A 126730-nucleotide genomic window follows, 5' to 3' on the forward strand; every position below is an offset into this window, starting at 1 on the left:
TTTGGCCAGGTAAAACAAGACCAACTAAGATATGTTGACACTGGAAAGAAATCTGCCTTTGTCATGAAGGTACCAGTCCCAAAAGTATCTTCCATTAGCTTCATATGTGCTGAAAAAATTATGTTGAGAACCAATCCATTGCTCACAATGCCAGTGAAAAAAGATGATGAGAGTATACAGTAGGTAGAAAGATATAGTTGAAAACCTCATTTTTATGCTGGAAAAGGGGCTCTTTGGAAAACCCATATGTTCTGTTGTTACCATGAAGCTCAGTGATGAAGCCTACAGAGGAATCCAGATCATCTCCACTGTTCTAACTCATACTTGCATTAGTACTGGCAAGTGGCAGTAGTAACAACCTCTGCCCAAATACATTATTTTCCAAATCACTTTAAAATCTTCAGCTACAACCATCAAACTCTGAAGTTTAGCATAAAATCTGACTTTTATAAATCAAATGAAGTTGATTTTTTGAAGCAAAATGTCATACTTTACATTTATTCACATTACATTTCATCTTATCGAACAAAAACCAGTGTTCCAGTCTATTGAGATCTTTTTGGATCAATGTATGAGCAATATGTCGGGGACTCTGCTTGGGGTTAATAAATTTGATAAGCATTCCATCAATACCTTCATTCAAGTTATTCATAAAACTTTTGGATAATATGCATTCAAAGAAGATGTTGACACAGGAATGGGTCCAGCCATTCAACCAATTCTGAAATCATCTAACTGTACACTCATCTGGTCTTTATCTCTCCACCATTTTCATAAAAGAATAGCATGAAAGACCTTTCCCTAAGCTTACTGACATCCAGATATACTATGGCCCAAGCCTAATATTCCAATATAATAAGCCTATCCCCAGGGACATTTTACTAGCAAGGGCCAACTGAAACTCTAAGGTGGCTGCCATTTATCAAAATGGGAATGCATCTTTCTCAATATTTGGTTCCTTATAAGCAATAATTCCTGTTATTTTTTTTTAGAGGAATAAAATTGTTCTACAAGAAAAGTCTGAGCATACATGAATAGCATTTAGTGTGGAATTCAAATACATCTTGCAACAATTAATTTGACTCATTAATGATATGCATAATAGCTTTTGCAATGTGTAGCAGTTAGACATAAAAGGAAATTCTGTGTTAATAATTATAGAATCATGGATGGTTAACTCTGACGGAGACCTTAGAGATCAATTCATTCAACCTCTTCATTTTACTGAAGAGGAAAATGAAGACTGATGAAGTTAAGTGACATCTCTGCATTTATACATTTTGTAGTTTGTTGTTGTTCTATTGTTCAGTCTTATCTGATTTTTTTGTGACTCATGCTCTATAGTACAGCAAACCTTTGTATCCTCGATTATCTCTCAAAGTCTGTGCAAGCTCTTGTTGCTTGCTTCCATGAGACTATCTATCCATTTTATCATTTGCCATTCCTTTTTTTTCTTCAATCTTTCTCAAACCAGGTCTTTTCTGATGAGTCCTATCTTCTTATTACGTGGTCAAATTATTTAAGCTTCAGCTTTAGTATTTGACCTTCACTGCTCAAGGGATTCTCAAAAGTCTTCTCTAGTATCACAATTTGAAAACCTAGATTCTTCAGTGCTCAGCTTTTCTTATAGTTCAACTATCACAACCATACAATGCTACTGGAAAAACCATATCTTTGACTAGCCAGTCCTTTATCAGCAAAGTGATATCTCTTTTTAGTCTGTCCAAGTTTTCCATAGCTTTCTTTCCATTACATAGCTATGGCTACCATCTGAAGTGATCTTTGAGCTCTATAGTATAAAGTCTGATACTATTTCCATTTCTTCTCTTTTATTGACCAGGAAATGATGAGACAAGTTGACAAGACCTTACTTTTTTTATGTTAAATTTCAAGCCAGCTTTTAAATTTTCCTTTTTCACCCTCATCAGGAGACTTATTACTTCTTCTTCATTCTCTACCATTAGAGTGGTATTATCTGCATATCTGAGACTGTTTCTATTTCTTGTGGCAACCTTAACCTAAACCTGGCTTTTGATTCATCCAGTCTGGCATTTAACATGATGTACTCTGAATATAAGTTGAATAAATACAGTAACAACATATAGTCTCATTGTAATCCTTTTCCAATTTTAAACCAATCAGTTGTTGCATGTTTGGTTCTAACTATTGCTTTTTGGCCTGCATACAGGTTCCTCAGGAGACAAGTATGATGATCTGGTATTCCCATTTCTTTGAAGACTTGCCATATTTTGTTGTGACCCACATAGTCAAAGGTTTTAATGTAGTCAATGAAGCAGAAATTTTTCTGGAACTCCTTGCTTTCTCCATAATCCAACAAATGTTAGTAATTTGGTCTCTACTTCCTCTGCCTCTATGAAAACCTTGTTCTTCTAGTAATTCTTCATTTATATAATGTTGAAAGCTAGCTTGCAGAATCTTAAGCATAACTTTGCTGGCATGTGAAATGAGCACGATTGTTTGGCAAATTAAACAATTAGTTAATTATAGATTTTGGTCTAGAATCACATCTCTAAATGATCGTTTTCCAAGTCCAACCAGCACCTAAATATGAATCTCACCTATGCTATCTCTTACAAGTAGTTAGCTAGTCTGCTTCAAGACATCTATGAATGGAGAACTCACTACCTCTCAAGATTTTAGTTTTAGATAGCCTCTGTTAGCAAGTTTTTCCATTTGTCAATCTCAAATCTGTATTTTCTTTCACAACTCCTTTCTTCCTTCTGTTTTTAGTTCTTCCCTCTGAGGGCCAAACAGTATAAATCTAGTCTCTCTTCCATTTGATAACTTTTGAAATGCTTGAAGACAGCTATAACTTCCCTACCTTAACACACACACACCCTTTCCTTTTCTAGGTTAAACAATTCTAGTTTTTCTAATATCTTCGTATTCTCTTAATCTTTCTTTTCAAATTTTGAGGACAACATTCAATCTGTTTTATCTTAAATCAGAATGTTTTTCATCATTATTCTGGTATCAACTCAGATCTTTGTTGACTGTTCTTAAAATAGCCCCACCAACAAATATTTATTTATTGTATACCCACTTATATTCTACATTAAATGAGGGATGCATTACCTGGATTTAAGGAGGAAAAAGCTGAATGAAATATTTAAAGTTGTAAATGATACAAAAAAGAACATGTGGAAAGGGAATGAACACTAGAAATGGTCAAATTCAGCCTGTTTCTTTTTTGTAAACTGGGACAAGTTCCTCTAGTGTTTAAGCCTTTTTTCCCCTCTATAAAATGAAAGGGCTAGACCAGATGCTCTCCAGCACCAAATCTTATGATGTTATTATGGTCTCCAGTCCTTTCATTGTTCTTCCAAAAATGTGGTTCACAGAATGTAACAATAACCTAGTTTTGCCCTTTTCCCAGGGAAAATCAGCCCTGAGGATTTATCATAACTACCCAAATTATAGACAGCCTGCTGGGAGATATTGCATCTCAGATAATGTTTGGTTCATTTTGGTTAAAATGAAAGAGGTAACAAGAAGCCACCAGCTAAAGGAATCCTAGAATTTTTAGACTTAGAATTTAGACTTTAGGTTGAGAGATCAGCTAACCCTGGAGTTTATCAGCCGAGGTCTATAGATCCCAAGGAGTTTATGAATAAATTTTATTCTTGTTTTGGTTTCCCTTGAAAGGAAAAAAAAATATGTCTTTATTTTCAAAGATCTCTAATTGAGATTTAGCATTTCTTTCCATAATGAATTGGGGGGGGGGGGAGCAACATTACTCTGAGAAGAAATCTATAGGTTTTACCAGACAGATTGACAAAGGGGTCCATGCTACACAAAAAGCACTGTTTTAATGTAATCAGCCCTTCTTCCCACTATCTCCCCTTCTCCGACACATATATACTTACACAAATAAACTAAGAACAGACTCAGAGAAGTTAAATTATTTGCCCAAGATTACACAAGCAATAAGCAGAAAAAGTGGGCACTTGTGTATATCCAGCTGATTCATCCCCCTAAACATAAAGAAAATGAACTCAAGATAGAGTTAGGAAGAGATGTGTGCCTTTAAGATAAGAAAGCAGAAACTTTAGCCAACTAAAAAAAATCTATTTTTCCATATAAAAAGAGAAAAAAAAAGCCTCAATTAATATGATTAGGTCACCTCGGTAGTACTCCTGAAGTTACCATAATAACAGCATCTTTTATTGAGATGCAGATTAAAGATAGAACTTTTTTAAAAAGGTAATTCTGATTTTCTGATTCATGGTAACAAATTCCCATCTGTGGAGCAGAAAGACCATTTACTGCCCTCTCAATTCCCCAGCTAAATGATGTCAGGTTATTGTCAGCTTCAGTATGGGGGAAATTTAAACAACACTAATCCTGGGATAGCAATGGAATGGTTATTTACATATTGTTTCCCCTTTAACTCTTGCACTTTTTGATGATAGGGGCTGTCTTTTATCTTTCTTGTATATTCTGGACTTAGTGCAATTTCTAGCACATAGTATGTACTTAATAAATGTTTGTTAACTGACTGACTGATTTTAGATCCCCTTGTGTTACCCAATCATGGCAAGATTTGATTCTTAGTTCTTGAAGGCCATTATATTGAGGGTAACATCAGCAGGTCCTGCTGAATTAGAAAGTCTTGGAGGTTAATTGGTAAAGATGACTGGAATTATCATTACAGAATAAATCTAGTTAAATTCAGAGAGGATCATGTAAGTTGGATGAAGAGCAACAAGTTTTTCATAATAATAATAATAGCTAGTATTTAGATAATACTCACATATGCTGGGCACTGTGCTAAAGACTTTACAAATATTATGTTATTTGATCCTCACAACAACCTTGGAAGGTAAGTGCTATTATTATCCCCATTTTGCAGTTGAGGAAAATGAGACTATCAGATTAAGTGACTTGCTGAGATCACCTTATATGGACCAATGTTATATCTACTGTGCCATCTAGCTGCCCTCTATTAAGTCATACACAGAGATATTGTGTGTGAGGGGAAACAGAAAAAATTCAGGGATCCTTGAATTTTGAATATACAAAGAGAACTGCATCCATAAGTTTGCCCTCAATCTAAATAGCCTAAATAATTTATATACAGAATAAATTGGAAATAATCAACAGAAGGCAGGTACTAGAATTTAGAGGGATCAGGAAAGATTCCCTATAGAAAATAGGATTTAGCTGAGATTTGAAGGAAGACATGAGAGTCAGGAGGGGCGGAGTGGTAGAAATAAGGAGAGAAAATATCCTAGCATCGAAGTCAGCCAGAAAAAAATGTAACAAAACGGCATTTCTGCCATACCAACTTTCATTTGAATCCTGGAACATCTTTGTTAAAATCTAGTATCTCACCTGATTTTTAGAAAGACATTTAATTGCTAATATGCAGGAAGAGGAGGAAAGGGAGAAGAAAAGGACAAAGAAAAAGAGGATAGGAGAGGGGAGTTTGGAAATTAAAAGATTACTACAAGCATAATTCTAATTTTGACAACACAGAGGACTTTGTGACCTTGAGCCAGTCATTTAACTCTCATTCAATTAATTAGCATTTAAATTCCCATACAAGGCCAGTAGCACTATTAGAGCTATTTCCCAATTCAGCAGGTTTTCAATGGAGTTTGGAGTTGGTGCTAATGATCTCCTAATGACTCTTTCTCCAAGAGCCCTTCAGTGACCCTCCACTGAAGTGTGAAAGATGCAGCCTTTGGCTTTCATCCTGGAGCCTCTGACTTTGCTAGCTCATCTTCTCTTTGAGGCTTCTGGTTTTCTAGTTAAGGGAAATAGGGTTTAAGAGGAAAATGGGCCAGAATATGCAAGGGGGAAGACAAAGAAATTCATCTTTTAAAAGGGAAATTAAAGAAGGGATGGGGGAAATGGTGAGTGAGGGGGAGAATATTGGGAAAAAACAGAACAAGACTGGAGAGGGGAAACAGAGTGTTTGAGAACAGAAAGGGAGACTGAAATATTAATAGGAAAAATAAGGGAAGTTTCCAGGACAATGGTTAAAGAAAAGGTTAATCAAGAATATGGAAAGAAATAGAAGGCATCCTTTGTATATTTTGGGCCTCAATTTATTTAATTACTATTCAGTTGGTAATGATTTTATCTACCCACCTCCTCTTTTAAAAAGAATACAGAGAAAAACCAAAACTGAATTTATTTTCTCTCAAACTAGTTCTTCCTCTTGACATCAAAGGTGACTGAAAAGGTTGGTGATAATATCAAAAGCAACAGGGAATCTTGACATCCCCATTTCTGTTAATGGCCCCATATGGTCACATGAAATCTCAGCAGAATGGTGTGGTGGAAAGTTAAGAGGACCTGGAGTTAGAGGATCTGGATTCAGTTCTTGGCTTTGCTATTTATTATTTGTGTCATGTTGGGTAAATCACTGAAACTTTCTGATGCCAGTTTCTCCAGGTATAAAATGATGCTATTGGACAAAATTTCTTAAACTGTGTGTTATCACTGCATATGGGGTTGGCTAACTGAATGTGTGGAGTGCAAAATTATGATTTATTATCAGTAAATGTTTGATCTGCATACCTATTTTATATAGTTGAGTAAAATTTCTTGGGCAAAAAGGGGTTGTGAATAGAAAAAGTTTGAAAAGTCTTGGCCTGGATGACCTCAAAGATACCTCCCAGCTCTAAATCTATGGTCCTTTGTCATTTTTGACTCATTTCTTATTGCCACTTTTATTCAATTGGTTGTTTCCATTTACAGAATATTATTTCATGCCCATTCCCTCCTTCCCACTTCCACTGCACCATCCTAGTTCAGTCGGTTATTATCTCTTCTTTTCACTATTTTAATGGTCTCCTAACTGGTCTCTCAGTTCATGGGCTCTCTCTTCTCCAATCCAAGTGTACTGTTGCTTGATTTATCTTTCTAATGCCCTATTCTGATTATGTCTCTTGTTCATAAGCCTTTTGTAACTTTGAACTGCTTATTGAATAAAGTTCACATTTCTTTGCTGGGACTCAAGGCCTTCTATGATCAGACTGATTTTGTCTATCCTTCTCTATATGCCCTTGGGGTTGTTTATAGATTCTCAAATTTAAACTAGTTAGACCTTTAGTTGTGGTAGTAGTAATTACAGAGAGCTTAATTTTACTTCAGCTATAGTAATAGCATGCTATTTATTCATCCCTGCCACTTCCAGACTTTCCCTCTGCCATCATCACTCAACACCCTTTTCTCTGTCACCCCATTCAGATCCTTGTTGCTATGGGAACATTTAGACAAGCCATTCAAACTTCCTGGGCTTCTGATTATCATCTACAAGAGGGAGTTTGGACCAAATGACCTCACAGGTCCATGAAGCTATCACTTCCCCCTAAATCTGCCATCTTCCAAAATTCCCTTTGTTTTTGATCTTATCACCAACCTTTCAATCACCTTAGATCCTTGCCTTTTCCTTTTTCTTCCTTCACCATATCCAATCAGTTGCCAAATCTTATTGATTCTACTACCACAATGCTTTTTCTCATATCTTTTCATTTTTCTGTTCAAACATTTTTCAGCTATGTTTGATTCTAGGATCTCATTTGGAATTTTCTTGGCAGAGATACTGGAGTAATTTGCCATTTTCTTCTCCAGTTCATTTTACAGATGAGGAAACTGAGGCAAAAAGAGTTAAGTCACTTGCTCAGGGTCACACAGCTGCTAAGTATCTGAGGGCACATTTGAACTCAGGGAGATGAGTCTTCCTGATTCCAAGCCCAGGGCTCTACCCACTGTCTCCTGCCTGCCCCTTGAATCATTGTATTATCTTTCTAATTGATCTCCCTGCTTCCAATCTTTCCCCTCTCTAACCCATTTTCCACAGAGCTGCCAAAATTATCTTGAGATTCATTGAACTTAAGACAAATCACATAATTTCCCCATCAAGGATCAGTTTCCTCATCTGGAAAAATGAGAAGGTTGTGCTAGATGGCATCTGAAGTTCCTTTCTAGCCAGTCAGTCAACAAGGATTTATTAAGTGTTTATTATGTGTCAGACATTGTGCTAAGTGCTGAGGAGAGAAAGAAAAGCAAAACCAGATCCTTGTCCTCATGGGGTTCATGAGCTAATGGAGACAACATGGAAATAATTATGTATATTCATGATATATAAGAGAGAGCATTCAGAATAAAGTTCCAAATATTGTAGAGAGGAAGAATGAATATTAAAAAAAACTATTAGATTTGTCAACTAAGGAATTGATACCAATTTGCCAATTGGTAACTTTGGAGAGAGTAGTTTAGCATTGGTCTTCTCCCCTCACCTCTTTTTTCTTTTTTCTTTTTTTTTTTTTTTTTTTTTTTTTTTTTTTTTGGAGGCAATTGGGGTTAGGTCACACAGGTAGGAAGTGTTAATTAATTGTCTGAGACTGGATTTGAACTCAGGTCTTGAAAGAATAGTTTAGAAGAAAGGAAGAAGAGACACCTAATGCAGACAGCTTTTTTCAAGATTAGCCAAAAAGGGAAGGAGAGATTATAGAATGATGATTAGCTGAGATGCTCAAATCATGTGATGCTTTGCCCCTCTCTAGCTAAGATCCTCTAATTCCTAAATTACTGGTATAATCATGACACTTTTTTGCTCAAAAACCTAATGCTTGAAGTAAAATATTAGCTCCTCAGCCTCCCATTTATGTCCCTCAAAAATATGATGCAATTCTTTTTCAAACTCATTATTTGTAATAGATACACACACACACACACACACACACACACACACACACACACCCCTTTATACAAACTACTTATCAACCAAATTATTCTATTCTGCTGAGGGTCAGGCCCTCTCCTGCCTCTAAATTCTCTTCCTTCAGGGGTCAGTACCTCAGCTCTGAAGCCCTTTCTGTGAGCCCCACCCTGCTCTCTGCCAGAGTTACTGATCCTCTCTCCTTGTCCAGCTTTTATTGTTGACGAGTTGTTTTAGTTATATTTGTCCATGATCCTACCTGCGGTTTCTTATCCAAGGTACTGGAGTGGTTTGCCATTTCCTTCTTTTACAGACAAGGAAACTGAGGCAAACAGGGGTCCGTGACTTGCCCGGGTTCACATAGCTATTAAGTATGTGAGATCATATTTGAGCATAGGTCCTCCTGACTCCAGGGTCGACGTTCTACACACTATGCCCCCCAGTTGCCACATTCTCCACCTTAAATAATACTCATTCATTTGAACACATCTTGGTTTATGGGGGGAAAAAAAGTCATGGAATACTGAAGTCTCTGAAAAGGTTAAAATGAAGCTCCCCCAATGGGTAATGGAGGGGCACCAGTGAGAGCAGGCTGTTCAAACAGAAAAATAAGAAGGAGCTGAACAAAGGATGTCCTTAGGACAAAAAATGAGACTGATCATTGATGGAAAATGAAACATAACAGATGCATGAACATTGTGTTCCGTGGGTATCCTCACAATGTCAAGAGAGAATTAGAAAAGTGGGTGGGGTGGTCCTTTGGGGTGAATTTATGGAGGGAAATGGACAAGTCACAGGATAAAAGGCAGGGTGGGTTTTAAGCTGCACTGCTGGAGGGAATACTCATAAGGGTATTATAACAGATTCATTTGAGTACTTTCGCATGCATGAAGTAATCCAGTGGACTGTCACTTCTTCAAGGACAGGGAACATTGCCCCGCACAATGCCTTCCCCATATTTCATAAATGGTTTTCTAATTGAATGGTGGAATTGTTCAGAGTCACATGGCTAATAAATGGCAGAGCTGAGACTGGGAGCCAGATATTCTGACTCTTTCAGTACCCTGCAACTTTTACCCATCTAGATGCATCTAAGTGGAGAAAGCTTTGGGTCTAAAATCAGGAGAATCTATGTTTAAATTCAGTCTTGGGAGTTTACTAGCTATGTGACCCCAGGCAAGCCATTTAATCATTATCTGCCTCAATTTCCTCAAATGTAAAATGAGGAATGTAATAATAGCATTTACCTCAAAGGATTTTTGAATGAGGATCAAATGAGATGATATTTGTAAAGTGCTTAGCACAGTGCTTGGCAAATAGTAAGGGCCATATAAGTGCTTATTCCTTCCTCCATCTCCTAAAATATTTGGGAATATGGGAAAGATCCTGCTATTCAGTCTTTACTTGCTAATGTCACTGCACAAGAGTTAGGAAGATAAATTAATACATCCTTTGCAAAGAGCCAGTGTTCCAACACTACTGGGGGAAGGGAAGGCAGTATCACGGTTTAAGATGCAGCTATGAGACCAACTGGGCCCCTGCTAAACCAGCAGTGGCCATTTGTTATGAATTTTTCACTTGACGATACATTTTGTTGGTTCAGTGGTTTGGGGAATATTCAAGAGTGTAGTAATAAAAAATGTACAAATCTTCTGAAGTGAACATAAGACTTGTTTCTCTCTCTCTCTCTCTTTCTCTCTCTCTCTCTCTCTCTCTCTCTCTCTCTCTCTCTCTCTCTCTCTCTTTTAATCTCTCTTCCTATCTCTCTTTATCTCTCTCTCCCTTCCTGTTTCTCTTTCCCCTTTCTTCTTTCTCTCCATCTCCCCCGGAGGAGGAGTAGAAGGAAGAGGAAAAGGAGAACAAGATGAGGACAGGGATAAGGAAGGAGGAAGGAGGAGAATGAGAGAGGGAGAAAGGAAAGATAGATTTAATATAAATATATACATAATCATAATATACATATACATATATATACACACATATACATGAAATGTGTAAAGGAGAAACCTGCCAGTGGCAAGAACCGTCCTTATATGGCTTAAAAGGAAGTAGAATAGCTATCTCTCCCCATATTTCTCTAAGGAAGTGTTTTATTCCTGCCAGAAGGAAGATTGGGACTGGAGGCCACTCTGCTCTTCTCAGAGAGAGGGGGCATTGGACTAAGTTTATATCTATCTGCTCCCTTATATATTCTCCCGTATATATTCACTCTAACTTCTGGTCACTTTGCCATTTCTGGGGGGAAGGAAGACTCCAAACTCTAAATTCAAAGTTTGATTCCCTTTCCCACCTGACACCAGTTGAAGAAACACATTTATCTAAATTATAGCAAAACAGAAATTAAAGAAGGCACATATAGGAAAGGGTATACCCGACAATACAGATTGAAGAAACTCTTCCATTGAGATAATCAGTTCAGCAGGAGATAGACAGACAGACAGATACAGAGACAGAGAGAGATGGAGGGAGGGAAGGAAAAAGAGGGAAGGAGGGAAAAGGAAGGAGGAAAGGAGAAAGGGAAGGAGAGAGAGGGAGGGAGTGAAGGACAGTCACTTCTCCTAAATCATGAGCCTAAAGAGCAAAGGGAAATAAATGGGTTGCTTACAGTCAAAGAAGCAGATAAATAGCACAGCCAGGATTCTAACTTTGCCTGGAATAAAATGTCCCTGACTCTCCTGTCCCCTGTCCAAAGTACCCACCCCATAGCTTTTTCTGCCTGATCAAATATCTACCTATCCTTCAAAGTTCTTCACACATCCGATAAAGTCTTTTTTGAATCTCTCTTTTAAAAAAGAAAAGTTTTATTAAGTTTGCATCACACCATTTACAGGTTTCTTCTACTTTGTGAGAGATTTCTTATAACAAAGCAAAACAATTAAGAAAAATTATATAATTATCTCAACTTGAGTATATGCAAAATTCGACATCTATAGCATCCCACTAATTTTTTTTAAATTAATGAAGTGAAATCAATTTTTGTTCTCTCCTACTTCCCATCCTATAAGAAAGAGTGAAAAGAAAAACAAATTATTTCGTAACAAGAGGCATAATTAGTCAAAACAAATTATGGCCTAAATCTGTCAACTCTTAGTGAAAGAGTAGAGACTATGCTTCATCATCAATCTTCTGGAATCATGACTAGTCATTGCATTGACCATAGTTCTTACAGCTTTCAAAGTTGTTTTTATAGTGTTGCTGTTATATAAATTCTTTTGCTTCCGTTCATTTAATTCTTCATCAGTTTATGTCTTCAAAAATGTTTGTTTTAATAATATTGATTTTACAATACACAATGAAACCTCAACATTTTCAAGTTTAACTTGTACATCTTTAAGTAGTTGCGATTTTATTTGTAACTTCATTTTCACTTTTCCATTAGTGATCATATTCATTTGCTGCTTTGCACAACAGAGAAAAAAAAGGAGAGGCACAATTCATACAAGTTTGGGGAACCTCTTATATTCTAGTAGGTGCTTCACTGGTCTTGTTTACTTACTATTATAAAGAACTCCCAAACATTCAATGAACATTTTCATTATTTTCCTTTAAAACTCAAATTTTGTGTGGCAATTTTACCCTCAAAGCAAAATGCAAGTCATTTGGGCTCTAAGCCCAAGCCTTCAAAGTCAGTGATGCAGCTTAGTGAGAATTGAATAATTCCATTAAAGATATTGGATAAACTCCTACCAAAATATATGCAGCTGCTATCCTGAGTTTGGTGTTAACAAATCTGTAAAAAAGAGGAAATTATTTATGGTACTATAGATTTCATGTGTTATGAAAAGTGATATTGTTTGAAATAATTTTTATTGAGATATTAGCATAACAGATCACAGAATTCTAAAGAATTACTAGTGAGAAAAATATTTTGCATGTTATCAATTTTATTATTCTTTCCCCAAAAGAACTTTTGTTTATTTGAGCTATATTTATTAATATTTACTGTATTGGGAATTGGGAAAATATCTTAATATCATGTAAGTAGTTTAGAGTTTATAGACCCCAGAGATACTCAGGGATCCCTCTATTTATGAATTATTTTATAGTTATGTAAGAACAAGTGTATATTATCAGAATTAATGCTTTATTATAAAGAATTGTATGCAGAAAGTATATTCTCAGTAATCTCTAGTAAAAGATTATAGGTTTTGTTGGTTGTAGGAACCTCACTCCCTATTTCTCACAGGTACATGTATCAACATTCAGATTTTTTGCTTTCCTGCAATTTCTCGGAATATTACTAATAAAAAATTGAAGATTGATGGTATTTTGTTTTCCTGGTTCTGCTCACTTCATTCTACATCAATTCATGTAAGTCTTGCCATGTTTCTGAAATTCTTTCTCCCCCTCCTTTCTTACAGCATAATAGTATTCCATGACATTCAAATACCACAACTTCTTACTTGACTTTTCAGAATTGTCTCTCTTCTCTGAACCCTTGTAGCACTGAATGTGTGTATCAAACATTTTGACAATTATATGCTGCCTTGTTTCCAGCATATGTGAAATCCATAAGGGAAGTGATCCTACTGTGTGCTTTCTTTGTACATGAAAAAATATTGTCATGTAATGAAAAAAACATAAAACCTGAAGTCAAGAAACAGATTCAAGTCTTGTTCCTGACACTTACTATCTCTATGACTTTGGACAAATTCCTTTATTACTTCTGAGCTTCAGTTTCCTCCATTTTAACATGGACATAATATTTCAATGACTGATTTGCTTAGGGTTCCAGTGAGGAAGATGGTGCTATATTAATATCTTTCTATCTTGACTTTTAATATTTGTGTGATTTTGGGAAAATCACTTTACCTCTCTTCCCTCAGTTTCTTCATCTTTAAAATGAGAAATATTTATTCTAGTACTTCATAAGAAGGTATGGAGGAAAAACATTTGTAAGCCATGAAGCATTAAATATTTTTGAGCCATTATTGGCAGAGAAAGACAAAATGGCAAAATGGATGATGGTAGAATTAGGAAATTCTGGATTCAGGTCTTGCCTCTGGCACTTATTTATTAGCTGGGTGACCACAAACAATACTTTAGGTAATTCTCTTAGACAATGGCAGAAAAGTTTCTGATCTTCTTTGGAAGAGGTAGCAGCAGTTCTCAAACTTTTTGGTCTCAAGACCCTTTCACATTCTTAAAAATCATGGAAGACAACTCTCTCTCCCCCTCAAAAAACTTTCTTGTTTATTTGGGGTATATTTGTTGATATTTACTGTATTTGGAATTATAATATCTCACTATTATGTAAGCAGTTTGGATATTCTGGACCATGAAGATTCCCAGGAGATTCACCATTTGGACCACACTTTGAGAACTATTACTCTACACTAATGAAATCACTGATCTATAGAAAACCAAGATTCTTATTGTTGTCATCCAGACTACCTAATACCATTAAACACCCACTAGGCATATGAATTAGCTAGATAGGTAGCACAGCAGATAGACTGCCAGCTTTGGAGTTTATAGAATCTGAATTCAAATTTGGCCTCAGATAGTAGCTACAGGACCCTCGAAAAAATCACTTCACTCTGTTTGCATCAGTTTCCTCATCTGTAAAATGAGCTGGAGAAGGAAATGGCAAACCATTTCCAGTATCTTGCCAAGAAATTGCCAAATAGTAGGACAAGACTAAAATGACTCAACAATAAAAAAAGCCACTTGAATTATTCTAAATTAACAATAACCATAATCAGCTAGTTATATGATGATTGTCTATTCTTTCATTGCCAGGCATGGAATTCTTGTAAGAGTGCCCATTTCTTCTGCCTTACTTGTCCATTTTTTCTCTTTTTTTCCTTCTTTTCTCCTTTCCTCCTCCCTCTCCCTTTCTTTCTCCCTCTCCCTGTCCCTATCTTTATCCCTGTCCCTGTCCCTCCCTCCTTCTCCTTCCCTCTCTCTCTCCCCCCTCTCTGTCTCTCTCTCTTTTTCTTTCTTGAAAATATTTTCCTAATTACATGTAAAGATAGTTTCTAATATTCATTTTTATAAAATTTTGAGCTCCCAATTTTTTCTCCCTTCTTTCTTTCCATCCCCCTTCCCTCTAAGATAGCAAGCGATCTGCTATAGGTCATACATGTACAATCATGTAAACAAATTTTCATATTAATCATGTGAAAGAAGAAACAGAACAAAAGGGAAAAGTCACCCCCCTCCTAAAAGGAAAGAGTATGCTTTCATCTTCATTCATGCGCCATAGTTATTTCTCTAGTTGTAGATGCATCTTCTTTTTGGAAATTGGAGTCTTTTAGAATTGTCTTGGATCATTATATTGCTGAGAAAAGCTAAAATGATCATAGCTGGTCATCACACAGTTTTGTTCTTAATATATACGATATTCTCCTGATTCTGCTTACTTCATTAGTTTTTAGTTGATTTTCTTAGATGCTCTAATTATGCCATGTCATTGTTAAAGAATGATCGTTTTGCTTCCTCGTTGATTCTAATTCCTTAAATTTCTTTTTCTAGCATTTCTAACATCTTTAGTACAATATTGAATAATATTGATATTAATGGGCATCCTTGTTTCATCCTTGATCTTCTTGGAAAGACTTCTTTTTTTTATTTATTTAATAGCCTTTTATTTACAGGATATATACATGGGTAACTTTACAGCATTAACAATTGCCAAACCTCTTGTTCCAATTTTTCACCTCTTACCCCCCCACCCCCTCCCCTAGATGGCAGGATGACCAGTAGATGTTAAATATATTAAAATATAAATTAGATACACAATAAGTATACATGACCAAAACGTTATTTTGCTGTACAAAAAGAATCAGACTCTGAAATATTGTACAATTAGCTTGTGAAGGAAATCAAAAATGCAGGTGTGCATAAATATAGGGATTGGGAATTCAATGTAATGGTTTTTAGTCATCTCCCAGAGTTCTTTTTGTGGGCATAGCTAGTTCAGTTCATTACTGCTCCATTAGAAATGATTTGGTTGATCTCGTTGCTGAGGATGGCCTGATCCATCAGAACTGGTCATCATCTAGTATTGTTGTTGAAGTATATAATGATCTCCTGGTCCTGCTCATTTCACTCAGCATCAGTTCGTGTAAGTCTCTCCAGGCCTTTCTGAAATCATCCTGTTGGTCATTTCTTACAGAACAGTAATATTCCATAATTTTCATATACCACAATTTATTCAGCCATTCTCCAACTGATGGACATCCATTCAGTTTCCAGTTTCTAGCCACTACAAAAAGGGCTGCCACAAACATTCGTGCACATACAGGTCCCTTTCCCTTCTTTATAATCTCTTTGGGATATAATCCCAGTAGTAACACTGCTGGATCAAAGGGTATGCACAGTTTGATAACTTTTTGAGCATAGTTCCAAACTACTCTCCAAAATGGTTGGATTCGTTCACAACTCCACCAACAATGCATCAATGTCCCAGTTTTCCCGCATCCCCCCAACAATCATCATTATTTTTTCCTGTCATCTTAGCCAATCTGACAGGTGTGTAGTGGTATCTTAGAGTTGTCTTAATTTGCATTTCTCTGATTAATAATGACTTGGAGCATCTTTTCATATGACTAGAAATAGTTTCCATTTCTTCATCTGAGAATTGTCTGTTCATATCCTTTGACCATTTTTCAATTGGAGAATGGCTTGATTTTTTTATAAATTAGAGTTAATTCTCTATATATTTTGGAAAAGACTTCTATCTTATGCACATTAAAGATAATTTTTGCTGATGGTTTTAGATAGATCCTACTTATCCTCTTAAAGAAAGCTCCCATTATTCCTATGCTCTCTCCTATTTTTAATTGGAATGGGTGCTGTTTTGTCAAATTCATTGGCATATAGTCAGGCAAAATAGCTCCTAATTATTTCTTTAATTTCCTTTTCATTGATGGTGAATTCACACTTTTCATGTTGATACTGATCATTTGGTTTTCTTCTTTTTTTTCTAAAGTCAAATTAACCAAAGATTTATTTATTTTATTAGATTCCCCCATAAAACCAATTCTTAGTTTTATTTATTAGTTCAATAGTTTTCTTTAAATTTTATTAATTTCTCCTTTAATTTTCAGAATTTCTAATTTTGTGTTTAATTGGGGATTTAAATTTTTTTTAGCTTTCTAAATTGCATGCTCATTTCATTGATCTGTTGTGCGCTGGATACCAGGGCTGGCAGTTTGCTTGCTGAGCTAAGGCTGGATGGCCATACTGTACCATGCTGAGCTGGGACCGTGGGGTCTCAATTGCTGATCTTTTCTATGACTACAAGCACATCACCTGTGCTGGGCTCGGCTCCCCGGTCCTTCTAAGTTATCTTGGGCAGGAAAATTGTTTGGCTCCATCTTTTTGTGGATTCTGCCACTTCAGAATTCTTTTGGAGGCTTGATTTAACATTGTTTCTGAAGGAAAGTGGGGAGAGCTCAGGCAACCTCCTGGCTTCTCTCCATCATCCTGTCTTCATCTATCCTTCTTTCCCCACTCTTGGGTTTCCATGTGGTTCTGTGTTTGAGATGAGTAGAAGGAATGAGAAAGGCACAGGGAGAATTCCGGTCAGAAAAGATGTTCTCTAGCGCTATTACTCTCTGGACCAGGAGGAAGAAGGAAATGAGGGACTGATGCCAGTCCTGTGCACTGCACGGCAGCTGGACTTATGTTCTTCACGAAAATAATTAACCCACTCAAGAATTGCCCCATTCTGGAGGCAGAACTCTGTATCTAGGAGAGTCCGCTTGCAAAACGCATGGAACAAAGTAATTACATCCTAAATCAAGGGAGCTTAACCTTGGGGCTGAGAACTGGAGTTTGAGAAGAAACAAGTTCCAATAACTGTCTTTCAATCCTTTGTAATCTTGTGTACTTTATTCAATTGAGAACATCCATGATACAGACAGAGCGCTGGGGGACTGTTTCAGGACAGCAAAGTGTGCAGGAAAATCTGGCGGGAAGTACAACCAGTTTCCTTTTCTCTCGTGCCTGCAGGACATCAAACATCTGTCCACTTTCCTTCCTCAGCTCCCCACCCTCTTGCCACTGGAGAGAGTTTTCTGGGAAGTCAACTGGCTGCACTCCCTAGTGAATGAGAGCGGGACCGCATTACCAGTCGGAAGAGGGAGTTATGGGTCCACTAGGTGGCACTGTAACTCAGGAGACTCTGCTGGGGCTCCTAGCCCTGAACGCTATCTCAACCTAAAAAGTCCTAGTGAGGGGCATCTAGTGTTAGGTGACTTTCACTTTGCATTAAAGGTCTTCCTCTCTTTTTTTCCCAATCCTTTCTCTTTTTCTTCTCTTCTATAGTTTTCCTTCTCTCTTTTTTCTGCTTTAGTCTTTTTTTTTTTTTTTTTTGACAAAGACAACAGTCAATTTTTAGTCTTGTTTAGTCAATAGAGGCATTGCTGAATTCTGGATCTTCCCTCCCTTACAGAACATTTCCTGTCTTTCTTTCAGTAACAGCATACACTGTTAGAAAAGCTGAGTCTGAGGATTAGCCAGAACAATTCTTTTATCCCTTATCTCTTTAATCTATCTATTTTCTTTGCTCTCCCAAATTTCCCTACATTTTAATTTAATTAGCTTATAATTTAAGATCATCAAAATTGATTTTTAAAACTAAAAATCAAAGTCATTTTATAATTTTAAAAATTTGTCCTGTTTTCTTTTTTTTTTTTCCTGCCTCAAAGGATGAACTATTCCTAATTCTTTCCAAAGGTTAAGGTATTTGTATTCTTGATCCTATCTTTTCTTGGTCTATCAATCAGTGCCTTTCTTTTTCCTATATGTCTGCAAAGATTCCCATATCACCTAATCCTTAAAAAAAAAAAAGCCTTCCCTTGATCTTCCTCCTGCTATAAATCAATTATCCTATTTCTCTGCTTCTTTTCACAACTAAACTTCTTGAAATGTCACTCTATAGCTGATCCTCCTACTTCCTTGACACTCAAGTCATTCCTCAATTCCTAGAGATTTGGCTTTCATCCCCCCCAGTCTATTAGAACGGCTCTCTGAAAAGGTCATAAGTGACTTCGCTCTTAATAAATCCATTGGTCCTTTTCCAGTTCTGGTTCTGCATGGCCTCCTTGCATCTTTGGGCACTGCAGAATATCTTCTACACTTTTCTCCTTTGGCTTTCAAGGCTCTAAACTCTCCTAATTCTTCTTTGTCTTCTTTATTTCTTTCACTGGTTTCTCTTCTTTTACCTAATCCCTTAGTGTTGGTGTCCTACAAGATTCTCACATATTTCCTGTCCTCTTTTTTTAATCTGTGCTTTCTTCCTGGTTAATCTTGTCTCCAATCTGGAGACAACCAGTCTCCCCTACTGACATGATCTAGGGAAGGGGGTCTAATGTAGAAGGTGCAGTCACAGATTCTTACATTTAGATCTGGAGGGAAATTCTAGGTTATCTACACAAATTCCCTCATTTCACAGAAAAGCAAATTCAAGTTAAATAATTTGCCCAAAGTGGTCTACGTCTTCAACTCATAATAAAAGATACAGAGTTAGAGTTTTTAGGTTTGGATCTTGCTTTGTCATTGATTACCTGCTGGTGGACTAGAAGAACCCTGAGATCCTTCTAATTCTATGTATGCTATGACAGTGATATAAATTTATCCCATCCAGTTTCTTTTGTATTTGGTTCAGTAGTTCAGCCAAGCATACAAGTATGACCAGGAAGGAAATCTATGAAAAACCAAAATCAAATAGTATCTTTTGATTAAGTCCTCCTCATCTAGCCTCTTACCCCTTTAACTCTATAGATCTTTCTTTAAATAGTGCCATAAGTCTAGCCTTAAAATTCAATAGATTATTCTCTCTGAACTCAAAACTTCCTTCGGATTTTAGCTCTTCTGCCTTTCTTGCTGTGCTAATAACTTTGTCTCCATCTGATCCTTCAACTATATATAAGATTGTCTCCTTCTAGTCATCCCAACAGCACTTCAAAAATTGAGCTGTCATATTCCCCCAGTATTTGCTTCTCCTTCTGACTTCATTATTTCTGTCAGTGACATCATTATTCACTGTTGTTTAGAACATTGGTATTTTCCTCTCTCCCTGTACTACTATTAGGTGTTCAATTAGTAGCTATTTATCAAATTTACCTCTAAAATGCTCTTGAGCCCATCTCATTTTATCTGTTCTCATTGTCCCTACTCTAGTATAAAGCCCTCATTAATACCCACCTAGACTATAACAATAACCTCCTAATCAAACCACTCTCTTTTTCTCTATCCCCTACCTATTACTCCCAGGATGGCAGATTGGGATTTTTGAAAGAAGTCAAATGGAAACAGATTTTTTGACCCAGATGTTCTCAGTTCATTCACCAGAGAACTCCTAGTCACTCTTTTTTTGGTCTTTTGCAACTGCATTATCAAAAATTCTTTTCAGATTGCCTTCAATCCCTCAAGCTAGCTTTTCTTTTTGATTCTCAAGCTATGGGATCAAACCTACATATTTCACTAGTTTTTTGAATCCCTTCTCCAAAAGCTTAGTGTACATACCATACCATGTTGAGCAGTTTCCTTTATTATTAACTCCAAGATGGCATGGTCATTTTCTCCCGAGTTTTAAATCATTTTCACTTCATGGATCTGACCTTCTTTTTTTTTTTTTACCATGAAGTGGGTAAATAGCAGTTCCTCAAATTGTTTCTTCTGCCTCAGAAAGTATCAAGCAAGGTAACAATTTTCTCTTCCCCTCCTCACTTCTAAGTGAGATTCATGGACTTCTATACAGATGTATTAATACCTTCTTCCCTGACTTCTTCCCTCAATACTTTATCTACCACCTCTATGACTTTGCATGGGTTGTCCCCCATATCTGGAATGTATTGCCTCCCTGTCTTCTATCTTTTAGAATCTCTAGTTTATTTCAAGGTTTAGCTCATATGACATTTTCTATGGGAAAACTTCTTGATCTCCCACTTAGCTTGTACTCCATCTATCCTTAAATCTCCCCCCCCCCCGTAGTACTTTATTTTTCCAAAAACATGCAAAGATAGTTTTCAACATTCATCTTTGCAAAACTTTATGTTCCAAATTTTTCTCCCTCTCTCCCTTACCTCCTCCCTCTCTAAGGTAAGCAATCTGATACAGGCTAAATATGCACTATTCCCCATTTTTCCATATTTCATATTTCTATATTTGTCATGTTGTGCAAAAAATCAGATCAAAAGGGAAAAACATGAGAAATAAGAAAGAAGTAAATAAACAACAAAAAAGGTGCAAATGCCATGCTTTAATCTACATTCAATCTCCATAGTTCACTTTCTGGATGCAAATGGTATTTTCCATCTCAAGTCTATTGGATTATCTTGAATCATTTCATTGCTAAGAAGAGCCAAGTCTATCAGAAATGATCATCACAATAATCTTGTTGTTACTGAGAACTGAGTTGTTCTGCTCACTTCACTCAGCATCAGTTCATGTGAATCTTTCTCCTTGAATCATAAAATATATGTTTATTTTCCATAACCCTGAAGTAAGCTTCTTGAGGATTGGCATTACTTTTTATTTCATTTTTGTACCCTTAGCAACTAGAGCAGTGCCTTGTACATGAAGATGCTTAATAAATGTTTGTTAATAAATGTTATATTGGATTGACATATAAAGCCACTCCACTCCCTCTTCTGACTAATCTATTTCTGTTGAATGAATCGTTCCTTTTTCATGCCATAAATGAAATCAGAGAGACCACATTAAATGGAGGAAATGGCACAAGCAAAGGTTTAGAGAGAAGAAAAGCAGCTTTAATGAAGGACAAAATATTCCAGTTTGCCTAAAGTAGCCCTTTCACAGTGCTCTCTGGAATGCCTGCTCCATAGAAACAAATTTCCCTTCATCTTAAATATTTTCCTCTCCCACTCTTTCCATCTATAACTCTTACTGAAACTTGGTTCCTCCTGATGACATAGCCTCCCTGGCTCCTTATATTAGCTGAACCTTCACTCACCATCCTTGGTTCACTGGTCAAGGCAGGGGAGTTGGAATGCTCCTTGCTCCCCATTGTCACTTCCAGGTTCCCCCTTTCCTCTGTCACTCAGTAACTTCTCTTCCTTTGAGGTTCATGCTATTAATATCAACTACCCAATCAAAATCCTGGTAGCTGTTGTCTGTAGAATCTCAGGTCATTTCCCTTCTTTCCTCAATGAATTTAATATCTGCTGTACAATTTTTCTTTCCTCCCCAATTCCTGCCCTCATAACTAGGGAATTTTGATATACATACTAGATTTTCCCACACATACCCTAACCCCTTAGTTCTTCAATCTACTTAACTTCTATGATCCATTCCTCCATTCCACCTTAGCCACACACAACCATGATCATATCCTGTATCCTTGTGATCACCCATAAATGTACCATCTCCATGTTCAAGAATTTTGAAACCCCCTTATTTGACCATAATCTATTGACTTTTCACCCTTCCCTCTCTTACTTTGTTTGTACCATCACCCCTAATCACTTGACCTCTCAATTCTCTTCCATATTATCTTCCCTTCACTAGTTACTCTCCCTTTTTCTCCCCATATTTGACTCCTACATGAATCAACTCAAGTCGACACTGTTGTCCTCTCTTGAATTTCTACAAAGGTAGAAATGACAGAATTTGACAAATGATTGAATATGGGGATTAGAGAGTAAGAAGTCAAAGATGATGACTTATGTTTTCAAACTTTGGCAACTAGAAGGATAGTGATGCCCTTGACAGTAATAGGAAAATAGGGAAGAAAAAAGAGTTGAGGGGAAAGATAATGAGTTCAATTTTAGACATACCAAGTTTAAGATGTCTACAGAATATCCAGTTCAAGATGCCTAATAGGCAATCGGAGTTGTGGAACTGGAGGTTTGGAGAGAGGTTTAAGATGGACAAATAAATTTGTCATCTGCATAAAGATGATAAGTGAATCTATTCAAGCGAAATAGTATAGATGGAAAAGAGAATAGAACCCAGAAAAGGCTTGGGGGGAGGGGGAAATGACCATTTTAGTGTGTTTAACTTGAGTCAAGATCCAACAAAGGAGATTTATGGAATGGTCAGATAAGTAGGAGGAGGACCAATAGTAGAGTATCAAGGAGAAGAGTTGCTCAATAGTGGAAAAGTTGTAGAGAGGTTAAGAAGGATAAGGATTGAGAAAAGTCCATTCAATCTTTCAATTAAGAGATCATTAGTAAGCCAGATATTAAAGAAAATTGTAAAATATATAAAATGAAATTCTTCTTACTAATTTGTTTTTTGTTTCGGGTAATAGTTTTAAAAATAAAAATATGCTATTTACATTCAATTCATTTAGTATTTTTAAATGAATTAGTAACTACTTTAAAATTTTACCAGTTTTAGTTTCTATTATGACAAATATTAATTTTTATCATGATAAAAAGTTCTTTGGAGAAAACGTTTAAAAATTAATAATTTTTAAAGATTGCAAATACATAATGAGATCAAAAAGTTTGACTGATGCTCCAGACAATTGTGAGCATTCAGAAGTTTCTGAGCGGGACAATGATATGATTCAAATATGTTTTGGGAATATTAATCTGGCAATGCTGTGTAGAACAAGTACAGTATAATCAACTAAGAACATGTTTTAAATAATTACTCAACAGATCAAAAAACTTTTAAACCAACTAACTAAATAAGATGAAATAGAAAGGAGGGAGCTGGGAGAAAGCCTATTGTAATTATCTGGGAGAGGGATTAAAAGAGTACACTGTACTCTTTTCAAGTATCACCTCTCCTATGAAGTTTTCCTTGATTAAATTCACCTGCTTTCAGTTAGCTAATTAATGCACTACAGCAGCCTTTTGGTTCTTGTCTTTCTGTGCCTACTTAAAATGGAAAACAACTTGCCTAAAATGTAGCAGCTGCTTGAACAAAGCTTTTTGAATTGAAAAGTGATCAAAATATCATATTGCTTGCCTACTCAATGAATCAGGGAAGGCAGAGAGAATTTACAATTCAAATTTTTAAAAAATGAATATTAAAAATAAATAAAATTTGAAATATAAAAAGTGCTCATTGTTCATTATTACTATTAATATGATATAAACAAGTAGTTTTTGTATTTCTTTTTAACTTTTTTTTGTTGAGTCATTTTAGTCATGTACCACTCCATGACCCCATTGGGGGTTTTCTTGACAGAGATACTACAGGAGTTTGCCATTTTCTTCTTCCATTCATTTTACAGATGAAGAAACTGAGACAAATAGTATTTAAGTGACGGGCCCAGGTCACACAGCTTGTAAGAGTCTGAGGACATATTTGAACTCAAGAGGAGAAATCTTTCTGATTCTGAGCCCAGTGCTCTAGCTTCTGAATCACCTAGCCACCCTGTTTCTTTTTAATTAAATTCAGTCACATTAATAAATATATAAGACACAGTCTCTCTGTCTATACAGCCACAATGACTTAGCATTTTTGCAAATTTCTCTTAGTATAATTTTCATATTCCCATTTATATCTCTCCTAATTTCCTCCAATAGATTATAAGCCACCTGAGGGCAAGGCTTTGTTTCCTTCATGTGGGTCTCCCAGTACCCTTGAATAAAGTGTCTGACTTTTTTTTTTCTAAATCTATAATTTCATAGGTATAGAGAATGTGACATTCCTCTACTCAGATGTGAATACAGATTCACAATCTGTCTCTAACTTAGAGAATTTCATGGGATCCCAAGATGCTAAATGCATTGTCCAGGGTCATTCTACCTCTATGACTCAGAACAGAATTTAAATACAAGTCTTCCTAAATTCAGATGAAACTGTCCACCCATAATGCCATGCCGATTTTCAGGTCTTACATATAGTGATTGATAAAGAATGACTTAATGCTTTTATAAAATTAATAAAATTATTATAAAAATAATAAGTCAAATTAACAATTTGACTTCATCCATATACTTGTAGAATTTATATTCTGGTGGCAAAGACAAGACCATCAATGAAACATTAATTTATCTACAGATTCCATAAATAAAGTTAAATATTAGCAATGGAAGTATACTAGAAATATTCATCAGCACGAAGGAAGACTTCTACGAAGAGAGGGTATTTGTCACTACATCCTGAAAAAAAGATAGCTTGCTAAAGGAAGTAGAGGGCATGTCTGGTCCACAGCTTATTGTTCTCTTGTGTTTTCTCTGGCACTTTATCCCACTGAGGTCCCCACATCAATCATTCCAAAGTTCTGGTGAATATCAGCTGGGGATGGATGCCTCTGTGTTCTTGCATATTATATTGTTCAAGCTGATGAGTTCCAGGAAAATATCATCAGCATGGAGAGAAACAACAACAATGAAAACCAGTAAATTTTTCTTAGAAATCTTTTTTGTGTATAGGGCTGGGTGGGAGTTATTTCAGGAATGGAGACTGCAGATTTAGCAATAATAAACAATGATCTGTGTACTTCAGTATCCTGGTTACTAACTGGTTCTTAATCAGGAACATAAGATACCATCTGTGTATAGACCAGTGGTAAGCAGGGAGTATCGATGGACAGACATACTGAGAGGAGAAAGGGAAATTCACTAGAGAGGAGTTGGTACTGACAGTTAGAAACTGGGAGAAGAATGGGGTAGAAAGAGCACTGGGCTTTGGAAAAACTGCTTGGACTGGATTTCAACTATTCCAGGTTCAGCAAAGCTCCATTAGTCTCTGAAACTTCTCCACCCTGCATGATTGCTCCTCCTTGGAGAGGGAAATCTAAACCGTATGTCTCTGATTCATTTACCCGAAATCAACCAGCTGGGGTCTGGTATGTTTTGGAAGCCAAAGGGCTGTTTTTATTTGGTTTGGGTTAATTTTTTTTGAAGCAGCTTTCCTTTGAACTAGGAAGTTACCTTCTGCCAAGAATAAACTGAGCTTAAACCTGGAATGGCTTTGAATTTCATTAATAAAGAATGCAGACACTAAAATAGAACAAATAGAGTTTGTAAAAATACACATACACACACTCTCTCCTCAGAGCAGTGCACACAAATCCATATACATCTATAGATATATACATTATCTATCTATTTATCCCTCTCTATATATATTTCTTTGTCATCTACCATCCATTTATCTATCACCAACTATTTTCCATCTATCTATTTTTGAAGGGTGGAGGTCCAATGATTTCATCTGGTGAAGGGGAATTCTCAGTGCAGAAACTCCCTTCAATGTAACTTAGACTCTTAAGAGTTGCTCTGTAACTTCTAATCTTAAGTCCCTAATTTATGTTGTGTTGTCAGGGAGCACTGTGAAGTTAAGTGATTTTCTTAGGGATCAGAATCGGGATGAAAGGCAGAGACAGGATAAAACAGTAGCAGCAACTAGCTTTTAGTGCTTTAAAAAGGTTTGTAAAGTGCTTAAAATTTTTTTCTTATCCTCATAATATTGAGAGGAAGGTACTATTATTATTCCCATTTTACAGATGAGGAAACAGGCAGAAAGAGGTTAAGTGACTTGATTCAGAATCATATTGATAGTAAGTATTTGAGGTAGGATTTGACCTAGAGTTTCCTGACTGTAGATCCAGCATTTTAATTGTTCCACTTAGCTGTCTTCAAAAAGATTTGTGTCTAAGTCTTTTTGACAAGGATGGCTTTCCATCTATTACTGCCAAACTATTTTTCATGTCAGCATATTACTAGGTTACCCTTGTGCAATTAATGTTAGTTATTATAGAATGTTGTGCTTTGATAATAGCTAGCAATGAATAAAAACATTCTTCAATTTTCAGAAATTTCAATTTCACCCAAAGGGGAAAATTCCCAGAAATCTCTAATGTAACAAACTGAGAAGACGAATATTATCCGAGTTCTACATGCCAGCTTCTTCCTAATCATCTTTCCTTCATGGCCCTGAAAGGAGATCGGGACAGACTGTTCCAAGATAGTACTGGGTTAGGTTTTCAAAGTTTCTATATAAGTCACTTTGTTTGAGAGGTAGTGAATAGGTGAGATTCAAAGTGGAGAAGATTTGGATTCAAATTCTGCTTTCAATATTCAACATTCAAATATAAAGGGTATAAGACTACAGGGAAATTCTTTCATTTCTTTGAACCTCACTTTTCTTGGACTATAAAATGGGGGATAATAAAATCCCTAAAATAACTACCTCAGAGGCTTAAATGAGATAATATATATGAGATAATATATGTAAAAGTCTATTTGGTGGACTTCAACATACTATATAAATGTCAGCTATTTCTATCTGGTATCCAGACCACACATTTCTCCAGAAATATAAATGGAGGTAGACTCAACTCATACATGCCTATTTCGCCCACCCTGCTCATACGGCATAGAACCACATTAGTACTATTATAGAACCTAACCACCATGAGTAATTGTCTACAGGAATATAAATTCAGAGTTCCAATTTGGTAGCCAAGAACATACCTTCTATTCTTTCCCCTCTGCTTTCCAGGAATTAGAAGTAGATCCCCCATGTCCAATCCTGTAAAACAGATCTGATTAGGGGTAAGAATGTAGAGGATCAGCAAAGGAGAGAGCCTCTAGATCAGTGGTTCTCAAACTTTTGTTTTCAGTATCTTTATCCTATTAAAAATTATTGAGGATCTCTCCAAAGCATTTTTGTTTATCTGGATTATATTTATAGACATTTACAATATTGGAAATAAAAACTATTTTTGAATTTGTAGACCCTCTAAAAGGGTTTCGGAGATCCCCAGGATTCTCTAGACCATGCTTTGAGAACCACTGCTCTAGGTGATGGGAGGTAGGGAATGAGAAGTAGGAACAGGGCCATATGATTTAAAGTCCCAAGGGCTACTTGGTTCTCTATTGGCCCACTCTAGGTGATGTGATGGACAGAGTCCTGAGCTTAGAGTCAGGAAAAGCTGAGTTCAAATTTAGCCTCAGACACTGTATAACTCCAGGAAAGTCCCTTAATTTCTGTCTGACTCAGCTTCCTAATGTGTAAAACAGGGACCTGAGTCCTACTTTTGTTGTAAATATAACAGGAGCCTTAAAGCCCATTGTTTTGGGATTCTTCTCACTGGTGGAAATTAGTGCGTGCTTGCATAAAGGACAAAGCTGGCAAGAGTGGAAGAGAAAAGAAATTCAATCTCTTCAGTCTCTTCAATGCCTTCTGGTTCCAAGTGTTGAGAGAGAAGACTCGTGGGATTCCAACCTCCCTTCAGGGCCATGAAGGAAAGATCAATCTAAGAAGAAGCTGGCATGTAGAACTTGGAGCATATCCTTCTCAGCTTGCTACACCAGAGACTGCAGGAATTTTCCCCTTTGGTGAGATCTGGGACTTTCCCTCTTGGATGAACTGAATTATCTTGCTCTCAATAGTTTCCTGTAGTTCCTTTATTCTCTATTTCCTATCATATATTCACATGTGTGTATAGAAAAGAATATATATATATATATGCTATATGTATATTGATTTCTAATTTGCCATTGACTTTATATTAACACTAATATACAACTAAAAACATCCCTCCAAAAAACTAGTGATTATAAAATATGAAAAGAACCATTGCTAATCTCCATCATCTAGTCCAGAACGATACCAAAAGGCATGGTGTATGTAGTCTGATAGGATGTCGAACTAGTGGACACAGGACCAGCTCAGGGATCCTTGGAAACAACAAGAGCAGGAGAGAGATCAGTGTTAAATCCTATAAATCAGCTAGAACAAAGGCAAGGAGAGGAAGGGAATTAAAGCAAACTCCTTTGAAGCAACTGGAAGTGAAACAGTGCTCTGAGGAGAAAGGGTTTGTAAATCAATGCCAGATTCTACCCTCAGCCTGTCAGGATAGAATCAGTCCTGATAGGACTTACACTGTACAGGAAGACATTAGGAGGCAAGATCAACTCACCTCTGGGATTTCACTCCAGGAGGTCTGTGATGAATATGATTTTCAATTTCCCATAAGAGTTTATAGTAAGGGAGATAATAAAAGATGGATCCATCTACTGATTAAAGATTTTGCAAGGAGAAAAAGAGTACCTGAGCTTTGAACCTGCAGCAGACAATGAGAAGGCTAAGATGAAAGCCAAGGACTGAGGAGTAAGAAATTATATCAGCCCCCACATCCACACACACACATTCAGATCAGTAGAACAAGAACAGCATCCCGAATGTAGAGGATATGGCACAAGGTTAAACAAAACCTGCCTAATCCCTCCAAGAATGCTCCAGATGCTCTTCCAGTCACATGAGCAAAAAATTAGAAAACTAGACATTTTCTCTGATTCCCATGACCTTTCTAACCTCTCCAAAACAGAAATCGTGCACCAAAAGCTACTGGAGATACTTTGGCCAAGCATAAAATCTTAAGAATAGAAACTGAAAATGAGTAAACAGAAGAACACACTGAACACAACTAAGAAATACTTTAGGTTAAAAGATTTTTAAGAAGTAAATGCCGGAGAAGAGAATTACCCCATGATATCTACAAGTAGTTTCAAACAGGAAAATGACTGTAGATACTAAAACAATGTATGAAGAAAATTTTCAAGAGATAAAAAGATAAAAATGGGAGTTAGAGAGAAAAATATAATAGGAGAATAAAAAAATTAGAACAGAAGGTAGAAAATCTTACCCCCCAAAAACAAAACAAAACAGGATCCTTGAAAAACAGAATGGAAACAAATAGAATTCAATGACTCTATGAGATATTAAGGAATACTAAATCAAACTCTAATAAAAATAGATGACAGTATAAAGTATTTGCTATTAAAAACAACTGACATGGAAAACAGGTTGAGGAGAAATAATTTAAGGTTAATCAAAGCTCCTGGATATCATATCCAAACAAAAAATCTAGATACTGTATTTTAAGAAATCATAAAAACTGCCTGGATATTTTAGAGCCTAAAGACAAAGGAAAAATAGAAAAAAATCTACTGATCACTTTCTGATAGAAATTTCAAATTAAAAATACCTAAGAATGTCACAGAAAAAACTTGGAGGGAAGAAAAAAGGAAGATTCACTATCATGCTCTGAGCATCTCTTGCCTGTTCTTCACAAATGTCACATCTTATCTCCAGCCTCCAGTGAGGGTGAGAGAGGGAGAGCTAAGGGTCATATCATCAAGCTCCAGGCATCTCCTGCTTGATCTCTAGTCTCTAGGAGAAAGGTGAAGTGATATCCCATCATGATAGTTTCCTGACACTGAAGTGAGGGGAGATGGAATCATTTTATCAAGTTTACAAAATTATCTTTTACTTTGGGGGAAGACTTTCTTGTGTTCCAGGTTATTGCTCCCTCATCTGAATTGTTCAAGACCCTGAAAGGATTCCACTTGCACTCTCATAATACTATTAATTTCTCATTTGATGATATACATATTTCTCCATAGTCATACCCTTCCCATCTCAGTAATTTCAAAATTCTATAGGTCATTCTCCCAAACTCTTTCCCATTCCCCACTGCCTAATTTCTTATTCCCATTTTCTACTTTACTTCAACAAAAGCTACCCATCCCCTTCTTTGTGCCCTCTGGAATGCCTGTTCTATAGCCAACAAATTTACTTTTATCTTAAATATTTTACTTTCCCACTTTTCCCATCTTCTTCCTTTTATCTTCTGGTGATATAGTCTTCCTTGTTTCACTTTCCAGCATTGATTGAACTTTTACTCCTTCTCCTGATTCACTCACTAAGGTGGCAGGAGCAGGGTTGGAATACTCTTTGCTGCCCATAGCCACTTCCAGGTTTTCCCCATACCACCATTACTCAGTAATCTCTCCTCCTTTGAGGTTCACCCAGTCCATGTCTACTATCCAATAAAAATCCTGGGAGCTATGTTCTACAGAATTTCAGAAAACTCACTTTCTTTCCTCAATGAATTAAGTGTTTGACACAGTTTTTCTCTCATCCCCAACTTTTGCATAGAAGGATTTCAATATAATTAATAATACTCCTTCAAACACTCTAATCTTCTGGTTCATCAATTTACTAATTTCCCTCACTTACAAAGATCTGACCTGTTACCATCCTACTCAATAAACTCGACACTCCTTATTAATTACCTCCAATAGCAAATATAAAAAACTCTCTGCTTGATGTTTAAAGTTTGTCCATAAAGTTTTAAATTGTTCATCAACTTGATCCTTTTCTACCATTCTAATCTTACTTTGCTCCCCATACTCCTGTAATACTGACCTATTTTATTCTATCTCTTTACTGTACGTTCCTGGAATGCTTTTTTCAGCATGTTGTCTCCGTTATTAGATTGTGAGGTACTTGAAGACAGGGACAATTTTTTCCTTTCTTTGCATTTTCAATGCTTGTCCAATATAATTGTTTTTGTTGTTGACTTCTGAAAGTCAGAACAGCCATGCTCTGGGAACCCCGCCTCTCAGGGTTCTGGGAGAGTAGCTCCAGAGCATGCACATACATAATCCCATTTTCCATTCTTCTTTGCATGTTGCAATGTCCATGTTTATTGATGCTTGTTAAGTTCATAATTTATTTAAAAATACTTTTTTTAAAAGAAGTGTATTTATTTTGCTCTTGCCTCACATTTTGATACATAGCAGCTGCAAAGCTGATACTTTCAACGCTAGAGTCCACTAGGATAATTGAGTCTTTTATTCTAGACTTAGGGTTGACCCCTACTAAATCCAATCCACTATCTGCTTTTTTTAAATGACTGTCCCTAGAAACTGTCTGGCTTGTTTACATTTTAAAATAAAATGTTATTATATTTAAAATTTTAAAAGCCATTCTTAGCTCACTGATTATACAAAAGCAAGCATCTGGGCTGGATTTAGTTCTTGGGCCTAGATTTATTGATCCTGCTCCAGACATACATCTTGGATGTGGACCTGTGGTTTCAGTGATACAGGGAACTCTTAGAAGGGAAACTGGATTTTATATTTCTACTAATTCAGAGAACAATAAAATTTTACTAAGTTCCCAGTTGAACTTTTCATTATGTCATGGAGGTGAGCTTGGGTTCTTCAAGATGACATCAACATAATCAAGTTTTCATGAATCCCACTAGGCTAGGAAGACTTCATTCAGGTCCAGATCCAGTGACAAGCTCTATGTTGACATTTAAAGACCACCCTAGTAGTTGGGAAAATATATATTCAAAAGGTTGTCTACCAGGGGATGAATTCTTTTGGCCACAATTATTGATGAAGCTCAAGTAATTGTGGAGGGAGTTACAATAGCATTGGTGGGGGAGAAACCCACATGAATATAAATACACATTTCTTAAAGTATTTAAGAAAAATCTATTTAGATATTTTCTGACTTCCATGTAATTTGGTTGATGAATTGATAGCCCCCCCATACATACATACATATATACATACACCATCTTTTTTATGTGAACTACTATTTAACCAGATCTCTCCAAGCAGTATTTGGGAAGTAGGTATTACAAGGGCCATCATCTCTTTTTTACCACTGAGATAGCTTGGATTGGAATAGATATTTACTTGCCTCTGCTCAGTAAATGGCAGTAAATATCAGAAATGGGATATGAAACCAGTTTGTTCTGTCCCATACTCTATCTACCACACCAGAATACCACTCTACCCACCTCTACCTCCTTTTTATTCTAGGACTTGAATCTTACTGTTTCTTAGTAACCAGGTCTAAAAGAAGTAAACCAATGAAAGTATACCTATGAATACACCTTCCCACTTCCTGATTTCTCCAACTGAGATGATTCATAAGCCAGCCTATTTCCTGAATTTTTAATAGCACACCCTATTCTCTTCCTGCCTCAAAAGAGTATATATAATAAAGTTTTATAAGATATAGCATCAATAATATAGAGAAATACAAATATAAGTAAACAAAACTTTTGCACAGGACCTAGGAATTTGGAAAAGGCATATGATATTGATCACAGAAGCAGTAGTGGTAACAACCATAGTACTTACTTTTATACAACTTTTAAGGTATGCAAAGAACTTTACATTTATTATCTCAATTGATTTTTACAACACTCTCCCTAAGAGATAGGTGATATTATAATTCCCATTCTGAGTTTTCATCCACTGACTTGACCCCAACTAATTACTCAAAGACTATCACAAATAATGAATAGTAAATGAACTTATTTGTGTAAGCAAAAGAAAAAACCAAATTTAGAGAAATTTTACAGATGAAATACACAAGTATAAATGAGCTTTTATGCCGGGAGGAGTTAAGAATTCAATGGGAACCAAGAGAGCTTCAATCTCATCCAAGGGGAAAACGTTTTTCTCTGAAATCTCTAAGGAGGCAGGCTGGAAATTAAAGTCAGTTGGAAAAGTTGCCATCTCCTATATATCTGCAGCTTCTAAAATATTTCTCTCTCCTCTCTGAATCCCCACAACCCATTAGATAAGAGTGCATCCATCTTCTGTCTAAAGACCTCTTTCAAGAAGCTTACTATCGTCCCAAGCAGCTTATTCCACTTTCAGCTAGTTCTAATCATAAGGATTAACTTTACCTAAATTTGACCATAACTTCCACCCATTGCTCCTTAGTCCTGTTCTCTTGAAAACTAAGCAGACAGGTCTAAATAATCTTTCAAAAATTAAAGATGCTCCCTAGGGGAGATTCCCTGTCTGTTCTTAGAAGGGTCTCTATGGCTTTGGGCTAGAAAGATCTGAGTTCAAATTTACCTGAGATAAAAAAAAAAAAAAACCTCTATTTGCCTCAGTTGTCTCAACTATAAAAGGTGGAGTATTAAGAGCATTTACCTCCCAGGGTTGTTATGAAACTCAAATGAGATACTTGTAAAGTACTTAGCATGATGCAATAACTGCTTGTTTCCTTATTTTCTTCTTTCCTTCCTCCTTTTTGTCCTTCCTTATTCTAGCATTCTTCCTCTGCCTCTTAAAATCTCACACAAACACCACTCATTCTTCCTCCTCTATTCACAGTGGTTACTGATTACTGCTTCCTTTACCCCTTCAGAAAACAATGTAAAGTAGGGTAAGGGACACTCAGGACTATCACAACCCTCTGGAGATGTACCCAAATCCCATATTTCACCTCCATTCATAAGAGTCAATTAGCTTCCTCCTAGTTTGTGGCTAAAGACTGAATTGCTAATCCCAGCTATGTATTTTAAGAAAGTACATTTTTTTATCATGAGGTGGGGGAGGACTCTGAACAATCTAATCCCTGTACTGAGAATGATTATCCAGGGTTCTCTCCATGCTGGATGGCAGTCAGTTACTCTTCATTTATTCTATTGAATGCATTCCATTAATTTGCATTCATTGTACATTATGTTCCCTTTTAAGCATTCTCAAGTCTTTTCATTGCTCTGGTCTGATCTATCAGTTTATGAAATTCTTTGAAAACAGGGACTGGCTTTTCCAATTCTTTTGTCTTACTAACATTTCCAAGGATGCAGCAAAGAACTCTTCCTATAGTAGACATCAGCTATTGATTTGACCATTACCATTTCCAGTTCTTATGATTTAGTCAGCAGCTGTCACTTCTTTTCCTTTTCCTTTTCCTTCTCCTTCTTCTTATTCTTCCTCCTCCTCCTCTTCCTCCTCCTTAATTATTATTACTTACTTTAACATTTACAGAGCACTTCACTTCCATTATTTTCTATGACCCTCTAAATAAACTTGTGAAATAAGCATATTATTGTCCCCATTTTACAGATGAAGAAACATTTATTCAGATTGATTAAGTGACTTAGTAGAAATGGAGAAGTGGGGAAAGGCTGCAAGAGTACAATTATAGGACTACCAATGTCTACTACCAATCCTATATTTACATATATTTGCATATACCATGTATCTTTTTAAAAACTGAGAAAAGTTCCTGTGAGGTTACCCATCTATGCAAACTAATATGTAAATAATTAGATAGCCACACCCAGGTGTATCAAAAACATTCATTACTGTTAACATGAAAGAAGATAAATTTCTTTTGGGGAAATGCTCTGACATCTTCCTTGGCTGAATGACTCAAAGGGAGAGGCTTGGAGTAGTTGACTCCACATTCTCCAAAAGCAGCTGCAATACTTCCTTTTCCTATCTTCCTGCCAATCTTCTCTCCCTCAGGACAGAAGGGGAAAGACTTATATTAAACCATCTGTCATCAGCAAGCCCCAGTGGCATTAACTGATTACTTGATTTTGCTCAAAAAAAAAAACCACAATAGGTTAGCCCACTATTGAATGACCCATACATGCCAGGATGAGAAGCCAAAAAGATAACATTTCAAATCTCTTATAAACTGACAAATTAATTCAATATTCATAAATTATGTGGATAAAATCTCATTTAGGAGTATAACATTTATAATTTGTAATATTTGGACAGTGTCTATACTTGAGATTATTTTTATAGGAAGGAGGAAGAGGCACTTATTAAGCACCTTCTAAAGCCAGGCACTTTACTAAGCACTTTAAAAATATTATCTTAGAATTGACTCTAATTTATAAAAAATCAAGCCATTCTCCAATTGGTAAATGATCAAAGGATATGAACAGACAATTCTAAACTGAAGAAATTGAAACTATTTCTAGCCATATGAAAAGATGCTCCAAGTCATTATTAATCAGAGAAATGCAAAGTAAGACAACTCTGAGATAGCACTACACACCTGTCAGACTGGCTAGAATGACAGGGAAAGATAATGTGGAATGTTGGAGGGGATGCGGGAAAACTGGGACACTGATGCATTGTTGGTGGAATTGTGAATACATCCAGCCATTCTGGAGAGCGATTTGGAACTATGCTCAAAAAGCTATCAAACTGTGCATACCCTTTGATCCAGCAGTGTTTCTATTGGGCTTATATCCCAAAGAGATTATAAAGAAGGGAAAGGGACCTGTATGTGCCAAAATGTTTGTGGCAGCCATGTTTGTAGTGGCCAGAAACTGGAAACTGAGTGGATGCCCATCAGTTGGAGAATGGCTGAATAAATTGTGGTATATGAATATTATGGAATATTATTGTTCTATAAGAAATGACCAACAGGAAGATTTCAGAAAGGCCTGGAGAGACTTACACGAACTGATGCTGAGTGAAATGAGCAGGACCAGGAGATCATTATATCCTTCAACAACAATACTATATAATGACCAGTTCTGATGGACCTGGCCCTCTTCAGCAATGAGATGAACCAAATCAGTTCCAAGGGAGCAGTAATGAACTGAACCAGCTACGCCCAGAGAAAGAACTCTGGGAGATGACTATGAACCACTACATAGAATCCCCAATCCCTATATTTTTGCCCGCCTGCATTTTTGATTTCCTTCACAGGTTAAAAGTACACTATTTCAGAGTCCGATTCTTTTTGTACAGCAAAATAACAGTTTGGACATGTATACTTATTTTGTATTTAATTTATACTTTAATATACGTAACATGTATCAGTCATCCTGCCATCTGGGGGAGGGGGGGGGGGAAAGAGGGGAAAAATTGGAACAAAAGGTTGGCAATTGTCAATGCTGTAAAATTACCTATGAATATAACTTGTAAATAAAAAGCTATTAAAATTTTTTTTAAAAATTATCTTATTTGATTCTTATAATAACCCTGAAAAAATAGATGCTTTTATCTCCTTTTTACATTTATAGTTTCCTTTTTTTTTTACACTTGAGGAAACTGAAGTGAACATAAAGTAAATAACTTGACAGGGGCTCAAAGCTAAGTGTGTGAGTCCTTACTCCAGGTCTAGCCTTGGACATACTATATATAACACCCAGCTTTTTCTATCCTTACTTGCACTTTTTAGGACAGTTAGGGGAGGTGCCATGGTGCATAAGATGCTAAACATCAAATCTAGATGACTCAAGTTTCTGAATTTAAATCTGGTTACAGATACTTATTGTTGTGTGACCCTGAGCAAGTCACTTAACTCTGCCTCAATTCCTTCATTTGTAAAATGAGTTGGAGAAAGAAATGATATTGTAAAGAAAACCTCAAAGTCATGAAGAGTTGAGCCAGACTGAAAAGAACTAAACAACAACAAACCTTTTAGGGTTCCTGCAACTTTTTTGGAGTACACAGTTTCCTAAATTGCAAGATGAAAAAAAGTCATAGAATGTAGAGTTGGAAGGATTTTCATTTAGTTGGCGTTCCTTGTTTTATAGATGTGGAAACTGAGGCACAGGAAGCTCAAAGTGATTTTCCCCTGGTCATATAGGTAGTAAGCAGAAGTAAGAAGCCTAAATGGAATTTGAAGTTCTCAACCCAGTGTCCTTCCCAGCGTACCTTATATAGATTGTGCTAGATGAATTTTAAGGTCCCTTCTATCAACAAGATTCTGTAGCACTTCTAGGATTTATGTTTTTGTCCATTCTTTCCACCACTGCAGATTGCTGCCTCTCCACAGCCTAGTAGATAACATTTAAGGGCTTTCTGTAGTTGGGGTGAGGGTGGGTGGGGAAATCTCAGCAACAAATTTGTTCATTCATTCATTCATTAATCAAGTAGTCATTAAATACCTACTACTCACCAGAAGGCACTTAGGCTATCTGATACCTAATAGTGATAAGGTCTCCAGTAAGAACAGATCGTTTTATTGTGAGCTTTGACATGTCAGAAATTGGCCACGTGCTAAAATCAGTGTTTGAGTTATCATTTTGTTGATTGTCTATAGACTTCAGAAAGTGATGGAAAAAAATGTTAATAGTTCAGATTAAACTTAGAAGTGTGTCCTGCATATACACACACACACATATATATATACATACACATACATATACATATATATGCATATATAAAATTTTCTACAATTTGATATCTTTGTCAATTATCTCTATTCAATCAATTAGTTCAATGTGGGGAACTGGGGTGAGCAGTCTTAATATCGCTATTAAATCAATTAACCAAAGGCTAGCTAATTTTGTAATTAAAAAAATTAACTCCTTGACCAATGTTAAAATCCTTGAAAGTCATAGTATGAAATGGAATGAACAGATTCAGATTGGTTGAGGAGACTTGGTCATACCCTAGAGAAAATAGAATGCAATGTTGAACGGCTAAAGAAGAGAATCATTACAGCAATGACAGCAAGTCATTATTACCAAGAGAAGGAACTTTGGGGAGTGGGGAGAACTCTGGCCTTGATCTTGATTTCCTTCCCCCTGTGTCCTTCCTTTTTGGCCTAAGAAGGACCTTAGGCACTTTGAGGGGTTTGCAGGATTATGAACTTCCCCATCAGGAACACTTGGAAGGACTAAAAAAATCAGCGCGGTTTCCATTAATGTGTCAACAATTTGTCAAGTAAGTCAATAGTTGAGTGCAATAAGCAAATTAATTAATTAATAAGTCAGTATGGGATGATTGATAGAAAATTGTTCTCAGAGTCAGAAATATCTGGTTTCAAGTCAAGTATATTCAAAATAAATAAAAGGTAGGTTGTTGTTCGTTATTCATTCTCAAAGAGGAACAATGATATCATGAGGGTCTTGATTTGAGCTTGAATTGGATATGAGTGGGGCAGAGGTATGCAAAGTCATTAACCTCAGTAAAGAGAGAAGGTACTAACATTGAGAGAAAAGCAAGAAAGACTTTTATTTCTGTTGGCAAAGAGAGTTTCCTACCCCAATGAAATCATGGTTTGTTTGTTTGTTTGTTTTTTTAAGAAAATAAAGGGGCATCTAGGTGGTGCAGTGGATAGAGCCCTGAAATCAGGAGGACCTTAGTTCAAATCTGACCTCAGACACTAAACATTTCCTATCTGTGTGACCCTGGACAAGTCACTTAACCTCAATTGCTTCAGGAAAAAAAAAGAATTCATTGTTATTCATATCTAACTCTTAGTAACTCTAATTGGGATTTTCTTGGCAAAGATACTGGAATAGCTTACCATTTCCTTCTCTAGCCATTTTACAGATGAGGAAACTGAGGCAAACTGGGTGAATGACTTGGCCAGGGTCTCAAAGCTAATAAGTATCTGAGCCTGAATTTGAACACAGGTTTTTCTTGATCCAGGTTCAGCACTCTATTAATCATGCCATTGAGCTACTTCAGTCATGGTTCTGGAGAGATGTTTCAGCTACTTAAGTGAACCAAATAATTTCTAAGACTTTAAATGTATGCCCGAGTTCTCAAAGGCAAACTGATCATCCTTATCTCTTCTTACCTATTTATCAAAACAAGGGAAGGTGATACAGTGGAGAGAGCTCTGCATCTGGAGTCAGAGACACCTCAGTTGAAATCTGGCCTCTAACAGTTACTGACTTTGTGACCTTGGGCAACTTAACCTGTTAGTATAAATGCCAGCTGTTATTGTTATTATTATTTCTCCCCAGTCTGATGCTTTTTATAATCCCTGCTACTAGGAAAGCTGAAGCTGGGATTGCTTAAGTTTAGGAGTCCTTAGGAATCTACAGAAGCCCAGCATCAATATGGTTACAGGGGAGTCTCAGGAAAGAGAGAGAGAGACAGACAGAGACAGACAGAGAGAGAGACAGAGAGACAGAGAGACAGAGAGACAGAGACAGAGAGAGACAGAGAGAGACAGAGAGAGACACAGACACAGAGAGACAGAGACAGAGACAGAGAAAGAGAAGGAAAGAAGAAGAAAGGAAGGGAAAGGAGAGGAAAGGAAAGGAAAATCATTTCCCCTGAACACCTGTTCTTGACACTCAGCTAGTCCACTTTGTTTTAGCCTTCTCCTTCTCCCAGCCTGGACTGAATTACTGAGGTTTTAATGTATTATCAGATCACCATATTGGCAAGATCTGTAAGAATGAATAATCCAAAACAGTTTTAAGGACAGCTCCTTTAGTGTTGTATGGTTCTGATAGATTTCCCTGGCATTCCACTAGGATTGCTAAGGGCACTGGACTCATTAGAACACTCATGCCTTCTCTGGTCAAACCTGCCATTAAAAGGGAGGGTACTAAAATGCGAAGACCATCCCCACCCTACCCCCATCTCTGTTCTTCCTTGATGAAAAGTTAAAGTGGAAGTGAATAGGACTGTATCCAGAGAACTTCCTCTCTGAGCCAAAAAATTTCCTCAGAGTTCCCCCACATACACCCCCACCCCCTGTTCTCTGAATATATTTGGAACAGATTCAACTTCTTGAGAACTCACCAGTAACCTCTTCTGTCACTGAATTTCATCATCTGCCTGAAAAATTAGGAGATTATTTCCCCAAAAGCTTGTTTAAAAAAAATAAATAAAAGCAAAACTGTGTGGAACGTGTGAGGCGAATAGTTGATGGGACCAAGATAGAAGTGGTGGAAGATATATGTCATTTTAAAATTATTTTTTGTATTTCTCCATAGAGAAAGGAGAATAAGTGATTGCCCTGTGACTTGAAATCACAGATCCTATCCCTGAGAACGTTATTCTTCTTACTCCAACCCTTGCATGGTCTGAAGTTCTGTGGGGGTTTTGGAAAGCTAAATCCTTATCAATTCTCCCCTGATTTCCCTGCCCGTTGACTTGGCCTTAATGAAAAGTTAAATGTATACTTTAAACTGGATTGGGGTGGGAATGGAGAGTGGGAGGAATGTGGAGGCAGATTTGAGGCTTAATGGAGCCCTCAAAGATTCAATTGAAGAGACTAAAAAATTTCTCAAGTTAGTCATCAAAATCTGTTTGGTTTGCCAGTATCAGTGTTAACTACAGTAGATATTCTCCAATGTGATATTCACACATGAGATTCTTAGAGATCGAAAGACCTTCAGTTATCCCAGACTAAATGAATGACAAATAGCCCAAGGTCCATCACCTTTCATCCATACCAGGAAGATGACTCCCTATTCTGCTCCTATAGATCCTGCCTGCTCATTGATCAGAAACCCCATATATCTGCCCAACTGGTTCGGGGTGATAGTTTCCTCAGAGGTAGAGTCTGATAATTAATTAAAAAGTATTTTAAGTGCCTACTATGTGCAAAGTGCTTCAGTAAGCACCAGGAATACAAAGGCAAAATAAAACAGTCCTTGTCTTTGGGGAACTTAACAATTTGGTTGGTGGAAACAATATAATAGCTAAGCCACTTATGATTTAAAACTTGCAGAACACTTCAAATATATTATTGCAATTGATCCCCAACACAGCTGTGAGGTGGGTACAATGATTGAGATGAAGAAATCAAGGCAGACACTTAAGTAACTTGTGCAGGGTCCATACAACTAGTAAGCATCTGAGACTACTGCTAACTGCGGAGGTTCCACAAGACTCTGTTCAAGGCCTCATTCTCTTCTCCCTCGGTACTATATTGCTTAATGATCTTATTATCTCCCATGTTTTCAATTATTGTCTTTATGGAGAGATGGCTCCTAAATCTATTTATCCAACCACAGCCTCTCTCCTGGCCTCTAGTTTCTGATCTCCAACTGTCTATGGAATATCTTGTATTGCCTTTCTTGTAGATATCTTAAATTCTATAAACCAAAAGTTGAGTTCATCATCTTCCCCCCAAAAAACTCTAAATTCTCCCCAAAAAATCTCTTCCCAATTTACCTATTACTATCAAAGGCACCACCATCCTCCCAGTCATCCAGGTTCCCAATCTCGGTGTCATTCCGTACTCCTCACTCTCTCTCGCTCTGCCATCCCATATCCAATTAGTTGCCATGCCCAGTCCTTTTTACCTTTGCAACATCTCTTACATTCATCTCCTTCTCTTCTCATCCACTGCATCACCCTACACATGAACCATTACATGGTTTGCTATTTGGTCTCTTTCCTTTGATCTCTTCCACTCCAGTCTATTCTTCTTGCAATTGTCAAATTAATCTTTCTTAAGTTCAGATCTGGCTATATCACTCCCTACTCAGCAAACTTAATTGGTTCTCTTTCACATTCATGATAAATTATAAAATCCTCTAGTTTAAGCCTGATCCCTTCCAACCTTTTAGTTTTCTCATGCTTTACTCTTCATCATTCACATGGAGTATTTAATCCACTGTATGTTAAAGTGTTGCAAGATCATATTGATCTGATCAACCATAATCAGACACACTGTCTTGATTCTAACATAGATGCCATTTTTGGTCCTTTTTGAGAATATAGGATAACAATCAGCCAACTTTAGTTTTCTCCATGTATTTTATGATCTAGTGACAGTGTCCTCTTTGCCGTTCTCACTATCCTTCATCTCTGGATTTGGGCATTTTTTTCATTTATTTTTTCCGTTATTAGTTTTTTCCCCAATTATGAGTAAAAATAGTTTTTAACATTAATTTTTGTAAGATTTTGAGTTCCAAATTTTTCCCCTCTTTCCCTTATCTCCCCCTGGTCTAAACAGAAAGCAATTCAATTTAGACTATTCGTGTAGAATCATGTAAAAGATATTTCCGTATTGGTCTTACTGTGAAAGAATGATCAGAACAAAAGAATCAAAACTACAAGAAAGGAAAAAACAAAAACAAATAAAAAAGTAGAAATAATATACTTTGATCTGCCTTCAGATACTATATATAGTTCTTTCTCTTGATATGGTTAGTATTTCCCATCACAAGTTTCAGTGCATTTTTATTAGTTGTCTCCTATACCTAGAACCTTTCTCCCTTCTTTACATCCTGGCTTCCCTCAAGTCTCAGCTAAAATCCTACCTTCCAACAAAAGGTCAAGAATTTCAAGGGAAAAAAGTGCAATGAAGGTAGCCTGGAGGTACCAGATCTAAAACTATATTATAAAGCAGTAATCATCAAAGCCATCTGGTACTGGCCAAGAAATAGAGTAGTTAATCAATGGAATAGATTAGGTTCACAAGACATGATAATCAATGATTATAGTGATATAGTGTTTGATAAACCCAAAGTCCCCAGCTTCTGAGATAAGAACTCACTATTTGATTGACCCACACTGATATCCTATACTTAAAATAAGGTCAAAATGGATTCAGGATTTAGCCATAAAGAGTGATATTATAAGCAAATTAAAAGAACAAAAGATAGTCTACCTCTCAGATCTGTGGAAAAGGAAGGGATTTGTGGCCAAAGAAGAACTAGAGAACATTATGGAATGCAAAATGACTAATTTTGGTTATATTAAGTTAAAAAGGTTTTGTACAAACAAAACCAATGCAGACAAGATAAGAAGGGAAGCAATAAACTGGGAATTTTTTTTTTTTTACATTCAAGGATTCTGATAAAGACCTCATTTCTAAAATATATAGAGAATTGACTCAGACTTATAAGAATTCAAGCCATTCTCCAATTGATAAATGGTCAAAGGATATAAAGACAATTTTCAGATGAAGAAATTGAAACCATTTCAAGTCATATGAAAAGGTGCTTTAAATCACTATCGATCAGAGAAATATAAATTAAGACAACTCTGAGGTACTACTACACCACCCTTCTTCTCAGATTGGCTACCATGATAGGAAAAGATAATGATAAATGTTGGAGGGGATGTGAGAAAACTGGGACATTGATGCATTGTTGGTGGAATTGTGAACAGATCCAGCCATTCTGGAAGGCAATTTGGAACTATGCTCAAAAAGTTATCAAACTGTGCATACCCTTTGACCTAGTAGTGCTACTACTGCGCTTATACCCCAAAGAGATACTAAAGAAGGGAAAGGGACCTGTATGTGCCAAAATGTTTATGGCAGCCCTGCTTGTAGTGATTAGAAACTGGAAATTGAGTGGATGCTCATCAATTGGAGAATGGTTGGGTAAGTTTTGGTATATGAATGTTATGGAATATTATTGTTCTATAAGAAACAATCAGCAGGATGATTTCAGAGAGGCCCAGAGAGACTTATGTAAACTGATGCTAAGTGAAGTGAGGAGAACCAGGAGATCATTGTGCACAGCAACAGCAAGATAATATGATGATCAGTTCTGATGGATGTAGTTCTTTTCAACAATAAGGTAATTCAGGCCAGTTCCAGTAGTTTTGTGACAGAGAACGTCATCTGCACCCAGAACAAAAAACTATGGGGACTGAGTGTGGATCACAACATAGTATTTTCACTCTTTATATTGTTGTCTGCTTGCATTTTGCTTTCTTTTTCATTTTTTTTCTTTGATTTTTCTTGTGTGGCATGATAATTGTGGAAATATGTATAGAAGAATTGCACATGGTTAACATAAATTGGATTATTTGCCATCTAGGGGAAGGGATGGGGAATAAGGGAGGGAAAAAATTGTAACATAAGGTTTTGCAAGGGTAAATGTTAAAAATTGTCTATGCATATGTTTTGAAAAATAAAGCTTTAATAAAAAAATTTAAAAGAAAAAAAATCCTACCTTCCACAAGATGCCTTTCTCAGTCCTCCTTAATTTTAGTGCTTTCTCTTTAAAATTACACCCACTTTATCTTGCATACATATATTTGTACATAGTTATTTGCATGTTGTTTCTTCCACTGAACTATAAGCTTCCTGAAAGCAAGAACTGGTTTTGGCTTGGTCTAGTTTATTTTATTGCCTTTCTTTGTTTCTCTAGTGTTTGGCACAGTGCCTAGAAAATACAATTATTCCTTTCACCTAAACGACTTTCCCCATTGTGGTTTCAAAATATTGCTGATCAGCATAATAGATTAAATAAGAATTTGGAAGGAGTTTTGTGGAAGCAGTGGAAGACACATGAAGGCCAGAAGACAACTGAAACTCATAAATCATAAAATATTTGCATAGTATTATGTAATATTAACATTTTTGGTTTTAATACCATAATAATTCAGACTTTTTCTCTGCTACAAGGAGGGGACCGAAAATTTTATGTGGATTTTCCAGATTGCATAAGTATACTCCCCCTAATCACAATGTGCAAGGGATAACTGTGGTAGGGACTTAAAAAATGCTTGGTGACTGAAGTTTTATCTGCATGTGCAGAATATTGTAAGCTCCTACTGGGAATGCATTTCTAAGACTTCAGCATAGCCCCCAAACATTCCTTTGTGCCTTCCCACATCTTCCTATCGTTGGGATTTAGACCCTCACAATTCCTAGACTTAGCCTTCCTCTCAGTTTCCAAAATAAGAGACTTTGGCCAACCTGTTTTTAAGTAAATGGCTACCCAAGAGGAATATACTTGAGGAAATGGGCAACTCTTCCTGCCCCAAAATATCCCTCTACACTTAGGCTGAAATTCTGCTATTAGTGTTTTTTTTTTTTTAAAAAACCATTTGAAAGGTTTTGAGTTTCAAAAATTCCCTGTTGAACTACCCGTGACTTTAGAACCTAATACTTTTATGGGGATTAAGACAATTGTTTGGTCATTTTTGTCTGATTCTTCATGATCTCATTTGGGATTTTCTTAGCAAAGATACTGGAGTAGTTTTAACATTTTCTTCTCCAGCTCATTTTACAAATGAGGAAACTGAGGCAAATAGGAGTTAATGGCTTACTCAAGGCCACCTACATAATAAATGTCTAAGGCCAGATTTGAATTCAGGGTTCAAAGTCCTAATTCAAAGTCCAGCAATCTATCCACTATACCACCTACATATTTTTTAAGACAACTAACTGAGATTACATATATTAGTAATAACTCACAAGTATATAGTGATTTACATGGCTTGCCTTTTCTTTGCATCAACCCTATGAGTGTGTGGTAAGGGTGAGATTCAGCAGTTGGAAAACAAATTCACATTCTCTCTCTAAGGGAACTTGACTTCCCTGGGATTCTGTTTATTCATTTATAACATGGGTAAATTAGATTTTTTTCCTGCTCTTGAGAGATATACTTATTATCTTCCTTCCTCAGATAAAGTAGTTGTGTAAAGTCATGTAGTAGAACAAAAATCTAAACTCCCACCTTCTTAATCCCCAGTCCAATATTCTAGTATACCATGATGTAGAATGCATTTCTTGAGTCAGTTTTATCTGAAACATAAAAATTAAGACGCTTCCCTCATTTTTTGGCAGAGATGAAAGGGATTATGGGAGTGAAGCATCAGTTATTATTACATTAATTATTATCAACATAATTTTATATTGTGATAATATTATTATATGGTTCTATATAACAATAGCTAGCATTATATAGCGCTTTGAGGTTTGCAAAGCATCTACAAATATTTTCTCATTTGATCCTCAACAACCCTGAGAAATATGTGCTTTTATTATCTCCATTTTAAAGATGAGGAAACTAAAAAAAACAAAAGTTAAGTGATTTCCCCAGGATGGCAGAGCTATTAAGTTTTTAAGGTAAATACTGAGGCTGTGTGATCTTGAGCAAGTCACCTAGCATTTCAGCCTCAGATTCTTCATCTATAAAAATGAGAATAATAATACCAGCACCTCATGGAGTTATTTTAAGTGTGAAGTGCTTGGCAAATTTTAAAATGTTGTATAAACGCTATTTAGAGGCATCTAGGTAGTACAGTGGAGGGAGATGTGGGACTGGAGTCAGAAAGACTCATCTTCCTGAATTTAAATCCAGCTGTGTGACCCCCCAAGCAAATCACTTAACCCTGCGCATCAGTTTCTTCATCTGTAAAATGAAATGGAGAAGGAAATGGCAAACTACTCCAGTATTTTTGCAAAGAAAATACAAATGGGACCATAAAGAGTCACACACAACTGAAATGATTGAACAACAATGTTATTTTTTTTTTTTTTTTAGCTGCTGAGTAGGGACCCATCTATGTGATCTTTTTATGGAAGGAATATTTGTACTGTTCTTGAATAAAGATTCTTAACCATTTTAATATCATAGAGCCTTTTGTCAATCTGGTAAAACCTATAGATCCTTTCTCAGAATGTTTTTAAATGCATAAAATAAAATACATGGAATTACAAAGGAAACTAATTATATTGAAATAAAGATATACTTTTCCCGTTCTACTATAGAGACCTTTGAAATCTATTTATTGATTGTTTAGATATCATTGACTCCAGGTTAAGAATTCATTTAAAGACCTTGATGTTTTGGAAATGGCTCAATATATTTGATTTTATCAACATAGTGTTCTTCTATTCCAGTTAATAATGAATAGGATGTGGCAGACTTAATGTAGGGATTTTTCAAATGTACTTTTCACGTGGTGAGGTACATTCAAAAAGAAAGAAAAAGTATATTCATCTCCAGAAAGCAGCAACAGCATCAACTTGAATTCACTGGTGCTCAAAACTCAGTTCCTAATAACTGAAGATGAAACTTGAACAGCAAAAGGGAAATATTCTGTCTCCTACAGGGTATCAAATCCTTTTTTTTAAAGGTTTCAGTTCTTAAAGGCACAGGATCCCATCTTTTCTCACCCAATGAACTAGAAGAAGAAACCGCAGTAACCACTGACTACACCTCCAAGCCTCCTTGAATGAAACAAAGCAATAACTCACATGTATAAAGCGCTGCATGGTTTGCAAAGCCCTTTTTGTACAGCAACCCAATGATGTGGAAGGCAGGTAGATGGTGCAGTCATACGGAAAAGCAATGGTCAATTGCACGCTATCTTTGATACATACCCTTGTAGCCTACATGCTGATAGTTGGGTTCCTAGGATACATGTTGTAGGCTCCTCTGCTACATGTTTGATAATTGTACATTTGTGGAATAATCATGCATTCCTCATTCATTATGATATTATTGACAAAATGTATCTCATGCTAAAAATATCAATAAGTCAGGAAAACTTTCAGGGGCAATACTTACATTTTCTAATAAAGATGGCTCAAAAATCTTCCAAAAACAATTAGATGATAAAGTCTAGCAGTTGTTTTATATGTAAAAAGTATATTTCATGTAATTTAATGTTTTATCACATATTATTTATCAACTATATATATTTATATATTATATATATTTAATTCAAATTTTTGTATAGAATTTGACAATGGTGTTTAATTAATTATTGTTGTTCAGCCATTTTATTCATATCTGATAATTTCTGACCTCTAGTGTTTTCTTGGCAAAGACAGAGTGATTTGGCATTTTCTTCTCCAGTTCATTTTACTGATGAGGAAACTGAGGCAAACAGGGTTAAGTGACTTGTTCAAGGTCAAACAGCTAGTAAGTATCTGTAACCAGATTTGAACTCAGGAAGATGAGTCTCCCTTTTATCCACTGTGCCACCCTAACTGCCTGATAGCATTAAATAATAATAAATAATAAATGATATTTTAAATCCATTAGTTTTACATGTCCTTTGCCCTTTTTCATATCTCCAACACTTAGCACATGTTTATTGTAATGGGCTGAAGCTTGAGTTGATGCACTGAGGTCCCAAGCACATGAGGCTAAATAGTAATGGGACTATACTCTATTAATATACATGCTTAGATAAAGAATAGTCCCCACCCACTCTCTATGCAAGTCCTGATGTGTTGTATAGGAAATGATGATTTTGGTGGGTGGAGGCAGAGAGACAAAAAGAGAGGCTGGAAGAGATTGGGCCTGGGTTCTATGCTGGTAGCTATGGGTCGTGTGGCTTCTGGTCTAGCTAGCTTCTTGACTCAGCTGCACACATTGCTATTGCCCATTCTCTTCCACCTCTGATCTTTCTTCACTGAGAATAAAGACTGACGATTTTCCCCTAACCTGAATTCCTGACTCTGGCTGATTTTAAAATACGCCGTCTTCACAGTTTATTAATTTGATTTAATTAATTGATTGATTGGTTGACAAATAATCAAAAAACATTTATTTAGCATCGATAAGTTTATATGAGTAGGAATTCAGGATGTTTCAAAAGTTTTAAAGTTTTAATAATTAATAATTCATTAATTATAATTGGGCAAATGGAGCTCATGATTCAATGAATCATCAAAAAAAACAATAAAACAAAGCCAAAAGAATGAAAAAATGGAAAAAAATGTAAAATAGCTTATCAGAAAAATAACTAATTTGGAAAATAGATCAAGGTAATCACAAATCACCTCTTGAAAGACATCTGAAAATTGAATCTCTCAGGAATAGTATAACCAAATTCCAGACCTCCTTGGTCAAAGAGAAAATACTTCAAGCAGCTAGAAAGCAACAATTAAAATATCTTGTAATCATTTTCAAGATTACACAAAACCTAGTGGCTTCCACATGAAAGGATCAGAGGGCTTAGAATATGATATTCCAGAAGACAATGCAGCTAGGATTAAAACCAAGAATTATCTACCCAGCCAAAAAAAAAAAAAAAAAAGTATAATCCTTCAGAGGGAAAATGGATATTTAATGAAATAGATAGCTTTCAAGCATTCCTAATGAGGCTTCTCAGCAAAACACCATCAAATCAATAACCCTTGATTAGGTGCTTATTTTGCTCAAGGCAAATGGAAGAGACAGAGGTAATTAAAACTTGATTGCATTCTTAAGGAGTTTAAGATCCAAGGAACATAGATTGAGAACTGGAAAGGATTTTTACAGACCATCACTTTCATTTTTCCTTTTTTATAGAGGAGAAAACTGAAATTAAATTATTACATTGGAGATGTTATCCAGGGGTTCTTAATGGTTTTTGTGTCAAGGATTTCTTTTTGGCAATCTGATGTGCTTAGTGCTTTTTTGTGCAATTTAATAAAGCCTATGAATTCCTTCTTAGAATATAGATTTAAAATGCATAAAATAAAATAATATTAGAGAGGAAACCAATTAAATTCAAATAGTTTTCAAAATATTTAGAAAGTTCATGAATCACAGATTAAGAACCTTGATCTAATCCAATGCATGTTTGATTTTTGCATCACATTAGAGACTAAACTAGATGACTTCTAGACTTTTTGAAATCAAGGATTTTACATTTTTAAAGAGTATTATATTTGTTGTTTTTCAATCATTTCTGACTCTTCATAACCCCCTTTGAAATTTTCTTCTTTTTTTCTCCAGTTTGTTTTATTAGATAGGAAACTGAAGTAAGCAGTGGCTTGCCCAGGATCATATAGTTATTAAATATCTGAGACCACATTTGAATGCAGGACAATGACTCTCCCTGACTCTATACCATGTACTCTATTCCCTGACTACTTAGCTGCTCTAACTTTACAAATAAAGAAATTGAGTTCCAGAGTATTTTACTGAGTTATTTTAAGTATTTTGCCTAAGTTTATAGAGCTATTAGTGGCAGAACCTGAACTGGACTGAACTGGAAAAAATATCTAATAATTAACAATATAACTCTGGAATAGTTCAAGACATAAAATGTGCCAACATAATTCATTGTAATTATGTGCCCATGGATAATAAAGCATTAATTTTGTGGCTCTTTGAGCATAAAAATAATAAAGATGTGTTTGCTATTAAACAACATTATTTTATTTTGTTTTATCATTTATTTTTGCTTTATTTTATTTTGTTACTAAACAACAGGCTTTTATTATTAAATTATCTAATTATAAATGATTCTCTAAAGAGAAATTAGAATTTATCTGCTCTTTTTGCCTAGAGACTTAAAACATTAAAACAAGTACACTGACAAGGATGGGGATAGAGAGGAGGCAAAGAAGATTAATGGATACATAGTGTTCAGATATGAGTAAACAAAGAAGTCTGCATCATCAGAAGATCAAATAAGAATTTAGCTTGGAGTGAAAATTGGAAAGTAAATAACTAAAAACTGCATTCAGACTGAATAAGACAAGAATCTTTTATATTTTCTTGGATCAATCTAAAAACATTCTTCAGAGAGGTAACATTAAAGTGATTCAAGAGATACAGAAGGAAGTCTTGGTAAGAAATTTTGTCCCTACTATTGTCCAAGTTTGTGTTCTAGAAGAAAGTCCTGACTGACTCATATTAGTTGAAGATTTTGCGATTGATTCACTATCACACTTCCCCATCCAAGCTTAAGTATTACTTTCCTGATACATAAAGACTTTCCTGATCTCAGCTAGCAATGAACTTTTCCTTAGATTTCTTATAGAAGTCAATAACTAAAGCAATTAATCTTTAACAAACCCAAAGACCCCAGCTTTGGGGATAAGAACAAATTATAAGTGAGTTCTGCTGGGAAAATTGGAAACTAGTATGGCAGAAACTAGGCATGAGCCACACCTAACACAATATACCAAGATCCTGATTTAGAGATAAAGAGTGATATTATAAGCAAATTAAAAGAACATAGAATAGTTTACCTCTAAGATTTGTGGAGAAGGAAGGAATTTGTGACCAAAGAAGAACTGCAACTCATAATTGAACACCAAATAGATAATTTTGATTATATTAAGTTAAAAAGTTTTTGTACACAAACAAAACTAATGCAGACAAGATTAGAAGGGAAGCAATAAACTGGGAAAATATTTTTACAGTCAAAGGTTCTGATAAAGGCCTCATTTCCAAAATATATAGAGAATTAACTCTAATTTATAAAAAATCAAGCCATTCTCCAATTGAAAAATGGTCAAAGGATATGAACAGACAATTCTCAGATGAAGAAATTGAAACTATTTCTAGTCATATGAAAAGATGCTCCAAGTCATTATTAATCAGAGAAATGCAAATTAAGACAACTCTAAGATACCACTACACACCTGTCAGATTGGCTAAGATGACAGGAAAAAATAATGATGATTGTTGGAGGGGATGGTGGGAAAACTGGGACATTGATTCATTGTTGGTGGAGTTGTGAACGAATCCAACCATTTTGGAGAGTAGTTTGGAACTATGCTCAAAAAGTTATCAAACTGTGCATACCCTTTGATCCAGCAGTGTTACTACTGGGATTATATCCCAAAGAGATTATAAAGAAGGGAAAGGGACCTGTATGTGCACGAATGTTTGTGGCAGCCCTTTTGTAGTGGCTAGAAACTGGAAACTGAATGGATGTCCATCAGTTGGAGAATGGCTGAATAAATTGTGGTATATGAATATTATGGAATATTACTGTTCTGTAAGAAATGACCAACAGGATGATTTCAGAAAGGCCTGGAGAGACTTACACGAACTGATGCTGAGTGAAATGAGCAGGACCAGGAGATCATTATATACTTCAACAACAATACTATATGATGACCAGTTCTGATGGACCAGGCCATCCTCAGCAACGAGATCAACCAAATCATTTCTAATGGAGCAGTAATGAACTGAACTAGCTATGCCCAGAAAAAGAACTCTGGGAGATGACTAAAAACCATTACATTGAATTCCCAATCCCTATATTTATGCACACCTGCATTTTTGATTTCCTTCACAAGCTAATTGTACAATATTTCAGAGTCTGATTCTTTTTGTACAGCAAAATAACGTTTTGGTCATGTATACTTATTGTGTATCTAATTTATATTTTAATATATTTAACATCTACTGGTCATCCTGCCATCTAGGGGAGGGGGGGGGGGGGTAAGAGGTGAAATTGGAACAAGAGGTTTGGCGATTGTTAATGCTGTAAAGTTACCCATGTATATATCCTGTAAATAAAAGGCTATTAAATAAAAAAAAAAGTTTTTGTACAAACAGAACTAATGCAGACAAGATTACAAGGGAAGCAATAAATTGGGAAAACATGTTTACATTTAAGGGTTCTTATAAAGGCCTCATCTCTAAAATATAGAGAGAATTGACTCAAACTTATAAGAATTCAAGTCATTCTCCAATTGATAAATGGTCAAAGGATATGAACAATTTTCAGATGAAGAAATTAAAATTATTTCTAGTCATATGAAAAGGTGCTCTAAATCACTATTGATCAGAGAAATGCAAATTAAGACAACTCTGAGATACCACTACATACCTTTCAGATTGGCTAAGATGACAGGAAAAGATAATGGTGAATGTTGGAGGGGATGTGGAAAAACTGGGACATGAATACATTGTTGATGGAATTGTGAACAGATCTAGCCATTCTGGAAAACAATTTGGAACTATGCTAAAAAAGTTATCAAACTGTGCATACTCTTTGATCCAGCAGTGTTTCTACTGGGTTTATATCCCAAAGAGATGTTAAAGGAGGGAAAGGGACCCACACGTGCAAAAATGTTTGCGGAAGTTTTTTTTGTAGTGTCAAGAAACTGAAACTGAGTGGATGCCCATCAGTTGGAGAATGGCTGAATAAGTTATGGTATATGAATGTTATGGAATATTATTGTTTTATAAGCAACGATCAGCAGGATGATTTCAGAGAACACTGGAGAGACTTACTTGAACTGATGCTAAATGAAATGAGCAGAACCAGGAGATCATTGTATATGGCAACAGCAATATTATACGACAAACAATTCTGATGGATGACTCTTTCCAACAATGAGATGACTGAGGCCAGTTCCAATGATCTTGTGATGAAGAGAGCCATCTACACCCAGAGAAAAGACTGAAGAAACTAACTGAGTGTGGATCACAACATAAAATTCTCACTCTTTTTGTTGTTATTCTCTTGCATTTTGTTTTCTTACTCATTTTCTTTCCTTTTTCATCTGATTTTTCTTGTGAGGCAAGATAATTGGTTAAATATGTTTAAATATATTGGATTTAACATATACTTTAACATGTATAGCATATGTTGGATTGCTTTCCATCTAGGGAGGAAGTGGGGGGAAGGAAGGGAAAATTTGAAACACAAGACTTATGCAAGGGTCAATGTTGAAAAATTATATGTGCATATGTTTTGAAAATAAAAAGCTTATAGAATTTTATTCTTTGGCCCTTTGTCCAGATATATTATTACACAATTCTTGGTGTATATATTTTAAATCTTCTATTAGATTTGAGATCTTTGAAATCCAGGACTATGTTATTTTTCATCTTAGTATTCCCAACACCAAGGAGAAAAAGAATAGGTAAGATTTAAAATCCTTATTTCTCTAACAGATGAAATTCTAAGATAGATGGACAAATAGTGAAAGCAAGCAAGATAGATGATAAATAATAGAGATAGAAATAGATGATGAAGATAGATGATGGATAGATAATAGAGATATAGATAGAGCACTTATTAAACACTAATTTTCTTCAAATCATTGTGTTAGAAATACAAATACAAACAACAAAAAAAGATAGTCCTCACTTTCAAGGAGCTTACATTCTAATGGGATAAAACACATAAAAGGGAGTTAGAAAACAGGAATAGGAGACAACAAAATGGAGAGTATAGGCTAGCCTGCAGAAGAGTCCTTAGTGAATGAAAGATGTCAACATTTTTAATCATTGATCTAGAAAAAGGCATGATTAGCAAGTTCATCATATTTGGAAATTGCATAAATCTAGGAGGAACAGCTAATATATTGGATACAGAATTGGGGTTTACAGGGTAGAATGCTAAGTTAAACCCCATAAGTTGGCATATGATAGGCATATACATGAAATTCCACATTTGGGTTTCATGAATCAAAACATGACTTCCCTTCACATACTCATCTGGCCTTCTTGTGTTCCTGACACCCAACACTCCATTTCCCATCTCTGAGTTAATACACTGGCTATGCCTCACAAATGCAGGACTTTCCCTCCTTGCCTCCATCTCCTGGAATCTATGATTTCCTGTATGACTCAGCTCTAGTGCCTTCTACTGTATGAAGCCTTTCCTAGTTCTCCCCAGATAGCACCTTCCCCTCTAAAATGACTTTGTATCTGCTTTTTATATATTTTATATACCCATATAGGAGCATGCTGTTTCTCGTAGCATGTAAGCTCACTGAGTGCAGATCCTATTACTTTTATATGTGTATTCATAGTACCTGGCAGAGTATCTGATACTTAGTATGTATTTCATAAATGCTTTTTTATTGATTGAATAGGACAGAGAAAAGATGTATAGATAACAGTTCTTGTGAAAATGATTAGGAAAGGGAGAAATGGCACAGGTGAGTAGACTGTGAGCTCAATGTGGGTCAATAGCATTACATAGAAGACAAAATTATTCAATATGTAATACTGTCATTATAGGGGTGTATCAGATGTTTAGGGAAGACTAACTCCTCTAGTGATGGCTTTTCAAGTCCTTTTCAGAGTTGCTCATTCACCTTTGATGTAAACCTGATTCCCCCAATTCTCATTTGTGGCTATAAGAAGCTGTAGCATGCACATTAGCTATACTCCAGCAAAACTATCTTAGCAGAAAGGCTAAATTGGGTTGAGGTCAATTGGCAGGTCTTAAACCTGTAGGTGAATTAGGAGAATGTTCACTCTAAGCATGAAAAGACATCTGCCAATGGAATAGGCAGATGAGAATGATTTGTTCCAACAGACATAAAGATGGCTGAAGCTGTATATTGAAGACACCAGTCATCCATCCAATGCATCCTGGACCATCCCTAGTAATCTTGACTTTTGTCCTGCCATTGGATTTTGATGACTCAGGAAGAGAGAATGAGGCTGACAACTGTGTGCTTCATTTAATTCCAAATCACACACTAATAAAGAGATCACCCCGATGTAACTGGTCCTCTTTGAAAATGAAGGACAAACAACAACTTGCCTTGTACTTTGCCTCATTTAGACTGTAGCTAAAGCACTATGTCAATTCTGGGTACCACCTTTTAAGTAAACTGTAATAATCTGGAGTATCCATAGATGGGGAAATCAGAATGGGGACGTAAATTGGGAATCACACCATTTGAAAGTCATTTGGAGAAGGTGAAGAATATGAGTCTCTGAAACCCCCTGTAACTCAAATTCTATGAATGTGCAAGCACAGGTCCTTACATCTTATCGTAAGCATTCAACAAATGTTTGTTAAATTCATCTGACTTGACTCTCAGCCCACATACCTAGTAAACATCTTTCTCTATATTTTTTATGATTCTAAAATTATCCTATTTTACATTGTTTTTAGTTTTACAAAAACTTTACATTCTTTTTCGAAGTAAGTGAAATGCATATATGCAAGTGCTTATGAGTATATATATAAAAGAGAAAAGAGATATACTATTAGCATTTCAAAAAGTTTGGGGGCTTCCTGTTTTGTCCTCTTTTTTCTTACTGGATCACCTTATCATTTCTTAAGTATCATTGTCTTGGCTACTGTTGACGTTTCTCCATTGTTCAAAACTGAGAAAGCAAAAACATTACTGACTAGTATGTGGGGTCATGTTGTAACTTTGTGACATTTGGGTTGGTACTTTTTATTCTTGCAATCCAGCCCGTGGGAGGGGGGATTGTACTGGAAACCATACGAATTGGGGACACCTCAAAAATATTCTTTTTTTCCTAGATTCTGCTGGGTCTTAGAACAATACATTTCTAGTCACCAGGAAGAGAGAAATTTAGTTTAAAAAATTCACAGCAGAACAAGAGACAACTTAGAAACAGGAGTGTTCTGCAGAAAAATGAAAGTATAATAAAATTTTTAAAATTTAAAGAAAGTCATTGATGACCTATTAAAAGAAGGAGTAGAGTACATTGACATAGGAAACTCTAGAGTAAGGAAAGCTCAGTCAGTGCAGGTTGGCACAGTCCCTATGACTAATAGTCTCAGGGATCACTGAGAGGTAAGGAGCTTGTCCAAGATTATACAGCCAGTATGAATGAATGGAACATTTATTAAGAGCTTATTTTGTGTAAAACACTATGCCCTGTTGTGTGTAGGATGTCAGAGATAGGATTTGATTGGTTCCAGATCCTCCTAGCTTCAGTGCCAACTCTCTGTGGGCATACTGTCTTAAATAATACTTGTTAGAAAAGTTATTAAAGAAGAGGATATTATCCTTATAATGAGGGAAATGAGTCTGAGAGAATCAAAGTAACTTGGTTTAGTCCACACAGCAAGTAAAAGGCAAAGATAGAAGCAAAATTTGAATACAGATCTTCTCCCACATTCTGCTGTGTCCCACAACCTCATTCCCCTATCATTTCCTCTCAAGCCTTCCTGCTCTGCCACATGTATTTTCCTGAGTTTTCAGTGTCTACCTTGTGGTGATTTGTCAGTGAGAGCCAAGCCTATTTCTTCTCTCCAGTCAGACCCTAGAGTCGCTTGCCAGGAAATATACCAGCTATGTTTCCTGGCATATGTGAGGCTGCTTCACTGTGACAGGAACCCTGTGGATGGGGACCTCCAGCATGATGAGAAAGTGGAGAGGATGGGCTCTTTCCTGTGTGTTGAAATCATCATTTTTGTTGAAGTGATTGAACAAAATTGGGGGCTGATTCATTAATGGAAACCCCAAGACTGCTGCTGCTACCACAGATGGTACTGCGGACAGGAAGTGATATGGTTTGGCGTTGGAGGGAAAGACTTCCTCGATCTGAAGGCAATACTTTCTAGGTTGAGGAATTATTTAGAGAAATCTCTCTCTCTCTTTCTCTCTCTCTCTCTCTCTCTCTCTCTCTCTCTCTCTCTCTCTCTCTTTCTCTCTCTCTCTCGTTGACTGGCCATGGGGATAAAATTATGAAACTGAGCACCACACAGATTCAAGCCCCTTTCACTTAAATGTTAACCTGTCAGCTTCCTCAACTCATCCTATTTCTCTAATTTATTCTTTTTTTTAAGGGCTCAGAAAGTCTAATCTTTAATTGAGTTTTATAACAAGAATGAATTATTCAAAGTCCTAAAGAATCTTTTCTAATATTTGTACTAATTTAAACAACTGTAGTGACATAATTCCATATGAAATATTATTAGTCTAATTTATTAATGATCTGGCACCTTGCATTGAAAGTTGCTGGTGGCATGATAGTGAAGATTAAGAGACTGCCAGAGACTGGAGCAAGGAACATTTGGAGCATTAGATGCTCAGGGACTTGCAGCAGCATTCTGGATCTGAGAGTCCATTGTTAAATTTTCAATGTGAGCATATATATATATTAAAAATTGGCAAAATGAAGAATCAGGACTTGGTTTATTGTTCTGTTGATTGTTGAGAATTAAAGAAGTGTTGAAGAAAATATTAATAAAGAAGATTAAAAGTTTGTCCCTTTCACTTATTAAACATTTACATAGGGAGGAAGCTACTTGATAGAGTGGAAAAAATAACTGGGTTATTCAAAAGTCATGGATCAAAGTACTAGCTTTGACATACTAACTCTATGGCCAAGGGCAAGTAATTCAATTTTTCTGAGCCCTGGTTTCTTTTTTGAACAATGTCTATTCATAGCCTTTGACAATTTATCTATTAAGGAATAATACTATGTCTTCTAGAAGGAGATGCAAAAGAGATTGCGAGTCAAAAGTTGACAGAAATCAAACTCCTCTCCTATTTACTGCAATTTTTCTTCCTCCTTCCCTCCCTCCCTTTCCCCTTCTTTCTTTCTTTCTCTCTCTCCTCCTCCCCTTTCTCTCTTCCTCCCTCTCTCCCTCCCTCCTCCTCTCTCTTTTTCCTTCCTTCCTTCCTTCCTTCCTTCCTTCCTTTTCCTTCCTTCCTTCCTTCCTTCCTTCCTTCCTTCCTTCCTTCCTTCCTTCCTTCCTTCCTTCCTTTCTTCCTTCCTTCCTTCCTTCCTTCCTTCCTTTCTTCCTTCCTTCCTTCCTTCCTTCCTTCCTTCTTTCTCTTCCTTCTCTTCCTTCTCTTCCTTCCTTCCTTCCTTCTTTCTCTTCCTTCTCTTCCTTCACTTCCTTTTCTTCCTTCCTTCCTTCCTTCCTTCCTTCCTTCCTTCCTTCCTTCCAGGAAAGGACTTTTTGATAGTGGTTTTAATGGACAAGATGAGCTGACACATAACTCAGTTGCAACAGGAAGACTGAAGGAGATTGGAGGACTGTGAGAAAACAGTATATATGTGGGAGAGAGAGAGAAAGGAGAGAGAGTAAGAGAAAATAGGGGAAGAAGGAGGAGAAAGAAGAAGAGAGAGACAGAGACAGAGAGACAGGAAGTGCACAAAATTTTAAATAAATAACAAAAGCTCATGGAGTAACAAATGTGAGGAAAGCTACCCCGCCTCCACAAATTCCCTTGATTACTAGTGCTATACTCCCAGAGACTTCTTAGTGCAGGCTTCTCAGGGGAGGTATGTTTTTTCCTTTTTCTTGAGATTTTAGCTCAATCCCAAAGTGAGGAAGCCACATGCATATTTTATCATCTACCCTAAATTGCACCTTCTGTCTTTTTTGTAATAATTTTAGAGCTAATTAAGGTGGTAGAAACTAAACTATTATCTTCCTCTTTATAGTGACTAGGAAAAATGTCCTATGACTGAACCCTTTCAAAGAAGGTACACCAAGGTTACAAATATGTGATGTGTAGTAGATACATAATACTTTTAACCCAATATGCCTCTTAGAGATAGAGTGGAGTTGTTCAAAACTGAATTCATGTTTTTTTCTTCTAAACTTCCTCTCTTCCTCACTTTCTAAGGGCACTATCTACCTCCCAGTCAGTCAGAAGTACAACTTAAGTGTCATCCTTGCCTTCCCCCCTCCCCCAACTCAACCTATAGCCAATCTTTGGCCAAATTCTCTCAAATTTACCTTTGTAAAATGTCTCTCTTTTGTCTTTTAGACAGTCTTACTGAGACAATTACAACGGGCTGCTGTTTGATCTTTCTATCTCATCTCTCTCTACTCCAGTCTACCTTCTACTCAGTTCTCAAATTGATCTCCCAATACTGATCATGTCATCCTTCTTCCTCAATAAATGCTAATGATTCCTTATTATTTCAAGAACATAAAATCTTCTGTTTGCCCTAACAGTCTAAATAATTTATCTCCCTCCTACTTTCCACTCATTTAACACTCTTCTCACTTGACTATTCTTCTATCTTTTTTTATTTTTTGGAGGAGATAATCAGGGTTAAGTGCTCTTCCCAGGATCATCCAGCTACTAAGTGTCTAAGAGTCTGGTTTGAACTCTGCTCCTCCTGACTCAAGGGCCAATGCTCTGTCCCCTGCACCACCTTGATGCCCTTGGCTACTTATTTTCAAGAGCTATTCCTTCCTCCCTGGAATTCAGTTCCACCTCATCTTTGTATTATAGCCACCCTGTCTTCCTTCAAGTCTCAGATAAAAATCCCTTCTACAAGCTTTTACTGATCTCTCTTAACTTCAGTACTTTCTCTTTAATATTATCCCCAATTTATCCTGTATATAACAGACTTATATGTAGTATATAGGTTATTTCCCCTCTCCCATTAGCCTATTAGTTCTTTGAGGGCAGAATTGGTTTTTTTGGGGGGAGTGCAGTTTCTTTGTATCTCCAGTACCTAGCACAGTGCCTGACACATAGATGGGGCTTAATTAGTGCTTGGTGATGGATTAATTGGAGGAGTGGACACTAAACCATTACCCTGTCCCAAAATGGAAATTGAAATCTCTGGTAGAGGCATGGAATGGGGTTTTCCAAATCTCAGATCTTATCTTTCTAAATATATCCCTTTAATATGTGCTAGCCAGGTCTCTATGGTGATAGTTTAAACTCTTACATGAGCCAAAAGACTCTTTTACATTAAAATCAGAGGACAGATTTAGATAATTTCCAATACTCAGAGTTGGAGGGGGGAAACCCTAAGTCTGTAATTCCACTGAAAAAGTACTATGTACATTAAGTATTTGATTATGGGTTATAGGCAAAAAACTAACTGGCAGGCCCTATTTCCCTCCCCCCCCCCCACCAGGGCCAACCCTATAAAAGCATTTATTCTGATGCCCACAAAGGCCTGAGAAGTTTGCATTTGCCGCAGTAGAAGAGTACATCATATGCAAGAGGGAAGAGGGAGAAGCACATTTCCACTCTTCAAAGTAAAAGTGGGGTTCACAGGGAGCTGCCTATTTCATTGTTTATATGAGGTCAGCATTTTCAGGCTCAGGGAGGGGTTGCAATTCATTTTTAAAGATCTATATTTGCAGCCAAATCCTTTCTTTTCGGTTCTCATGTTTAGTTCCCTATGTAATGGATTATCCCATCCTTTTTGCTACCTTCTTATCCCAGGAAAGCAATGGGACTGATACACTGGTGCTTTAGTCTCTCCAGCTAGTTAAATTGGAGTAACTTTTGAAAGATTTTCTCTTTTTCTCCTTGTTCTCTCATTCCTCTAATACTTAAAAAAAATCCTTAAAAACCAAGTTTATGATCTGGGCCAACAGATGTTCCAATGACCAATATCACCCGTGTAAAAAGTACAGAATTTTACAGCAAAAATCCTAGGCCTGCACCTATGGGACAATAGGTGGCTGGGCCCACAGGGGTTCACATAATTTTACTGGCATGATTGAGTCAGGAAGGCATGATGAGCATGGTCCAAGATTTGTGCTGAAGCATCAGTGCAGAGAGGGTCAGGGAATGTGTATGATTGCCATCAAAAGTCCCAATTTTAGGAAGGCATAATTTCTCATCGTTTCACCAACATACTGGTAGTTTAACTTTGTAATTAGCTGTCTTTGTCACCTAACCTAGGCCAGCTACTTCATAGCAATGCCCAGAACTGGTTCTAAATGAAAGAACATGGAAAGTTTTGTTTGCCATTTTCTGTTCATATTTTGTTATTACCGTTATTGGAGATCTAAAAACACCTTTCTTATGGATTGTGAGTCAAGAGTATTATCTTGGCTTATGAAGGCTATATTTGTCCTGTCACTGATTTACTACAACATAGTCAATGATGGTCATAGCTATATAATTCCAAACACACTTGTTTTCAGTATCTTTATGCTATTAAAAATTATTGAGGATCTCTCCAAAGTGTTTTTGTTTATCTGGATTATATTTATAGACATTTACCATATTGGAAATAAAAATTATTTTTGAATTTGTAGACCCTCTAAAAGAATTTCAGAGATCCCCAGGATTCTCTAGACCATACTTTGAGAACCACTGCATCCCATAATCACCTTTAGCACCCTTTCAATTGGGGTTGCAGAGGTGATTATTTGACCCAAATCCTATTACTCTAGAGGAAGGAAATGAAATAAGCATTTATATGGGACCAACTATGTGCCAGGCACTATGTGCTAAGCACTTTACAAAGATTATCAGATTTGATCCTCACAAAATCCCTGCTAAGTGGTTGCTATTATTATTTTCATCTTGCCATTGAGGAAATTGAGATTAAATTATTTTCATGGGGTCACAATATACACTCATGAGCTTCCATCTGTTTGCTTTCTTTGAAAAATTAGTTAGAGGATAACACAGCAAAAACAGTAGTTACACAGCCCTTTTGTAGTGGCAAGGAATTGGAAACTGAGTGGATGCCCATTAGTTGGGGAATGGCTGGTATATGAATGTAGTGGAATATTATTGCTCTATAAGAAATGATCAGCAGGATGATTTCAGAGAGGTCTGGAGGGATTTACATGAACTGATGTGAAGTGAAGTGAGTAGAACCAAGAGAACATTGTACATAGCAACAACAAAATTATGAGATCATCAACTGTGATGGACGTGGCTCTTTTCAACAATGAAGTGATTCAGGCCAATTCCAATAGATTTATGTGAGAGAGATATATCTGCATCCAGAAAGAAGACTATAGGGACTAAATATAGATCACAACATAGTATTTTCCCTTTTTTGTTGTTGCTGTTGTTTGCTTATTTTTTTCTTTTATGATCTTATTTTTCTTGTGCAGTAAGATAAATGCAGAAATATGTTTAGAGGAATTGCACATGTTTAACCTATATTAGATTGTTTGCTTTCTAGGGGAGGGGGAAGACAGGGAAGAAGGGGAAAAATTGGAAAAGTTTGGAACAAAGTTTCACAGGTGTAAATATTGAAAGCTATCTTTGCATGTATTTTTTTAAAAAGCTATTATTATGCAAAACAGTAGCTACAAAACATTCTCCCCATAAATCTGGCATGCCCTCTTGCACACCATTTCCATGGGCAGAATAGACAGAGACAGAAAGAACAATGGTGGTGACATGTGTAGTACACAAATATGGTAAAGGCAATTCACAACTGATAGCATATGGCTTGTAAATCTTTTCCTTCAGCGTAAAATCCTCACAGAGTCCCCTTGGCTCCAATGTTTCTGATTGGTGGGCTTCTTGGCTGGGTTTTTCCAGAATTTACTGCTCTCCATAGTCAGATTCTCTTCTCTGTTGCCAAAGTCACATTTCTTGAAGCTGTATCCTTCCTCACGTGGCTATCTTTCTGGAGTAAACATGTCTCTGATCCCTGCTGGATGTAGCACTTTCTACTAATCATGTAGCTTCTCCTTCAAAACAGAGGTCTCCTCCACAGATAAGTCCTGATTTGCAATATCTCCAACTCCCAAATTGGTCCAGCTCTTAGTTATTTAAAGCCTTGGGAGGTGGGATTGGCTACTTTATTTGTTTAGTCAATCACCTTATTCCCTTCTTGACCCAATCGCTGACATCAGTCAATGTTCTCTTGTCATCTCATAAAAGATGTTCCCTTTGGCTAGCTTAACAATTCAGAAACACTTTTTGCTTGATTCTAGATCTCAGAGATGAGAAGAAACATCTTTCTTTACACACAGTATTTTGGAATTGAAAAGAACTTCAGTGATTATTTAGTCCAACCTATATCTAAAAAAGGAATGATCAAATGGAGTGGAATGGAAAAGTTTGGAATTTTTTGAGAATTACCAAAATATGACAGAGAGATGCGATATGAGCTCATGCTCTTGGAAAAATGAATACTAATAGACTTTCTTGACAAAGTTGCTAACAAACCTTCAAATTGTAAAAAAACAAAAACAAAAAAATATCTCCAAAGCATAATAAAGTGAAGCACAATAAAACATTGGCATTAGTTGCCATATTTTGGTAATTCTCAAAAAATTCCAAACTTTCCCATTATTATTATCTCTATTATGTTGATCTGTAATCAGTGATCTTTGATGTTACAATTGTAATTGTTTTGGAGCATCACAAATCGTATCATACCAAACTACAAATTTAATGAATAAATTTTCTATGTGTGTGTTTTGACTGTTGTACCAACCTGCTCGTCCCATCTCTCTCCTTCTATTTAGGCTTCCTTATTCCCTGAGACACAATAATATTGAACTTAGGTCAGCTAATAGCCCTACATTGGCCTCTAAGTATTCAAGTGAAAGGAAGAATCAATCCCTATGACAAACTCCATTTTTGTTCTATGTGGACATTGCCACAATCTCCCACCCCAAGCTTCAGCAGCTAACCCTGATCAGTTAGCGGCCATTAACATCCAGTCAAGACCCTCCACCCATCAAGTCAACTAAGCCTCCACCAATAAAAGGATAACAACTTTCTGAAAGCTAAGTTGACAATTAACATTTTGAGCAATATTTTTCATTAAGGTATATACATTTTTGAATTTTTTAGACATAACTCTATTGCAATATAACGGACTGCAGTATGGTATAATCATAACTTTTTTTATTCCTTACTCATTTTTCATTGGATGAAACAATAGGTATGGGGGAAAACATATGCAGTATTACAATAAAGCTATTCTATGGCATTTATCCTAAATATAGTATTTTTGTAGGTAACTTGGACAATCTTTTTCCTTTTTTTATACCTCCAACATACATCATAGTGACTGGAATATGGGAGTTAAATTCTAACTGACTGGTATGGCAATGACTCAAAATCTTTCATTGTCCTGGTTGTCTTTGTCTAGACATTCTCCATTTTGTATCTTTCCTGAATTACACTCTAGGTATGGTCTGACTATAATAGAGTACAGAGGGATTATCATCTCCTTATTCCTGGAATTGAGGCCTTTCAATGAAAGAACATAGTAGATTTTTTGGTTATCATATCACACTGCTGACTCATATTGAACTTGTAATGCACTATAATAATAAATCTTCAGACAAACTAGTGTATCAACATTCCTCTCCATCTTAAACTAGTAAAGTTGATTTTTTTTTTAATTCAAGGGTAAGATTTGGCTTTTATTGCTTCTAAATTTCATTTTAGTAGACTCAACCCAATGTTCTATTCAATCAAGATATTTGGCTTCCTAGCTCTGGTGTCCAATGAGATGTCTTTCTCTCTCAGCTTTGTGTCATCTGAAAATTGGAAGTATACTGCACATGTCTATAAGTCATTGATTAAAATGTTAAGTTACAAGTGCAAATCTTGAGCAACTCACTGAAGAATTCCTTTCAAAATGATATCAAACTATTAATGACTACTTTTTGAATCCAGCTATAATTGCCAGGCTGACAATAGTTCCCCTTCAGAAGGGGAGACAAGAAGGCTCCCCTTCTGAAGAAAGGAGAGATTCTCCATGTACCTATGATAAAAATATGTGCTAAATTAGAAATCACACGGGCTCTGGAATCAAATAATCTGAGTGCAAATCATATCTGTGATGTTTATAATCTGTGTGCTCTTAAATAAGTCACAACCTCCCCAACTCTCAATGTTGTCACTGGTAAACTGAGGATATTAGACTAAAGGAGCTCTAACACCACTTCCAGTTCTAATTTATGGTCCCATAAATTTATCCAAGAAGAGGCGGGGAAAATCTGCCAGTTCTCCTGTGTCATGGGTCAAGCCTCCAGGCTTCTACACGTTCTCTCTGGGTTTCCTTCCATAGTTAGGGCAGGTCATTCCTATTTTTACCATTGAAGATTTGTGGATAATTAGGAGTAACTGGGTACCTAGATCCCTATAAGGAAAAGCAATAGATTTCCAATGCTCACTTAACAGCCAGTAGTTCCTTACTCCTTGTGGCAACAGGCAGGAGCAATAATTATTAGAGTATGGAGAACTTCCTTAGGTTATAAGGAACCTCCTTTATACCATGTTTTGTATCAATGCTGCCCCAGTAGCTATGCCAGATATCTCCACTTATACACAAAAGCACATCTTGGGTTTGGATATGATTACGAGGAAACTTAGTCATGAATCTTTTCTCCAGGGTCAAAAAGCCCATTTCCTGCTTGATTCCCCAGTGGATATAGTACCCATTTTGCTGCCCTCACCATCCTAAATGACTGAGCTTGGAGCTGGGCATTGAAATAGAAATGGGAGAGAATCAATTCCCTACCTTTGTCTGGAAGAAGATCTTTGGACTTTGATTTGCATTTTTCAGCCATATCCTAGCAATGTTGACAAGAACATCAGCAGTCGTCTAGTGATAGTGTCTATATTGGGGTATAAGGATAAGCTAAATCAAAATAAGAAATATAGATTTAGGGACTACCAGAAGCCCAGTAGAAAAGCTACACTATAACTAAGGGGAATTTTATGAAGCTCATGAAGAAGAGAAAAGGACTTTCCACTACCAGAGTCTGTGAGTTATATTTTGCCATGTGTGATCTTAGTTTCAGTCCACTTTCCCCTAAATTCTATATATGTTTCTGGGAAAGGATATCACATACTTTTGGAAGGAAGAGATGTTCTTTTGAACCAACTATACTACTATAGAGAATACCCATTTCTGGAAGCCAGTTAAATCTGGCTGACTAATTGATATTGTCTCCTTATCTTGGAGCATGTGGAAGGAAAACAGTGATTATAGAATGTTAATAGAATTAGAAAATTTTCAATCTTTCCAGATTGTCCCTAGAACCATGAGGAGATATTTTAGCCACCTTATGAAATCCAATTTGCCAATGTGAGTGGGAACTGAGAGAATAACTTAACAACATATACTATACAAAAATAGCGGTAACTCTGCTTCTTACTTAGGCAGGCTGCTTTTTCCGCTAACCATGATACATGATGGGCTATTGGTGGCCAGATGAGATCAGAAGATCTCTTTAATACTAATAATTAATAATAATAGGGGCAGCTAGGTGGGGCAGTGGATAGAGCACCAGCCCTGAAATCAGGAGGCCCTGAGTTCAAATCTGTTCTCAGACTTTCTAGCTGTGTGACCTTGGGCAAGTCACTTAACCCCAACTGCCTCAGCAAAATAATAATAGCTAAAATGTATATAGTACTTACTATGTGCCATGTTCAGAGCTAAGTGCTTTATGACTATTATCTTAGTTGATCCTCACAAGACTGGGAAGTAGGTACAATTATTATCTCATTTCACAGTTAAGGAAACTGAGGCAAACTTAGTGACCCACACAGTTAGTAAGCATCCAAGGCTGGATTATAACTCAGGTCGTCCTAATTCCAGGCCTACTGCTCTCCACCGCACCATCTAGATAGATAGCAAACACTCCATGAACTCTCTCGAGTTCAATGTCACACCAAATGCCAGCATTCTGGCCATATACGGTGACTAAGTTGAGACCCCAATTCCAGAAGGGTGACATCTGCCATAGATGCCATCAGCGTGAATCAAGAGACTTGCAGGAATTGTGTTCTAAAAGTCTGTATCCTAAAATTCTTATGACCTCTGGGGGGTTAAGGAATTGGGAAACTTGTAGCTATTTATTATCCCTTATGTTCTAATTATTATATAATTTTTGCTTATTTATTGATTCTATGCTGGATAGAATTGTTACCATTTAGCATTCTGTGGGTCTGATTTGAGGTAGGTAAGTCAAGGGATGGGAGCCCAAAGCTAAAAATACGTATATAATGCTTTGCAAACTCTAATGTGCCATATATATATTTATTATTGTTAATATTATTATGAGTAGATCTGAAGATTCCCACACTCCTAGACAAGTAGCTCAATGCTACCCTATAAAAAGAGGTAAATGGGAGGGATAGAAGGTCTTTGACTAGGAGTGTGCTGGGACAAAGTGGGGCATGTGCAACCTGCGAGAGTGAATTTGGGGCTCATCAGTGGGTAGCTCTCAGCGCCACCTGGTGGCTACATCATGAGGTCCCCTGCTTTGTCAAATAAGGGGTCCCCTAAACCTGAAATACCATGGCATGAAATGTCCATAGAAATTTGCCATGTCTAGAAAATTCTCAAAGGTCTTGACTTCTGCCTGGGATGCAAATCCTTTGCAAATCTCTCAATTCCCACTCACACTAGCAAATTGGATTCCATACGGTGGCTAAAATATCTCCTCATTGTTCTAGGGACAATCTGGAAAGATTGAAAATTTTTAAATTCTATAACATTCTATAATCACTGTTTTCCCTCCACAAATAGACATATGAGTCTATTTGTGTCAGTCTGTGTGCCAGAATATTAAGATGACCATGTTCTAGTCAAACACAAAAGCAATGATGCAACTATGGCTAATATTTCTTGGATCTTCAAGATACATCCCTATAAGTGCTAGGAGAAAAACCAGAATTATTATCTGAATAGACCATGATACATGCTCTAGCCAAGACCTCCTCACTCCAGGTTCAGTATACTTTCCAGTTGACTATGGGGTATTAGACAAAATTTTGCATTTATTCTTATTTTTTACTAAGATATCTTTTTTAGATTGCCTTAATTTCTAAGCACCTCCCTCTACTCCACTATCTAGTAAACTATTGTTTATAAAAAAAGAAAGAGGGAAAAAATAGGTCAGCACAAACTGACAAAACCATCAAGTCTTGTGGTATATTCAATAGCTAGAACTCATATTTCTATGGCTCTTCAAGATAAATGAGGTAGGTCGTATAAATATTATTATTCCCATTTTATCAGTAACAAAATGGAGGCTCTAAGAGGTGAATGAAATTATCAAAGGACTAGAAGTATCTGAAGTGACTCCAGTATCAATTTGAGGTTAACCAGAACCTCACTGTAAAGTCATAAGTACAATGGCAAAATTCAAAAGTCATGAACTGGTCTTCATAACATCTCAAGTGGGCCCTAATTCTAGGAAGACTCCAAACCTCTGGTAAATCCAGCTTCCTATAGGTCTATGACCCCTACATTTTTCTTAAAAAAATAAAATAGTGGTGGTGAGTCACAAAGGATTATCTGCCTAAGTAATTAATGCAGAAGTATGGCTCACTTCCCTTAGTGAGCTCAAAAAAGATCCTGCTGCTCTGTTATCAACTGAAAGTTGTTTTACTTTCTTATGTTAGTCCCTTCTAGTCACTTAATGTGTAAATTTGTCCCTAGGGGGATAGAGGAAAGCTACCAAGAGGGAGATCTACTGAATGATCACAATGCTAATGGAGAATAACTGGGAGTCTTTGTCTTGTATAAGGACGAGGATTCCTTTCCTCATCTCCACATTAGATGATACAGTCTCAGAAGGTTCAGAATTTAATCATAATTTTTTATTTTTATTAATTATTGATGATAATTAATTATAAACTGACTGTAGAGATGAGACTGATTGCTAATGTATTTTACAGGTGTGACCACCTTGCGATTTGAGTCAAGAAGGGGAATAACAGGAATGATCGAGAAAAAAATGAATCATCCCTCGGGGGCTTTAAATAGGTAAGCCATGAAGAGCATCAGACAAGCCTCAGAGTAGTTCAAGATAGACAGTTAAAAATATCGCAGGCTAAGAGCTTTGGGTGGAGGAGGATGCTTCAGAGAGGTAGGAAAAGGGAATTTCTCTCTCTTCTCCATCCTCCAACCTCCAGCCATTGAGCTTTGAAAGAATGCTCATTAATCAGTAGAACACACTACATCTGAAGGGGACATGTTTAGTCATCTTTTTCAATCTATTCAACTCTTCATGATTCTTTTGGGGTTTTCTTGGTGAAGGTACTGGAGAGGTTTGCCATTTCCTTCTCCAGTTTATTTTACAGATGAGGAAATTGAGGTAAATAGGGTGAACTAACAAGCCCAGTATTACACAGCTTATAAGTGTCTGAGGCGAATTTGATTTGAACTCAGGAAGATGGGTCTTGCTGACTCCAGGCTTGGCAAACCGCCGGGCTCCCTAGCTGACTGCAATCTACAGGATAGATAGATATAAACTTCAGGCAGACATGCATATGGAGAAATGGTTATCTGAGAGAGGAAGCAGCTTCCTGGAAGCAGAAAAGAGCTATGGAGAGCAGCAGATCCTGGGAACTTAAGACAAGGACTCTACTAAGAGACAAAGGACTTTGATTATAGACAATTTTGAGTTGTCCCCTTTGGCATTTAGCAGCATTCAGCTATCACTCAAGATATTGTCTCCCTTTCCTTATTTCTCTGAAGGGGTTGAGATGGCCCTTTACTTTATTTTTGTCTTTTTTATAAGTGATGGCTCACTATCTAGGAGATGAGAGGGATATATTTAGAAATGAGGTAAATCTAAAAAATTAGTAAAAATAAAAAATGTAAATCTTTTTTTAAAAAAAAACATATTGTTAGACTTAAAGATCAATTGAATGATTTCCAAATTGTGACACTAGAGTGACTTAGTCTTCACTATAACTATTGCTCTATTACTGAGGGGGGTCTGACCCCCCTCCCCATTCCCACCCCTACCTGCTATAGAATCACCACCTATATTTAAGGGCAATGGAAATGCACACAGCCCTGTTGATAGCTAGTGTGGGCCTGCCAGTGTTGAAAACTGAGCGTCACACTTTTGGTTTTACCGTAAGTATATTCTACACTTAGCACTCATTCTTGCTATGGACATCACATGCATTTGTAAGAGGGTGCTTTCCATATGGGGAGAAGGGGAGTTTTGTAATTATGTTCTTGCTATGCCATTTGAAGAAATTCAGTGGATAGAGTGCCAGACCTAGAGTCAGAAGACCCATCTTTGAAAGTTCAATTCTGGCTTCTTGCTAGCTTCGTGACACTGGGAAAGTCACTTAATCCTGTTGACTCATCTGTAAAAAATGAATTAAAAATGGGAAATCACTCCAGTGTCTTTGCCAAAATCCCAAATGGGGCCACAGGATGTCAGACACAATTGGACAACAACTTTGATAAGATCCGAGTCTACTAGATTTTTAAAAAATTTACTTTATTTTCAATCCCCAGAACAAAACACGCATTTCCATAATACAGTACAATAAAAATATAATTGCACATGAAACTGCAAATCTATCATGTATGACATCATTCTCTCCAAATATACAACAAAGTTATCATATAATTTTTTCTCTTTCTTTTCCCTCACCCTAGAGATTGCGATCATTAGACACAAATAGGCATATATATATGCATATATAGATACACATATTCACATATAATGTGTGTCTGATATATATTATATATAGTATCATACATATACAAATATATATGTATATAAATATTATCCTATTGATTGTTAACAGGAAATCCAAGATGAGGAGGGATGGGTAGGTCATCAGCTAAAATGTTAGGAGTATCAATTCACAAGGTTACTCACAGAACTCTATCTAGCAGTGTATCTCAGATATGGGTATCCAATCCATGGGTGCACATGTCTTGAGCTCATAAACTATGGTGAAGATATAGTTAGTACTTCTGGGACCTCTAAATCCTTTTAACTGAAATTTTTACCTACTAGACTGGTCCACTGCTAGTCTGGTCCCCAAGCCTGGGATGGGGAGGAAGGGAGGAAGCATGTATTTGATTCTTTCAGTCAGTTTTCTGGGTGGCAGCATCCTTCATCCTGTGGCTACAGCATTCCATCATCCTGTCTGATGATTAAGATTTATTTACACATTTATAGGAAATTTTAAAACATTGACTGATTCCCTTGAGTAATCTTATTTGTACATTAAAGCATAATTATATCTGATGATTAATCAAATTAAAGTCTCAGAACTTTCTGTGATCTCATCAATTAATGTGAAGACAGAACCTCTTCCCCCATACTCTTATTATTATGATGCTATTAGTGAGCAGTTTCCTAGGTATATTACTAGAATAGAGTTTGTTGAATCATGTTTCTGATGTGGTTCTTCAGGCAGGATCAAAAATTTACCCTTAATTTATTCCAATTTCCAGTTTCCATCAGGGAAGCTTCCTGATTGGAGCAGTTCCTACTTTTCCTATCACAAAAGCACAAAATATCCCAAAATATATCACAAAAGTGTGACACTAAGTTTTTAACACCAATAGGCCCCAACTAGTTATCAATAGACCTGTCTGCATTTCTATTACCCTTAAATATAGATGGTAATTCTACAGTAGTTAGGGGTGGAAAGGGAGGTCAGACAACCCACAGGTTGCAGCAACAGAGCAGAAGTCATAGTGAGGACTTGGTCATTCTAGTGGTCACAATTTAAAAATCATTCAATTGATCTGTAAGTCTAAATAACTTGTATGTTATGTTTTTTAAAAAATGATTCACATTTCTTTTTATTTTTATTAATATTTTTAGATTTACCTCATTTCTGAATATGCCCCTCTCATCCCCTACATAGTGATTCATTACTTATAAAAAAGACCAAAAAAAGCCACGGGCTATGCTAACTCCTTCAGAGAAAGAAGAAAAGGAACAGAGTATCTTGAGTGAAAGCTGAATGCTGCTAAATGCTAAAAGGAACAAAAAGTGGGACTAATGACTTCATGCACATAAGTGACCAGAGAATTAAGAACTGATCAGGGTCTCACTGGTACCCCATAGATAAAGGGTTCTGGTCATAGATTGTTATCCCCATATAGCATAAAACATCTGGATTTCTCAAATACATCCCTTCAAGGATAGGGAGGACTCTCCAATTACTTTCATAGATACATAGTTCATAGAACCCAAAATAGAATTTAAATGACTCTATATTACAGATACCCTTTTGATGAACTGGTCATTCCTTTTTACCTCCACCCCCAATATTCTATGGCAGGTACCTCATACAACCAAAATATCCTAGAAAGCTGTGGGGAAATATAAACATAATACTTGCATTGTTGCATCCTAACTGCCTTCCCAGATAATTTAGAATATTTATGAAAAAATGCCTAAATTATCATAGTTTCAACTGCATGATTCCTGTGCCCTAGAAATTTATTTGGATAATTTTTCTTTCCATTCCTATCTCATACAAACAAATGTACTACCAGCTAATTGCAGCTTTTGCACATCCTAAGGACATATTTTGGTTGCTTCCTTCACAGGGGGAGGCAAATGGGAAAGGAAATCCTATTAAATACCCTCTGTTATCCACAAAGTATCATTCCCTGATTGTACCATTCTCTATACTTTTATAAAAGAATCTATATCCAGTAAATATTCTTCATAGTTTTATATACAATTTTTTTTTCTGTTTTTTAATATGGAAACACTCAAGTTTGTTAATGTTTGTCCCATTCATACTTGCTTTTAAAAAGCTTCTTTATCAATGGTGATTTCCTAAGATCTCATCTAGTTCTAAATTGATAAGATATAATAACAATGAGGATATAATCATCAAACGAAAACATCAAAAATGAAATCAAAATGGCCAAGAAACAGGGAAATTAAGTGAAAGTTAGTGGGCTTTATCTAGCAAAAGAAAAAGCAATTAAAACTCAAAACCACCTAAGTTCCATTCTCTGGGGAACAGAACTAACCTAAAGAAACAAGATGTTGAGGAAGAGATAAAAATCATTTTTATTAACAAAATTCTAAAGAGAATGGGGAAACGGTTTCTAATATTTGAGTGATAGTTGAAAGCTACAAAATGCCAAAGTAGACAAAAAGGAGAACTAAAGAAAATCTGCTTAAGTGTTCAGAGCTTTAGGAGACAGGTCAAGATTTTACCAGCACCTTATGGGTAAAGAGTTCTGGTCATAGTGCCTTGTGCATAAAGGTATCATTTGGAAAGCCTCTCATTCTGGCTGAAAACATGCAGGCCTCCTCTCTCACTCTGTGTCAAGGACAGTTCTTGGGTCTCATCTGGGTAGGCAATTGGTGATGGGGTCTGGTCGAGCCACAGGTACAAAGTTCATAGAACAGTGAAGCAGGGGACACATCTTTTCATGGTCCTTTAGCACATCACTTAAATGCTTCAGCTCTTCTGTCAGCTTCCCAATCTCTCTCCGAAGGGAGGTATTTTCTTGCTCCAAACATTCATATTCCTGGAAGAAGAGAAAGGAGTTAAGGTAAAGCATGGGCCCAATGGTGACAAAATCATTTCTAGGACATAATTTTCTCCCCATTCCTCCTCCATAAAGCTGTCCCATGCATGCCTGATTATTCTGATATTTCTGATTATTCAGGCACCAGGCATCCCCTTAGCAGTTGCCTACTCTATAATAGATAAGGGGTGCATAAATCACTTGGCTTGGAATCCAGAAAACTCATCTTCATGGGTTCAAATCTGGCCTCAAATACTTACTAACTGTGTGATCCTAAGCAGTTCACTTAACCTTATTTACCTCAATTCTTCAACTGTAAAATGAGCCAGAGAAGAAAATGGCAAACCACTCCAGTATCTTTGCCAAGAAAATACTAAATGGGATCATGAAGAGTCAGACATGACTGAAAACTAACAAAAAATATATATACTCTAAAACAGAAATGTAAAATCCTTAAATTCAAAAAGAATCTAAAGCTAGTATTGTTTCCAATGTAAGGCAAGAATCTTCTAATACCCTAAAAAAGTGGTCTTCTAGTCCAGGGCTTCTGAAGAATTTTCTATTTATGACCCCTTTCTGTCTGACAAATTTTTACATGACCTCAATCAGGTACATAGGTATATAAAACAGGTATACAAATCAAATATTTACTGATAAAAATCATAATTTCATGACCCACACCTTCAGTAATGAAATCCCATTTTGGATCATGATCCATAGCTTAAAAATCTGGGATTTAATCTTTACTTGAGATAGTAAGAAGGGCATTTTAGCCACAGAGAGGTAAAAATAAGACAAGATTCCAAGTATGTAGGATGCATCTTAATGTAGTTTAACCAAAATATAGAGTACACACACAACTCTTGCTTTAGATAATTGGAAGAAATATGATATGATAATGCTTGAAAGTCAAGATAATGGGAAATTTATAAGCATTATTCAATAGACAATAGGGGACTACTGAAGGATTCTGAGTGACATGATCCAGTCTCTACATGAGGAAGATGGGTATTCCAGGAATATAAAGAAGAGATTATAGAATAGAAATACTAGTAACAGAGAGGTATGTAGGTAGGAAGCCATTTAAATAATCCAGATGGATGGAAATGAGTGAAACAGATTTAATAAATATTTTATAGGTAGAATTGACACAGCTTGGAAGTTTGGGCAATGAGGAAGAGGAGAAAGTAAAAGGTATTACTGGTGTTCTGCTGCCAAAAATAATGAAGTTAGAAAGAAGAGAAAGTTTTGGGGGAAATATAATAAATTCATAGTTTAATATTTCAAATTTGAAGTGTCAGCAAGTTATCTAATTATTCGTAGTAGGCTGCTGGAAATGTAGATCAGGGGATTATATGGAAAGAACAAGAAGAATGTGGGATCCTGGGATCCAAGGGATGAGAGTATCAGGGAATACAGGGTGGTCGATAATCCAAAGACATACTGGTAGCTAAAGAAGAATGGTAACTAAGTAAAGGCTATTGGGTTTATCAGAAAATCATTGGTGACCTTTCAGAAAGTAGTTTCAGTAAAATGGTAAAGACAGACTTGAGGTTGCAATGGGTTAAAGAATGAGTGAGTTACAAGAAGACATCATATGCTACTCCTTTTTCAGTGGTTTAGAGGTGAGCTGGAGGCAAGGGTTGGGAAACTGGTTTGGGTTCATCATTTCACTCTGTCCATATTTTGGGGGGGACTCTCAAATGAATCATCCATCTACCAGCTACAGCTCTGAGTTTTGTGCTATCTGAATATTCAATAAGCATGGCCTTGTCATCAGCCAATTCACGAATATAATCCTAGCAAGGCCTCTGCTGCTTGCTTGACAATCTAATTCTGCTCTTATTGACTCTCTATCTTATTTCCCATAGCATCTGTTATTAAGCTTTTCTTCTCTCCTCTCCCTACAACAGAACTTCCTCTCCCCACATATGTAACAGATGAACTCACCTTTCACTCTACTGAGAACATGCAACAACCTAAGGTTAAGCTCCATCTTAAGGGGAACTCCCTTATCAATTCCTCAAAATTTTTCAGCATCATTATCTACTCTTTCTGTATTTCTGTTGCAAAACCACAAAGGAACAACCAAATATTTTCATATATTAGTCATCTCCTTTTGTCCCCCATTAACCTCTCAATAAGTCCCTAGTGTTTGATTAATCTATATTATCTGGCTTCAAGGTCAAACTATCATAAACCAATGGAATAATGGAATGGAATAACCATGAAGGACAGGATGGAAGGATAGGAAAATGGACAGATGTATAGCAGGGTAGCAGAGGCAGAAGATTGGTAGATGAGGAAAGAGAGGAGGCTGAAAGAGTAACAATAGAGACATTAAAAAGAAAAGCAGGGAGATAGGATAACATAGTTCCAGTCAAAAGGTCTAGATTCAAATCATGCTTCTGATATAATCTCAGTGATATCAAGATCATTTAACATTTTGGAATCTCAATGAAAAAGTTGGTCAGACAAGATCAAAATAAGTTCAAAATTTAGACATAAAGTGTGACATAAGAAAATTAGAAGAACACAGGATAGTCTACTTCTCAGATCTGTGAATAAGGAAGGAATTTGTGGCCAAAGAAGAACTAGAGTACATTATGGAATGCAAAATAGATAATTTTGATTATATTAAGTTAAAAAATTTTTATACAAACAAAACCAGTGCAGACAAGATTAGAAGGGAAGCAATATACTAAGGGGAGGAAATTTACATCCAAGGGTTCTGATAAAGGCCTTATTTCTAAAACATAAAGAGAATTAACTCAAATTTATAAGTATCCAAGCCATTTTCCAATTGATAAATGGTCAAAAGAGATGAACACACAATTTTCAAATGAAGAAATTAAATTACTTCATTTTTAGTCATATGAATAAGTTGGTCATAGTCATTCTACATCCTATGAGAAAGAATATGAAGACCTCTATTCAAGGACAAAAGCTGGCAGAAGGGAGAAGTTCTTGACTAACAACATTTTGTCAGTCAAGCAACAAGTGACAATAGCAAAAATTGACTTTGGGAACAATGTTGCACTATCAGTCAGAAACCTTGTGAAACCTACAGAGAGCAATATAATGCTCATACACTGGTAGAGACTAGATAAGTAGAGGATGCACACTTCCTAGTAGAAGTAAGGAGCAATGTCCCTGGGAATAGTTTGATAATAATACCAGAAAGCATCAGTAGCTATTTAGAGGCTTAAAATGTGATACATGAAGGGAAGAATTTATGGCCAAAGAAGAACTAGAGAACATTATGAAATACAAAATGGATAAGTTTTATTATATTAAATTAAGAAGTTTTGCACAAACAAAACTAATGCAACCAAAATTATAAGGAAAGCAAAAAGCTGGAAAACAATTTTTACAAGTGTTTCTTTTCTAAAATATATAGAGAACTGAGTCAGATTTATAAGAATACAAGCCATTCCCCAATTGATAAATGGCCAAAGGATATGAACAGGCAGTTTTCAGATGAAGAAATTAAAGTTATTTATAGACATATTTTTAAAATGTTCTAAATCACTACTGATTAGAGAAATGCAAACTAAAATAACTCTGATGTACCAGCTCACACCTGTCAGATTGGCTAATATGACAGAAAAGGAAAATGATAAATGTTGGAGAAGATTTGGGAAAATTGGGCAAATTAATGTTATATTATGAACTGATCCAATCATTTTGGAGACCAATTTGGAACTATGCTCAAAGGGTTATCAAACTGTGCATACCCTTTGATCCAGCAATACTGGTTCTGTATCCCAAAGAGATCATAAAAAAGGAAAATGATTCACACGTATGAAAATATTTGTAATATATTCTTTCTGTAGTGGGAAAGAACTGGAAATCAAGGGCATGTCTACAAACTGGGGAGTGGTTGAACAAGTTGTGGTATATGATTGTGATGAAATACTATTGTGCTATGAGAAATGATGAGCAGACTGCTCTCAGAAAAACCTGGAAAGACTTAAATGGACTGATGCTAAGTAAAGTGAGCACAATGTTGAGAACATGGTACACAGTAACAGCCAGGCTGTATGATGATCAACTATGTTAGACTTAGTATTTCTCATCAATACAATGAATGCAGATCAAAGCATATCATTTTCACTTTTTTTGGTTTTTTTCTCTTGGTTTTTCCCTTTTGCTCTAAATCTTCTTTCATAACATGACTAATGTGGAAATTTATTTAACATGTTTGTACATGTCTAACCTATATAAGATTGCTTGCTATCTTGGGGAGGGGGGGAAAGGGAGGGAGAAAATTTTGAAGCTCAAAATCTTACAAAGATGAATGTTGAAAACTATCTTTACAAGTAACCACAAAAAGGGTCCATGACACCCAAAAATATTATTGGGACCCTTGTCTAGAGGAAGACTTCCAGGTCTAAATTTAAGAATTACCCAAGATAATGGACAAGAATTGCAGAGGATAAGAAGTTGAATGGCTTTTAATTTGACTTCTGGAGGAAGTCCCCACATGGCTGAGATCAAAGATCCACTAAAATACTGAATTAAGTCTAAGGTTTTACATGGTATTTTCCTCACAACAGCTCTGTGAGATCAGTAATGAAAGTATGACCAAACCCATTTTAAATATAGTGAAATTAATGTTTGGTGATATCCAGTAACTCTCATAGCTACTAACTACCTGTAGGATAGAGAAATTCTCAGTTTGGTATTTAAGGTCTCCTTCTTACCTTCCCAGAGATTTGATATTACCATCAACAAAATTATAAAATCACAGAATTTGAGAATTGCAAGAGGCCTATGTAGTCATTTAACCTAACCCCTTTCTGAAAAGAATTTCTAAAACAAGAGTCCCAAGTGTTTCTAAAGCCTCTGCTTGAAGACCTTCAAGAAGGAGGCGCCCACAACTCCTCAAAAAAGCCTTTTTACTAATAGACAATTCATAGAATTCTCCAGCTGAAAATGAATTACTAGATGTTCCATGGACATGACATAATATCTCCTGCCTGTGTGTATTCATGCAGGACACTCCATGCCTAGAAAATCTTCCAAAATCCTTTTCTTCCTCAGGCTCAGCTTGGGTTCTACCTAGCTCTACAATGTTTTCATCTTCCCAGATCAAAAATTATTTCCCATTTTGTCTTTATCACTTTGGCTAGATGTCTCCTCTGCTCCAAACACAGTACACTTCAAATTATACTAATTTGTATTCCTATCACTTCTCTCCTAGTAGAATATAAGCTGCTTGAGGGCAAAGGCAAGAAGTATATCATTTTGTAGACAGTGCCTTTCAAAATTCCTTGCATGAAATAAGGGCTTTGCTGAGATTAGTTATCTGTTGGTGACAGAATAAACACACATTGCCTCTCAACTGTCTCCCATCCAAGCCTTCTGACTCCTCCCTCTTGGCTCACTCCACCACACTGGGTTCAGAGTCATCCATCTGTAATCAAACGCAAAGAATAAGCCATACATTTATGCTTTTCTTGAGGATTATTTTCCCTTCAAGTTCTAACTTTGGATCCCTAACTTGTGGAGAGGCCTTTGAGCTAAAAGCAAGAAAGAGGAAATAAAAAAGTAAACAAGAAGTGATTTTCTCTTTGCTATGTGACCTCCTGGTAGGGGACCCAAATTGTTTGAAAACCACAGGGATATCAAAAAAGGCTGGGAGAAGAAGTTTCCAAAGGGAACAGAGAAGGGGAGGACAAAAACAATCACCACGAGGCCACACTTTCATATTTATAGGAAATTACCTGGACACAGGCAAAGGACATTGGTCTTCTTGGTATTAAAAAAAAAAGGCTAAAAGATCTAATGCCATCCAATGCCAGTGACCTTCTGAGCGCTTTGCCAGAGCAGGGTTTGAGGCTATTATCATATTTCAATTTTGTGTTTGCTAGGAAATCTTTTCAAAGAAAAGAATAAGATCAAAGACACTAAAATTAATACTTATGTCCAGTACTATCCAATTCTCAAACACTATGCTAGGGAGACAGGGATTAAGAAAGGAGACAGATCAGGTTATCCGATGGGAATTAGGAAACTGTTATTAGTATTATTAAATAGGCAAGTCACTCTTTCTAAACCTTAATTCCCTAATCAGTCAGCACCAAAGTGATGAGAGCCTGAAGCAGGGTTGGGACTGTGTGAGCTGAGGGAAGGGGGCATATATGAGTCACATTGGCAAAGGAGAAATGACAAGGTTTTGCGAAGGGATTGTATATGTGGGGTGAGTAAGAGTATAAAAGGGAGATGATGCTTGTATCAGCTACTCAGATGGTCACTGTGAGGATTCACTTTGCCAGTCTTTTCTAAATCTTCCAAAAAGAATAAAAGAAATTTTGAAAAATGTCAGAGATAGAAAGAGAAGACTTGTCATGTAGCAAGAATAAGGTGTGACCAGAAGACATCCTGATCTCTGATTTCCATTCAGTGCCATGAAAAATCAAGGAAAGTCTCTGGAACACTGGGTGTTCCCCCTGTGGTAAACTTAGGGAGAGAACATGGACCAGAGTGCCACAGAACAAGCAACACACCAACAGGTTTGCAATCTGAAATGTTCCCCATCAATGAACTCATAGATTCATTGGTATATATGATGTCCCAAAAGTCTTAATACAATTTTAAACTACTAAAGGTTAATCAGGACTGGCTTAAGGAGAGATGAGCTGATGAAATAGTGCAGAGGTGGTGGCTGAAGGGGAAAGGGAAGGAAGAACAAGAGAGTGGCACTTTTGTGGCACTGTCTGTGTGATCCTGAAGCAGAAGGCCCTCCATAGTGAAGGAACTACATCCATTTTTCACAAGTTGTTAGTGGCAAAGTCAGGACTAGAACCATTATCCCAGAATTCAGTTCTCTTTCCATTATGTCACTCATCATGCTGATGTAATGTTTCTGCCTTTGTTTCAAGGGTACTTTGGACCTGGATTCTACATATATCTACTGCCCTGCAGTTGGACAGCTAAGTTTCTCTTCCAGAGTCACTTGAACCTTGGGCAAAAGGGCAGCAGAATTCCAGGGAAGGCATGAGGATCCTCCTTTAATCCTGAAGACTTCTGAGTTTATTTCAGTGAGGCTGTTATCAAATCAGTTCTCAACTAAAATCCCTCTTCTACAAGAAGCTTTTCCCAATTCCCTTAAAGCTTAGTGCCTTACCTCTGTTGATTATCTCCAATTTATTTTGTCTATGTTGTGTTTGGACATAATTGTTGGCACATAGTCTCCCATCAGACTGTGAGCTTCTTGAAAGCAGAAACTGACTTTCACCCTTTTTATATCCCCAGGTGTCGGGCACATAGCAGACTGTCATATTTTAATGCTGAAAAACTTCACCAAGGACAATCTTCAAGGGCAGTAAGACATAGAAGATACCATGACTAGTTTCTATGTCAAGTGAAAACATGAAATGAGTGAAGATTAAAAGTACCTTAAACAACTACTCTACATTCAGTGACAGCTTGTGACAGAAGAATCCTTCAGATCGACGCCATTGTCTTTCTTTTCTCACTTTTTTGACTCTTAAAATCCTTTGGTAGGCTGATCTATCCTAGGAAGCTTTGAAATCTCTTTTCAAAGGAAAAGGAAGGAAGAGGAAATCCTAAGTGGCCACTTGGGTTCTTATTCCATGAGTACAGACTTAGGTAGCTTAAGTCCAGAGGGAAATATAAGCATCACAGATTATTCTAAGGTATATTAACAGATTGAAAGGGTAGGGGCAACTTCCCAACTTTATGTTAGATAATTACTGCAGGCAGTCGTGCTACTGTGCCCTCATTCTGTGTATCAAATTTTCTCCACAACATATATTCCATGTTCTCTTTTCTTTTGCTCTAGTCTTTCATGAAAAGATGGACATTCTTGCTAATCCCAAGTCCCAAGTCTCATTCTCTCTTGTCTTCTTTAGGCACTTGATTTTTATAATAATAATAATAGTTGGTATTCATGTATTACTTCAAGGTTTGCAAAGTTCTTTTTTATATTCAATTTTATTTTCAATTCTGAATTCTCTTCCTCACAAATTCTCCTCCCCCATCATTTGAGAAGACAAGAAAAGCAAAAACCATTACAAACATGTATAGTCAAGCAATATAAATTCCCATATTTGTCATTTCCAAAAAGAAAGACAAAGGGAAGAAATGCTTTAATCTGCACTCTGAATCCATCAGCTCTATTAGGAGGTGGGGAACATGTTTAAATATGCGCTTTTTAGAATTGTGGTGAGTCATTGTGTTAATTGGAGTTCTTAAGTTTTTTGAATGGCTTGATAAAATTTTTGTTATTGTATAAATTGTTTTCCTGGTTCTGTCCATTTTACTTTGTATCAGTTCATAAAAGTTTCCCTAGGTCTTTCTATAACTTCCTCCATCATTTTTTACAGTACAAAAGTTCATACACCATAACTTGTTCATTCCCCAATTGATGGACACTCCTTCAGTTTCCAATTCTTTGTCAGCATAAAAAGAGCAATTATAAATATTTTTATATATGGGTCCTTTTCCTTTTCCCTTCATCTCACTGGGATATACACCTAATAACAAGTCAAAGGATAAACACAATTTAAAAGCTTTGGAGACATAATTCCAAATTGCTTTCCAGAATGGCTGGACCATAGCTCCATCCACAATGCATTAAAGTACCCATTTCCCCATAGTCAATCCAATATTTGTCATTTTCCTTTTTTTTTTTAATCAGTTTTGTCAATCTGATGGCTCTCATCTCTCTCTGTAGCTCTAGCTCCACATGTTCAACATTTCCACCTGGAGGATACAATGGCATCTCAGACTCAACATGTCCAAAATAGAACTCATCATCTTCCTTGATAAGCTCACCACTCTTCCTCACTTTCTCCTTTCAATAAAGTAGAAATATATGGCTACAAGGGGCCCTGGGAGGCTATCTGGCCCAGCTGCTTCATTTTACAGAAGAGAAACTGAGCTTCAGAGAGGTAAATGTCTTATCCATGTCCAAACAGATAGTATCAGATATGACAGGCTCTCTGGCTCCATGGTCAATGTTCAGTGTGCCCAAATGCTGTTACTATGGTTTTAAGCTTCCAGGTTTGTAACCCAAAAGACATCTTTATTTCAGAGGTAACAAATGGAGATGACTTTTTCTAGGAGCTTAGCTGTGAAAAGGAGGAGGACTAAAGGATGATAGCTTGGGAGGATAGTAGGATTAAGTGAAGGATTTTTTTTAAAGAATAGAGAATATCTAAGTATACTTAATGCACAGCTAGGTGATCCAGGGGATGAAGTGCTTGGCCTAGAGTTAGAAAGATATGAATTAAAATGTGGCTTCAGACCCTTGCTAGCTGCATGATCCTGGGTAAGTCACTTAACTTGTTTGCCCCAGTTTCCTTAACTGTAAAATGAGCTAAAGTAGGAAATGACAAATCACTCCAATATCTTTGCCAAGAAAACCCTAAATTATGAAGTCAGACACAAATGAAAAACAACAAAATATGAGCTAATGAATAGGAAAAGATTAAAAATTAGAGGTAGAGAGGAGATAATCAAAGGCAATACATTTGCCTGTTCTTGTCAATTCTCCCCTTACAACATCTCTCTAAAAATGTCATCCTTTCTTCCCTTGATAAGTGCCCGGTTCTGGCTCTTATTCACCCCGTCACCTAGGCTACTGTCAATCTCCTAACTGATCTCCTTCTACATGTCTACTCTCCCCTCCAAACCATCTTCCACATAGTTGCCAAATTGATATTCCCAAAGTGCAGCATTGACTATGACTTCCCTCTGCTCAAAAAGTTTCAGGGGGTTCTCTATTGCTTCTAAAACATGGCTTCTAAGTCACATAAAATCTGGCTCCAGACTATCCTTCCAATCTGATTACACATTATTGACCCTTATATATAATACTCTGCAGACCAAATGGCCTATATGCTATCCCTGTTACATATCATTCCGGGACCCTTCTCTGAGCTTTAACATGAATTGTCACCCATTCCTAAAATGTTCTCATTTTTTCCACAACTGGTTCTCTCCAAGATTCAACTCAGTGGGCAAGTTACCAGAAGTTTTCCCTGATTCCTCCAACAGCAGGGTCCATCTCTCCCTATTTTGTATTTATTTGGGGTTCTGGAGGGATTTTGGTCCAGATCTATGATTTCACTGGAGCATCAAGCAGAAACTCTTGTTTGGCAATTAAGGTTTTTTCTAACCTGGTCCAGTCTACCCATCCGGTCTTCTTACATTCACTCTATGGCTTTCTTGCTGTTGTTTGAAGCCCACACTCCATCTGCTTTCTCCACCTGGTTTTTCCATGTCTTTGCACTGGCTAAAAAGACATGAAAGTCTTTCCCCAGACCTGGAAGATTTTGCTTTCTCACCTCTGCCTTTTGACTTCCCTTAGATTTCTTCAAAATCAGATCAAATCCTACTTTCTGCAGGAGCTCTCTCCTGTCTTTCCTTCCCATATTAATGTGTCATCTACTCTAGTACCTGAGTGGAAGAACCATACTTTTTAAAGACAGAGCATTTATTAAGTGCTTACTATGTAAAAGGTATTGTAACAAAATAAACAAAAGACATTCCCTGCAATTGAGTTTACATTATAATGGGAAGTGGAAGAGGAAAGGAGAAAGAAGTTGATGAAATAAAGTCAAGGTAGCTCATGGGCAGGTAGAACAGATGTACAAGTAGGAGAATGAGCTAAGAAGGAAGGAAGCAGCATGGCTGAGCTTGTGGATAATACCAGACTAAGTCATCCTTCTGGCCTCAGGGTAGACTCATGGCAGGGTTGGCTGGCAGGGTGAGTGGTACATAGCTAGTGTTTAGATGGAGTAAATTTGAGAGAACACTAGGAAGCAAGTTTATCTATATATCTTTCTTGGTATTCCCAAGCTTAGAACAGTGTCTGGCACACAGTAAGTACTTAATAATTGCTTGTTTATTTTTTGTAGTGCCTTAAAAATATTTATCCAATAGTAGGTACCTTAAAAGTATTTATTCAGCTTAACAGCAGGGAAAATAAATTTGCAGTAGTAAGTTGTTTAATAAGAAAATCATTAGATGCTTTTTGTCCCTCAAATTTCTCTGAGTCCCAGCTTTGTTGCCAGCTCATACTATGATCTGACTGGCTGCCTCTCACTTTCGCTAGGATATGATTTGGATAGCTCTTGAGACCTCAAGTCATTTTCTACATGAACAAATTTGTTGTACCGATTCACTGTAAAATAATCCTTCACCACATTTCTTAATCTGAAAACTTGCTATCATAAAATTGTAACCACTGAAATATGTGTTGTCATTTGAATGATCTTTCCTCCTTTCATGTTCACTTCTTAATGATCTAGGCACTCAGCAGAACCAATAGAACCATGGGACTGGTCCTATTTAGAAGGAAACTGGGAGTGAGCTGTGATTGATACAGCAGAGACAGAGACAGAAAGAACAGGGAAGACATCACATTTGTACAAGCACTGATAATGCTCCTAATAGGATCCTAGATTTAAAATTAGGAGGGACTTGAGGGTCCCTCTCCCTATTTGAGTTTTGAATTCATATCTTCCCACTTCCAAGTCCAATGTTCTATATATGAGACTAGTGGTGTCTAATTCAAATAGAAATGGTGGTCACTAAATAATACTGGCTACATTACCTATGTTACATTGAATTGTTATTTATTTTGTTATTTTGTTAAATATTTCCCATTGACATTTTAAATGTTTCCTTGTATTCAGGAGTTTCATGAGTCCATGTTTGACACCTCTCCACCACACTGTGCTGTTGCTAAATTCACTGTCCATGAGTAAAGATAAAATGTCTTTGGGTGGTTGTTTAGTAGGGAGGATGCATTTTCCCCGAGCTATTCAAACCTTTCTTTGACCAATGATGACAATTTGAGGGAGACAGGCCAAATGAATAATAATAAGTAGTAGTTTTGGGTTACTCCAACTTGTAGAAAGAAAACTCTTGACTCTAAACAAGCTTGTGAAACAAATACTATGACTTTCCCTATTTTGCAGATGAGGAAAGCAACTCCAAACTCATTCTTCCCACCCTACTATGTTTTCTCTATAAGGAAAATAACTCGTAGTTTTTTGCTTCCTGATGACGGTGTTCTTCAAAGGCATCAATAGTGAAAACTTAGTCCCATCCATTCTTCCAACACCACAGGACAGAAACAAGGGCACACTTCAACAGAGGGCTGAATTTCAACAGTTCAATCATGCAGGACACAGATGGAAGAAGTTCTGATAGTGGGACTCTGGAATACTGGCATTCTGCCTGTATTACAAAGAAGCTGAAGTTCCTGTTCACCTAGTGATCAAATCCAAATACAATAAACTAAAAGTCATGAGCAAGGTGGAGCAAGGTTACATGTTTAACCTATATCATATTGTTTGAGGTCTTAAGGAAGAGAGAGGGGGGAAGAAAAGGAGAAAAATTTTGTAAAGGTGAATGTTGAACATGTTGAAAACTATTGTTGCATGTATTTGGAAAAATAAAATTCTATTTTTAAAAAGTCTAGATAAAAAAAAAGATGGAGTAAGACTGGAAGCAGTGGGATAGTACAGTGACTAGAGTGATGAGCCAGGAGTCACGAAAATTTGAATTCAAATCTATCTCAGACATTTACATGTTGCGTGACCATGGACAAGTCATTTCATATCTCCCTGTCTCAGTTTCCTCAGCTGTAAAATGGGCATAACTAATGGCACCCACCTTACTGGGTTTTTATAAGATAATATTTAGTAAGTAGATCAATAGATAGAGTGCTGGACCTGGAATGAGAGAGAACTGAGTTCTACTTTGACAGTGGGTAAGCACATACATGCACAGAGTAAGAGAGACAGACAGAAAAATAGATGAGGAATAATTTTTTTTCCAATTCTGGCCCTAACTAAACAACACTCTTCATTCATTGTTTCATAAAAGCACTTGTGTGTAATCTTGTAAAATTCATCTTTTCTAATATGACCACTACATACTAATTTTCAATGTCTTTTCATGCTGCTTTGTAGGAATCTATGTGGCTGACTTACACTGGCAGCCCCTCAGGAAAGGGTCCTAAGTCTATTTGAGTGGCTTAGATTCCCTGCAGCTCAGTGTTGTAAGTAAGAGATGGAGATGGATCCTTTAAGCTTTAACACTATCTTCCACATGGAGCCTTGAGGACAGGAGCTACTTTTTCTTGTCTTTTTAGAATGGCTGTTATGCAATAATTACTACATATTTACTGATTGCTCCTAATTCCTATTTGCTGTAGAACTACAGTAACCCAAAGCTGAGAACTCTGCTAAATGTACAGAAGTAAGGAAGAAAGCAAGGGGCTTCACAAAATCCTTCTGTGGAAATTTACAGAACTATGTAAAGCCTGGGAAAGAGCTTCCCCTAATATAATTCTGGAGAAACCCTGAAAGATCTGCTCTGGGAGTTTTTGCCCCACAGAAGGTCACGGTAAATTTTATATGTTAAAAAAAAAAAAAAGAAAAAAAAGTCCAGTCCTCCCCCCACACAACTCCCACAGACTCAGGTACCAGGATGAAGTTTGCCTTGGGATGTCCTCAACATTCTTGTCTATCTCCTTCCCTAACCCCTTGATCATTGTGGAATAAGAAAGGCTTTGGACCTTGATTAAAAGAATTTCAGGGGCCACTTAGCAAGTGTTTAGGCTTGAATGAGGTAGTTTGAGGGCAGAGGGCAGAATACCCACCTATCCAAGAGTCTTTAAAATAACATCATCACCAAGGCCATCCTCTTGGTTACCCTTGTAGAATTATTTCACGGACTTTATGAGAATGTATTCTATTGGCGTGAAAAAGCTATAGCAAATTCTTGAGATATGTACTCCAGATCAGTAAAAAGAAATAATCAAGGGACTAATAAAAGTGAGAAGGGAAACTAAGCTGTCTCCTGATTTGTCCCCACAATGATAATGAAATAGGGATTTCATGAGATAAAAAAATACAACAGATCCTTTCTAGCCATAGCCTTGACAACCATTCTTAGATAACACAAAATCTTTGTATCCACTCAACTTTATGGGATGGTTTGTTCACTATCCCATAAGATCAAGCGACTACAAAAATGTTTTATTAAATTTATAAACATTTATTAAATATCTACTATATGCAAGGTAGTAGGGTAAGTAATGGGAATTCAAATATCCAAATAAATTTTATTTATATTGTGCTTTAACCTTTTATACACATTAACTTAGTCGTTACTCACAACAACCCAGTGAGGTATAAGTTTTAAAGAAGATATTGACCCTCAGAAAGGCTAAGAGACTTGCACATGTTGAGTACATGTCAAAGGCAGGATCTGAAAATACCTGAATTTCAATCTAGCTCTCTATCCATCATGCCCCCCCAGTTTCACTAACAATAGAATAAGATAGATTGTGTCCCTAAAAAGCTTATAATCTAATGTGAAGGATAAAAGAAAAGCTCAAAGACTTCTAAGTATGAAAAGAATTGTGTAAGAAGGTCCAAATAGAATGGGGCCTAAAACAGACAGAATCAGAAGACCTTGCAGTCCATTAAAACCCCAAAATATTTTTCCAACTGCTTTCTAACCATACTTCCTCACTTTGTAACTTTAGAAGTTATTTTTTGAGCCAAAATGTAAGAGTTTATATTTCTCTCTAATAAATTTAATGTTATCAGAGTTAGAATACTCTCTTTATCAGGGTGGTTTGATATATTCTTTGCAACTAAAATCTTAGGAAATTGCCTAGATTAGCACTGACAAACCCAAATAGAAATTGGGAACCATTCATCTTTACCTAAAATATATAGAAAACTACATATTAATACTGTCTATGTTTTATTGTATATTTATATTGTTATGTCCCTCCCAATTATATTTTAATCTGATTATGTCACACAAGACTGTTGTGGGGTTGGATGCAGTCTAGTGAGCAGTTCAACACTTCTGGCCTAGACCATTAAGAAGATACCCTGTTTGTTATCACTGCTTCTGCTTTTAGATATCCACTAATCATTCCTTTAATAATAACATTCTAAATTTTGCTAGGAATCAAAGTGAAACTCAGTGGCTTATAGTTTGCAGCCTCCATTCTCCTCCCTAAAAAAACACACACAAAAAAAAGTCCCTAGAATATTTGCCTTTTTCCAGTCCTTTTAAATACTAGAAAGAGTACTGGTTGTGGAGTTGGGGATTTGGGTTAAAAAGCAGTTCCACAAATAAAATCTAATGATGCACATTTCATAATGACCTGTAATTTTAGCTGATGAAGAAAAATAAACAGCCTTTTGAGCTGTCTTAGACTTAATGACAAAGAAGTTCTTTACATTTTGGTGTCTCTTATTTTACAAATAGATTAATATATTTCCAGGATAAGATTCTATTAACTTTCAACAAGAGTTAAGAAAAATCTAATAAACATGAAAATTCAAAACAAAAAAAAATGAAATAAAATGCAATCCCATCTCTGATACTACTTGTGTCAGGTAGTCATTGAACCTTTTTAGGCCTCATTTTCCTCATTTGTAAAAGGGAGGGGTTGAACCAGATGACCTCTTAGATCCCCTCATCTCTAGATCTTTCACCCCATGATCTCTCTTGTTATCAGCATTTTTTTCCCCTATTTCAGCTACTGCATTTACTGGTTCTTTCAATACGTTAGGATTCAGTTCATCAGGACGGATCTAAGATCCCCAAAGATAACTATGTGCTCTGTGACTACAGACAAATTAGTTTGAATATCAGCTCTCTATAATCACAACTTTTGTTATGTCCTTTCCAGTTCAAAGATCATTCTTGGCAAAGAACCCAGAAGCAAGACAAGAGGGGAACATCTCCCCTCCTCTCTCTATTGTTAATTAGCTTCATAAAATGCTGTGAAAAAGTGAAGGAGAATAAGAACTGGAAAACAGGACTATTGGATTTGATGGTAATAATAACAGCTAATATTTATATCGTGCTTGCCATGTCAGGCATTTTACAATTATTATCTCATTTGATTCTTACAACAACCCTGGGAGGTAGGTGCTATTATTATCTCCACTTTACAGATGGGAAAACAGGGATTAAGTGACTTGCCCAGGGTCATGCACTAGTAAGTATCTGAAACTGGATTGGAACTCAGGTTTTCCTAACCCCAACTCTCCCTCCCCCAAAGAGTACCTGATTCAGGGAACAAAAGTGCATGCATAAATCTATTCTGAACTGCTCTCCTTGGGCATTTCCATGTCTCTAGGTCAAGGAACTGTACTCATAAGTTCTTTGTTCTTGTAATTGTTTGGTAGTTTCAGGCTTATCTAACTCTGTGACCCCATTTGGAGTTTCCTTGGCAGAAGTAGTGGAGTGGTTTGCCATTTTCTTCTCCAGCTCATTTTATAGATGAGGAAACTGAGGTAAATAGGGTTAAGGGACTTGTCCAAAGTCACATAGCTATTATGTGTCTCTGGCCAAATTTGAATTCATGAAGATGAGTCTTCCTGACTCCAGGGCTCTATCCATTATGCCACATAGCTGGTCTTTGGCCAAGATAACACAGGCAAATATTGGGTCAGAAGCATCATGGATCCAACCTAGTGCATTTTTAGGTGAATGCCTTAGTCTAGAATTAAAGGCCCTTATGATCTTACTCTAACTTCCCTTTGCTATCTTATCTCACACTATTCTAATATGATGCATTCTATGCTCCAAAAAAACTAGGGACAGTTGCCATTCTCCATTGGAGAAGGATCACCAGATTCTGAGATCTGGGTTGCAATTATGCTTCTGATGGATACTGTCATGTAACTTGGGCCTTAGTCCCTTTGTGTGGTAAAACAAGGTGATTTTTTAACTACTTTACAGATTTAGAGCTATAATCCTGTGTTCCCATCCTTCCCACCTTTGCTAGCACCATTCTTCATATGTGGAATGCCTTTATTTCTACCCCCTGTCCTATCATTTCCACATGATATAAACTTCCTTGAAACCTTCAGCTGAAAGTAAGCTCTCCTTCAGTTGATTTTATTCATATTATATTGTCAGTGATAATGCTTTATCTCCCCCATTAGATTGCAAACTCTTTGCATAATGGGAATAGTATGACTTATTTATTTCCATGCATTTCTCCACACACAATGAATGGAAAGCTAACACAATGAATGGAAATTGTTATTGTTGTTCAGAACGGTAATTTCAATGTTATGAAGAAATATCAATAAAAAAAATTTCCTCTAGGACACCAACTTGCCTAGTTCTTAAAGATAATTATATGTCAGAGGCTGGCTTTGAATCCAGCCTTCCTGACTCCAAAGCCAACATTCTATTCACACCATCATTTTGCCTTTCATTTTGGACATAGTAGTTGCTAAATGACTTTCGGTTGAATAAAGAGAAGGAATTCTGTGCAGTGGATTGAGAGATGATATGCATAGGTAGGCAAGAGGACAGAGTATGGTGAGTGGGCCTAGTTATACCCTAATGTCTCAAAAAAAGATCTCAAATTGGAATTTCATGTTTCATTTTTTGTTTACATTTTTAAAGTAAAGTTTAGTTGTTTTTTAATATTAAGTTAATTAAATTTTAGTTTCTTTAGTTTGATGAATAAAAATGTTCATTATGATTGTATATCCAATGGACTGATACCTTGAAAAAATATTAGAAATAACCTAATGACCATGCACACAATATATTAAATGTCTGTGATTACTGACTAACTGATATTAAGGATAAACTATATCCTTGATAGTAATAATAATAATAACTCCTATTTATAAAGAACTTTGTGAAGATGATGGCAAAATCTTGCTTAAGGGCCAAACATTGAGTATTCCAATGTACCTTCCACTGTCCAAAGCCATACTCACCTCATGAAGTTTATCAGCCTTTTGGGTCTGCTTCTTCCTACTTCTCTGAGCAGCAACTCTGTTTTTTTCCCTTCTACGGACCTTCCGGTCATCATCCTCAGGGCTCTAGGGAAGAAAATGAGCAGGTGAATTACAAGAGTGGTAATGATGCCTTCCAACCTATCTTTCCCATGAGTATTCATCTGTCCCCTTCTATGCAGCCTAACTATCCATCAATCTTTGTAATAAATATAAATATTTTTAAGGTTTTTTTTTTATGTAATTCACCTGCTCAGTCTTCAGATTATCAGTGTCCTTCCCAAACTATACTGGGAAAGACTGAACAAAATACTTGAGTTCTAGTCTGCCCATGATAGAACCTCATTATTCCTGGAAGCTGGGCTTCTCAAACAACCCAAGATCTTATCAGAGCTTTTTTGGCTACCACATCCAACTGCTGACTCATACTGGGCTTGAAGTCCACTAAAACACACAGATCTTTTTCTGATAAACCACTGTGCCTCCTCAATCTTGTACTTGCAGAGATAATTTTTTGTGGAAGACTTTGTGTTTATCCCTATTGGATTTCACTTCGTAGATCCAACCCAATTCTCTGGTTTCTCAAGATACTTTGGGAATCTGACTCTATTATCCAGCATATTGGCTAGCCCTCCCAGTTTCATGTCATTTGTAATTTTTATAAACATATTATCTACACTTTTACCCAAGCCATTGATAAAAATGTTTAACAGCATAGGATCATGACTAACCCATGGCGGTCTCCATTGTAGATCTCCTTCTAGAGCGATACTGTGTTATTAAAATCTATTCTCTACATCTCTATATCTTTTCCATAAAAATAACATGTGCTACTTTGTCAAATGTTTTGACAAAATCTGGGTAAATTAGAGCTGCAACATTTCCCTTATCTACCAAACTCTGAGTAACTCTGAGGGAGGAGGAAGAAAGAAAGAAATAGATTGATCAAGAACATTGATCTGTTCTTGATAAAGTCATCTTTTTTGTAATCCTTTTCCAGATAATCACTAATCATCTCCTTAATGACACATTCTAGAATTTTCCCAGGAAATTATGTCAAGACCATTGGCCTCTCTGATGGAAATAGATTTCTTTGACAAAGAGACCTAATTCAGTTTCAATTGATCAATGATGGACAGAAGCAGCTACACCCAAAGAAAAAACACTGGGAAATGAATGTAAACTGCTTGCATTTTTGTATTTCTTCCCAGGTTATTTTTACCTTCTAAATCCAATTCTCCCTGTGCAACAAGAAAACTGTTTGGTTCTGCACACATACATTGTATCTAGGATATACTACGACATATTCAACATATATAGGACTGCTTGCCATCTAGGGGAAAGGGTGGAGGGTGGGAGGGAAAAATCGGAACAGAAGTGAGTGCAAGGGATAATGTTGTAAAAAAAATTACCCTGGCATGGGTTCTGTCAATAAAAAGTTATTATAATAAAAAAAAGACCACTGGTCTACAGTTTACATACTATTCTTTTCCTTTTTTGGAAAAATTTTCCTGCTCCAATTCTTTGGCATCTATTCTTTCCTTCACAAAGCTGTCAAATTGCTCTTTCTAAAGTGCAGGTTTGACCATGTCAAATCACTCTCACTTCTACCCCCATCCCAATTCAATACACTCCAATGGCTTCCTATCATCTTCAGGATGTAATATAAAATCTTCTGTTTGACTTTCAAAGTCCTTCATAACCTACCTTTTTCAATCTTCTTGCAACTTATTCCATTCACATACTCTAGAATTGTAGCTTTATCTTTCACAAGACATTTCATTGACTATCTCCATGCCTAGAATTCTCTCCCTATTCAATTTTCTTCCTTCTTTAAGCTTAAAATCCGTAGCTTCTTTCAAAGCTCAACTAAGGTTTAAATTATGTAGGAACTCACTTTTGATTCCTATAGTTGTCAGTATTCTTTCCCTCTTCAAATTAGTGTTTTTTTTTTTTATCTTTGAAAATATTGTGCAACTTCATCCCTCTCCCTCAAAAAAAAAAAAAAAGTTGTAAGCTCCTTGAGGGCAGATAATATTTTTTTAATTTTTGGTGTGTAGATAGGACCTTTTATATACTATGGTAATTAATAAAAACTTGTTGAATTAAAATGTATTGAATTGATATGTGCATATAACATTTATTGGTGGTGGTGGTATTTCGTTTAGATTAAAGCTTCTTAAACTATGAATCTAGGTCAGGAATGAGAAAAGTTTAAGAAGCCCAGATTAAGATTTTAAACTCCCCAAAGGGAAGGACTTTATATAACTTAATTTTGGATAGACTCTAACATTATAGCACACAAGAAAAATACCCAAATGCTTTTGAACATTATAAAATGCACAGATGTGAACTTTATTAGTCATTCCGTGAGCCTTGCACTTTCTTGTAACTTATATTGACATGTTAAATTCCTTTAAATCCATCAAAAATCCATGATTTTTATCATCTAAGATGTGGCTGTTTGAAACCCTTAATAATCACCCCCTTCACTCCAAGATGGCCGACCAAATCACAAATTTAATTCCAGGTACATCTTGAAGCTCTTTGGTGGTGCACAACAGTATGAGTCAATCAAGCTTATCATAGCACAAACACTTTCCAGTGGTTCTCAACCTTTTGTTATCAGTATCTTTATATTATTAAAAATGACTGAGGATCTGTCCAAAAAGTTTTTGCTTATGTAGATTATATTTACCATATTAGAAATAAAAACTAATTTTGAATTTGTAGATCCTCCAAAAGGATTTCAGAGATTCCCAGAATTCTTTGAACCACACTTTGAGAACCACTGCCAATCAATGTGAAAGGCTGAATAGTCAAGTTGAAACAAAGATCTCACAAGCTTGGGTCAAAAACAGAACCTAGTAAAATAATGACTGAGCAAAGATACTGAAGAAAGAGAAGTTATGGCCTCCCCCTTAAGAAATTACCATCTAATGAGGGGAAAGGACATGGAATACAACATATACACATTCACCCACAATAGGAATAATGGAAGGCTAGGAGATTTTGCCAGCCTTCTCGGTTCTGAGCATGGGAATTGACACTACCTATAACAAAGATCTATAACTTAGTTGATAATTACTGGGAGTTCTCTATGGCACAGATTCTTAACCTATAGATTGAGACCCCATATGGTATCATAATTGAATTGGGAGACATGAAAAATTTGGCAATAATAAAATATTGCACCAAGATTTAATTCTTTATGTAAAAATAATCAAGCACACCCATCTCATTAGTATGCCAATTTGCTTTTATCTTTAATAAATGGTTAAATTATATATATACTTACGAATTGTTTTGAAAGAAATTTATTTTTATTTTATATATTATATATGATCACACACTATATATTATATATGTAAATTATTATTTATTATCAATAAATGGTTAATATAGATACCTATTATATATTCATAAATCAGGAGTCACATAAAAATTTCTCTGGTGAAAAGGTGTTATAAGTGGAAAAAAATTTAAGAAGCCCCTCTCTGGGGGTATAGAACGTAAAAGTCTTGCTTGGGGTCTTATAGATTCTAAGTGGGATTTAAATCTAGGACTTCTTGACTCATTGCTTAGCACTCTATCCACTCCAATATATGTACACACACCCAGAGGAAAACAACTGATCTAACAAAGAGCTGAAGCAAGACTTTGCAATGTTCTCCCCACACAACCCAAGTATTTACTTCAGATTTTGTGAATCAGGGTTCAAATTTTTCCTCTATGTGGTCATGAACAAGTCATCCAACTTCTCCCCCCAGATATTAGTCCCCCCAGAGAGCTCTCTAAGACTGCACTAGTAGAAGGAAATTCCTCCCCCTAGAGTTTTCTAAACCAATGAAATCAATGCTATGAACAACAACAAAAAAGTCTACACCATGCTGCGTACCCATTCATATCAGCTTGCTCATCATCACCACTATCACTCTAAAATCATTTATTAAGTGGTGGCTAAGTAGTGCAGTGGGCCCTGGAGTCAAGAGGACCTGAGTTTAAACTTGTCCTCAGATACTAGCTGTGTGACCCTGGACAAGTCACTTAACCCTAAAATAAAATGAAATCATTTATCAAGCAAATAACTATTCCTGCATTGGGTGCAAAGCTATAGGAGTACAAAGAGATTCTATCTCTGCACTTTAGGAACACATACAGATACACCAGCATGTGAAGATGTTACAGAATGGTAGGGCAGTCCCCTGAACTTGTCTTCTTGAGTTGTCACATTTTCCAGAAACACAAGGAAAGACAGATAAATATGGAAACATTAAAACAAGATGTGAACAGCCAGTTCAATTGATGTGGTGGTGGTTGTTTAGTCATGTCCAATTTTCACATCAAATATAGGTCAGTGGTGACTGGATCAAAGGGTTTAATAAATGTTGGTTGCATGTATACTGAGTAGGGTACATGAAAAGATGATTGGTTTGGGAGTCCTATTCCCCAAAACCCCTATGCTTACTACCTTACTATCTGTGTTGGGGGAAAGATCCTTAATAAATCTCAATTGTTTTACCTGTAAAAGGAGGGGACTGAATTAGGGATCCCTTCTATCTCAAAATCTATTATGCTATTTCCTTACTCAGAGATCAGTGTACTCCAGGTTCTTACTGAACTGCTATGCTCTTTAGGGATCTATAAATAGTTGAGGTGAAAGTGAGTCCTGGACTTGCATTCAAAATACTTAAAACAGGCATACTTCTCCATAACTTCCTTCAGAAACTGCATTAGAGCTCAGATTTCTACTCCTCTTTTTCAGTGCACCATACTTCCCATGGACGTGGACAAATGAACAGATGTGTGCGTAGAGGGAGTTCAGAGACCTACCTGGACTACAGAGGGGGGAAGTTAAAGCAATTTAAATTTTGCAGAGTACTTTACGAATATGATCTCATTTGCTCCTCACAACCATCTTGAGAGACAGCTGCTGTTATTTTCCCCATTTTGCAGATAAGGAAACCGAGTCACCGAACTTAAGCGACTTGCCCAGGACTGCACTAACTAGTTTGCTGACCTGGTTGATTCGGTATTTCATGGGAAGCCTCCTACTGGGTTTGGTATAGTGGACACGAAGAAGTACTAGGCGAAACTCCAAGGAACTTAGGTTCTAGTTGAGATTCTTCCAAGAAACTGTATTGGAAAGTCAGCCTGCGCTGAATGGGGTTGAACTACAAGGCTTGCAGTTCTCACTCACTTTCTCCAGTATGCAGAATGCTCCCACTCTCTCCCAGCAACGGGACGAACCCTCCTCTCCGGAAGCTGAGACCGGGAGGAAGAAGGAGCGGGGAGCGGAACCCCTCACCCTAGCACCCCATTCCTGCCCCACCCGCCCTGACAGTGTCGGGGTACAGGAGCACAGATGCAGGTGGAGGGGAAGGCAGGGACCGCACCACCTTGGGAAGGGAGTACCTCGATTACCGGCCACAGCGTGGCGCCCGGAGCAGAGTTCCCACGTGCGAGGGCAGACTCTTCGCAGCCAGACTCTGGGCTCCGGAGCCCGTGCCCCGAGGGTAGAGTGACAGCTCAGGTGGCAGTCCGGCCGCTGATGCGGGGAGCCTCCGGAGCTCCTCGCCCGCTGGGCTCCAGCCGGTTATTGCGGCGTGCCCGTGCTTGCTGCCCCAAGCCGGTGCCTCTTCTCCCGTCCCCAGCGCCACTCCCCGACCGCCGCCCAGTCCTTCCCCGAGCACGGCGGCCCCAGGAGCCGCCTCGGCCACCAAAATGCGCTCTCCCAGTCCCTCCCTCCCGCCGCCCCGGACTCCGACGCCCCGGCTACCTGCGGCGGTGGCTGGTTCCCGCGGGCTGCGAGGCTTCTCTGCAGGACGCCGGCGGTGGCTGAGAGTCCTTGCGACATGCCGGGAGCTCCGCGGCCCCCGACCCGCCCCCGGCAGGACAGCGCGGCGCGGCCTCCGGGGGAGGAGCCGCCGGCCAGTCCCGCCGCGCCCCTTTCCTGCTCACGGGGATTCTCCGGCCCCGGGCATCCTTCTCGCGGCGCACCTGGCCCTCCTGGTCCCGAGCCTCCCTCCTGCACTCCCTTCCCGGGCCGGGCTGGAGGCACACCTCGTCCTCCCCCTCCGGCTACCCGCTCTCACTCTCACTCTCTCTTCCTTCCGCCGCAGCTCTTTCTCTCTTTCTCTTCCCCACCCCCTGCCCAGTTCCTGACCCCGTTTCCCTCTCGCTCACAACCCCTTCCCCAAATTCTGATCCTCTGTTCTGCTTCATAGGAAACCCGAATTTCGCCGCCGCGTCTGCGTCCTAATCCACTTCCCTACCCTCCCTCCTTTAGTCCCCAACCCCACGAAGAGTCCCCATCCGTAGATCCCACTGATAGGGTCCCTACTTACCCCCCCCCCCTCACGAACTCACAGGCATTTAGTCGGGGGCGGGGGGCAGCTTCATGGAAATCACGTGTGGTCTTCGAAACTTGGGAGGGAACTCACAACCAAACCACCAAGTGGGGTATTTAAGAAAGGGGTAGGAGTAAGGAAACTAAAGTATGGGGTTTTTAGGGACCCTTAACTCTGCGTATGGGACTATCATTAGAGAAAAACACAAGTGCGTGGTTTAAAGTGGGAGGGTGAGGTTTTTTTTCCTAAGTCTCATCACAAAAATCTCACCATATCGGTCTCACCCCTTCACCCTTTGCCGGTTTCGAAGAGACCGGGGACTTCAGAGGGAACTATCATCTCTGCTCTCGGGGTGTATTTGCTCCTCCCTAATCTAAGGATCCTTGTGGCCCAGCTCTCCATTCTTCCACTTCCTTTTCCCCGATTTGCCAATCTCTCTTTGCTTGGACCAAGCCACAACTTTACACATTCTTTCTGCTTTGCCTAGGTCCCCTTCAAAACTCGTTGAAGAGAATTATGTTTCTAACTTTTCCTTCCTCCAGTCCGTAAGATGTTTAAAAAAAAAAAAAAAAAAAGGAGGCGTGTCTTTTCTTCCTAGTCCTTCAAATCCTGTATCCACTCCCATCCCTACACTCTTTCTTCATGCTTTTTCTCCCAGATTCCATCACACTCCACTTTGGGCTTCTAACACTATCCAGAACTAGCAGAAATCTAGGTTAACTCTAATTTTGCAGATGAAGAAACTGAGGCACAGAGAAATTAAGTGAATTGTCCATCATCACATAATGAGTTAGTTATCAGATTCAAAACGGATATCTTATTCTGATTTTCAGGTCAATACTTTCCCCAGCATAATAAAGTTCCCCGATTACTTTCTAAAACAGATCCAATATTTAATAAGCCTGGTTGGCTGATATACAGACTTATCTCCCTAAGAGAAATCAAAAATAGGGCTGAGAGAACTTGGTTTTTAATAAGCATTGTCCCAACTGAAAGAACATGAGTAGAACCAGAAATGTGAGCAGGGTGGTAGAGGAGGAGTTACAAAATAGTTGGGACCATCTACGACAAAGTCTGGCTTAATTCAATCTACCCAGGGAAAGGAAAATCCTGAATTTAGGAGTCAATTGAGACCTACTTTTTCTCAATTTTTATCTTTTTTGCAGTAAAATCTGTTGGTCACATTCTCTACCTGAGCATTTTGGGATTATTGCTCTTTCTTAGTTTTCTTATGGGTATCTCCCAAAGCTCTGTTCTCAGCACTCTTTGATTCTTCATTGCGCTCTTCGATTCTTCATTGCGCTCTTCAATTCATTTCTTTTTTTAGCACAATTTCTTATAGCACAATGATATTTCATTACATTTTTATACTACATTTTGTTTAGCCATTCCCCAATGGATAGAAACTGCTTTCATTTCCATTTCTTTACCACTACAAATAAAGGTTCTCTAATGTTTGGATCCTTTCCTCTTTTTTGATCTCTTTGGAGATATAGGCCTACAAGGAGTGTTGAAAGATCTTACATTCTACTTGTGCAAAGAATAATAAAAATAATACAAGATAATTTAAGGAGAGAGAAATCATGGTCTGAATGTAACATTGAATTGAGCCTTAAAGAAAATATAAAGATTGTGAGAAGCAGAGATGAGGTGCATTCTAGACTTAGCCATGTGTATATAGGAATGCACAGAGGCTGGAGATAAAGTGATTTGTGTGGGGAAGAGCTACTACTCTAGTATGACTGGAATGTAAAATTAATGAATGAGAGTAGTATGAAATGAGGCTGGAGAAGTAGACTGGAGCCAGATAGTAAAAGACCTTCAATATCAAACTGAGGAGCTGTATTTAATCATAGAAGTGGAGAGCCACTGAAAGATTTTAAGCCAGAAAGTGAAATGGTTAGACCTGTGCCTTAGTAAAAATTATTTTGACAACAGTATGGACTCTGGATTGGCAAGAAGAAAGAGAATGAAATCAACAAAGAAGGAAGAGCTGAGGAAAAGGGAAAAGTTAGGGATGATTTTGAGGTTTAGAACTTGAGTAACTGGGAGACTGGTGATACCTTTCATTGAAATAGGGTTGTTTGAAAAAGTATAAAGTTGAGGCAGGAAAGGAATGAAATTTTTTGCACATATTGATTTTTGAGGTGCTGTTAATATCCAGATAATAAGCAGTTGATAATATGGGACTAGAGTCAGGAGAATAAGACTGGTTTAAGTGTCATCTGGATAGACATAATATATAAACCAGTGGGAATGTATACAGAAGAGAAAGCTAGATAACATTCGAGGCAAAATTCAGGGAATTCTTCAGAGAGACTGATCCTGAGAGGGTGAGAGATGGATGATACAGCCAAGGAAACTACTTGCCCCATCAGAACTTAAAATCTCTTTTTACTTGTCCAACTTAGAGACTGAGAGAATAAGTAAAAGAGATCCCAAATATATCAGTGTCACAGAAATAAAGGGATGAGTGAGTATTGAGAAGGATAGAATACTCTTAAAGGTCAAAAGTTCTGATGGGACAAGTAGGTTGAGAATTGAGAAAAGATCACTTGTAGTTAAGATATAGTGGTAAACTCGGGGAGAGTAGCAACTCAACAAGCAGAGCCTTGCTGTGGCACTATATTACAAATGAAAAACTTCAGAGAAAATGAGTTTTAATTGATGTATCACAGACAGCCTATTATTCATAATGACATTAGGCTGATCAAAGATAATGAACATTAGCTATGATGAAGTCCTGGGTAACTATGTGGGGTTGGCAAAGAAAGGCTGAAGTACTGATAAGATTACTCCTTGAGGAAAGCAGGGAAGAAGACTAATGGGGATCAGCTCATCCTTACAGCCCCATACTTCTGGAGTCTTGGGTAACCCCATGTTACAGTATCTAAGTTATGATGTCAAACCCCTGAGGTTAAATTTCCCCTACAAATCCGCCTATGGCTCATGATCTTTGTGGAATCCCTTTTGGGTCAGCCTGCCACTCATTCTGCCTCATGGTGTCTTTCTTCCCATTCTTCTTCCCCATGCCTCATAGTGTTTTTCTCCTTCTTCCATGCTTCGTGATATCTTTCTCCTTACCTCCGTTCCTCCCCCAAAGTCTCATGGCATCTTTCTCCTTGTTATAGCTAATTAATTCTTTAAAGGTGCTAAATCCCTTCTAGGATTTAGCCTGCCAATCAATGGTGTATCCTACCTCATTGCATAGTCCCATTCTCCTGGTTAATTGTGAATTCCACTGGGGAATTTGTCTTTCCCATTGTTTCCTTTCGAACTTGCTAACTATATGCTCTCCCAAATCTATTTCATACTTAGTACTCCTGGTGTCTGTTTAACCTCTTCATTTTGACTGCAATCTCTTCTCCTAAGAAAAACTACCTTTTGGCAAGAAGAAAGTCCTTCTAAATTCTTCATATGTGAATTGCTACTGAACCCCATTGTTAGGTCCTGAACCTCATCCCTTAGTGCCAGATCTCAAATTTGTCATTTAATGCAAATTGCCAGACCCAAATCTCATCAGCTATACTAGCCATCACCAGATTAGAGTCTATAGGATCTTAAATAGACAACCAGAAGATGAAAACTCCACGAGATGAATCAAATGAATAGACAAAGTGGGAAAAAATGATCCAGAGATGGTGGGTTCTGGTGTTCAGTGATTCTGCAATGTAATGACAAGATTCAAAAAGGAATCTGGAGATATATTATGTAGTATTTGTAAGAAGAGATACTTAATAAATTCCAGTGCCAACAATGACTTTAAATGTGGTTGAACAGACCTTGTCTAGAGAACTTCAACTTCCACATTTCCAGTAATGTTTATATTACCAGCCAGACATTTCAGTAGAAATTACATTAAAAAGTTTTCATAGTATCAGTTCTGAAGTCAAGTGATAAGATAACCTCTTAAGATGCCCCTTTCTAGCTTCTAATTTCAATGATACCCCTAAATTACACATTTAACTAAACCACAGTAACATCGAACTATTAGTTTACTTCACAAGGATTGTTCTGAATTGTTATGTGAGAGTAATGATAAATAAACACACTTTATTCCATTAAAATGTGAACTTCTTTTGATTGTTTCATTCTTGATATTTGAGTTTCTAGAACCTGTACATAGTAAGCAATTAACAATTAACAAATGTCTGGTAATTAATGAATGAAACATGCTATTACATGGCTCTTTGAAGACAAACCCTTATCCAAACCAGGAACCCCTTCCTCAATTACCCCACTCAACGAGCTGCTCCATCAGTTTCTTGTTTGAATCATTGCCAGCAATGAGGAACCCACAGCCTCCCATAACAGCCCATTACAATTTCGAAGGATTTGAATTCATAGGAAACTCTTCCTTATGTTGAGTTGAAATATACAATCTTATCTGTTGATCTTAGTCCCACCCACTGGGGGCAAGCAAGCAAGCTTTAATTCCTCTTCCACCTCAAGAGTCTTTATCTGACGATAACTATTGTGTTCTTTCTGCTTAGGCTAACTATTCCTACCTAGTTCCTTCAATTAATCTTCCTGAGACAAAATTTTTTTGAAACTTCTTACCATCTTAGTAATTCTGGAGATATTTATCAGTATGAAAGGTACAATGCTGGACTTGAAGCCAGGCAGAACTGGATTTAAATCTCACCTCTGCCCTTTATAAATTGTGTGATCCTATCATGTCACTTACTTTCTCTTAGCATAAGTTTCTTTATTTGTAAAATAGGGATAATTGTAACATCTGCCTCACAAATTAATTATGATGAAGTAAGACACTTAGGAAACCCCAAGACCCTAAAAGTAGTATCGTTATTGTGATTAATTAGCTTATATAACAATTGAAGGTTTGCAAGGAGTTTGACATAAATAATGTCATTTGATTCTCATCACAACTCCATGATGCTGTTATCCCATTTTATAGATAAGGAAACTGAGGCTCAGAGATAGTAGATGATATGCTTTCAATTAAAATGAAATTATTAAAATCATTCATAAGTAGTATTAAAAAAAAAAAAAACTGGACTGGAGGTTCCCGGTTTCACTCTTTCACTTATTGGGCAACCTTGGGACTACAGTCACTGAAATTTCCTGGACTTTGATTTTCCTCACCAGTAAAACAGGAACAGCTCTAATATGTATTGGCAATGTAAACTTGGGTGAACCACTTAAATTCTCAGTAGTCTGGGCAGCTCTCTGGGACCATAAAATGCAGAGAAGGTAAAGATATCCATGGATTCCTCGCTGGGAATCCAAATCTGGTGCCCTTCAAAATGGCAATAATACTATATAATCCAGTGGTTCTCAAACTCTTTTTCTCAGTATATTTACGGTATTAACAACTATTGAGAATAAGTCCAAAGAGTTTTTGTTTATATGGGTTATATAATAAATATTTATCATAAATAGAAAAAAACTAATTTTGAATTTATAGACCCCCTGAAAGGATTTCAAAGACCCTCCAGGATTCACTGCATCACACTTTGAGAACCATTGATATAATTTCTTAGAGTTGATGTGAAGGAATTAAACTCTAAAGCAATATATCAACTCTTCAGTCTCAATACTTCTAAATGCCATTAAAATTATTGAGGGCACTCAAAGAGTATTTGCTTATCAGTACTATATCTATTGATATAGGCAAAGGTTATATATATATATATATATATATATATATATATATATATATATATACACTTAACCTCTGCCTTTATATGTGTATATATATACATATATATATACATACATATATACGTACATATATATATGTATATATATATACACATATAAAGGCAGAGGTTAAGTGACTTGCCAAGCATCACTCAGTATATGTCTGGGCTCAGATTTGAACATGGACTTCCTGACTTTAGGCCCAACAATCTATCTACTGAGCCATCTAGCTGTCTAACTTAGCACAAAATAGGTGCTTGATAAATGCTGACTGATACCCCACACACACTATATTTTGAGAACCACTGTAATGCATATTAAATGTGGATTGCAATTATTTTCAACAAAAACCATTCTCTGCCAACCCTCCTAGGAAACATATTAGAGTAGCCTCAATGTCATAAAATCCTTCGATCCAGCAACATCACTACCACACTTAGTCCCTAAAGAGATCAAGGGAACCATCCTTACAAAAAAATACTTATAGCAGCACTTTTTTGTAGCTAAGAAGGAAACCAAGAGGATCCCAATCAATTAGGACACAGCTAAACAAGTTATGGGAATGAATATAGTGCAATAGTATTGGACTGTAAGAAATGATGAAAAAAATTAGAGAAACTTGGGAAGATCTGTATGAATTGATGCAGATTTTAATGAGGAGAACTCTGAGACAAATTTATAAAACAATAACAAAATTATAAAGAAAAATAGATGTGAAAATCTTAAGAATGCTGATAAATATAATTGCCAAAAATGAAGGGAGAAGCCTGATGATAAAGGAGCTTTCCATCTTTTGGAAGAGAAGTAAAGAGGTGCAAAGTTAGAAATACATTTGTATACAAGGTCAATGTGTAGATCTGTGTTTACTTACTTCTTACAGAAAATTTTTGTTATTCTTTTTGGGAGGACTGGAGGACAAGGATTAGGGTAAGAGTAATAAGTAATGATACTTTTTAAAAAGGAAGAATTAAACTCATTTAGTTTTAAAATACATAGAAGAAACTAAAGAATAGAGACAAAGACAAGCAGAAAATGTTAGAACTACTATGTTAAAATTGAAATATATGAGAAAAAAACTACAAACTAATATAGTGATTATGAAATTTTTTCTGCTTTAATCTGTATAGAGAATACATTATGTAAGCTGATGTTTATTACTTTCAGAATGATAAATAAAGGAAAAAATTAAGCTTATTGAATTTTTTAAACTAGCCTTACTGTGATGTTTCATCATGTTGTGGAAGTGTGTTGGGTCACATTTTGGCAGGTCTTATCATGCTGAAAAGTCTTTGAGCACAGGGCTGACATGACATGACATCATTCTCTTCGAGAATGAACATCAACAGTAGACTGGAAAATTGAGAGAACCATTGTCAGGAAGTTGGAAAACAGAGAATAATATTTTTTTAATCCTTAGAAATTAATGAAATCAGATACTGAGAAACGGAGAGGTAGCTATCTGTGTCAGTTTAGGGAGCTCTCATGCTAATAAGATGAGCATTGGGTTTAATTTTTTTTCAAGTCTATTATTTATACACTAATCAGCTAAAAAAATCTGCTCTTTGGATTGGGTTTGTGTTTTTGTGTTTTTCTTTGATGGTTTGTTGGGGTTTGGGGGGGGGTTATAGTATTAAGTAGGATGAGCCTTAAAAAATTGTGATACAATTCCATAGCTTTGTGATAAAATAAGGGGAAAGTACCCATTACTTCCATTAATGTGAGTTCTACCTAGTCAGAATTTGTAATATTTACAGTTCCAAAAGGTGTTAGAAGTTTATATTTGCACTATGAAAAAAAGGTTTGCTATATAAATTAACCAGTGTTTAGTGAAAAGATTATAAGGAAAATATTTAACCTGTTTAAAAGAATGTACTTTTAAAAAATCTTTATACAAACATCCACAAAATGGATAATAGCAATAGTTAGTATTTATGTGGAATTTATTATGTTCTAAGTGTTTTACGAATATGATCTCACTTGTTCTTCACAACAACACTCAGAAGTAGGAGTAATTATGAGTCATATTTTACAGACCAAGAAACTAAGGCAAAAAGATTAAAGAACTTGCCCAATATCACACAGCTAGTACGTGTCTGATATCATATTTGAACCAAAAGTAACTTTAACCAAAAGCATAGAGTCTTTAAGGTTTTCAAACTTTTTTTACAAACATTAAGTCAGTAAAGCCAAACAAAAACCTTAAGGTGGGAACTCAAGGTCTCATTTTTACTGTTCAGATGGAAACAAGAGTAAGTGTGGTTGGTAGTTGGTTCTATAGGGGTGATCAGGACCTCTTGGTGAGAGATGTGAACTTTGCTGAAATGATTTAGGACCTCCTGAGTGGTCCTTTGGTCTCCATGACTATGGAGAGGGTGATGAGGTTGGAAGGGTACTGGCACATTTGTCCACAGCTTTGATTCCTGAAATGTCTATGGCCTCCTGGGGAGAATTTCGCATTGTCCTTTCAAATATCCCCCACAATGCTTGCACCAAAGAATCTAAATAATCCATGTGACAAAATTATGGTTGGTCTCTCAAATTCCAAGTGAAAAAAACTAAACAAAATTCAGTTTCTTTAGCACAATTGTTAGACAATCCTAAAATTCTAAGAATTTGCCTTGGTTTGCATTCTCTTGCTATTGGAGTTCCTTATGACGCTTCTCATTGGCTAGTTTTGCCAACATGAAACCATTTTGTTGTTGTTCAGTCACTTCAGTTATGTTCAAATCTTCATGACCCCATTTGAAGTTTTCTGGGTAAAAATACTGGAGTGGTTTGCTATTTCCTTCTCCAGCTCATTTTCAGATGAGGGAACTGAGGCAAACAGGGTTTAAGGGTTTGCCAGGGGGCCACCCAGATAATAAATGTATGAGGCCAGATTCATGAAATCTATTGTGCCATCTTAGCTGCGCGTGTACAACTATACATACAACTACTAGGTCAGCTGTCCTATTGTTTCTAAACAGTCATTCAAAATTAAATAGCTTATATAAATATGGCTCTATTAAAGCTAAGAGGGACTAGAAATTCTTTCCCCATCCCTAATCCCTAATAATAACAATAATCCAGGCAATATAAAGGCATCTAGTCTTGGCAAAAATCGACCACAACTTGTTTTTCAAATTTATTTCAGTTCCAGTGAGAAAATTAGTGATAATTTTAAGTATAGTCTAAATACATCTGTATACAGATAGTGCTATTTATTAAAGTAAGCTATATAAAATCTCATTCAGAGATGTTAGTCCTAGTTACTATTTAGGATTAAAAACAACTAAAAGTCATTGGGAGCAGTAACGTGTGTGTTTGTATGTTGGGGGGAGAGCAGGGAAAGGAGAGAAAATATTCTATATCATTAATTTTTTTATACTTTTCATTAATTCAGCTAGAACTTGGTTAGTTTGAATGGACAGCTGTTCACTATACCACTTGGCACTAAAGCTTTTTTTTTCTTCTATGGGCATATGCTTTGATCTACAAATAAGTGGACTTAAATACAACTACAAGTACACCTAAACTGGATCTAATACTTGCTGTTGATTAAATAAAAGCTATTCATGTTGGAGAAGACAACACCCATTGTGGAAGTTCAATAAGTCTCCACTGATTAGTGGATAGAAGCCAATGATATCTTTAACTTTGTCTGGTTCTAACACCTTCAGGTTTTCGGAAATGAAGGTTAATTTGGGTAAAGTCTTTGTTTCCAGAGAAGCCACCATTCGTCAGATCTGAAAACTTGTGAAAATAATAGTACTTGAATTTGGCTCATGGCCAAAAGAAATTGCAATAAGTACTATGGTTTGCCAGCAGTGACAGGAAACTCCTACTGTTCTAACACAGCTTCCCAAACAAGCTAAAACAATTTCTTGCAAGTAGCTAGTTCCTCAGAAATTAAAAAAAAAAATGATCAGTTTACTGTACTGGTTTCCAAGTTTTTCTTTTTATCAAAAAAATTATCATGCCCTTTTCCCATGAAATAATCTGGGCAAACATTTTTCTTATCTCATTCAAATAAAATTATGAACTAATTACAATTTTATAATAACATAAATTTAATTGTTCAAAATATTAAGTGGTTAACAATAATCATTCTAAAGTAATTTCATTTTTTTGAGTTGCAGTGTTTTGGGGCTCCTGTATTTTATCATATTTATTAAAAATGAATGACATTGAGAAATAAATAGTAGATAATACTTAACTTCCATACAAAAATTATTTGATTTTGAATTTGTAAATTTCAAGTTCAAATACAGCAAGAGTGATGACATACCCAATCTGTGCCATTGTACTTAGAGCCACCACAGTCAGCATTCTATAGGCCCCAACTCAGATTTGACCTCTTCCTGCAACATATCATATAAAACAATTATAGCTGCTTTTGTATTCATTCTCAGAGCAAATTTCTTACATAAGCATCATTTTTGTTGACTTTGGCTTGAATTTTCATTGGGAAAAAATAGATGGATTTGTACTTGAAAATATTGAATAATTTTGATCATTGACTTTTCACTCTCCCTCCTCACTGCCAAGGGTATCTTGTCTCTATCTTCACTCCTCCAGGGGAAATAGTTTGGGAAAATTTCCTAATATCTTCTTTCTGTGATAAAGGAACTTTATTATGTTTCCCAGAAAGGAATACAGATTTTCCTATACTACTATTCCTCTCCCACTCTCAACTCTCACATCTGTCTCAATGTATAGCAATAACTTTGGACTACTTGTGGTTAGAAAAGCCCATGAAGCTCAATAACTGTGGGTCAGATTAATTGAATGAGAATTATAGGATGAGTAAACTTTAAATGGTTGAAGATTAATTCATTCTAATATCTTACTTTTATGGTATAACAAAGTGGGGGAATCAGGTACAATTTAAATAATGGAAAATAAAAACAAAAGAATTTTTTTTTTGTTTCAACTTTGTCCTATACATTACACCTTTTATTAGATTTATACAGGGCCAAATCTTACCTCTTCCATTTTCTACTTTCCCTCTTACAGACAGCTAAAAAGGAGTAAAATGACTCCCAATCCTAGCCGATATTAATGTATATATGTATGAGTGCATGCATGCATGTATGCACTTGGTCCAGGTATGTGATTTTCTTTCTCAGTGTGGAAACTTTCTCCATCAATGCATGGGAGTGGTGTATGTATGGTACAGGTGCACATCCTTCCATCAATGCACATGTAACTGGTGTGTAACTTACATCACAGAGCAGGGGTCCTCAAACTTTTTAAGTAGGGGGCCAGTTCACTGTCCCTCAGACTGTTGGAGGGCCGGACTATAGTAAAAACAAAAACTTTGTTTTGTGGGCCTTTAAATAAAGAAACTTCATAGCCCTGGGTGAGGGGGATAATCATCCTCAGCTGCTGCATCTGGCCCGCCGGCCATAGTTTGAGGACCCCTGTACACAGAGGGTTGCTTAAAGCACTGAAAAGTTAAAGGGCTTGGCTAGGATCACACAACTGATGTATGTCAGAGGCAAGATTTGAACATAGATCTTTCAGACTTAAAAGCTGTTCCCTTGGCCAGCATGATATCATGCCAACTTAGAAGCAAACAGTACACCTAATTAACTGGTATGATGAGGGAGAACTGTGAAGTCTAAGGGATCACTGAAGTAACTGATATATTAGGGGGTTGGATGGAGTATTTCCCATTCTGGTGAATATGAACACTGGCTTTGGGTAGAAACAGGAGTCTCTGGTTATACATGCTGTCCCTCCTCATGGACCCCAAGTGTATATGCCCATTTCCCCAGACTTTGTTCCTATTCAACCCACCCTATGAAGAAATGACAAGAATCACTTAAGGTTAATCTGGGATAGCTTACAGACTTTTAGAAATAAATGATTTTGGCAGAAGAGAAGGACAAGACTCAGCAAAGAGGAACCTGAAGGTCATTCAAAGTCAGGGCTGAGTCAAGGTTCTGAGATAAGCAGAGAGAGCAAGTTTAGAACAGGAGAGTTGTTAAACTGCAGGAACTGGCAATAAGTGGAGGACTTTGGAGATCAAGGGGGTGAATTTTAATGGCATTTCAGAGGCATTCTGGAGCCATTTATGCCCATGATCTTCTGATGGCATTATGTGGGCATCCTGAAGGGCAGATACTAACTTGTATAGAAATCACAGAGAGAAAGACAATCAAATTAATCAACTCATCTCATCTGAATTCCCCTAAGTTAGTCAAGGTCTGTCAAGGGGAATTACAGTCCAAAAATCACAGTCACTGCAGCTGGGAAAACCGGGGCAGAAGACAATTGTTTTTTGTTTAAGAACAGGGTCAACCCAAGAGCCACAGAATGTCCTCCTCTACCCTAGGACCTGAAAGTGCTTCCCCACCCTCCAATTTACTTTGATTCAAACAATTCACAAAACTGCCATGGGCCATTTGCCACTGTTAACAATGCTAAATCCATCTATGATCTCTAGCAAGCTAAAGAACTACACTGGAAAGCATATCTCCCGAGCATTAATAGTATAATTGGGGTCTTTCTGAGGGTCCAGTTCTTAGAGCATGTACAATTTGTCCAAAAAGAAAAACCACATGGGGAGTCTATATGTGACTAGGAAAGACCCAGGAATTTGTTCTGGGAGTGATTTGGGAATAAGAAGAACTGATGATTCAGGAGGTTCATAACTCTGTGTGTACACAAATACACACACATGCATATGTTCAATAACATACACATATACACATACATACCTATACAGTCTTGTATGTACTTAGTTGTTTACATTAGAACTTTAGCTCCTTGAAGGCAGGAGCTGGTTGGTTTGTATCTTGGTATTTCCATTACTTAGCACAGCACTTGACACTCAGGCCTTAATAAATGTTTATTAACATTATTAAACATTATTTAACATTAACATTCATTTATTTATTAACATTAACTGAGGAGGATTTGAGTATGCATGCAAAAGGAATCCATTTTTCAGTTTTCTTTGAAAACCTGGAGGTAGATGTGCTCAGGCAGCAATTTTGTGGGCATTGCAAGGTCTGAAAACATCAGTTTGGAATCTGAATAGCTAACAGTTGATCAGTGGTTATCTTCCCTTTCCCTAGCTTCTCCAGTGGTCCTCAAAGTGTAGTCCAAAGAATTGTTGGGGTCTCTGAAACCCTTTCAGAGGGTCTGCCAATTCAAAATTATTTTTTATTTCTAATATAATAAATAGCTATATATTTAATCCATGTGAACAAAAACTCTTTGAACAGATCCTCGATAGTTTTTTTTTAACAACATGAAGATACTGAGAACAAAAGTTTGAGAACCACTGTGCAATGGGGAAGAGAGAGGTCTTCCTAATAGCAGATGTTCCCCAAGCAGAGAGAGGCACCTATGGAGATTTGGGGGAAGACTATAGGAAGGGAGAATAGGCCATCTAGGGCTAAAGATTGGGAAGCACTCTGAAGCCATACTACATGGGCCTCAGCGCCTTTGAGAATATTACTACATGGCCTTTGTGTTTTTGAGAAGAAAATGTGACCCCAGTTTTATAAAAACATTTCATACCAACTTTTCTTGCTAAACTTTCTCAGAAAACCCTTTTCTAAAAGTTAATAAACATATATTAATCACCTGCTAATAGGGAGTTACATTGGAGACGTACAGGACAAGAAACCCCTGCCCTTAAGAGTTTCCTCTAGAACTCTGAGGAGAGTAGTTAGTTTGGACTAAATTGGGGAAGGAACTTCACTAACACCTCAGGTCAACATTTAACCAACAAAGTTACTTAGTCTTCATTCATGGACAACAAAGACTGAGATCACTATTTGAAAGAAGGAAAAATAAGGAGCATAATAGTGTAACCACTGAAATATTGTGAAAGGGCTATCTCTTTGCCCATGTTACTGTGCATTTGAAAATCAAACTAAAGCATCATTTCTCAATGATCTGGTGTGGCTTATGTTCAAACAACATTGGGTTGTGGAAATAGGAAACAAGGATAACCCAGGTACAATAATTAAAACCCACATGTACTGCAAAAATCTCATTTTACTTCATGTTTTCAACTGCTGCTTCATCACTTGAATGATATGAATGGAATTCTATCTCCTTTCCTGACATTGCCAATAATAGGATAAATGATGCACAGTCAGTTAGCAGGGAAGGGAGTGTTAAGAAGCCAAAGGCTTCTAAATGGATAAAAAATATTCTTGAATAATTGAAAGGTGACTGATAATTGTATTTTAAAATTCAGTCACAATTTCTTAAAGGCAAATAAAATTTTAGTGTTAACTTCAGTGATTTTTCTTCCCCATATAGTCTAGCTCATGAAGAGTAAGATAAAGATCTGGGACATGCTTTAGTAGACTAGTCAATCTGTTATCCCATTTGCAGAATCAATCAGTCAATAAGTACTTAACTCTTCCTCCATCACTTTATCAAGCAATAAATATTCACTTGGAAGCAGTGAATTCAAAACTATAGCCTGAAACCCCGAAGACTGGAACTATAAGCCAATGCCTGAGATACCTGGATCAGCTGTTTGAATTTGTAATATATAAAGAGCGCTTCAGTTCAAGAAACATTTATTAAGAGCTTACTATGTGCCAGGCATTATGCTAATGATACCAAAAGGGACAAAAGAGTGTCCCTAACCTGAAGGGGTTCAAGATTTAATAGAGGAAACAATAGGCATACAAAAAATATAAAGCAAACTATAAACTAAATAAGAAATAATTAAGAGAGAGAAAATACTGGAATTTAGAGATGCTAAAGAAGTCTTTCTGTAGAACTTGTGATTGTAATTGGTTCTTAAAGAGCAGAATATCCCAATGTAGAAAAATTGGAAAGAGAATCGGGATGACATGTAAAGGAAAATGTCTTAAAAAGACTATGAAGTAAGTAGATACAGCCTGGAATTAGCTCCAGTTATGTGATTAAATTATGTGATAATTATGTGATAAAAGGGAAGCTCTTTGATTGGTTTCTGTCCCCGTGTTGCTTCAAGCCCTTTTGACTTGTTCCATTCATGGCTAGCTTTCTTTCTTTTTCCTTTTTCTTCTCTCTCTCCCTCTCCTCTCTCCCTCCCTTTCTCTCTCTCTCTCTCTCTCTCTCTCTCTCTCTCTCTCTCTCTCTCGCAATTGGGCTTAAGTGACTTGCCCAGGATCATACATCTGAAAAAAGTTAAGAGTCTGAGGCCAGATTTGAACTCTGGTCTTCCTGACTTCAGGGCTGGTGCTCTATCCAGTGCACCACCTAGTTGCCCTTATGACTAGAATCCCAGAGTCAGAATACAACTAAAACATTCATTAATGTATTGGACAGATCACTGAGGTTGAATCAGGAAAACCTAGTTCAAATCTGACCTCAGATATTTACTAATTGTGTGCTTCTAACTAGGTCACTAATCTCTATTTGCTTTAGTCTATTCATCTATTAAAAAGAGGATAATAATAGCACCCACCTTGCAAGGATTGTTGTGAGGATCAAATGAGATTATATTTGTAAATTATTTGGCACATAGTAGGTATTATATAAATGTTCATTTCCTTCCCCTTTCAGCCCAAAATAAATGCACTGAGAAGCAAGGAACAACTTTCAGAAATGATCTTTTGGGAGTTCAATGTAGAAATAGCCGAGACAAGAACTTATCTTGTAGCAAGTGTCTTGGATGTCCCTTGAACACGAATTTGGTGAGAACAATGCAATGTTAAATGTTTGTGTAATCCCTGTCCCAAAGCTAGTTGGTATGGAACTCCTTTTTCATTGGAGGAGATGAATGCCCTCCCCGCGTGAAGGGGGCTGGTAGAATTAGCAAGAATGAGAGATTTCCAGCCTTCACCAGTATTTTTTGGACTCTTCAAGCTTTGAGTTGCTTTTGGTGATTCTATTCCCAACTTTGAGAAGAAAGATCAGGATGCTGAATGAAAAGACTCTGGAAAGAACATGAGGAGAGTTAGAAATCTCTATCATATCCCTATCCCCAGCTTGCTATACTAGAAACTGAGAGGAGTTTCTTCTTAGGTGAGATTTACAACTCTCTCTCAGTTGAGTTGTGTTATCTCACTTTCAATGGGAGAGCTCCTTTACTCTGTATTATCTGGTATATATTCTCTCAAGTATCTTTTCTCTGATTTCTGTTTTGCTACAATTTGAATATAAATGGATTTCTTTGTTCATTATGGAAATGATATTAAGGGGGAAAGGGCTCAAACCTTGCATGTAGAGCTTAGGGTCCCTCTTTCCCCCAATAATGACAAAAAGGTCAGAAGTTAAATTGAGCCTAAACATCATATTCCTTAGACTAACATTATTTAAGGGAGCAGGTAGCTATAATTCTAGCCAGGTACTCCTGCTGTCTAAGGAGAGCAGACTGGTGGCCTCCAGCTCCTGCTTCACTCATGGAAGGAATTCAAAGCTCCTCTGGAGAAGGGTAAAGGGAGAAGAGGCTAGAAATAGAAATATCTTTCTTCTTTTGAGCCACCTGATGACCATCCTGCCACCACTATGCTACAAAGAGGAGACAGTTTCTTGATACACATGGAGTATTCCCCACTTCTCACATGGAAATCTCATTACATTTCTAAGTTTGTTCTTCAAAATATCCCTTTGTAAAAGATAATTGATGTAATATGTTAAATATAAGTGTAGTTCCAGTTACTGGCACCTAACAATGTAGGGGTCAGGTCTCAGCTATTATCCCACTTCTATAGGAAGTCATTCCCAATCCCTGATAATTTTAGTGCCTTCTTTTTTAATTTCCTATTTATCCTATATAGCTTTTTTTGTATCTATTTGTTTGAATGCTTTTTCCCCATTTAAATTGTGAACTCTTTAAAAGCAAGAACAATCTTTTGCCTTTCTTTGTGTCCCTAGAATTTAGCACAATGTTTGACAGTTGTAGATGCTTACTATATATTTGTATGTATGTCCTGACTGAGAACATAGATGCTAAAGAATTAAAACAATAGCAGAAGAGAAGAACCCTCCCCTTTGAAATCCTACAACCCTGAAGTGCAGATGTAACCTGACTGCTTTGAAAAAGTAAGCCAAGGCATACTAACTACACCTGTAGTATATATGTGCTTAATGCTGTCTTGTTGACTTGAACTGAATTGTATTGAATTATATTTTAGCCAGGAACACTATTGTCCCTGATATCATTTTAATATTATAGGTTTAGAAGTGATAGCTCTGTAGAGGGCAACTAGTCCAACTTCCTAATTTAGAGATTAGGAAACTGAGTCTAAGAAAGATTAGGGTAATCCTTACATCATATGGTAGCTCTAAATCCTTTAATCTCTCCATTGCAACATCTTAATCATGCTGGGCTAAACTTACCGTGAAGATAAATCAACAATTAATTTTGTACATAGGAAGTACTTGTTTGCTTATTGGAAAAAAAATTGGAAAAAAAAGAAAAGAAAAGTTTTTTTCATTACTTTGGCTAGTAAAATGAAATAAGTAAGTAAGAGATACAGGCTGCGTAAATATCAATTACCAGCACCACCCCCATCCTCATTGGGCTCAATATTTTCCTAAATTCTTACTTATTAGAGAGAAAAAGAGTATTTCATCTTATCCAAGCAATTGGTGATCTACACATGGTAACACTACAACTAAGCTTCCAGCCAAGACACAAATGTTCTGGCTCACTAAATGGGATTTATCATCAATGTTCCAGGAACGGTCATCAGTTTGACACAAAATTATTCCACTGGTGCTAATATATAGGAGCCAAAAGTCTCTACAGTTAGTCTTCCTAAGCCAAACCAGCTAACAGCTGTTTCACCACTCTCTGGCACCACAAAGGCTGAATAATGTACTTGTGGTTTCATGTTGGGCTTTGGTGAACATTCCTGGAGCACTTTGGCAGTTATCACTAGTATAAAGAGATCAGTCTTCCTGCCAGTTCTCTTCCTGGTAACAGGGTGTATAACCAATATGCCCTTTAATGCCCTTTTAAAAGCGATCACACAGGAGGCTTTCTTTCGTAGCCATCCTCTTATTTTCTTTTGTTTCAGGGAACTGTGACATATCAGGCAAACTCTAGAAAGGCTCCAAGTTTCTAGCTGCCTTTTGAGGGAAGCTAATTAAACTAGGAAACAAGGGGAAGCAATCCACCTACCCCTACCTCCATTCCACTATAGATATAGGGTAATATTCCAAATGTCAGTTTATTTTTTGCTGCATTGAATGATTGAATTGAATTGAATTGAATGAAATTCAATTCCTAGCTTGGCAATGCAGTTAGAAATTCAATTAAATTGCAATCAAGAAGACCTGAGTTAAAATTCTACCTAAGACATTTACTACCTGTGGCATCAGATAAGTCTTTTAAATTGTTTCAGCCTCTGTTTCCTCATCTGAAATTGGGAATAATAACAGCACCCACTTCACAGGGTTGTTTTAAGAATACACTGGGCACCCTGAAAATCTTAAAGCATTTTAAAAATATTATTATTTTTATTAATTATGCAAGTTTATATCCATACTGCAATTAATTGATGCATCTGCATATACAAATTTAATAATGCAATTGTGCAGGATTGCATATATTAAGAGTGGGAAAAATGACTTTCCTGTCAAAAAAATTAATACTACTGCATACTGTTCAGTCATTTTGTAGTCATGTCCCACTCTTTGTAACCACATTTAGAATCTGGGAGATTTTTCGGGGCAAAGATACTAAGATGGTTTGCCTTTTTTTTTCTCCAAACATTTTTGCAGATAATGGAAACTGAGGCAAATGAGGTTAAGTGACTTGCTTAGGGTCACTCAGCAAGTAAGTATCTGGAACCACATTTGAAGTCAAAAAGATGAGTCTTTCTGATTACAGCATGAGCACCTATCCACTGTACCATCTAGCTGTCCCCAGTATATATTACATAAGGTTTATCTGACCAACATAATTCCATAATAGCTTAACATAACAATATCATTATTATTATTATTAATGGGAGAGGTATTCATTATGTAAGGCCTATTTTACCAACATAATTTCTCAATTGTTTCCTGTTGTTGTTCATACTGATTCAGCCATAAATTAATTTCATGATTGCCTCATTAGTATGTAATAATCAAACCCAACTGTAATGTTAAAAAAAAAAAGCTATGTACCAATAATATGAATATATGCCATTCATCCATTTTATTACATTGCTCCTTATGAAACTACTCACTAGTAATGTCATTTTTCTTAACATGATGCTTTCATAAAATAGGAAAGGTATATCTGTATTCTTTTTAAAGGCTGAGTTTGCTTAGTTCAATTCAATTCAACAAACACTTAAATTCCAAGTGTGTTTAAGACTCCATATGGAAAACTGGAGATAAGAAGTTAGAAAACAATACGGTCCTTGTCCTCAAGAAACTTAACATTTTCTAAAGGAAAATACAATATAAGACATCAGGACAAAGTGGTCCAATAAAATTATGAGGAGTGATGAGGACACTTTTAGCTAGAAAAATATGAAGGGGATTGTATACGAGCTAAATTTTGAAGAATTTCAACAAGTGAGAAGGATAAGAAGGGAGAACTTTACAGACATGGGACATTCATGGAGCTGGGAGGCAAGAGAACAGACCAAGAAGCAGCTTGATTAGAAGTGGAGAGCAAGAGGAACGAGGAGAAATAAGGCTGGAATCGGGTTGTGGAATCAGGCTGGAAATTTTATTTTGTTTCTTGGGCAATAGGGAGCTAGTTAGGATTTTTCAAAGCTCTGTGAATGATGGATTGACTGGAAGGGATCAGACTAAAGCCAGCTAGAAGGTTTTTGGGATGTCAGAATGGGCTCAAAGCCTGAAAAGTCTTTATTGAGCACATTCACAATGAAGGGAGAAATGTGACTAGATCAGGGAAAATAAAAATGATCTTGCCTCTTAGGTTTAATTTTGTTCCAGTGCTTTTTCTCTTCTCATTCATTTCCATAAAAGAGAAATGGAATTCTGGAAATGAAAAAGGTAGGGCTCTCAAACACCAGAGTCTTTGGCAATTTTCTAGAGGGTATTTAGATGACCATTACTGGAAATCAGACAGGAAGTGACACTGATTTTCTAGCCCTAAGATAGAGATTGATCTGGGAGGAGACCCAAACCCCAGTGAGCAAAAACATTATAATAAATAGAATTATGCCTGAGTGTATTTATTATCTAGCTGCGTGCTCCAGAGAACTTGTTATAGTAAGCCTCTTCTGGATAAGCTTTGAATGAAAAAATATTCTCAGTGAAGAAAAAAATCTGGAATGTCCCCGCTACTCCCAAAAAGATTTTTCCTCATGGACTTTTGTTTTCTTTTTGTCTATCTCCTCACCCCTGACCCCTAACTTATCTAGATTTGGACAGAGACTATTTTGTCTCAAGTATGTGTATCTACTTTTTCCATCAATGGAATGTGTAATTTTATGTGACAAATGTTTTACAGTTACTAGTATTATTGTGGCATTTCATGAAGTTCCTTTACTTTGAATTAATTGTGACTCTGGCTAATTAGTAAAGGTAAAGACTTGGCAGCATGAGCTATGATTTTGAATGGCTAAAGAGTCAGACAGAACCTTGAATATGGAGGCCTCTTGCAGGAAATGGCCATGCTATGTATACTATATATAAAACAATAATCCAGGTTAGAGTAAATGAAGGACTGAACAAGGGTGATGGCAGTGTATCAGAGAGGAGGAAAGATACTTGAAAGATATTGTAAAGGCAGAATCAGTAGAACCTGGGAGTAGAAGAATCCAGATGACTCTGAAGTTTCAGTGTGAGTGATTGGGAAGACATGGTTCCATGAACTTAATTAGGATATTCTTAGAGAAGGATTAGGCTTAGGAAAAAGGTGATGAAATTAGTTTGGGATTTTTGGAACATGAACAGCTGTAGGATAGAGGGATGGGGATAACCAGCAAGCATTTGAAGTGAAAAGCTCAAGGGAAAAATGAAAGCTAGATATGTAGATATCATCAGCTTCTTATTGTATCAAAGTAAGGATGTGCTGATTACTGAGTTGTGCTTGGCAAAGCTCTAAGTTCAAACATTCTCACTGGCTGTGGGATCATGGGGTTTCAATTTCTCCCCATTTGTAAAATGGGAATAATTCCACCTACCTCACAGAGCTAGAGTGAGGATCAAGTAAGATAGTACAGAAGTATTTTGCAAACTTTTGCAGAATCACAATGCTACTTAAATGTCCACTACTGTTATTTATCAATGTGACTGTGGTGTGGATAAAGATTGTCAAATGAAAGAATGTGAGTAAAAAGAGAAGAGAATCAAGGACAGACTCCTGGCGGGGGCAGTCAAAATGAGGGATTTGGACAAAGTACAAAGAGTGGTCAGAAACTTGAAAAGATCAGCATTGGAAAGGGTGGCAAGCAATGGTATTCACAGCTTTGGAAAGAACAATCCTGTTGCATTAGCCAATAATTTTTGAGAGCCCACAATCTACAAGGCATTATAAGATGCTCTGGGTTTTTTACTCTATGATAAAATCAGGTAATGGTAGGTCATTAAGTTTTCCCTTCTTCCAGTGTACTCATATTATGGCAAAAGACAAAGAGTATTCTTTTTAAAAATAAGTCTCAAAAGGAAAGTCTTTCCTTTCCTCTAATGGTTTTTGAATTACAGTTCTTATGGCTTGGAAATACTTTCTAATAAATATTTCCAATCCTTTCTGCAACAATTTGAGCCATCTTGAGTTTGGCTGTAGACCCGCCTATAATCTCTCTTTCTGACTATCCCTGCTTCATCTTTCTATTTTCCAAATTAGCACAGTCTTTAGAGGTTTTTCTTCTATCTAGATATTTTTCAAACTCTGAATCACCATTCATTTAGAAGGAAGAAAACAAATTAATTAAATGCCTACTATGCTCAAGCACTGTGCTAAACACTTTACAAATATTATTTCATTTCATCTTCACAACAACTCTGAAAAGTAGGTGCTATTATTATCCCCATTTTACATTTGGGGAAACGGGGGCAGGCAGTGGTTCCATTACTTGCACAGGATCACACAGCTAATAAGAGTCTGAGTCAAATTTAAATTTAGGTCTTCCTGATTCAGTATTGTCTACTGCATCATTTAGATTTAGTTCCTAGGTAAAAACAGGTTAAAATGCTATTATATAATAGCAATGTAAACAAATTATGGTACAAAGGTCCACTGTCCAGATTTCCAAATATAATTCCACCAATATGCTTCCTTCTAAGTTCTCCACCACCATTTTCTCATTTCTGGGTTCCCCTTGCAGAGATGATTAATGATTGTGGATTGTGAATGATTTTTTTCTGAGCACAAAAAAGAACCAGTCTTCTATCTAATACATCTCCAATTTATAATAGAGAATGAAACTTTAGAATAAAACATTTACAGGAACTGGATAAAGGAACTTTTGAAATGATTTTTAATTGCTTTGCAGGAATTGATGCTTTGGAAACTAAATCTGGAACAAAGGCAACTTATTGAGAACTTGTGTCAAACAGGAAGGAAATCTAGAAATCCATTCTGATTTGGGTTTGCAAGAGGAATACTGTGACATTCATTGGCAGCGTCTTGGCTCACCCAACTTACTTTCACATCTCCAAATTAAAAAAAAAAAAAAAAACCACTGCTCCTACACTCAGCATATAGTAATACAAGATTGGTCAAATGAATTCTGTGTTTTTTCCTTAATTCTTTCACCTGCTTATTATCCGATGGTGGAGGTTTATTTATCCTTCACATTCACTTCTTTCTTTTGGATAATAGGTAAGATTCTCATCTCACAAATGGAAACAGCAGTAGAATAATGTAGAGACAAATCAGTGAGAAGAGAGAAGAGAAAGAGGTGTGAAGTTGAAGTCAGATTTCCACAGAAAACCTTATGAAGAAAAAAAAAACAGTTGAGGACAGCTATTACTGTAAAAAAAAAAAAAGTAGTTTTTTCTGCTACTTGTTTTTCAGACATGAGTAAGCATGTCTGAACTATGGACAGAAAAGCTCACCATTAAAAAAAAATTTACTCTGGTCAAATCACCACCAATATCATCTCTAGGAATAACGAGGAAAGTTTTCTGGGAAACTACCCACAGAACTTAGTAGCAAGTTATTGGGAATTGAGAATCTCAGAAAATATCCTGGTAACCTGCAAATTTGTGTCATGTTTGTATTTTTGCCACTGCCAAGTTATGCCCAGCAGATATCACTATGGAGGATAGTTTGAATGAAGGGGACTTCCACCCAGTTCTCCCAAAAGGGAGATTTGATTGATTATCCCTGACCATACCTGTTTCCACCCCCAGTGTCTCCATCTGTATTCCTCTTTCCCTCTCTCACTTTTTGGGAAGCAAAAAACTCAAAGGTCTCTAGTGCCAAGTGAGCAGTCTGCTATGAGATAATATGAGCTGGAATGAGATGAACCAAATCAGTTCCAATAGAGCAGTAACGAATTGAACCAGCTACACCCAGCGAAAGAACTCTGGGAGATGACTATGAACCATTACATAGAATTCCCAATCCCTCTATTTTTGTCCCCCTGCATTTTTGATCTCCTTCACAGGCTAATTGTACAATATTTCAGAGTTTGATTCTTTTTGTACAGCAAAATAACTATTTGGACATGTATATTTATATCATATTTAACTTATATTTTAACATATTTAACATGTATTGGTCAACCTGCCATCTGGGGGAGGGGATGGGGGGGAAGGAAGGGAAAAATTGGAACAAAAGGTTGGCAATCGTCAATGCTGTAAAATTACCCATGCATATAACTGTAAATAAAAAGCTATAATTAACAAAAGATAGAGACAATATTAGCTGGGAAGAGTTTTAATTTAGGGCAAAGAACCTGTTTCCAAGTGGCTTCTCATCTCTGCAAAATTAGAAAACTTAAAAATACAGATGATTAATATGATTCATAATTCTTTGGACTTTTAAGCAATTCATTGATTATCAAACTGGAAAGATTTCAAGCATAAATTTTAACCATAAATTCCTCCACCCATAGCTGCCACACACAATTTATAGCAAAAACACTCATAACTCAGTACTAAATTATTTTATCCTTATCTAGAAAGCATTGTTGAAAAATACAAAGAACTAGTAAGTAAAATTTATAATAGTAGAGACACACCTAAATAAACCATGTCATCTATTGTATTTGGCAATGAAATAAAAAGATAAACAAAAGTTGGAGTAAATTCACCCTTGTGTCAGTAGTCTCTGTGAATAGGCAATAATTCAATCAATCTCTACTGTATTCTTTTAATAAGCAAAGTGGTAAGCTAGAGAAATTAAAGGATTCTAGCTATTAGAAGGCTTAGAATTGTTTGTTTGGAAAGTATCTGCTACAGACTCCCCTCACTCTCTGACTTGGTTTCTATATCTTTCTCCAGAGAAATTTTAAAATTATAGTTGCAGTAGAAAGTTCCAACTTCTAGTTCTGATCCCATGATAACTTTGTCTCTTCTGGGATTAGGAAGACACTCAACTTCCAGAATTTTTAGTGACTTAAGCCCCCCACCCAAAGTATCTAGTCCAAGTCTTCTCAGAATAACTGTTAAACAAGTAACAATTATGGAGACACAAAATATAGATTGGTTTCCCCACTACTGGAGATGAAACATCTTTTTTTTTTTTTTTTTTTTTGGCTGAGGCAATTGGGTTAAGTGACTTGCCCAAGCTCACACAGCTATGAAGCGTTAAGTGTCTGAAGTTATATTTGAATTCAGGGCTTCTTGACTTCAGGGCTGGTGCACTATCCACTGCGCCACTTAACTGTGCTGAGATGAAATATCTTGAGGAAAGTTTCTTTACGGTTTATCAGAAAGAAAGAAAAAATAATTCCTTAAAAGAAAATACTTTATAGGGAAAATTCAAAATAAATCTGAAATGGCAATAGAGAATCAGAAGATTAGAAATAAAATGAATGGGATATAAAGAAGGAAGATGAGAAGGGCCACAGACTCTTTAGAATCATACAATCAGCTTAAAGCTCTTCCCATAGAAGGCAGGACATCTTTCCCCATGACACAAAAGTAAGATGAACATTTATAGATGTTGTCAGAAGAATGGCTACCTAGCTCTTTAGCTGAATTCTGGTAAAATGGAGATAAGTTGAATATATGTAAATAGGTAACAAAGAAAGCTATCATTCTCAAGCAGGTGTCTGATATGTTAGAAGAAAATTATTCTGGAATTGACTTAGACTAATAAGAAGGAACTGTTTGCCAAAGTACAAAAATTGAGAACCTTGGGAGGAAGTGACTACCTTATCTCAGAATCTGTGATTGATAAGGAGCAGAATGCTAAATATACAATGACTTATTTCCTAGATTTCAAGAGAATGGATTTCAAAGAGTTTCAGAGAAAAAAGTTAGGATCCTATGCTCTAACATTCTACAGAATAAAGTCAAGATAAGAAGGCTAATAAGCGCTCAAGGAGAAATATTTTTGGAATAAATATAAAGGATTCTGATGAGGAAATAATTCAATCCCATTCAATAAAAAACAGGGCTAACTAAAAAGACCAACATGGATACACAAGGATTCATTGACTAGATTGTATTTTTTTAAAAATATACACAGAGAAGCAAGCAAGAACAAGCAACTGAGGACTGAAATAGAACCTGGTATAGGGTACCAGATGCTGGATTAAGAATCAAGTGCCTTTGACATCTCCTAGTTCTGAGAACCTTGGAAAATCAGTTAATCTATTAGAAGAATGATCTCCAAAGTTGAAACATCGGTCCTTGGAGTAGGATGGGAAGATGCAATAAGGTATCAAAGGGGGTATGGCATGATGTCAAGGGATATGTAATCAGCTAATCAAAAGAATGGGAAAACTGGTCATATCCTATCTTCACTACAATAACTTGTCATAGATCTTAGGCCCAACACAAATACATTTTCTACCCCTACTCCTCCCCCCTTTTTTTTTTATTTTGGATGAAACATACTGAGTCATATTAGGATGAATGAGCACAGATGGACTGTGATGAAAATCATAAACTTAATTATAAATCTTTTGGTCCCAAATCTAATCTTTCTACTTACCTTCATCAACCTTTCATCCTAAAGTCTCTACTTTTGTTGATCCTACTTTATTAAGTCATTTGCCAAATTTTGTTTATATCCCTACAATGTTCCTTGAATCTATCCACTTCTCTGCATTCCCACAGTCACAAGTCTAGTTAAAGCCTTCTTCACCTTTCATCTGGCCTCAAATCTCTTTCCCCTCCATTCCATCATCCATATATCTGCTCGAATGATTTTACAAAAATGTAAGCCTTTCCATGAAATCCCTATCCAATAAATAGCACTGGCTTTCTATTGAGTCTAGGATTAAATGCCAACTCCTCTGGAGTATAAGGTTAATCAATCCTATTTGCAAGTTCTTTAAGTATTCAGGAATGGAGTTACTCCTATTCCTACTCCTACTTAATAGTTCCTCATTTACTTTGTGTTTCAATTCTCTATTAACAATTTTTGCCCTGTCTGGGACTCTCCTATCCTTGAGCTGACTTATAATTTCATGCCATGACTTTTCTCAGCTCTTTGAATACAATTTAGTACATTCTAGGATACATGTTAAATTATCCCAGTGTTCCTCTCTATATTCATCACAAACCATGTTATGATATAGTCACTATTCCCATTATTTATAATTTGTTAACTACTTAATTATAATCATTCCCATTCCAGTAATAAGTACTACTTCATTAGACATTTTTCTTTTTAAATAAATTTACTTTTAACATTCTTTTTTTCCCCTGAAGGTAATTGGGGTTAAGTGACTTGCCCAGGATAACACAACTAGGAAATATTAAGTGTCTGAGGCTAGATTTGAACTCACTGCTCCACCCACTGTGCCACCTAACTGCTCCTTGACATTCATTTTAAAAAAAAAATTGAATTCCAAGTTTTCTCTCCTTGCTATCTTATCTTTTCCTTACCCATTGAGAAGGCAAGCAAAATGAGATCAACTATAAATGTGAAACCATGCAAAATATATTTCCATCAACATACATTAAAAAAAAAAAAAAAAAAATTAGTTCTCCCCAGTTTGTCCAGGCTAGAAATGCAGGGGATATTCACAGGCCTAATTTTTCTATTGATAGCTCTAGAGATTCTGCCTTGCTCTATTTTCAGCTTGGCAGGTTTGTTTCTCCTTAAGCAATCTGGTGATACCTGTCCTAGGGGGTGGTGGGTGGATTACTATACTGATATTGAGCTTAGTATAGAAAAATTGGCTTAACTTAAAGCAAGTCTAAATTCAGAGCTCAAGAAAGCTACTATCCTGATCCTCCTCAGTAGCTGGGATAATAGGCAGGAATCACCTTAATTAATCTTAATAAAACCCTCATTTTAAGATTATCTGGCTCACTTTTTTTTTTACCCAACATCTGAATTGGTGTGGGTATTTGAGTCCATGATTACTATTTCTGGCCCTTTTTTTCATTAATGGCTCATTGTGAACTATAGAACACTTTTGCTACCATTTCTTATGAGTATAAAAAAATTAACATTTTGTTTTGTTAGAACAAACTTCCATTTCCCCTTGTTCCCCCCTCCCAATTTTTCCATTAAAAAATTAAGCAAAACTATCTAGGATAGTGACTTAAGATACTAATAACATGTGTAACATTCTGTTCTGTAATGTTCCATTCATTTAAGCTAAAGGAAAGTAACACATGTAAACATCAGTCATCTATAACTAGCATTGGTTATAGTGAGTGCGCCCTGAGTTCTGTTATCTTTTATTTAATGGTACCTTCCTTTACAACTGGTGCAGTAAATAGAGTGCTGGACCTAAAGTCAGGAAGAATCATCTCATATATTCAAATGTGACCTCAGACACCAACTAGCTGTGTGACTCTAGGCAAGTCACTTAACCTTAAGTTTGCCTCTGTTCCCTCACCTATAAAATATATTGGAGAAAGAGATGGTAAACCACTGCAGTATCTTTGCCAATGAGATCACAAAGAGTCAGATACAACTGAAAAATAACTGAATAAGGCATTGAGTATGTCTTTTTAGTTATTTCCCCACCCCCACTTTCTATCAGTTCATACAATTCTTCCCATGATTCTCTGAAATCATATTTATACCTAGTAGCACAACATTCTATAATATTCATGTCACTGAGAATTTAGGCAATTTAGTATGAACTTGTTTTTGTTTTTTCTCTTCTTCTAAAAACCCTTTGACATCATCTCTCCTATTTTCCACCAGTCTAGTCTGACAAAAGGTGGTTCTTCTTGCACTTGAGCCCATCTCCTTATCTAGTCCATTTTATAAAGCCCAATGTGTACTTCAAATCTTCAACCTCTCCCTACAACTTATTCCTTCCCTATTGCCTTCAAATATATCCAAGTATCCGCCCATCCTTAAAAATCTTCACTAGACCATCACATTCCCTCATGTTACCATTATCTCACCTCCTTTTCTCAGCCAACTCACAGAAAAAGCTTTCCTTCTTTACTGCCCACACACCACTTTCCAGACTCTATAGTCTAGCTTGCAACTCCATCACTCAGTTGAAATTATTCTTTCCAAAGTATCAATGATCTCTTTATTACCAAATTTTATTGGGTTTCTTTTCAGTTCTGTTGATAAGCCCCTTCTCCTGCATACTCTCTTCTCTGGGTTCTTGTGACATTACTGTCCTGGTTCACCTGATAGTTCCTTTACTGGTTTTGATGGCAGATTATCCCTTAACATGCACTCTCTATCTCGATGACCCTCAAAGTTCTTAGTCTCTTCCCTCTACATTTTTGGTAAGCTTCCACGGATTTAATTACTATTTCTGCAGATGATTCCCAGATATCTATTTTTCTATCTTACTCAACTTTGGATTTGAGTGCAAGATGTCTGTTATCCAATTTCAAATGTCCAAAAAGCAATGGTTCTGTGGGGACGGATGTTCAAAGGGAGAAACCAGGGTATTCCTAGAATATTTCCCTAGAAATAATCCAGCAATATTGGCCTTCTCACTAATTTTCCCATCATACTCTCATCCCTTAATTCCCCACTTTTTCATTACCCATCCCCCTCATTTTTCAAATGCCTTTTCTCCTCACCTTCACTTTGTAGCTTCTTTCAAGCTTCTGTAGGCTTTCCCCAGTCTCCCTGGACACTGCTAGTGCCTTCACTGAGATTACAATCAATTTATGCTGAATATATGCACAACTCATATGGACCATTATGAGTATAGAGGTCTTTATGTCTCCAGTATTTAAAATAGTGCGTGGCATACCCTAAACATTTAATGAACATTTGTTGACTGTTGGTGAATTCTTCTACAGAGTCTAAGTGGATTTCTCAAGTTTAGACTTACCCTCTTGGCCTGAGGACTTTAATTGCTAGAGTTCTATCTTAACCTTTTTTTGGCCACTTGGATTCTCTTCTCTCCTTAGTCACTTTATTATCGAACCTTTTCTATCATCCTTTTGGGAAACACTTTGCTAATAACCTACTGTAAAGATGAAAGGGATTTGACCTGTCCTTTTACATTTTACTCTAGCCTAAACTTACTCTGCACTTATTTCTCATTTGTACTATAGCAGGAAAACAAATGTATGATCTCTGTAGGTCATCACAACAGGTCTCATCCTCCACAATTATAAATTCTAGATCTTAACTTTTTATGTACATGCTAACTACTCTAGATTGACAATGGCCTCTATCCATCTCAAAGGAATTCTAATTTATCTCTGAGTTTAAACACTCTAAGGGTACTTTCTATAAGATCTAGCCTTTAGATACCAGTTTTTGCTTGTTTTCTCTCCTTGGGGAAAGTCATTCTTAACTTTTATAAACTTCCAGGGTTGGAAAACAAATTTACATTTAGCCCTCAGATAGTAAACATCTAAACTATCCAGGACAGATGATTTTCTATTTTTTTTTCTAATTCTTTGTACCTTTCAGATGAGGAAGACCCTTACCTCTCATTCCCTTAGTTATGGCCAGGACAGAAATTTAATCCTGTTGTACAGTCCCACAGTACTCCCTTCTTATCAGGTTGATGCAATAACTTCTTGGGTTCTCTTTACA

The 126730-nt window shown here is 36.7% G+C and overlaps 1 protein-coding gene and 1 pseudogene across 2 annotated transcripts; both read right to left on the reverse strand.

The window, feature by feature from the left end:
- Positions 1-17019, reverse strand: part of LOC111720434 — a 17476-nt pseudogene extending 457 nt beyond the window's left edge.
- Positions 17020-72471: 55452 nt separating this feature from the next.
- BATF3 (basic leucine zipper ATF-like transcription factor 3) lies at positions 72472-97234 on the reverse strand. 2 transcript variants are annotated; one of them, XM_031937341.1, is made up of 3 exons: positions 97115-97234; positions 90728-90832; positions 72472-72962 (listed from the first exon to the last, which is right to left on the reverse strand). In XM_031937341.1, exons 1-3 carry the CDS (start codon positions 97118-97120, stop codon positions 72777-72779), a joined length of 297 nt encoding a protein of 98 aa, XP_031793201.1. In that variant the 5' UTR covers positions 97121-97234; the 3' UTR covers positions 72472-72776. The 2 variants fall into 2 exon arrangements, with proteins under 2 accessions (XP_031793201.1, XP_031793200.1); XM_031937340.1 differs by lacking the exon at positions 97115-97234 and adding an exon at positions 96525-97067.
- Positions 97235-126730: the final 29496 nt, after the last annotated feature.

This window comes from Sarcophilus harrisii, chromosome 4 (genome assembly GCF_902635505.1).
Source record: "Sarcophilus harrisii chromosome 4, mSarHar1.11, whole genome shotgun sequence".
Classification (NCBI taxonomy): domain Eukaryota; kingdom Metazoa; phylum Chordata; class Mammalia; order Dasyuromorphia; family Dasyuridae; genus Sarcophilus; species Sarcophilus harrisii.

Coding starts and splice junctions, on each gene's coding strand:
- BATF3 (XM_031937340.1), bottom strand. CDS start 96,602: ATGTCGCAAGGACTCTCAGCCACCGCCGGCGTCCTGCAGAGAAGCCTC. Junction 90,833..96,524: donor GGAACCAGCCACCGCCGCAG/GTAGCCGGGGCG, acceptor TTTCTTCCCTAG/AGCCCTGAGGATGATGACCG. Junction 72,963..90,727: donor AGGCTGATAAACTTCATGAG/GTGAGTATGGCT, acceptor CTCTTCTTCCAG/GAATATGAATGTTTGGAGCA.